The sequence below is a fragment of the Pyxicephalus adspersus genome, chromosome 1, assembly GCF_032062135.1.
Source record: "Pyxicephalus adspersus chromosome 1, UCB_Pads_2.0, whole genome shotgun sequence".
NCBI lineage: Eukaryota > Metazoa > Chordata > Amphibia > Anura > Pyxicephalidae > Pyxicephalus > Pyxicephalus adspersus.
The window spans coordinates 66,914,614-67,058,792 of record NC_092858.1 but is presented as its reverse complement, the minus strand read 5'-3'; the positions used below and the strand labels follow the sequence as shown (position 1 = coordinate 67,058,792).

Here is a 144,179-nt window from a genome sequence, read left to right as displayed (position 1 = left end):
TATCAGGACTTCTTTAAAGTGAATCACCCATGAAAATGAAAGGTCCACTTATTTCCTAGCACCACAACCAAAAAAAAAAAAAAAAAAAAAAAAGGGTCAAGGGTAGTGTCTGAGCTAAGTGCAGAATTTGTTGGATTTCACATACCCAACACCAGAGAATTTTAAATAGCTAACTTGGGCAAACAGAGGTAATATTGAATCTATACTGTATTACTATATATTATATAACTATAAGTCTAGTTTAGCTACTAAACATTAATGTAAAAGAAAGGTATTCATAACAACAATAACCATGCAAGCCTTGTGGTTCATGTATCTGTAATTCTCCATTCAGATCATCAAATTAATTAACTTACCTTTCCTGGATGGGAGGTCTGCACTCTGTGAGCTTTCAATTCCTGTGTAAACTATCTCCCCATCTTTCACCATCTCGTTCCACAAACTGCAGAAACCATCCCGAGTAAATGCAAGCTGAAAAACAATAAAGATTTGTTAAAGTACAAGTAGTGGTTCCCCATGAATGAATTTAAAAGCTCCCAGCTACTCCTCTCAGCACAGGGTCAGTACCTAGACTTAAAGTGTACCTAAACTCAGAATTTTCATGTTACATAAAAGTGTAGACAACCCTTTTAGGCAAGGTACAAATTATGTTGTTTTTTTTTCTGGGACGACGCAGGACCAGATGCAAGACAGCCCCGGATTGATCGGACTGCCCTGCGGGATTAAAGGTAAGTGTGTGATTTTTTTTTTTGGACGTTTTGAGTTTAGTTCCTCTAAGTGTGAGAATAAGTGTGAAGCCAAATCAGAGGTGACAATGTAGGCCACATAATAAGTGCCATGTATTTTAGTGCTAGATGACCCACTTTTGCCATGGTGTAAAATATAATGTTTACCTATCACATCTACCACAATCTTACTTTTTTAGTAGGTTTATACAGTTTTCTTTATTCAGTCTTTGGCCAGCCTACAGAATCGACCTGATATATTAAAGCTCTCCAAGGCTAGAGAGGATACACTTTCATCAGTGAAGCTGGGTGATCCAGCAAAACTGGAATGAATTTCCAGTAATTTGCTGTTAGACCAGATCCATTCCAGGTATTATGGATCACCAAGCTTCACCAATAAAGTGTATCTTCCCCAGTTTAGAGAGCTTTATTAAATCCGCCCCAACATGTCATTAATTACAAGCAAATATATGTGTTAAAAACAATAACACAAGTGTATCTAACTTTTTTTTAGTATTAAATGGAATGAGAAGGGTAAAACCCTATCATTTTTTTTTTTTTTTTTGCTGTGAGTTTTTTCTTTTAACTTCTTGTACTGAAAACACAACAAAAAGACAAATGTATCTCTTTATTAGGTACTGCCAGAATAAGCTTCCCCCCTAAAAACTTTCCCATGTAACTGACTTTCTGGAAACGATTTCTGTCCAAGTGACAATGGCTAGCAGGAGAAATAGAGAAGGGGAATCTCTCCAATGGGACACAGACAGCAAGTTTTGGCTTTAGGTACACTAATGTACTGTGAACTACATATTTGCATTACACTGTACAATAGGCATACAGTGGGGGAAATAAATATTGAACCAGTCACCGTTTTTCTCAGTAAAAATATTACTAATGGGGCTATTGACAGGAAATTTACACCAAATGTCGGTAACAACCAAAGTAAGCGATACATACTAAGAAAACAAAACAAATACGTTCATAAATTATGTGTCATAAAGTGGAATGACACAAAGAAGACAAGACACCCAGTGTATACTTAAATACTGTAAAATTATTTTGTCCCTATATGCCCTTTTAAAACAAGGTTTCGTAAATAAAAAAAGATAATATCAGTGGAGTGATATGTGCCTCTCTTTAAACCTGCTATAATGTTCTATACAACTTGACAAGTCCATAGGAAATTATTGTATCGTTAGGTTTTTGTCCATCCAACAAGTTAAAAAAAAAAAATCACTTTCAATAATATTTACTTCCTACATGCTCCTTAGTGCTCCTTATCACCCCCCAGAAGTGGAGAAGATCAACTTCCCCAAATATACACCAGATCACTGAAGGTGACGCAAGTAGCTTTCTATTCAGGTACTGAAACTGTATCTGTCTACAATCTAATTTCAACATCTCACACAACTGCTGGGACAAACTGTACCTGGTAGCTTGAAGAAAAAAAAAAACACATCATGGCAAGTCACCAGATACATTTAACAAGTCTTAGTGGAGTTGTTTACTACCACCACTGCTATAAAGATATGTGTAAATACAGAATACCATAACTATGTTACTATAATTACTGCTACCATGAAGATGTATGTCATCGTATAATATGCAGCTGCTGTTGCTACAACCAGTACACTAAAAAAAGATGAACAAAATATAAACAATCACTTGTAACACTACTGTAACTAAATGGAGACATTACAAGTACGACTGCAAGACTTTTCTAGAGACCCCGACTTTCTGGAATGGTCTTCCTCGTCCTATTCAGCTTGCTCCTACTTTCTGCTCATTTCATTCAAAACTCATTTTTTTCAAACTTGCCTACCCATCTTCTACTATCTCCTAAAACCCTCACTACATCCCATCACTACATATCTCCCCTCCTATTGTGTGACACTTCCCTCTCCTCCCAGATTGTAAGCTCTTTGGGGCAGGGTCCTCTCCTTGTCACTGTCTATACCTGTCATTTGCAACCCCTAATTATTGTACAGCGTTGCACAATATGTTGGCGCTATATAAATCATTTTCATTATTATTAATATAATAATAAAAATAATAATAATAATAAAAGTATAACTCTTACCATCACTGCTTCTACAATGTAAATATAGAATACAAGAAGTGCATAGATTAATTTAGAAATTCTACCACTATAATATATGTGTCCTAGCACTGAAGATACGTAGACCACACACCTCAAAAACATACAAAAGAACATAAAAAAATCCCATAAGCCCAAAAATGCATAAAAAAAAAGAAATGTTTATTTTATCCTCTTCCTATTTTGTCAATGTAATCAATTGTTCCCTGGCTCCTAGATGCTTTAAGTCTATAAATCTTGCAAACAATATGTTTAAAATCGATACCAAGGCATAATCAATATATTTTCAGTTCATCTCTATAATACCTGTACACGTTCCTATGTTTGTCACCTTCGATCATGGAGGCCAGGTACTCAGGGTTGGTTGATGTGGACATACTGCTTCTTTATAAGTATGACCCTTTGCCCCTCTCTTCCCGCTTGTATCTGCTGTACCCTGTCACTCTTGTGCTACACAGCCACCCATCACTGCAGCTTTTCTGTTCTGACACTTATGCCACTCTCCTTTGCCCTGCTCAGAGCACACTGTCCCTTTTTTCACCCAACTAACCCCTAGGTCCTCTGCACATTATCAAACCAACACCTCTCTTCTTCTCTATCATCCCCTCTCTCTTCTTATCACCCTCCACCCATGAACCATTTATATTAAAAAAATAATTACTATAAAATTATAGATAGTAGTTGCACATAGTACAAGCTGAATTATAATACTACTACTACTGTGATGCCAGCACAACAACAGTTCACAACTGAATGCCAGCACTTCTTTCTGTGCCTAAGTTTAAATATTCATACTTATAAAATGTTGCTCACAAGCACACATTTCCCTTTGTTCCCGCATCCACCTGGCAACAGTTTTTTTACAACCATATTGGATACATTTTCTGGGGAAAATTATTTCCACGTATCAAATAATGGGCAATCAAATGAACTAAATCAGAAAAATGCTTTCAATTATATAATTAAAGCAGAAGCTCAACATTTCCCCTCTGATTGGCCGATATATTACTTTAAAGGAAGAAAATCCATTTTTACAAATTACCATCTGAAATTGTTAAACTGACTTGCTATGTACACATGTTAGATGATTGTGGGCCAAGAAGAATGACTGTACATCTGTTCCCAGAAGCCGTTCATTGATCTCTCCTGGCGAATCAATACACAAGTGACCGAGGATGACAGATGTATCCCCTCCCTTCTTCATAGTTGGTTCTAGTGTTGCTGGAAATGATCAGGACAGATCATTTCTAGTGGCATCATTCTACCATGTGTTCATAAACTTGTCTAGTTTTTACTCTGCACCTTCAAAGTTCTGTAGGACATAAGGAGATAAACTTCTAATAGTCAAGCAAGCAAATGAGGAAGGCTCCGAGTAATGAATGAACTGACAGTAAGAACATAATGTTTTTTTTTTTTCTTTCACTTGAACACTTAAAAACAGGATAGGGCCTAACTATGCAATGCAAAAACTGAAGTATAACTACATGGGCAATAAGGAGTTGGTAGACTGGTTTGTACTGTATATATTACCAGACTGTAACTCTGTTTTAATAAAACACAAACAATACAAATTCACAAAAATAGTGTTCTTTTGGTTGTGACTGTCCAACAACAGACAGGAATCCATATATGTCCCCAAGACAAAATGAAGAATACAATAATGTAAGTACAGGTTGGACCATGGATTACTGTTGATAAATGTTTGGGACAGTGTAAAAGATGTATACTTTCCTAGATTACAGGGAAACAAAAGGTTTCTCAGAAGTAACGTGTACTGTGACAGCAAAGTTTTCCAGTAGTTAAGAACAGGATATTTTTCAGGATGTGACTTAAACAGAGCAGAGAAAAAAAGTTCAGGTCTATACGCATCAAACTCACTCACACATAAATAGGTGTAAACCGATGTGCTTCAACATGGCCATTGAAAAGTTCCCAGTGGTATAGGGTATGCTAGATCTGAGGTTTATATTTTGATAGCCGGAAGATGCACATTGCTGCTAGCTTTCTTTAACAGATATTATCTGGGTCAACTTACATTAGTATTTTAATCCTTAAACTAGCATTACATACCAACAAGAGGAAATTAAAATAAGTATCCCACCAAAAAACCAGCAGCACCAAATACATGCACACAATTTGGCTGTACTACCTGTAGGTCCGTTTTCAACCATTTTGAATCAAATCTTGATTGTGCGACCAGGGTGAATGTTTCTGAAGACATCTTGCTTGCACTTTCTTTTGCCTATAAATAAGTAAACAAATGCATAAGACTTTAGACCAATAAAACAAAAGATATTATCTAGCCTATATATATTACACGTAAAAAATGTGCAAAGATTATAAGCATACGTAGAATGCTACTATTACTTATTAACGTAACAGAAAATTGTATTAGAGTTAAAATATACAGTCATGTGAAAAAATGAGTGCATCTTGAAGAATTTGTGAACTTGAAGAGGCAAATATTAGGTAGGTCCCCAAACAAACAGTGCCTTGAGACAGTGGTCCCCAACCCGCGGGCCGCAGACCGGTACCAGTCCATGGCTGGCGAATTGAGGGACGCAAATGACAGGAGGCAGAAGAGCCGGCAGCGGTAGCGGAGCGGCCTGCTAGTCTAAAACTAGTGACAGTAGGAGCACAACCAGCAGGAGTACGGGCGGCTCTCCTCACACTGCTTATACAGGTGCAATGTATGTAAGGCTTATACTTCTCTGCATTCCCTGCAGCTTTGCACAGCAAAGTAGTTGTCAAACACTGTGGTTGGCAGCATAATAGTAGAAGAGGGGTACCTGGGGTGGCTAATAGCATGGAGTTTTCATCTCCAATTCTGGAAAGGGGCCTACTGATAAAAAAGCAATATATTTAACCTTATAACATACAAAATTTACATTGTGTATTTATTTTCCTGACCCAAATGAATAAAAACTACAGATCACCAAGAATCCCAAAAATTACAGTGCGGTTCATACACAGAAATAATTCTGAAATTCTAAATAATGTAAGAAATTAGCAAGGAAGAGTGGTCCAAAATGTAATGCTAGAGAGGGAGCATTCATTGAAAAGGCCTTAAAGCCATTATTTCTGACAAAGGGGTAATACCAGCTTCTGAGGCCAAGGGCGTACCTATGCTTTTTAAATCAGTCTAAAACTAAAATCAGTCTTTAGTCATGCCTTCCTAACATCACAGTATATTAGTGACCCCCGCTGCCCAATAGAAAGGTGATGAAGAAGAGAAGTATCCAACGCCTTGTAGAAAAAATGCTATATTATGTTTAAATATTTGACAAATGAAAGTTAAAAAAAAAAAATGCAGAACATAAAATACACTAATAAATGTACAGCATAGCAGTGTAACAGATATGTCTAAAAATCCAAAATGCGTGAGCAGGAGAACCTTTAAATTATTCAGCATTCTTAAGTGCATTATTAGCCTTTGCAGCACATGACCCCATGCAGACAGCAGTGACTTGGACAGATATAATTGTAGACACATAAGGTCTCACACACCAACTGTGACAGAGCAGGGAGCTCACTAATAGACACCTAGGATGATAAGGGTGATCCTGGGACTGACCTTATTGTTTGGTATTTCTTGTTGTGGTTCACCTTTTATACACATTTTATATTTTATTTTGCATGGTCTAGCTAGAAAGAGAATTGATGTGTATGTTCAGACACCACCCAATCTAACGCCAAACTTCTCTCAATCAGAATAGAGAAAGTCCTAGAATTTGTTTCCCTTGTGATAGCGAAAGCAGAAGCTTTTTTTCCTACATAGGGTAAAAATTAAAAAAAAATACACTATGTATGGGCAGAGGAACACCGGTATGGGGGATAGAATGAAGTGAATCTAATGAATGAAAAAGATGGACTGAGCTGCAAAGGAAATAGGTAACGTTGACTGCCCTCCAGCCAAGAAAGAAAGGCTCAGCCCAACTTGCTGCTGCTTCTATTGCACACTGTGATATGCTTACAGTGTGCAAATAAATCAAAGCAAGCTATTTCAACACAGAAAGGAGCTTGCACAATTGTAAAAGATGAGAGGCAAAACTAGAGTTTAACTTTACAATTCCTGAATAAAACCACTATTGTAACCCTACCCTAAGTGTCTTCATCAAATGCTTATTTTAAATAAGGGCTTTAATGTGGTCCTGTCGCTATGATATTATTTGAAAAATTAACCTCTGGAGAAATCCCCTGGGAAAGATACTTCCGGGAGAATCCATATATGTTTGGTCACCCACACCTCTCACCATATCCTCCTGCTGACCTCCCCGTCTAGTGTCAGAAAGAATTTGTTATGTAAAAGAACGGTATCCAATATGCAGGAACCATCCTGTAAGATCATGCCTGATCCAAAAACCTAAATACTGCATGATGCCAATGATTTTTTTGTTGTTTCCCTTGATCTAGTTTTCATGTTGTGCGCATGGCTATTATGAGACATGCACAGTACTGTACAGCCATACAGAACACACACAAATATGAAAGATCAAACTATTTCTGCAGATGAAAAAAAAAAAAGCTTTGACATTTACAGTGCCTCATGGAAACTGTTAATTTTCCTTTAGCATATATGAACAAGCAAACACCAGATCCTCATAGAACAGAACAGAACCTATAGATAAAGGGCTATACTTCAACAAATTACATATATACCCAACATAGTGTATACATTCTAGTAATGTAGAAAAAAAATACACCTCTACATTTACCACTTCTGATCCAAGACAATAAATCAAATATTAAGATCAAATTTTCCACCTTGAGTCTGGTACTTTCCTATCAATGTGTGTGGTGTCATGATGCAAAGATCAACAGAGCTCGCTAAGGTCTTCAGAATGAAAATTGTGAATTCAGGCAAACAATTTAATTTCAACCTAACCTAACCTTCTATATAATTCAAATGACTGCTAATTTGTCCATATCAATGTTGAAGTATCAAATGATGGAAATGTTATGGTTTGAGGTTGCCTTGCTGCTATAGGGTCTGAGCAGCTTGCAGTTATCAAGTCAATTTATGTACCTACAAAAAGTAATTTCTGCTAAAGTGAACAATACTAGCTTATGCATCCAAGGGTGCACTTACTTTTTACACAATACACCATTCTATCGTTTGACATTTTGCTGAATAAATTATTAAAAATGCCAATTCCTTTTATTTTCTCATTTAAATATATCGCACTCAGTGTTCTCCCCAGCCCCTCGGGTGCACCACCCAGCACTTTTCAGTAACCACCTGGCTGTTTTATGGTGGTTACTGATGAGTTGGGTCATAATACAGGGTCTGCCACCCACCTACAATTTTATCCCACCCGATTTAAAATAAAATTCTGGGTTTAGTACTGACTCTTATTTTTAGCATAGTCTGAATAAAGATCTTGTCTGGTTTTTTATGTTGAAAAAGTCAATTTTGATGGGGTGTATATATGTTTTCATATGACTATGCAGAGGCTGATGTTGCAGCTGGAATACTACTTAGTATGAAACAATCTGCCAAAAGCTAGTGTGCAATTGAAGATGAACAGATTGGATTTCTAAGCTGTGATGTACCTATAATAAGTTTAAAGGTCCAGCTCTGCTATTGGGATAGGGGATGTGTAGGAGGAGACCTTGTGTCATATTTTTTTTATATCTGTAGAAAAAAAGGGCAATTATTTTTTATAGTTTCAACTGGGTTTCAACTTACAAAATAAAGATATAACAATTAAAAAGTAAACAGACATTGCTACAATCAGGTATATACACACTCCAAACACCATATATCAACAAAACCAGATGGCTTAGGACAACAATAGCATTTCTGCTACCAGAGTCTTCAGACTCTATATTTATTCTGGGTTCATGTAAAGAACCCTGGGACCTCTCAGGGCACGAGAAACTGCATAATATTGTAAACCAATTTGTTATTCCATATTTACTAAACATCAGACTTTGATTTAGAGTTTTACAATTTAAAAAGAGTATTTAAAATAATGACACAAATAAAAATGACATAAACAAAAGGAAGGAACTTTTACTTATTCTGTTGCACAACTTTTACAAGTAATTAGGCAAACAAGCAATTCCTGTAGCTCTCAATGAAACTTCTATATTTGGCAAGTTGTGTGCTTCACTTTCAGCTGTGCTAACTTTCAAGAATACCTTGGAATTCTAATGAAGACCTATGAAAAATATTTTTTTTTTTTTTTTTTTGTTCAGAATGTCCCGATAGTCTTAAGATTGTATTGTTCCCTGCACAGACCCACCATGTTTCACAGTGGGTATGTTCTTATATTTAAAAACTTTTTTTACATCCTGTGGACATGCAACTTGTCAAGAAGCCCAAGTTTTGTCTCACCTGTTCAAAGCTGCGTACACACGTCAGATTTTTCTCGCCTGATAATCGGCATCGGCCAGATATCGGGCGAGAATCTGGGGCGTGTACAGTCGGCGTCGTCCATCGTCCGTGGATCCGTCCTGGCGGATCCACGAACGATGAGCGATCCTAATGCAAGGGAAGGGGGAGAGCGCGCAGCAGAAGGTTCACGCTCTGTCGCTTTCCCCCTCCCCTCTCCATAGAGCAGAACGGTGCTGTATGTACAGCACCGTTCATGCATCGTGTAGTCCTTTGTCGTTGGAAAGGATCGTGAAAGATCCTTTCCAACGACAAAATTTGCACGTGTGTACGCAGCTTAAGAAACATTATCCCAGAAACTCCTATTTAATATACCAACAAATGTGTTATATGTGATATCTTGATATTCTTTGCAAAGACTCAAGGCATTTTTTTTGAGAAGGTAGAAAGAACAATGTGTTCATTTAGACTGAAGGGGGACACAACCCCAGGCTGTCTATTTCCTACTAAAACAAAATTTCAAGACAACCATATCCTTATAATAAGCAAGAAGGAAACAAGCTTCACAAGACAAGGATGATGGCTCAGAAATCCTCTAAAGTGATAGAGAAAAGAATATAACATTCCAATGACTTGATGATGTGATGTGAGTGACCCACAGAGACTATGGGGGAACAGAAGTGTTACGAATTATCTACAAGCTGATTCGTAGTTCTCATGTCATGGCAACATCAATGACCAGAAGTCTAGTGCATCACTAAAATGAACAAAGATTGGGGTATTTTTGGGGTGAGTTTATTTTCCATCAAACAAACTCATGTACTACTATATAGTTGTTAATAGCACAATCAATTGTACAATCAATTTAAAACATAAAGAAAACAAATTTTAAAAAAATGTGAAATAACATCTAGATTTCCTTAAACCTTGTATTCTCGAATTGTGATGTACATGATGCATGGTCTTCCAGGGTTCTGGGCACTACAGGTAGACATGGCCACACAATGACAAGATGTCAGTTAAGCTGGTAGGTCCTAGCACCAATGTATGTCAGAATGTATACTACAATGGAAGTGCGTGCGCAGTAATGACAACAATCACTAGAAGTACCAGGCGAGGCATATACTGGCAGAGTTACTAGAACCAAATTGAATCTAAAAAAAAGCGTATATCAATAAAAGATGTACTGACCACAGATAAGGAGAACACTACCATAGACCTACATTCACTTTTAGAGTCAGGAGGTGAGAGGCCTTTTGAGGGCATGCATTGGCTGCCCTGTCACCTTCTGTAACTTATAAAAATCACATAACTTCCCAGCTTTTAAATAACAAAATTACTGTGCCCTGTAGCCTATTACATTCTTTTACATACACAATAAGAAGACCGGGTGGGTATCAGCTTGAGGACAGGGTGGTTATCAGGATGAGATCAAATAGTTACTAAAGTAACAAATGGAAGACTTCTGGTTACCACTAAGGCTGCATACATGTTAGAACTTTGTTGTTGAAAAGGATCTTTCATGATCCTTTTGAATGACAAAATACTGAAGGATGAATGAACGAGCGCTGCTGTATGAAGAGGGGGGGGTGCAGAATGAGTAAGCGCTCTCTCCCCTTTATTTGCATTACAGTCATTTGTCGATTCACCAGAACGGATCCATGAATGGCGTCAGACGGCCGCTGTACACGTCAGATTCTCGTCCAATACCAGCCCTGAAGCGATAATCGGAAAAAAATCATCTGATGTGTGTACGAGGCCTTACTCATAAATCCCACGTCCTGCAGGTAGCCTCACACAATATAGGTTAGGCTAAATAAGGTAGCAAAACATTCATCTGTAACCGGTAATACTGCAAAGCTAAAATAGTTTAAAACTGAATGTCCAGATTTTTGTATAAGCCCCAATTGTTGCTGCTTCTCTTTAAAGATATGCTGTCACCTTGCTGATGCATGGCAAAAAAGACACACCACTCAAAGGGCAAAGTGCTAATGTCTCTATGAAAAACCCCCCAGCCCACCATATATACCTTTCCAGCCCAAAGTTCAAGAAACCAAATCTCACAAAGACACTCCGGCACTTGTACCATCTCAAGAGATCCCAGGATTCTGCTAGAAACACCAGTGATGTAACAACTATCTGGACTAGAGTGAAATCCACATGAAATGTTTTCCTACATTGTTCCTCAGTTTCTCAACCAGGGTTCCCTGGTGTCCTAAGGTTCCCCCAAAGAGTGCTAGGTGTTGCTTGAGCAATGAGCAATTTGTGCCTCACAGGTCAGTTTAGGTAACCCCATTCTTCCTACTGTCCACCTAACGTACTGTGAGCTGTGCATATAATAAATATATATATATTTATAAATATAAAAAATATATTTATAAATATAATAGTTGCACTGCCATAAAAGAATATTCATGCACCTTTTTTGATGTATTCTGATGGGTTAGGCAACCCATGTTAGAATGCTTTAACCCCCTGATCGGTAATCCTGAGTGTGGCTCAGAGTAAAAAAATCATGCTGAAAGTGGTAAACCCAAGCCACATTCGAGGTAGCTTAAAATATTTTTAAAAAAAAACACTTACCTGGTCCTATCGGCGTTGTCCAGTGTCCTGCCTGTCGGATTCCATCCTCTTGCTCTGATCTTCCGCTGGCAAATGCACTGACGTTCCCCGGGAGTTCCCGATGACGTTGGTGCGTGCAGGAGGTGCGGTGGGAAATATATATTATTTTGTATTGGATTCAATCCAAATTACTGTATTTAATTCCAATACAAAGTAATTATTATAATATATTATATATATATATATATATATATATATATGCTACTGTACAGTTATATTACAGGTTTCAGTATTTTTATGCACCCTTGTTTCAACAGATTTGTGTTTTTTGATTTAAAGTTTATTAATAAATTTGTTAAATATTGGACATATTTAGCCGAGTTATGCCTAAGAATTATAGGCCTACAGTGTAAAATAAATTTTCCTATAGTTTTTGGCATAAAAATACTGACATAATTGGACCGCCAAGGAGGTAATACACCCCAACATTGTGAATGGGCCCATATTATTGGCATTCACCAGGTTTTTAGTGGTTGGGGAGGTCTCGGGCATAAAAGCCCCTGCATAGGCTTTTTTAGACAATTGATGAATTATTTACAAGACGATATATATTCCTTCCTAATGGACAAGCAGTGATATTGGAATGATGCCAGACATGGTATATTACAAGGAGACTATTACAATCCTGCACAGCCCAATAAATGGGAATGATAGGTGTCTCTATGAGTCTAGCAAAGAAAGTGAATCCTATAAAAGCTTTTTCTTGTACCATGAAATGAATGATGGCCCCTATTTCCCGGTGTAAACATGGATCCCCCCTATGGTCTGTGCAGAGATATTGGCAGATCAGGCCTAATCCTCTGTGCCCACCTATGATCACCAGGTAAAGGGCCAGTATTACCATAGGGGACCCCATTATATCACATTGTGCCCCCTGCTGGCAGGTGAGCAGGGAAGCAATGTTAGCCCTTTCACACAGGTATGTATAGATGAGGCAGGAAACCCTACAAGCACTGGGAGGATGGTGGGATCATCTCTATAATACAGATCAGGCTCCCTGCACTCCTATATAGATTCTTGTAAACCAGCACCACTCACCTGCTAGGACTGTCCAGGTGCCCTGTACAGGGGGGAAATCACCCCCAAAGGGTCAACATTCACAGTCTGCGAACGCAGGCACCCAGCTCACCCGAAAGGATCAAGCGAATGCTTTGGGTAACACAGGAAGAACAAGATACAGCCTGCAGCAGCCCAACCAATCGTAAAGCAGAGTTAAAGCGACATAGCCAATCCGAGACAGGGAGGGGAGGGACATCCTTCTAAAGCTGCAAAGGGGACGGGAGAAGAAGGGGGTTTGTGACGTCTGAGGCAGGCAGCTGTCACGTGACGTGTTGCCAAGTGTTGGGCATCATATGGTGTAATGTGTACAGAAGCTGTGTAGTTGCTGGGGTGAATGGTGATGGAGGGTCATGTGTGATAGAGCTGCTCATGAGGAGCCATAACACACGGTGTATATAGAATGGGGATTGGTGGAGCTGCAATCTGCTGGCTGCAGACACACACGTGAAAATGAGAGATAAGCAGCAGAGCTGTCCATGACAATATGTCAGCTTCCCAGTGCTGGGCTCTGCTGCTGTGTAGCCCCACCTCATACATTTGTATATTATATAGTAGCTGACATGTAAAACACTTCTCATTACTATTCTGTTACTGAGCTACAAACACACCAGTATAATATTATTACACAGTATAAAGCGCCAACATATTATGCAGCGCTGTACAAAGTCCGTAGTCAGGTCACTAGCTGTCCCTCAAAGGAGCTCACAATCTAATGTCCCTACCTCTGTCGTTATTACAGTCTAAGGTCAATTGAGAGGGAAGCCAATTCACCTAACTGCATGTTTTTGGAATGTGGGAGGAACCAGAGTACCTGGAGGAAACCCACACAGACATGGGGAGAACCTGCAAACTCATAATATTGATAGCCTGGAGTGTATGTAGGGGAGATGGCAATGGTCAGACATGGGGAGAACCTGCAAACTCATAATATTGATAGCCTGGAGTGTATGTAGGGGAGATGGCAATGGTCAGACATGGGGAGAACCTGCAAACTCATAATATTGATAGCCTGGAGTGTATGTAGGGGAGATGGCAATGGTATTGTGGGCACTGAACATACACATCACCTACTGCATATGGCCCACAGGGTATATGAGGCCTGACATCATTTTATTTATGGAAAGCCAAAGGGGGAGTAAGGGTGTAACAGCTTTCCTTTAGTATTTTTACCTATTTTTTTTAAATCAGCAATGCTCAATTTATATCTTAGATTGTAAGCTCTTCAGGCCAGAGTCCTCTCCTCCTCCTGTGTCACTGTCTGTATCTGTCATTGCAACCCCTATTTAATGTACACCAGGACATACATTAAAATGGTGAATATTAGATTACCATGGACTCCCCCAATCATGAACCAGTTCATATTTATTACCGAATGACTCCCAGAGGTGTGCTGGTGGGAGCCTCTCTCCAGACAAGTCTTTAGGATATGGGCAAGACTAGGGGGTCTCTTTATAAAGAGTCTGACATTCCCTGGTGGAGAATCTTCCAAGTCCATGTGTCTCAATATCAGGCATTGATTCTCCACCTGAGAGTGTTCCAATGAATGTCAGATTCACTGTTTTAGAAATACAGGTGGTCCCCGGGTTAAGGACATCCAACATACAGACGACTCCTAGATACGAACGTGGCTTCCCTGCTGGCTCCTGTGCAGGATAGAGGCTTGAAGGGGGGCGGTTTGCATGACTTGCAGAAGAAATCTTTTGCTAAACACAGCTGAGGTTAGGGGTGATCTTTAATGACCAAGACAAACTCTGCAGTTTTTGTATATTAAAGCAAAGCTTGCTCCAGAATTTAATGAACGTTTAGGCTTCATAAAGTTTTTTTTTTTTGCTTTGTTTGTGATTAGCTCACAGTGAGGATTTTATACAGTTACTGGGACCACACTGCCTAATATTATGTTGAGACAACCATCTGTCCTAATCGCATTTATTAAAATAATGTACGTGTTCCAAATTACATACAAATCCAATTTATGAACAAACCTACAGTTCCTATCTCGTATGTAACCCGGAGACTACCTGTAGATCTCTAAAAATGATACCCTCGTTCTCTCCTCTTCCTTTGCTAGGCTACTTAATAAACATTAGGGATGAAATATAGTAAATTGTGTTTTTTCATTTAAAACAAATGATACTTGTATGTCGTGGTGTTTTATTTACTTATTTTGTTGCATTTTAAATGTTTTCCCTGTACAGAGTATATGTAGCAAGATGTTTTTCTATTTACAAAGCTTATATACAAATATAAAGATTTCTTTTTAGCCATGTCATGTGATAATCATTGAAAATTTTCATTGGCCATAACTAAAAATGAATATCACTTTTTAAAAACAATCATTTTAAACTTCCAAGTAGTAAACATTAGAATCATTAACCTGCTGTGTTATCTATGCACTGAGTGTAATAACTGCCTGGCAAGGCTCAGCCTCTTCATGAAGATCCTGTCATCTCCTGATCTACCTGATCACTGTTCAATACAAAAAACATCCAGGTGGAAGGAGTAACTGTGCCTCATGCCTGACCTGCGAGGGGGTTACTGTAATATATGACAACTAGTAGTAGGTGCCTCGTACTTCACTTTTCCTTGGATTTTTACATTTTAAACAAGAAAATTGTTAACAATCCTTGGGAAATATAGACTCAATCCACACCAGATAAAATCACACAGAGCACACCTTCGATCAGATGTGAGGACATTCTTAGGAAAAGATACCAAGAAGAGATTCTTTGGTCCTGTTGTCCAAACTACAACTGATTGGTATGGCCAGACTTAAGCAGGACAATACAGAGATTGACAGTAGTACAGCAGCACAGCATAGTGAGAACATCAGGAGACATTAAAATGTCTAATAATGAACCTTCCATAACTCTGGCTTTTGGCTGGAAAAATACATGACAGTCTAAAGCTGCGTACACACTTGCAATTTTTGTCGTTGGAAAGGATCTTTCACGATCCTTTCCAACGACAAGGGAGTGCACGATGCATGAACGGTGCTGTACATACAGCACCGTTCATGCTCTATGGAGAGGAGAGGGGGAGAGCGACGGAGCGGCACCGTGCTGCGCGCTCTCCCCTTCCCTTTCATTAGGATCGGCTGTCGTCCATCGTCCGTGGATCCGGCAGGTGGATGGACGACACCGACTGTACACACGGCAGATTTTTGCCCGATAATTGGCCGATGCCGATTATCGGGCGATAAAAATCTGACATGTGTATGTAGCTTAACTCAGGGGTAACAAACTCTGGCCCGGGGGCCAAATCTGGCCTGGAAGGTCCATTTTTTTGGCCCCCAAAGGAATCCTAAATATGAACTGCAGCTGGCCCACCGCTGCATTGAAATAGCGCCACTACTACAATTCCTGGCATCACTTGCATCTATAGACCAGCAGGCTCTTTGCCTATGTGTGGCCCCGCATTGACTGTTTTATAGACGCAAGTAATGCAGGGAATTGTAGTAGCGTTGCTATTTTAATGAAGAGGGACTTCCAGCAGTGGGACACTCATTTAGCCCGCCTCAATTTTTTCAATTTGAAAAATTTTAGGTTTGGCCCGCGACATTGTCTAAGTTTTTAATTTTAGCCCACTGTGTATTTGAGTTTGACACCCCTGCTCTAACTAAACAATTGCTGGGGAAACTTTTGCTACCACTGAACATCAATGATGGAGCACCATTGTTATCATTGAGGCATAGTCATTTTTATTCACACTGACTACTGATGCAGGAACATTTCTTACACCCACAGACAGTTACAGGGTTGTGTTTAAATCCCATCGAAGCAGGGAAACTTTTTACTGCCACTAGCTGCTGGTGCTGGAGCACTTTTTTTCCATTTCTGCAAGGAAATGTGTTTAGCCAATTGACACAAAACCATTTATTACTCTTATTGGCCACTGATGCTGGTGATTTTATTTTCTCCTACTGACCTATGGCACAGGGAAATGTATAACTCCCAATGACTTCCAGTGAAGGGGAATTCATGTACTCCTACTGCCTACAGTCCAGCCCCCAAACAATCTGAAGTCTCAGTCAGTGTACTTGCCCTATGCTAAAGGTTGTAGACCATCTATCATTTAGCATTGAGTTTAAATATATTTTGGTAATTGCAAGAAAAAAAAAAATCCACAGAACCAGACTAAACAGAAATTGCCCCGCATAGGAATAAATTATTCTGGGAATTCCTCTTTTGCAACCCTTAATTTATACTATGCAAGCGCCTTCTACTGACAGGTTCAGAAAATTTGAAAAAAGTATTGATTTGGGTGTAACAAAGAATATACGTGAATTTGGCATTGAATGTAAGATCTGTGGGAATACCCTATCAAGTATTAGAATAATAAACTTGAATTGCTAGCTTTATTCATGTATTTATTTTTTTGTGTTATGGAACAACAAAAGCACAGTGTACAAATTGTGCAAATCTAGGGACAGGCATGCCTAGGTAGCCCTATCCTTTACACCAGAGCACCAGACTTGCTCAAGGCAGCTGATAACACAGGTTGGATGCTCATGATCTTCCAGGCTTGTCATACAGACATAAAGCCCAGTTCCAGGCATGTGTTTTAATGAAATGGCCCCCAAACAGCATTGAACTTTAACTTGTTGTATTAGGTATTCCTCTCAAGCACCTTATATGCTGTTTGTATATATACATAGTTTGTCACTTCTGCTACTAACTGCCAAATCTGGAGTCAGGAAGTTGTTTCCCTCTGGTGAACATTGTTTTCTCTTGATCTAGCTAGCTATGTATGATTTATGTGTCAGATATGATTTATATGTCAGTGTAGCCACAGTTAAGCTGCCTATGACCTGGGAATCACTGAGTTGGGCTTCAATAGTTGTGTATTCTCAATGATACCGTAATAATGAAAATAAAGATATGACCGTCTCTCTTATTTCTGAATTATTGCTTTAAATGTAGAATAGATCCAGTGCTGGACACAGTACCCATGCACTGTCAGACAGTAGCATAACCAGGAAACACAAATGTGACTTTCCACCTGCCAGAGAGGTGAACATTAATGATCTTCTTTTGATTAAGTTTTAGCCTTGAGACCCAAACAGACAAAACTTTTTGTTTCTGGAAAGCCACCTTCACTATCTATTCCTTGTTACATCCATGACCTAGTTCTTTGTGTCCTCTTTGTGAATATGTTGTCAGTTATCTGTTCTTTCACCCTTTAAATTGATAGGAAGTAATGAGAAATCTCTATTATGGCAAGCCTTTTCAGAAGTATTAGTAGGATAGAGGATGCAGATTTTCTCTCTGCCAGCTTGCTTCTGAAGTATTTCTTATCGTCTTACATGGTTTGGTGCAGGAAGCATATTCTGCATCCATAAAAACTAATTTGGTTACAAACAGAACTTAATCTCCCATACACATGCTAGATTTTCATAGTTAGAGATAATTGTTTGTGGTCTTCTCTGGTGACAATCTAGCATCAGTACAAGAGTCCTAGAATGACATTTAGCTATCCACCATATAATTTCTGCTCAGTTTCACCCTCTCCCCTTGGCAGGACAGATTGCTCATCTACTATAGCTCTTGTTTGTTTCTATTGTCAGCCGAAAAGACCTCTAATAAGGAAGCTTCAGAGAAGTTAGGTTGACCTAGTCTTTTGACCCCCAGTCTGTATTAAAACATCAATTCTGGCTATATAAAATTGGGGAACAGATGGAATACCAATTTTTTTTGCAAGTTATCATTGTAATAAAAGATTGTTTGCAGCTTAGGGCCCCCTCAAATATGAATTGTTTTCCCAGATGACCATCATATCTGGTATCCACTGAGTTTCAAACCTTTTCCAAATCTGTTATCATTTCTTCCATCAGCAAGGCTAACTGCCGTTACTTGTATGTTGTCATTATCAGTTTCTGCAGTGCCAACCAGTGCCAACAAACTGTATCTGTAACTGTAATTTTTGTGGTTGCTCATTTGTTGCTTACAGTGGAACACAATATCCTATATGTCATTCACATATCATTACTATTCCCTCTTTGTTGCCTAAGTATTGCCATGATTACCCATCTATTGTCCATGTATTAGCACAATTTTTTTTGTCAAAGTATTGATATGGTTGCCCATTTGTTGCCTGTGTATAGACTGGCTGTATTACCTATATATTGTCATAACTGCTCATTTGTGGCATGTGTACTAACCCCATCACCTATTTATTGGTTACGTGTTAACAAAACTGCCTCATCATTGCCTAAGTTTTGCCATGGTTACCCATTTGCTGTGTATTGCCACTGTTGTCTAAAAATTGCCGGTGTATTTTCAGGACCATCATTTTGCTGCCTAATTACATCAATTTTGTTCTTATAAAGTCACAATTTACAATGTGTTGGCCACATTTGTTGCCTACCTACTATGATGATTATGAATGTGTTGTATAAAAATGTTGCAGTGTTGTAATATTACATTTACATCACTACCTTCTGACATTAGATGATGATAAATCTGACATTAATTTAGATGCAATATCGGAATTATCTTGCAAAATCTTGTTTTCACATGGTAACACTTAGGCTGCTATTAATATAAATGGGAATCAGACATTCCCTCAAACATTTCCTGGTGGGAATTCAGGTCTATATGTTTCAATAGTAGTAAATGAATCAGATTCGCTATTTTATAAACAGAGCCCTAAGTGGTTACTGCTTAAATTGGACCTTTTATTTACCATAAAAGAGTAGACAACTCTTTTATATAAAGTAAAAAAAAAAGTTATTTTTCTAACTGCAACACCCTTTTTTTTAAAAGCGATGAAGCATTGCAGCGATTAAGACAGAATGGGAGCGCAGGGCCTCGTAGGATACCTATGTCACGCATCCCGGAAGGCTGCTTTGATCTCGGGCATGCGCAGAAGGGGCATTTTCCTTCCATGGGAGGAAAGAGATGCCGATCTCACACATACGCAGTCCCTTTTCCCCCCCTCCCCCTTTACATCAGGCTACATCACCCGATCTCATGCCTGCGCAGTGCAAGATAGGGTGATGTACCCAGAAAAAGATTGACGATGGTGGCGCCTGGCACCGGGATGAAGAAGAATTTCAGGACAAGATGATACCTGATCGAGGGACGCTCGAGAGATCTGCGGAATTAAAAGTAAGGTGTGGTTTTTTTTATTTTTGAGTTTAGTACTGCTTTAATAATAATAATAATAAAAAAAAGTTTTGATGGTTATAATACCAAACTGATGGCATTTTTTACCCAAAATGTTTAGGAACACTAGGGTTCTATTTATGTTTTAACACAAGATTCACCCAGCTTTTTCTCACACATTTTCAGTTGAATCCAATTAGAAAAGCATATAAAAGTTGTGTGTAAATAAGTAATATTTTGCCTTGTACACATCAAACTCCCAGAGAATATTGTTTTTATTGTTTATTTTAATAAATGCTTTTACATGTTTGAAGGTTAAAATGTATTTCATAATAGGGCAGAGTAAACAAACAGAAATCCATTGTACCGCTTTGTTTTTTAACAATAAAGTTTGTACAAAGAAAAAATAGAGCCGTTCACCTCCACAGTTGTGCAATGTGCTGCTGGAGTTTGTGGAGCTCAGAGGCAGCTCAGCCGGAAGAAGACTGACAGGCGGGAGGAGAGCATGACAGGGCTGCCGGCCGGTCACTGACACAACACACAATATGGACATGCAGACAGAGCTGCCAGTCCTGGGGCTGAGTGTAGCCGTCTTCTCCAGTCTGCTCAATGGCTCCACGTTTGTACTGCAGAAGAAAGGCATCCTGAGAGCCCGCACAAGAGGTAAACGAGGGCAGGGTGCCAGCTACTGGGCAGAGGCAGTGCTATTGGCAACCAGAGCCTGGTGCAGTGCTATGCTTGTCCCCTGCATACCATCCCTGAGGTCATGGCCAGGACAAGGGGACTGTTGTGTCTTCCCAGAATAACAATGTCATTCGTATTTCATGTGGAGAGGAGCCAGGCACCTCAATTATTATTATTATTATTATTAATATTAAACTTTATGTATAAAGCACCAACATATTCTGCAGCGCTGTACATTCAATAGGGATTGCAAAGAAAACCTGCATAATGGACAAACAATGACACGGGGAACAACAGAGTTTACAATCCAAGAGATTCACATGGGAATAAATATTTATTATTAAAACAGAAATTAACTTAATTATTAAAAGAAAATTACCAATAGTCTGATTAGTTTTATAGCATTGTAAATTAGCATTTTTTTGGGGATTTTGGGTATGGTTACTCTTCTTTGCCAAGCGATTCACAATATCACCCCATTGATATCTATTGACAGATCAAACTCTTCTTTATTTTTCTTCCCTTTTCTGATCTTAAATAGACTTAGTGACCTTTTTATCTGTCTAAAAACAATACTAGGAAGCTTGAAGCTGTATGTTAAATAGAAAAGACTTCACATATAGGGCTCTGACTTTTTATACATTGTCTCTGGTATGGTCTTCCTCATCCCATTCGGCTTGCTCCTTTCTGCTCATTTAAAAAAGCACTAAAAACCCATTTTTTTCAAACTTGCCTCCCCATCTTCTGTCTTTTGAAACCGTCACTACTTCCCACCACTACATATCCCCCTCCTATTGTGTGTTACTTCCACCACCTACTAGATTGTAAGCTCTTTGGGGCAGGGTCCTCTTCTCCTTCTGTCACTGTCTGTATCTGTCTGTCATCTGCAACCCCTATTAATTGTACAGCGCTTCGTAATATGTTGGCGCTATATAAATCCTGTTAAATACTAACAATGTTTTTACTACCAAGATTTACCCAACTTTTACCCATAATGAACACATGGGATTCCATAGGAAAAATGTATCTAGTAAAAGTTTATTTATACATTTTTCAATTTAATATATTTAAAGCGGACCAAAACTTGTTTGTGGGTGGTTAGCACCTGCCATAATTAGGGAGTATGCACCGCACGCTTACAGATTATGGTACATACTTATTTGTGTGCATCTGCTTGGCACGGATGACAGGACCAGGATCCATAGAGCTTTAACAAAAGGCCACCAGGATCCAGGGCTTTATTTTTTGTTAGTTAGTACTACCTCCTAATGAATTTGACTCTGTTTTTTGAGTTTAGCTACACGTTAATGAATTTTATTATTATTAAACAGGATTTATATAGCGCCAAGGTAATTGGAGGAGTGAAGAGAGCGGCTAGGGGAGTATTATTTTTACCAGGTCAGAAAGGTAAGTGGATATAAGGGATTTGAAGGCAAAGCACAGCAGCTTGAATTTTAGGCAAAAGGTAAAAAAAAAAAATAATGACCATAATCGTAAATTAACATTGCTTGATTTAGCACAATAATTCATATGATTTTATTGTGTTAAAAGTCTAAAATAATTTATGGTAAATAAATATTTGTACTCAACACTGCCATAAAATTGTTAACTTTTTTTGTCTTTTGCAACAAGCCAACAATTTTCAGAGCACTGTGTGATTATTTTAGAGTACTGGTGGTCAACTTATAAAGGTATAAATTGGGCTCCTGATAAAACCAAAGGGCAACATATACAATTCATGAAAGTAGTGCTTCAGAAAGTTGTATAAGACTGCAAAGAGATCACAGGCGATGGTCAGAGACCGCAGACGTTCTACAAGAAACTGCTGGAGATCACTGCTATTCCAACTCCTTTATAAACCAATTATTTAATTGTCTTCCTTGTTGCCCCTTTAAACAATACTTGTGCCACATTTATTATTTCTTGCAATAAGGTTCCATGATAAAAAAAAAAAGGTAAGAAAAAAACATAAAAGCAGCAAAAGCACAGACTGTAAAAGAGGCACCGCAGAATATTTTTCACTTCACACAGCACAGACATTAGTCTTCTGCAGGGTCCCTGGGAGCCACAGGTTGAGCTCCAACTAACTGCTGTACACTTAAGATTTTAATGGTTCTTAAAAGGAACTTTGCCAGAAATTACAAGGTCTAATTATCAGCTAGCCCCACACCTTCTCTAAAAAGTAAAACTAGTTTGAGGAAGAATGAAAATAAAAAAAAATAAATTGCCTTACTTCCTTGCCATAGACAGGCTTGTCTAGGTGAGGGTGCCATTAGTCAGCCTTATAGGGTTCTGTGAATGCCCGAGAATCCGAAGGAAGGCTGGAAAACATTACAATCTCCTGTTGCCTTTTATCAATGTTCCCACGTTGAAGATATTTCACCTCATTTTGTTCTTAGCCTCAACATACAACTGTTATTTCTTTACCAAAAATTAAAAAAAAAAATATTAGTTTATTACCTAAATTTTTTATTAGTTTATTACCTAAATAATGGAAAACTTCTCAGCTTGTTTGTCAGGGTTGTGTCCTCCTGTTGTGTCATCCTTATGCAGGTTCCTTTCATTGTACAGCGCTGTGTCTTTTTTACCTCCTTTAAAGGTTAATAATATTTTGGATTAGACCTGTGCATGTGTACATTTTAAAGTTGATATATATCCTAAGGAAATAACATTTTGATTACTATCATACTGTGGATATTATACACAAATGGTTTTTGAACTTGTGCCAATTTTACATGTCTACAATATTATTATTATTACCCAGTATTTATATAGTGCCAACATAATATGCAGCGCTGTACAAAGTCCACAGTCATGTTACTTACTGACAGTGACTCGCAATCTAATGTGTCATTGGTCTTTAGTACAATCTAAGGCCAATTAATCTAACTGTGTGGTTTTGTATTGTGGGTGGAAACCAGAGTACCCAGAAGAAACCCACACAAACATGGGGAGAACCTGCAAACTCCATGCAGATAGATCCCTGGCCAGGATTTGAACCTGGGAACCAGTGCTGCAGAGCCCAAAGTGCTAACATCTGAACCGTTGTGCTGCCCTTTACAATAGTACAATAACTGCAAGGATTTTTTCAGAATAGATTTCATCATTGTGACAACAGTGGACCATTGTCACTTCATGTATGTTAATTTGAAACTTGTAAGTTCATTCTAAAGTCTATATGACAGGGTGACAAAGAGTTGTCATACAATAACAGAAAGTACCTGAACATTGACATGTTGGGTGTTTATATAAGATTTTAGTTCTTGGATTTACATATATATTAAAGTTAAACCAGCCTGGCATACATAAAACTGAACTAAACTCACGTTATTTACCTGTCCCTGTTCCCTCGCAAAGAGCTGCCATCTTTTTCTTCTCTTCCGTTAGATGATCTTTGACCTTGATTGGCTGGCATGATGCTATTCCCACACAGGCATGCAAGAGTTCATTCATTCCCAGCATGGTCAGAGGAAGGCAGGATTGCTTGGTATCCTGCCAACCAACCTTTATGCCAGTACCTGTAGCGATCAGGCAGGTAGAAGAGATTATTGCAGAATGGACATCAGATCTTATGACCTACTTAAAAGTGGATTGTTAGTTCCGCTTTGAAACCTAAGGAGTCTCAAAACGTCTCATTGCCCATATAGTTATCCTACATGCATCCTTTTTCCCACCTTTGTCCTAAGTAATGTTATCTGTAAAAAAACACAATTCTCCTTCTTTCACAGTGTGTAGATTTAGGCCGAGGAAGAGCTGTACAAGAGAGAAATAACGGACATTATTTTTAGTTAATCTGTTAGTAGAGTCTTCTTGGTTTGTTTACTAATCAAATAAAACTTATTTTGGGGCACTTCCAGCATGACAGGCTTTAAAGGGAAAGTAAAGCAGGGTTAATAAATCATTTTGGGTACTTCTTTGTCAAATAAATGTTTTTATACATAATGATTGTGTGACTTATCTGTTGGAGCAGAAGAAAAGTTTTGACTTTGATTCTGCTTTAAAATCCTGTGTATCATATATAATTGTTGTATGTTTCATGTTTATTGTAGGTGTATCTTACCTTACAGACTTTATTTGGTGGGTTGGCACTCTTACATGTAAGTGACAATTATGGTTTTATTTTTTAATGCATACTTGTAGAATAATACAGAATCCTTTTCAGGTAAACACATTCATCTGGTCTGTTGTTCATAACAGTGTTATGAACGTTCATAAAAAATGAAATATTCTGTTCCATAAGAATGATGAAAAATAGTCATGAGTATGATTGGCACAATTTGTACAAATACATAAAGTTGTATATATCGGGTATTAAATCTAGAATAATTCAAAAGGTTATAAAAATAAAATTTGTGTATAAAAGATCATTCTATATGTTAACGAGGATAATATTTTCAATATAACTGTAGGATAGATAAAACATAATGTATAAAAGGTAACATAGGAGCGTTTTTAGCATATCAATTACAATTTATCTAAAGGTTAGTGTAAGAAGTGGACACCTATGAAGCAAAATAAAAAAGATACATATTGATGCATGCAATGCAAAATAGTAAATAGAATGTTACCAATAATGCAGTGGTCAATAGATGTAGAAATTATATTTATAAAAAAAAAAAAAAATAGACATCAATGCATACGGTAGGTTAAGAAATATAGTAATACCACACGCAACTATGAATTTAGGTGTATTAATTAAACCATTATATACCTGGTGTATTACAATAAATTATGCCTCAAGGGAATGTAGTAATCCTGAGGAAGGAATAAAGGATATGGAAGTATATATTATAACCAAGGGGGTAAAGTTTCATAGAGTTGCCAAGCCTAGAATTTAAAATCTATGTATATGGAAGGAAGAAACACAAGGCATTTTGCTTAGTGGCTAAGGAAGCTGACCCGATGTGATATTGTGCATCGTTTTTATTTTTTATTGTACTGTCAATTCAATGAAAGATTTGCTTGGAGCACAGGTGGACTTTGGTCTAGTTAGGAGTCCAGTTTCACTAATTAAATACACTTTGTTTTGAATGTTGCCACTAAAAAAGCCGCCTTTTGTTTCTTCATTTCATATACATGGAAGGAATAAAGAAATGTTATATATATAAATAAAACTTAAGATTCCTGGACTATACATTAGCAAGTAAAATACGGATGAGAAGTTAAAGAGAAACTTTAGTGCATGTGTAAAACTGTTGTCACCCTGTGTTTTAAGAAAAAAGAGAAGTTCCTCTTCTCTTCTACTAAATGTACACTGAGCCACTTCTGCGTGCATTCTCAGTATGCCTTGGTGCTGGGATGAATTGTCTCTTGCATGGGAGTTACATTATCTCAGGGCAGTCAATATGGCCAAATCCGGAAGCAGACCAAAATAAGATGAAAGCACTTGCAAGGACAATTTCAGCACTGTAGAGGAGGTGAACAAATAGAGTTTAGTCATTTTTTTTAATCCTGAGGTTTTTTTTTGTTTAGTAAGAAAAGTTTATGATTAGCTGATAGAAAGTTGTCAGGAAATAGATATATATATTGATCTGTTAACTTCAGAATAATGTCATCCGTGTCTATAAATGTGTGGCATTCCTATTTTTGGCAGTGGCTTTGGGGCAGATTGGAAATTTCTTAGCTTATACTGCTGCTCCAGCTGTGCTTGTGACCCCCCTGGGTGCCCTAGGCATTCCATTTGGGTAAGTAAAACACTGATCATTGCTATCAATGTATAAATGTATTATATATATTTGTTGCAGTTATTGTAAATTTATTTGAAGCGGATATACCTACAATATTAGTTCTGCTTCTGCAAAAACATTATAGTGTTACCCCTACAATGCACATAATTTATCCTGTTTTTTTGGTTTGCTTATTACTCTACGACAGCCTAACCTAACCAGGGTTCCATGGTACCCAGAGTATTCGGGGTTTCTTGAGCAGTAATAATTAATTTACTATATGCTGTCTGCAGGGTTCAGGTTCTAATACTTGCAGAAGGCATCAAACTGTCCACCTGTGTAGCAGGGAATTCCTTCCACTGACCACCCATGTAAGGCTTGCATACACACATTAGATTTTTGTGGAATAACATTTACAACTACAGAGAAGAGGGGGGTGGGGTAGAATGAGCGAGCATTTTACTTTTAACTTTTTTTTGTTTAAAAAGGGCCCCTTTCCTATTAGAAACAAATGTAAAACATTTTTGTTTTGATTTCCAATATAAGGAGTACTTTTTTTTACTGACTACATTGTATAGGGGTTACGATGTGTTTATAGTGACCACTGGTGTAAAAAAAAAAAAAAAAAAAGCATTTCCTTCTGGCCACAAATGTAGGAATGCTGCCAGTATTTTCAGCCCCTGTAATGTGACCCAACTTTTAGTAACCACCCAAAAACAGTCAGGAGGTTACTAAAAAGGGCCGGGAGCTGCTCCCAAAAAAAGGGGCTGGGGAGAACACTGGATGCTGCAGTTTTATGTCGATCAAGTAGATAATAGACTCATTGTTGGATTTTATGTTTGGCTGGGGTTTCCTAAGTACTTAAATGATACAAATTTATGAAAAAGTGATTCTGATAGGAAAAGAATTTTATATACAACATATCATCATTGGGCTTTATTACAACTCATTGCCAATAGAACCTCAGAAGTAGTAAAGAAAATATGAGGGTGACAATTCTGACAATTTATTTTTGAAAAGAACTAGTACAGTTGGGCTTCTGTAGAAATCCTAATGATCATTCCTAAAGTGGAACAGATTTGATATTTTTTTTCCTACTACCTTTCTATTATATGTAACACAATTTTATAAGCAATTTTTTCTTGAGCTATCCCAGTAATGATATAAATGAAGGGAGTATAGCAGCTCTATTAGCACAAAGTAAGTAAAAAAAAAAACACTGACCCAAAACAAGTTTGTTGATAAGGAGCCCTAATATTACCATTACCCTGGTGGCTATAGTGCTCAACCCAGAATTTCTTTTAAGCTGGGTGGGAAAAAAGCTGTAGGTGAGTGGAATTGTGACCCCACTCATCAGTAACCACCCAAAAACAACCAGGTGGTTGCTGAAAAATGCCGGGTAATGAACCCAGCTAAAAGCGCCAGGTAGAACACTGGGCTAGAAAGTATTTGTTTGAGTACAGTTTTCCTTTGCTCTCTGTTTTAACTCTTATACTGTTTATTCTTGATTTCTACTTTAAAGGTCTCTTCTTGCTTCATATGTACTGAAAGAAAGGCTCAACTTCTTGGGTAAACTGGGATGTCTTCTCAGTTGTGTGGGCTCGATCATTCTGATTATTCACTCTCCCAAGTCTGAAAACATAACATCTCGAGCTGAGTTTGAGGAGAAGCTTTCCAACCCAGGTATAAATGTTTATTATGAATATCTTGTTTGACAGGTTAATCAGCTATACTGGTTGATGGCTGGATATAGAGAACAGTAGGGTCTGATTGCGAATGCATTATACTAATCTACCCCATGATGTGCAATTATTGTCGGACACTAATGTTTGGTATATGGGCAAGGTGTTTTGCTTCTTTCTTTATCTTCAAGCAATGCTGCTCACTTTCCTTTTCTTCTGTACACACCAATAACAGTTGACCATGCTGTACCAGCTATGTCAAAAAGATCATTTTAGGATCCTGACCTGCTCTACCATGATGTAGCTTGTCAGCGATGAATACCAGGTTACTTAGTTCAGTTCCAAAGTTGGAACAAACTGTTTTTATCTCAAAGTCTTGTCTACTGTATTATACCAGGTCTTTCCATGTAGATCATTCAAGATCATTCCATTTCAAGAATATTGAAATTCACATGGTGAAAAAGAATACATTTTATGTGTTAATCAATTTTACTAAGACTAGACTGTCTGGTTATGTTTCTTTCTCAGGTAATGTCATTCTTCTGTTTAAACTCCAAAACTTTAATTGACCACCCACCAACAAGTATTATTAAAAGCAATATTGATAATTGCTCCTGCTGCATCACTTGGCTTCAATTCGTAACTGATGTGTTCTTCTTGTTCACCACTATGTGACACTATTCTCCCGTGTTAGGTGATGTCCATTGTCATTCAGTACAACTCCTGCTAACCTACACAGTCAGGAACAAACTCCGTGGGGGCATATAATCACTGTAGCCTGGGCTCACTGTATCGCATTTGCTTAAATGCCATTACATGAGCACCACACTAATCATGAGTAAGAAAAAGTCGCAAATTACTGCCAGAGAAGAAGTAAAAGACCCATGATGTTTCCTGCTCCACCTTAAAACTGCAGAAAAAAATAAATATTAGTATTATATGTTTTCCCTAAAGTGGTGGTGGCAGAGGGTTAATAACAAGTGTATTTAAATAAAATTAAACTAGACTTCAATGCAAGTTAATTGCCTGCATTTACTTCTGAGTATGGTGCCCATGTAACACTAAACTCGTCTATAAATAAAGATGTAATAGGAATAGTGATGGCAGTGGAGGAGTGACTTAAACATAATTGGCCTTGTTTGTTGAAGATGTTTTTGAATTTGAATTGGACAGTCATTTAGTCCACACATATAATAATTTGGAGATCTAAAACAAACTAACACAAAAAATTATTATAAATGTGGATGAGTCAGACTAACTGAGCCACAAATGCATAAGAATGTCTGGCTTCCAGGCAACATGCCCAGTGTTCAGAAAGAACATGTAACTTTCCTGAGAGTATTGATCAGATGATAATAACCCCATGTAACTGTTTGCCATGTACATGAAATTCTTTAGTGGCCGTAAAATCAATGGTTAGAGAATGCAGTAGTGAAGTAAACCAGTAAGAAACGTCATACATGACTTAATATCCTAAATTTTATTAAGAAAGGGGAAGATGTTAAAAAGGGTGGCTGTAGGTTTACCTATAGGTTTATCTGTCCTGTGATATCACCGGTACAGGAAACCCCTTAGTAAGTATACCAAGAGCAAATAATTTTTTAAAGAAATGTATGTATATTTTTGCTTTTTCCAACATACGTTTAAAGGGCAAAAAACTTTACAGAAAATAATTCACACATAAAAAATTACACCCTGCATGCAGTGAAGTCGACCAGTCTTTAAAAAAAAAAAAAAAAAAAAAAAAAACATTATTTTTTGTGCTTTCACTGTTTGTATGTTGCTGATGAACCTTTAGGCAAAATGTAAGCTAAGGTTAAAAAAATCAATCTTTTGACACGGCTTGAACATGAATGTATGAAATATTACTGGAATTACTGGACAATATAGTCATATTGGAATTATAACCTTTGTTTCTGTTTCAGTATTCCTGAGCTACCTCTGCGTTGTTCTCGTGATGCTGACTTTGCTCATATTTTGGCTTGCACCGGTTTATGGGAAGAAAAATATAATGGTTTACATTGGGGTATGTTCGCTGCTGGGCACGTTCACTGTTCCATGCACTAAGGGCATTGGCCTAGTTGCACAGGATGCCTTTACGAGCAATCCAAGCAGCCCAGGGGCAACCCACCTTTTCGTGTGCCTCCTAGCAGTATTGGGATGTAGTATCCTCATTCAGTTTCGCTATATAAATAAAGCACTGGAAGACTTTGATTCATGCATATTTAGTGCTATCTATTATGTGACTTTCACAACATTAGTCCTGCTGGCAACAGCTATCCTCTTTCAGGAGTGGACTAAGGTAGGTGCAGTGGACTTCTTAGCCATACTGTGTGGCTTCATTACTGTATCCACTGGTGTTATATTGATCCAAATGTTTAAAGAGTTTAATATCAGCTTCCGAGAGCTGAACAAGACATTAGAGAAAAAAGAGTGAAAAGATTAACCTAAAAATTCAAAACAGCTATTCCGTGTTCAAACATTTCTACTTAAATCCATCAATTCTATTTTGAAACTAAATCACTAATGACTAATCACAGTCATTTAGTACTAATTTTAGCTCCGTGTACTCCTCAAGGTATAGTTGACTATGGATCCCTGCTGTAATGTACTCTAGTTCCCTTTTACCATAAACCACCCCTAGTCTCAATGTTATCAGCTTGTGTCCCCCTGCACACTTTAACACCTGCTTGGACTTTAGTGCTGTCACACAGTGATTTGAAAATACACTTGTGGGTCTAATAGTATTAGCATGGTGAAATAGTTTACCGGAAACATGGTATGATGAACCCAAGTGATGTTAGAACAGGGCATGTTATTGAAGAAGGCATGATGGTTGGCTTGTTCTGGTCTTAAATATTCATGTTTCAGCTGTAAAAACACAGTAGTGATTAGGTTGAGGCCAGCCCTGTGTACTAATACATTACTTGTACATAAAGTTCTATAATATATATTATAGAAAAGAGTTAATGTGCAATAAGTATCAATCATCAATCTATCAACATAAGGAGAAATGTTTCCAATCCCATTGTACAGTTTTTTACAATCCACATCACAAAGTGAAATCTAACACGTTTCAAGTAGACATTTGATACGGAATTGCTGTTTTTCTTATTAATTATCAGTTCAGTTTATTACTGCAAATTGTAAAATTGTAAATTGTTGAAATGTTCTGGTCACTCTCAGGTAACACAAGTGAAACTACTCAGTATTATAAAAGTATGTTGCTTTACTTCTAATATGTGAAAATATTAGGAAGAAGAATACCTGATAATTGTACTGTGGAAATGAAGTGTAATTTATATTGTTGGTATCAATATGATAAGTAAAGATATCAATATGTACTGTATGCCTATCATACATTAGATTCAGACTGCATACACTGGACCTCCCAGCTCATTAGAGCTGATCTATGAAAGAGTAATACATTGTACTAATGTCTGAATAACTTTTGAATATTTACTTTGATGCACCTTAGTAATAATGCACGTGATAAGATAATAAATAATGAAGGTGCTTCATAAAACGTTTTATTAATGTACAAATATGTCATAATATATAAAACTGAACAAACATTCAGAATCCAGCTGCCATTTCTTTTATTCTGCCCCCGCCACCTCACAAAACACATTGAATAGTACAAAATATTGTGAACAACTAAGAAGACTGAATTATGATAATTTAGACCACTTTTCTTGCAGGAAAGGATAATTCCCAGATTGGTATTGAAATTTGAGGGAGGGGGCTAATAAGTCTGCATGTTTATTATTACAATAAAAAAATATATATTTCACTAGTCTTCAAAAATTCATAAATGCATCTTTATTTTCCCATTACATAATGAACGCACAATAAATCTTTTTTTTATCTTCCCGTTCCATGCTTTGGGCTTTAGACCCACCTACAGTCACGGTTTAATTGCAGCTTATCTAAAAAGCATGAGCACCTGCAAGCATTTGTAGGCACCTAACATGTAGATGGTTTAATATTCTCTTGTAGATGCCAATCTAAATTGCATCTACTTTAGTATTTGCAAAGCTGTGAACCTGAATATTGGGCACCTGTACACTGACTTCATTCCTCTGTAAAAGCACCTAGGTACCCAGAGTCCCACCCAGACTGCTCCTTAATGCAATATTTAACAAGCTTCCATGGTCTGTCTCTGCCCTTTTCCATTGCCTACACATTGAAACTGGTAAATAATGTCACCCAATATAGTGGTGGAGCAATAGTAGTAAACATGAGGTAATACAATCACATAAGCTGAGAATTACAGAGCAGTCCAGGCGCATCTTTACCACACTTTGGTGCACAACTTTAACAATGGTATTTATTGACTTTCTTGAAAAAACATTCTGTTTAATTTAGCTGTGTTTAGTTGTGGAAAGAACTTGAAAATTGCTTTTCATTGGTTCTTAAAACTGAACTCTGTGGAATAAGCAAATATTTTCTGAATACAAGAGGCATGAGTAATTTTACTTGGATCTTGGCATGGTTTGTATATTTCTTCCAGTATTAAAACCAGTCACTGTCACTCTTCTGGTGCAGGGTGACATGTCTTGTATGTACCCCTTTCCTGTAGTTTTCTGTAGGCAACCTTTAGTTGGTCCCTTGCTCTGTTTCCTGCACAGGCTTTGGGCAGCACTGTAATAATGTCAAGGTAATATCTAGGTTTGTACAAGCATTTAGTGCACAAAATATATGTATTTGTGTCTAGAGTTCAACTTTAAAGACTTGTTTAGGAGCTACAGATGTAAGACTAAACATCAGTGGGCGGTAGATTTCACACAACATTATGATTGCTGTATTATATTTTGACAGTCCCAAAAAGCATAAAAAACATGGATACAAGTATATTTTGAGTGCTATCCAGCAAGAAACCTTGTTGCTGCCCTTAGCACAGATAACCCTACTGAGTGTTTTTTTTTTTTTTTTTCAAACAGCATTTCGTCCATTCTATTAGATGTGCTTTTTGTTTGCATTTAGTTTATAAAACCTGAGCTGCAAAAGTTAATTTATACCTGCAGAAATTAAATAAAGATCAGTTTTATAATATAGTGTTAGTTATGAGCAGATCCCAGTATTATAGTACCCAGTACTACATATCCAAACAAACAGTGGGAATAGCAGATTACTAACATGATGTGTTGGTGAAAAAAAACAGTGTGATTTGTGAATGAAGTGAGAATTTAAAGGATACTCTGTACCATTATCATGAGATTTACCTGCTAAAATGGTTTTCTTGAATATAGCAGTACCAAAAGATATCTGCAAACACTTCAGGCTTCTTTTACATGAGCTGTAACAGTTCAGCCGTAGCACTGGCAGAGACACTGGAATTTTCTCATTGTTTCATATTCCAGCATTTATGCTGTGTTTATCCAGCAGTTATGCAACATATGTGCAGCATGCAGACACATGCTAAAAGGGGGTGCAGAACAAACTAGAGAATCCTGGGCCTTTTCCTGTCTGCTGTATATCCGAGATACTAAAAAAAAATACAGTTGACAAAGTATAGAAATGTTCATTGGATATTTACTGCCGGATGAGATGCTGCATGCATTTTCTATAGTTTAATAACTATGATGCTAGAGAAATGTTACACACATGCCTAAACATCCACTTGTGTAATAGTCTCTGGTGTTCCTATTGACTACTATGAGCAGATGCTTTCCTGGCTTGAAGCTTCTCAGCAGTGAAACTGCTTGGTTTCCAAAACGTCCACTCAGCCCCTTGTGTAAATGAAGCCTCTTTGTGTATGATATAGGCACAGGTACAGTATAAGGATAGCTTGATGACCTTTGAAGTAATTCATATTTAAGCATTGCTATTTATAAAAAATTAAAATGTTTTTCCTGCATAGAAAAACATTTATACATCCTGTGCCACTGAACTCCACTGCCTTCATGAGCTAAGCATGCTGAAATCTCTGCAATACTTCTGGGTGTGTCAGATGTCTGGTTCTGCACTGTGCAAGTGGTTCCTTTCACCAACCCCAAAGTCATTACTGTGTCTTGTAATAATATTGGAGCTGGTATGAGGATCCACAGCATCTGTCAAGTGTGTTGGATACAGAAAATCTTTCAGCAAACTTATCTCTTGAGGATAAAGTTGGGTGGCGTGGAAAGGGGGAGTAGTTTTACTGATTTCCTTTCTAAAAAATTTTTTATTTAATTAAGGCTTAGTCTACACAGATGTTTTCCCCAGTGTTTAACCTGAGGCTTTAAAAGCCCATGTTTGAAATTCCTATGCATTCCAATGGGCTAATCTACACCAAGACATTTCCTTGAGGCACGTTTATGAGCATTATAGATAACACTGCTTGCAACGTTTAAAAAATTAAAATGCGGGGTTACAGATGAAAAACGCATATAAACGCTTCTATTGAAATAAGGCGTTTTCCCACGTTTATAAGCATTTGAAAGGCAAACACTGTAAAAACAGGGCATAGACATTTTCCAGTCTTTTAAAGGCAAGCTTTAAAGCGCTATTGAAAGCGCATATAAACGCAGTAGAAATGTTTACGTGCGTTTTAAAAATGTCCGTGTGGACCCACCCTAAAGGAAATATTGTTAAACTGTTCTCATCTGCTGTTTTTAACGTAATAGTTTTGCTTGTCTGTCTATTTTACACAATATATATGTAAGTTACAGATTTTATTAAAATAAAGAAAAAAAAGATTAAATCTTTTTGTTGAAAATTGGTTTGTCTTGTTCCTTATTCATGTACTAAAGGTATAAAAAATGTTCATACTATACCAAATGATTCACTCACTGGTCCTAACTTCTCTTAACTCCTAATTACTCCAAAATGTTTGATGTGCAGTGTTTACAATTACTGCTTAGCTTCAATGTAAAAATACAATATTCAGTCCCTGATGCAGATATAGTTATCTCACCAGCCTTTGTCTTAAAGTAATGTGATCTATGTAAAAAAAAAAAATTGTACGTGTGAGAAAACACCCAAAGGCAACACTGCAGTCTTTCTGGTTTGTTTGCACTACAGTGAAAATCAGGTCTTCTCCATTCATCAATGAAACATTCTTCTGAAATGGATCATTTACACATCCTGCTAGCTGATTTATAAGATAAAAAAAAATATGAGTTTACCTTTTCAGGTACTTACAGTATTCTATTTTTAGAAACCCCAATGTTGTGGCCTAATTGTGTGTTACTGTATAAGCACAAGGTTTTTAACTTTATGACGTTATTTATGACTATAGTTGCACTTATTATAGACTCTGCTGAAATGAACGTATGTTTCCAGTGTTGCAACCCCATGAGAAGCATATTGTCCTGGGATTTCTATAGTATAGGGTTAAAGATTATTTTATTTTTTTTCCTTAACTTTTATCTGGTAATCCTGTTAATACCACACTACCTGTCCCTGGGTGGCTGCGCAAATGTACTCTATTGTTTCTATGGTGGCAGTTGCCACTCTGGGCTGCTCACATCTAATGACTTGTAACCTATTTTTAAATGTCTTGTTCTTGGGTTTAGATCTCCTTTAATATCCCGGTTCTATTTCTATCAGTTATTCATTGCCAACAATTCCAGATACTCCTATACTAGTAACTCATTAACAGTGTTGTCTTGAGGACAGCGGATCAATATGGACCTAATTTTAGACATATTTTTTTTCAGCAAGTGAAGCTAAAAGGGAAAGCTGGTGATTTAAGCTCTGTCTCCATAACACACCAGCAACTCTGGTGCCAATTCATTTTATGCTACATTGTTACACTTCATACACTTAAGCTACGTACACACTTCCAATTATCGTTGGAAAACGAACGACGAACGATCCTGCACGATATCTACGAACGATCGTATAGCACCGATACTGCACATAGAGATAACGACACGATCGTTCGTAGATATTGTACACACAATAGATACGATCGTTTGAGCGATAGAGGAAGTATGTGCACGACAGGAAAGTGAACGAACGTTCGTTCATTACGCATGCTCAGACCATGGACGATCAACGAACGACCGTACACACGAACGATGTTCAACGATCGTCGTCCAATCCGATCCGCCGGTCCGGTCGTTCGTTTCCAACGACTTTCCTCGTTCGTCGGCGTCGTTGGTTACTTTTTTACGAACGATTTTTTGCCCAATCGATCGTTCATCGTTCGTTTTCAACGATAAAAATTGGAAGTGTGTACGCACCTTTACACTTCAACTGCCTTTCAGCCAGCAGCAGGGTATGCAAAGCAGTGACATGTCACCAATGAAAGAATCACTAATGTAACTATACCCTGACCACCACCACCAAGTTAAACAGTTTTCGTCCCCATTTGTTTAAGATCTTTACTACCTTGTATATAGCCTGCAGGAGGAGCTTCCTCTTGAGGTATCCTGCTTTTATGTACAACGTTTGCTATTTATTCCTATTGAAAGGGCATCTGTATGAATGTAGAGTGCGGTACTCATGTTTGGAAAAGGGGGATGTGTATAATTAAACAATAAACAGTTATTGTATATCTTTACAACACTAAACAGGTACAGCTCAATACATTAGAATATCATTGAAAAGGTAATTTATTTCAGTGATTTAATTCAAAATGTGAATCCAATATACTATAAAGATTCATTACACACAGAGCAATATATTTCAAGTGTTTTTCTTTTCATGGCCTACAGTATTTCAGCAAATGTCAAACAATATTATTCTGTGCACATATGTGGGCTACTGTTTGTCATCTCAACCTAGTCAGTCAAAATGACAATAGATCAGAAGATGGGTGTAATGATAATCATAAACACATAGTTTAAGATGAACAATTTGCAAGATTAATGTACCATATGTGAAAAAATACTGGCCACACTTGTACATTATGGTAAAAAAAAACAAATAGACTTTAGTTCTACTAAAAAATTCTGTGTAAACATGTTCTGCCAACACACATTCACTCAATTGATGGCTGCCTGGCTTTCTTGGGGTGGATTTCCTTATAGTGACAACAGCGAAATATCCCTATACAATGTGTGTGGGCACAACAGCTTGTAGTGTCTATTGGGATAGCTCATGGCACAGTGAAAATACAAGAGTAGGATTGTGAGACACTGGAGGTGAACCTGAACACTGACTTTTCTAGCAGGATTATTGGGTAAAATGTTCATAAAAACTGCATAAGAATTGGGTTTACTTTTACTTTCAAGTCAAACTGAGCACAAATAAATAGCAATGGGGTTGGGAAATACAATGAAAAGAAGTAAAATGCTGGACAAACTACTTGTTTTATGTGTTGCACATAACATTATAGCTCATTTCTTCTCACCTCAGAGTTCAGCCAGTGAACTTTTACCAAAAGTAGACAGTGTCTACACAAAGGGTTGAACATGTAGTTAACCAGAAATTGTAAGAATTCTGGAAACTAAAAGGTATCAAAAGTTTTAAAGTGAATGTAAAGTCAAAGAAAAACAGTGGGAGGAATTACTTCTATTCAGGGCCCCTATAGAAATACTCTCATTGTAAGAAATACTTGTAAATCTGACCATGTTTTATTAGACAGGACGCAAGGATAACATCTGTAACAGCAACACAAACTGCTCCCTGTCAGAACGTATTTCTGTCTGCATCTGTTGCAGTTTTTTCCTCAGTTCCTCCATGATAAAATATTGTCATTTTAACAGGAATTATTTCTCTGATGAGGATCCGGATAGAAAAACTTCAAATGAGTTTAAATCCTTGGCCAAGCTATGACAAAAAAAATGTTTGACTTGATAGATACTTTTAGGTATAGATAAGTGCAAACTACAGCCAAGCACAGCTACATATTAGGTTTATGAACCAGTTCAGTTTTAAGGGTAATACTTATAATTGACACTAATTATGAATGCTTGGAGAATTTACCTTGCATATTGTTTTGCTTTAGTTGGGTTTTCAAGTGTCCTTGCAATACAATAGAACGTCTGTTCTATTACCTGTCCTGGGTAAGAATTGGAGGCAAGAGCTCATATCCCTCGGGCACACATCAGGATTTTATCATATTTTGGCAGAGAACTGAGTGACTTTATTATGGGCTCACCAGTACACTAGTGTTTGCAGCTGGGTTTGGTGGACTGTGTTTGCAGAGTGATCACCTGTCCGAGAGTTACAACACAGTTCTGGCTGAGCAGGAAAGAGGTAGGACAGTGCAGAAAATGTTTAATGAGCACATTAGCCACTGGACACCTTTTCTGGATTGGGGATTTTTCACTTCCGCTGACACTAATGATTTAGGGGCCCATTTTCCCTACCAATTCCAATGGCTCTGGCTCAGTTTTTCTACTCATACCAATGATTTGAGGAATATTTAATCCTACTGCTATAAATTATCTATCTGACCATTGCTCTTCCAGGGCCACTGTAGAGGAATCTGAAGTGGGACTGATCATCCTAAATTATGTGTATTGATTTTATCCATGTGTATGATGTCTTTGATATATGATTAGGCCCCAAAGCATAAACAGGGCTCCTCTCCTTGTTGTCTATGTATCAAAGAAAACTGTATAATGTTTTTATTTGCAATTGCAAAAAGGTTTTCAATCTACAAAAGTTTTATCCAGATGTATTTTGGCAAATGCTACTTGCACAACATGTGTAGGACTAACCAGACATAAATCCTGCAATGAGTGGTAAAGTTATATAATTTGACTAAAATATTAAACCTTGTGATTTTTGTATGTTTTTGTTGGTCTTTGGGAAGTAGGAGAAAAGCTTTTTGTCTACAAGAATTGTGCATCCACAATTGGATTACCTGTTTCAGACTTTAGTATATTGATGTTAGAGATTGAAAGGTTTCCAGGGTGTAGTCTGAAATCAAAAACAAAATAGTATGCCGTCACAAAGAACTAGCGTTTTCTAGCAGTCATTGGTCTAAATCTGATTGGAGAGGTAAGTCCAATCCTCAATAAAAACACACTGATACATCAGGGTTATAGTCATTGAACAGTGTCTGACATTTGATAATAGCCCTGCAATATTGTATAAATAATTCTCATTGACAAAATGCTCATTTTAAAATTTGTATGTGACTCTTATTCTTCTAAGCGAGTCCCAGAATGTCCTGTAAATTGTAGAAGAAAAATGTACTAATAATCAGGACAAACCAAACATTTTAACAAACCTTCTTTGTCTTTTTTAAATGGAAAGCTTTCAACATTGCATACATGAACCTGGTCTACACTGGCAGTTTGGCAATCCTGAATTTCGACATGGCAGTTTCAGTGCTCTATTGTAACCCCTTTTTTTGTGCAGAATAGTGAAACACATATTTTACTGTTCTGCAGTGTTCTAACAGTTTATCTATGCATGATATCTGCAAGGACAACTAGCTCTCTAACTTCTTGGTATAGAGACCTTTTCCACTTAATGATTAACTTGGAAAGAGTTATCCATAGATCAGTAAAGTAAAAAAAAATCCATAGCAATATTTGCTTTTTTAGGTCATGGTATAGTTTGTTGCATGCAACTTGACTTGTTCTGTAGATTTCACCCCTTAACCTAGTGGCTTGGTACAACTACCAGACAACAGTGCACCGCACACTAACAATCATTCATACTTACTACTCAGTGGTCTAGTTAGACATATATAGCATACTTCTTTCACCGGTAGCCTTGTCTCATGCTGTGATTACATTAATGCAAAATAATAATATACTGTAAAGTGAAAGCACGTACCAGCACATATACTTGTACACTGACTCCACTTAAAGGTATATATGTCCACGTGTATTCAATACATTTCAAGTACCTCAATAGTTTTTAGCTTTTTTAGCTATGTTTGCACATCTCTAGTTAATAACATTCAAGTACATTTAATGGGACCAAATGTTATGTTTGCCCTCAAAGGAATGTTACATTGATTTGCAGAAGGCAGGTTAAATAACAAATATACGCTTCCAAACAAAAAAATACATTACTAAGGGTGTTACTTGTTACAATATGACAGTTAACATGGTTTACATGCAATCTGCATTCCTCCAGCATTTATTCTGGCTTCTGATATTTGTAGAAGCTCATACTTTATGGACTTGTCTGTTCCTGGTTTTTAAAGCCAGAACCTAATAAGCTCCCTTTGCTTGTGAATGTTTTTTATTAATTTTTTATTATTATTAATTATTATTATTATTATTAATAAAGGAAACTCATGGTTGGCTCAGTGGTTAGCACTCTGGCCTTTGCAGCATTAGGTCACAGGTTTGAATCCCAGCCAGGACACTTTATACAAGAGGTTTGTATATTATCCCTATATCATAGGCTTTAGATTGTGTTAATGACATATGGCTATGGTAGGAACATTAGATTGTGAGCTCCTTTATGGGACAGCTAGTGACATGACTATAAACTAATGTGTAATAAAAAGCTGATATGGTAATATTGAAATTAATAACTTCTAAACTACTGCTGCTTTACCCTTACAATGTAAGAGTGGACATTTGGTAACGTGATAACTCCAAAAGGAATGGGTGTTTTAAAATGATCATGCCAATAGACAAGATGGTGCTTCTCTTTGTGACCACTTAATGATGCCTAATAGGCTATTTTAAGATACCCTTGCAGAAGATGAACTCTGGCTTGTGTTCAGCTGGACCTGTGATCCTTCGGATTGTCTTCCTGTTACCCACCTGGCTTTTCTCAACCTGCTTCTGCTCTGCTACTTGAACCTCAACTCCCCCAGTCTCCTCTAACCTTCCAAGAAGGCCTGGGCTGGCCTGAACCACAAACATGCATCCGTCGGCTGCATTCGCACCTGAAACACATACCCATTATTAACTCAATTTTGACCAAATCTCTGTTCAGCCTGCATCTCCACTGTCTGTCACTGCCCATTTGGTGCCCATCTACCTGCCTCACCTGTGATTGGACCTGCATCGGCCTGCTGATCCTTAGGACTGTGACAACTCTATATCAGGGATACGACATACCAGCATCTATTTACAGCAAAGTCAAGCACTACTGGCACCTTTGACTTCTGTCAGCTTTATCAGGGCTTCCTGGGCACGGGAAGTAAGAATGACAATCCCCAATCACACCAGACTCTTCTACAAGGTACATGACAGGGTGAATGGAGGGGGAATAATATATGCAACCACAGATGATCTCCTGTACAATGTTTGCAGTCACTGATTATCTCTTCTACAATGTCCTCTGCCCCCCACCTTGCCCTGTACAGTCCTGATTATCTTGTGCAGAATGATTGCAGTCCCTAATGATTTATTCTACAGTGGCCCCATTTCTATTTCCTGCAGAATGTTTGCAATCCCCGACTGTCTCCTAGTGCTGTTTGATGTATCCTCGGATCACTGTTTTTTTTTTTTTTTTAACAAGTACCTGGGTAAACTGACATACTGCCAATGCCCCTTACTTGAAATTGTAAAGCCCTTGAATAATCCTCGCCCTCCTCATCTAATTACCCTGGTAAACTTATCTTTGGGGTCGTTTTTTAAAAGCAGTGAATCTGAACTTCCCTGGTGGAGAATCAGTAACTCGTGTACCGAGAAGATTCTCCAACAGGGAATGGTTCAGTGAATGTCAGATTTGAAATAGACCCCTATGTGCTCATCTTTATGAGGCTGTCCAAGCTTATGGTGGGATTGTAATCACAGAACATGACCAAACTGCTGGTAAAGGAACAAAAGGGTTGTACTATGAACTCTTCCAAGGCATGGCATTTCCCCACACTGCGCATGCTCAGTACCCCCATGGCAAGTTTTATGTTCCTGCTGTTACATTGTTGCTGCATTTGTTTATTCAGTGTCAATGTTAGGGATTAGGCATGGCCTTGGAAGAAAGGGGGTGAAGGTGAGGCACCAGCAGAGATATTAAAGAGGAACTAAACTCAAAAATGTTCAAAACAAAAAAGAAATACACTTACCTTCAATTCCGCAGCACAGTCGATTGGTCCGGAGGTGTCTTCCATCAAGACCCACGTCTTCCCGGTATCCATCTTCGGCCGGGCGCTCCAGGCGCCGCAATCTCTTCCTCTGGGTTCTTCTTACTACATCACCCAACCCATGCGCGAGATGGGGTGATGTAGTTGGGGAAAAAACTTGCTGATCTCACTGCACATGCAAGAGATCTGCTTCCCCCCTAGGAGGCTTTGCACTCCCATTTATCCCCTAGGCGATTAAGAATAAGGGGCGGTGTGGCACTTTTTTTTTTTTTTAAACAACAGAATTTTTACCTAACATAAAATGGTTGTGTACCCTTTTATGTAAAGTGAAAATTCTGAGTTTAGGTACGCTTTATGTTATACAGCAGTGGGAACATTTTATCGGTAGCACTTTTACATGTGGAGCACAATAGATGCAGCTTTTATTAACAATGTCTTCAGTGAATATAAATGAGCATTCGTTGTGTGGTATTGGCAGAAGCCCACTATGAGACACAAGCCTGCCAGTCCTATACTCCCCATTCCTCCACACACACATACTGCCTCTGTTGATAAAGTTAGTTGAAAAATGTCACATGTCCTGGCTCGTGACGCGCCCCCCTCCTTCGGTGGCGGAAGCAGGAAGCTGGTGGGGGCGGAGTGACGTCACGCCTGGGTTGTCCGCTGGGGATCCATGGACGGTGAGACCCCGGGAGGTTATCGGAGAGTGCGGCCATGGAGCAGGTAATGAGCCGTATGTAGAGAAGTTTATGTATCCGGGCTCAGCTGGTTGTCCTGTTTTATAGTACACGGCTGCCTGATCTATGGCTCCTGTCAGCATGGCAGCCTCATCACTGCAGCTCGGATGTTGTGCCTGGCCTCACAGGAAGTGTGACAACATTCAGTTACAGGAAGCTGCACAACTACTGGCTGACCTTTCTATAGAGACCGTTGTCAGGGGCTCCCCACACAATGCACATAATTATTTATCCCACCATGAAGCACACAGATCAGCCCACACATTACAGATGTATTGGCACAAGCCGTGACTAGCCTCTGTAATCCCCATTACTGGGTAACACTTTGCTGTATTGTATTGCTGCCAATCTAACAATAGGATTTGCTGGGTGGAGGAGAATACAGAGGGCTGATGACTGATCTGCTGTTCCTTCATTGTCCAATCACAGCTTTGTCCATGCAGTGTTGCTGAGAAGTGTATGATCAGGACAAATACAATAACCTTGCAGGGTCTTGAGTCGTGTCATCAGGGTGCTTCCGGTAAATATTTGCTATTCTAGTTATATGAATACAGTACAAACATAGCCCTAGATGTCTCTACATGTGTGGAAGCTGGATACATTGGAGGTCTGCAGGAAATGTATTACTATTTGGTTAGTTTAATGTCTGCTAATGGCTCTGTGTACATGGGTAGAGGCGTCACCTCTGATCTAATCCGGTGTTGTTATAGGAGGTTGTAATATCTCTATAGATAATCAGGGGACACAATGCTCAAGATGACCAGCAGGCATACAAGACTTAACAGAGCATGTGTGATGCAGCACGGGATGCACCCTATGCCCTGTACCCGGTCACCCTGGGAGGTGGAGGTTGTACCCGGTCACCCCGGGAGGTTGTACCCGGTCACCCCGGGAGGTTGTCCTCGGTCACCCCGGTAGGTGGAGGTTGTTCCAGATCACAGAGATCATCGGGGACTCCATTATTATTATTAATATTATTAAACAGGATTTATATAGCGCCAACAAATTATGCAGCGCTGTAGATTAAATGGGGATGAATAGCATTTGGTTGTTGTATTGATATATTTCCATTCTGTAAACTTGTATCACCTGCTTATGTATATAGCACAAACAACACTCAGACGTCACCTTTATGTCACACTTTGAGGTGTATGTAAAGATATTTTTTTTGGTGGTAAAGGAAAGTTTAAATACTTTACACCGCTAACCTAGCAGTATGCAATGTACAAATTCCGTGCAGATAGCGTCCCAGCTTCACAGTTTTAGATGTGCTCTTCCACTCACCAGCTTCTGTGGTCCATCAAGCAGAAGGTGGAATAGTAATGTGACATTTGCACCTTGTTAGAAATGTGTGAATTGTTAGAATGGGATATAATTCCAGGTTTTTGTTGGGTAAAACATTAGAACGTTGTTTTTGTTGGGTGTATCAGCATTGTAAAACCCTGAACTTCCACATTCTTGTGCTATCTGTTTACAGCGGCCCTTTGGACTTGAATCAGGAGATTTGTACAGGATAAGTGTCAGGACATCTGCCTCTGTCCTCAGAGAAACACCTTCCATTAATAGATTTGCTGACCATTAAATGGCAGTAAAACAATTTAGGTATTTTTGTCTCTGCTTAATATTTTTTCCAGCTTGTGCATTGTAATATGTGTGCTGCTGAGGGAGTAGTACTTTTCTTAATTAGTCATGTATGTGATTGTGGCACTCCCTGGGGTGAGATCGCACTTCCACCAGACGCCGTCTTATAATTGGTCTCTTTGCTGGAAGAAGCCGCATTGTTGTGCTGTGTCACATCTTGTAAGATGCGTATGTGAAGATTGCTTCCCCATGGGCTTAAATTGTTACAGATTTCCTTTTCAATATTTTACTTCAAGAAGATCCTAAAGTAATGAATAAAATGATCACATTATCGGGTATCTATTAACATTTAAAAAGAATGCTTTTTCTGTGGATAAGGATTTCACTTGGGTGCTCTTGAATTAATTCAAATGTTAGAACTTGTATGAATCCATTCTCCTTTTGTCCATATCAGAGAGAAGATCGGTGTCTTTTGATGCTTGGAATCGGTTTCCGATTCTGTGGGATCTCAAAGTAGGGTCAGTGTCTTTTTGTGCCAATACATGATGTGTCCAAAAGAAAATGTATGGTGATAGTGAGATCATTATCATTATGGACCATTCCAGTGAGATCACAAGTCATTCAATAACTTCTAAACTACTGCTGCTTTACCCTTACAATGTAAGAGTGGACATTTGGTAACGTGATAACTCCAAAAGGAATGGGTGTTTTAAAATGATCATGCCAATAGACAAGATGGTGCTTCTCTTTGTGACCACTTAATGATGCCTAATAGGCTATTTTAAGATACCCTTGCAGAAGATGAACTCTGGCTTGTGTTCAGCTGGACCTGTGATCCTTCGGATTGTCTTCCTGTTACCCACCTGGCTTTTCTCAACCTGCTTCTGCTCTGCTACTTGAACCTCAACTCCCCCAGTCTCCTCTAACGTTCCAAGAAGGCCTGGGCTGGCCTGAACCACAAACATGCATCCGTCGGCTGCATTCGCACCTGAAACACATACCCATTATTAACTCAATTTTGACCAAATCTCTGTTCAGCCTGCATCTCCACTGTCTGTCACTGCCCATTTGGTGCCCATCTACCTGCCTCACCTGTGATTGGACCTGCATCGGCCTGCTGATCCTTAGGACTGTGACAACTCTATATCAGGGATACGACATACCAGCATCTATTTACAGCAAAGTCAAGCACTACTGGCACCTTTGACTTCTGTCAGCTTTATCAGGGCTTCCTGGGCACGGGAAGTAAGAATGACAATCCCCAATCACACCAGACTCTTCTACAAGGTACATGACAGGGTGAATGGAGGGGGAATAATATATGCAACCACAGATGATCTCCTGTACAATGTTTGCAGTCACTGATTATCTCTTCTACAATGTCCTCTGCCCCCCACCTTGCCCTGTACAGTCCTGATTATCTTGTGCAGAATGATTGCAGTCCCTAATGATTTATTCTACAGTGGCCCCATTTCTATTTCCTGCAGAATGTTTGCAATCCCCGACTGTCTCCTAGTGCTGTTTGATGTATCCTCGGATCACTGTTTTTTTTTTTTTTTTAACAAGTACCTGGGTAAACTGACATACTGCCAATGCCCCTTACTTGAAATTGTAAAGCCCTTGAATAATCCTCGCCCTCCTCATCTAATTACCCTGGTAAACTTATCTTTGGGGTCGTTTTTTAAAAGCAGTGAATCTGAACTTCCCTGGTGGAGAATCAGTAACTCGTGTACCGAGAAGATTCTCCAACAGGGAATGGTTCAGTGAATGTCAGATTTGAAATAGACCCCTATGTGCTCATCTTTATGAGGCTGTCCAAGCTTATGGTGGGATTGTAATCACAGAACATGACCAAACTGCTGGTAAAGGAACAAAAGGGTTGTACTATGAACTCTTCCAAGGCATGGCATTTCCCCACACTGCGCATGCTCAGTACCCCCATGGCAAGTTTTATGTTCCTGCTGTTACATTGTTGCTGCATTTGTTTATTCAGTGTCAATGTTAGGGATTAGGCATGGCCTTGGAAGAAAGGGGGTGAAGGTGAGGCACCAGCAGAGATATTAAAGAGGAACTAAACTCAAAAATGTTCAAAACAAAAAAGAAATACACTTACCTTCAATTCCGCAGCACAGTCGATTGGTCCGGAGGTGTCTTCCATCAAGACCCACGTCTTCCCGGTATCCATCTTCGGCCGGGCGCTCCAGGCGCCGCAATCTCTTCCTCTGGGTTCTTCTTACTACATCACCCAACCCATGCGCGAGATGGGGTGATGTAGTTGGGGAAAAAACTTGCTGATCTCACTGCACATGCAAGAGATCTGCTTCCCCCCTAGGAGGCTTTGCACTCCCATTTATCCCCTAGGCGATTAAGAATAAGGGGCGGTGTGGCACTTTTTTTTTTTAAACAACAGAATTTTTACCTAACATAAAATGGTTGTGTACCCTTTTATGTAAAGTGAAAATTCTGAGTTTAGGTACGCTTTATGTTATACAGCAGTGGGAACATTTTATCGGTAGCACTTTTACATGTGGAGCACAATAGATGCAGCTTTTATTAACAATGTCTTCAGTGAATATAAATGAGCATTCGTTGTGTGGTATTGGCAGAAGCCCACTATGAGACACAAGCCTGCCAGTCCTATACTCCCCATTCCTCCACACACACATACTGCCTCTGTTGATAAAGTTAGTTGAAAAATGTCACATGTCCTGGCTCGTGACGCGCCCCCCTCCTTCGGTGGCGGAAGCAGGAAGCTGGTGGGGGCGGAGTGACGTCACGCCTGGGTTGTCCGCTGGGGATCCATGGACGGTGAGACCCCGGGAGGTTATCGGAGAGTGCGGCCATGGAGCAGGTAATGAGCCGTATGTAGAGAAGTTTATGTATCCGGGCTCAGCTGGTTGTCCTGTTTTATAGTACACGGCTGCCTGATCTATGGCTCCTGTCAGCATGGCAGCCTCATCACTGCAGCTCGGATGTTGTGCCTGGCCTCACAGGAAGTGTGACAACATTCAGTTACAGGAAGCTGCACAACTACTGGCTGACCTTTCTATAGAGACCGTTGTCAGGGGCTCCCCACACAATGCGCATAATTATTTATCCCACCATGAAGCACACAGATCAGCCCACACATTACAGATGTATTGGCACAAGCCGTGACTAGCCTCTGTAATCCCCATTACTGGGTAACACTTTGCTGTATTGTATTGCTGCCAATCTAACAATAGGATTTGCTGGGTGGAGGAGAATACAGAGGGCTGATGACTGATCTGCTGTTCCTTCATTGTCCAATCACAGCTTTGTCCATGCAGTGTTGCTGAGAAGTGTATGATCAGGACAAATACAATAACCTTGCAGGGTCTTGAGTCGTGTCATCAGGGTGCTTCCGGTAAATATTTGCTATTCTAGTTATATGAATACAGTACAAACATAGCCCTAGATGTCTCTACATGTGTGGAAGCTGGATACATTGGAGGTCTGCAGGAAATGTATTACTATTTGGTTAGTTTAATGTCTGCTAATGGCTCTGTGTACATGGGTAGAGGCGTCACCTCTGATCTAATCCGGTGTTGTTATAGGAGGTTGTAATATCTCTATAGATAATCAGGGGACACAATGCTCAAGATGACCAGCAGGCATACAAGACTTAACAGAGCATGTGTGATGCAGCACGGGATGCACCCTATGCCCTGTACCCGGTCACCCTGGGAGGTGGAGGTTGTACCCGGTCACCCCGGGAGGTTGTACCCGGTCACCCCGGGAGGTTGTCCTCGGTCACCCCGGTAGGTGGAGGTTGTTCCAGATCACAGAGATCATCGGGGACTCCATTATTATTATTAATATTATTAAACAGGATTTATATAGCGCCAACAAATTATGCAGCGCTGTAGATTAAATGGGGATGAATAGCATTTGGTTGTTGTATTGATATATTTCCATTCTGTAAACTTGTATCACCTGCTTATGTATATAGCACAAACAACACTCAGACGTCACCTTTATGTCACACTTTGAGGTGTATGTAAAGATATTTTTTTTGGTGGTAAAGGAAAGTTTAAATACTTTACACCGCTAACCTAGCAGTATGCAATGTACAAATTCCGTGCAGATAGCGTCCCAGCTTCACAGTTTTAGATGTGCTCTTCCACTCACCAGCTTCTGTGGTCCATCAAGCAGAAGGTGGAATAGTAATGTGACATTTGCACCTTGTTAGAAATGTGTGAATTGTTAGAATGGGATATAATTCCAGGTTTTTGTTGGGTAAAACATTAGAACGTTGTTTTTGTTGGGTGTATCAGCATTGTAAAACCCTGAACTTCCACATTCTTGTGCTATCTGTTTACAGCGGCCCTTTGGACTTGAATCAGGAGATTTGTACAGGATAAGTGTCAGGACATCTGCCTCTGTCCTCAGAGAAACACCTTCCATTAATAGATTTGCTGACCATTAAATGGCAGTAAAACAATTTAGGTATTTTTGTCTCTGCTTAATATTTTTTCCAGCTTGTGCATTGTAATATGTGTGCTGCTGAGGGAGTAGTACTTTTCTTAATTAGTCATGTATGTGATTGTGGCACTCCCTGGGGTGAGATCGCACTTCCACCAGACGCCGTCTTATAATTGGTCTCTTTGCTGGAAGAAGCCGCATTGTTGTGCTGTGTCACATCTTGTAAGATGCGTATGTGAAGATTGCTTCCCCATGGGCTTAAATTGTTACAGATTTCCTTTTCAATATTTTACTTCAAGAAGATCCTAAAGTAATGAATAAAATGATCACATTATCGGGTATCTATTAACATTTAAAAAGAATGCTTTTTCTGTGGATAAGGATTTCACTTGGGTGCTCTTGAATTAATTCAAATGTTAGAACTTGTATGAATCCATTCTCCTTTTGTCCATATCAGAGAGAAGATCGGTGTCTTTTGATGCTTGGAATCGGTTTCCGATTCTGTGGGATCTCAAAGTAGGGTCAGTGTCTTTTTGTGCCAATACATGATGTGTCCAAAAGAAAATGTATGGTGATAGTGAGATCATTATCATTATGGACCATTCCAGTGAGATCACAAGTCATTCTTCCCCTCCTGTGGCTGCAATAAATGGAGCTCACATACCATGCAGAGCTGTAAAGACATATTCCCAAATGGGGATTCTCAACAGCCTGGACTCAGGGGAAGTGGGTTGAATCATACCAACTGGGGACATCTTGTGGTAAAATGAGGTACTGCAGGAAATGGTTCTGAATTATAGGAGAGTATTGCTGGTGTCAGTATTTTTTGCCACTGACTTGAGACAAGTATAGAGACCTATGACTAGGCTCCTGCTAGATTTTCCTGCTGTGCAGACTTGTTTAAGGTCAGTAACTTGGCAAATAGCCAGACAGACAGCCATTATGAAAATTACCTTCAAAGGAGAACTACATTCACTTTCTGGAACTTCACTGGCACCTACTGGCCAGTTTTCTTCATGGAGCACCCATAAGTCCAGCTATGGGACTGATGTAACCTGGTAAAGGTCCTATGTTGGTTTGTTTGTTGGGGAGGTCCCATTCGGACTATCATTGGCATAGTTGTGTTTTCACTTGTGTATATTTAGATAATTGTGAGTCCGTCATTGCTTCTGAAGTATACAGGGCAGCAGAGTGTTCTCAGATGTCATGTTTAAGATGAAAGCAGATGGTTTTCCCTATAGGTTTACTTTTTTAAATACTTATGTTTAGTATTATTCCTGGTAAACCGACACCGTACTAAATAGATATTGCTATTTGAATTTAAACACCCGGGAGATAGGAAACACAAATAAATGTCTTTGATATGTATTAAACTTGAATCAAACTTGCCTACTGGTCTTCTTATGTCTTTTAAAACCCTCACTACTTCCCACCACTACATATCTCCCATTCTATTGTGTGTTACTCCCCCCTTTCCTAGATTGTAAGCTCTTTGGGACAGGGCCCTCTCCTCCTTTGTCACTGTCTGTATCTGTCTGTCATTTGCAACCCCTATTTAATGTACAGCGGTGCATATTACGTTGTGTTATATAAATACTGCTTATTAATAATAATACTAATCTTTATCATGTGATAAATCTGTATAGGCACTGACATACAGCCAGGTTGTATTGCGGTGACAGGACCTCATTACTGCAGGAAGGTGCAGGAAAGTATGGACATCCAAGTCCTCGATCTCCTCCCAGTCATTGTACATCTCACTCAGCACACCATAATTGTAGAAGTAGCTGAGGACCTGGATGTGATGTTTGCTAGCATTGTATGTATCACAAAGCCGGTTTTATAGAAGTACAAATTCTTTAACCAATAAACCATTTTGTTATAAGTATAAGTAGCTATAAGTAGTTACAGTTTGTTGATCTCTTGATGGATAAAAAAGCCACCTATACTTACCTGTATACTCATCTGTCACTCATATGGTTACCCTTTTATAGAGAATCTAAAATGAAGTAGCTGTGCCAAAAAAGGCAAGCAATGACTAGCAGTATTTACCATGCTTTGTTCTGCATTTGTGAGGAGGTGAAAATCTCCATAGGAGAGAAGATTCGGCTTTTTTGTATCCGGGGTGCTGCCTGATGACTGGTTAGTAATGATTAGGCAGAAGAGGTGCAGAGAGCATAGATGAAGAAACGGAGAGATTGTTGCACTGCAGGCACAGATTCCCCCCCATCGAGGTAAGTGACACCACCAAACCTCTCTCTAAATCTGGTGATACTGGCAGTCAGTCCCCAGTGCCCCTGCACTGCACATTTACTTATATCAGGTGCACAGGATTGCCCACACACACCCAGGAAATGTGCTGCTATTTTATAGAATTTCAACACCAAAGGTAGAATTTTCCATATTACTGCTTTTAATATGCTGCAATTATTATTTTTATATTTTTTTCTGTAGTATTGCAGATCCTTACTTCTTTAGTTCAAGCCCACATTACGGAGATGATCGCAATACTAAATGTGACATCTTGCAATGTGGGTCTAAGCGGCCTCATTTATTGTCCGAGGTTTAAATTATCCCAAGATTCATGTGCTGCCACACGGCAGTCATAAGGGGGATATTTGAAAACTTTGAAGCTTCTTTCTCTTTGAGAGGAAAAAAAAAACATTGGCTATTGTGGGGTTGTACACATTGTCAGTGTTTCCAACATTCTTGATGAAAATAACTTTTTGTAGTGCACCCTGCTGAGTCCTCTATGAAAATAACACACTATACTGCTAATCATACTGTCATATCTATCACACTGTCAGATTTTTGTTAGGTAATCCCTTGAGTTGTTTCTATAGTGTAACACATTCCGTACCAATAAACACTTGGCTTCATTAGATTGTGTGGCTCGTTTTGTAGTCCTAAGAAGAAATCACAAGCTGTATTTAGATCGTGCCCGCAGGTATTATTTACACTGGTAGGTGTGTAATGAAGTCAGTGCTAGATCTTGGGCAACCCTTCGTACAACCAATTTATTGGGAATCAGTGTTAAAAATGCCCCTTATATTGGTCATAGGAAGAATTCACTCCTGACAACTATTACAGACATGTGAGAAGATCATTGGTGTGGTGATACTGGCTGTGCTAAGTCAGGGCAGAGATCTTGGAATCCTTCCCGATTTCTATCACCTCCTCCAGACCCATTCACTACCTCCCACAGACCATTTATTGCAAAGTTGCTCAACTTCAAAGATACAGACATGGACTTTGTCTTACCAGGGATGAAGGTGATGTCCTCTATGAAAATCAGTTTATATCTATTTTTATCCTAAAGCATCCTACTTTATGCCCTCCCTTTCCATCTTTTCATGAGAGAGCACACAGGAGACAGGAGCATGGCCTTATCTCCTCCTCATTGCCTCCCCATTAGGACCCTGAGCCTCCTGCTTCTCTGATAAACCTCTCAGCCCAATCCCTATTTATATGGAGAGTAGACGGCTCTCATGCGGCCTGGATTCCTTATGTATCCCTTGAATCCTATGCAGGTTTATTATGTTGTTTAATATTCCAAATGCTGTTCTACTTGTGAAGATTTATATACCTCTATTATGTGGGGTTCATTTGTTGATTTTTGTATTACTTATTTTATTTCCAGTAGTTTATTTATGATGGAAAATAAAAACTAGGGTAAAGTTATCACTGTGCTGTCAGTCTGATCATTGTGGTCCAACCTGAGCTCTAGTGGTTTGCGTTTAATATTGCGTTATAATCCCGTAACCCTAAGCAGCCAATACAGAGTATTGTATGGGTATTGTATGGGTCAGGTATTGTATGTGCTGGCTGTATGAAATATTCAGGATGAACTGGACACCTGGTATACTTGTACATCGTTACCAGGTGGAGCTGGTAAATAATGTGACTGGGTACAAGCATGTTGGACTTTGTACGTGGCCAGCAACCAGAAAGATTCCTGCTGGAATTACTGAGCCTCCATAACCTGTGCGTTACTTTACCTGTGTGCAAAGCTTCAGACAGATTGCTAAATACAAACATGATATTCTTTATGAGAGTTGTTGTATCTGCTGAATGATTTGTAATTCTCTCTAGTCCTGTGTTTCTGATAATATTAACAAGTTGTGTGCTTCTTTAGACCTTTATGTACACTAAAAACAAATATTGTACATCCAAATCTGGAACCCAGCCCTGATTGGACAATGAAGGAGCAGCAAAACTCTAATCAGATCATCATCCTGCTTCTCTCCTTGATTTATTAAAGCTTGAATGGACATGCAGCCTGTTCTGTCCTCTGGAGACAAACAAGAGGCCATAGCAGCCCTTGTTAGTGATTCAGGATTGCTGAATGAAATTGTTGGACATGTGTGGCAGTGCTATATATTCACCCAAGACAATCACAATAGATCTAGCTCCTGTATAAAGATTTACAGCACTGTTCTTTACAAGTGATTACAGGAGGCTAATATCAAGAGACATTCACATATTTTACCAACTGGATTTTTGGACTTTTTGTGCCCTTGTATTGTTTATAAGAATGTACAGGATTTGCAATTCTACTGTGTGTACTGCTAATTATGATAACCTTTCGGAAATATGAAGTGTTTTCATTAGGTTAAGAGATTTTTTTTATTGCCAATAGTAACCAGTGTCTTTGTTCCATTTTTCCAGATGGCTGATTGGTTGCCCTGAGCAAATATATTACTGTATTGTTCATTGAATGCCATGGCTTATGACACGGCCTAGACAAACCAATAGGTGGCGATAGAGAATCAACTAATTCTCTGCCTGAGCTCTGGCCCTCAATTGTAACAATTTGTAAAAATATTCATGATATAGAAAGTCTAAAAACTATACTATAGCACTGCTTTACCTCACTTTCTTTTCTGGATACAGCAAATAAGTCTTTTTTTTTTTTGTTTGTTTGTTTTTTTTTTACTTACAGATGTAACAGTGGATTCCGCATTATAAGTTGCAGTCTTCTATCGATGTATCTGGGTCTGTAGCACAGACACCAATGTGATTGGAATAAAAGTGCTTCAAGATGGGCCAAGACAAGGGAAAATATGACTTTTATATTGGGCTCATATTGGCCGTAAGCTCCAGTTTATTCATTGGAGGAAGCTTCATCCTAAAGAAGAAAGGACTTCTCAGACTGGCCAGGAAGGGCTCTATGAGAGCAGGTATGCAGCTGCTGTATGCAAGTACTGTATACGGATCCCCCGTGTACCCGTTTTACACGGATCCCCCGTGTACCCGTTTTACACAAACCTTTACTGCTGGCTTTTTTCCTGTTGAATGAATTCCCTCATTTTCTGTCCCAGTGATGATACAAACATAGGAGCTAAGGAAGTCTCTCCTTCAAGGACACAGTTGGCAATGAAAGCAATATTTTAGCATGACGGCTGTGACCTCTGTCAGCTTTTTATTACTGTCTACACCACTTTTAGGAAGCTTTTCCTGATTCCTCTTCTAGAAGGCATGGTTAGCAGGACAGGAAGTTTGTGGAAATCACAGGAGCATAAATTGTAGTAAATTCCTGAAACTGGTTCTAACCCTTAACCTATCTAGCTAAAACTAGAAATTAAAAGCTTTAGCTGGAGTTACACTTTAACATCACCCATTTAGCTTCCTAGACAAGTCAGATGACTGTCACCTGAGACAAACTGTCATGCTCATGTCCGGGGCAAAAATCTGACATGTACAGCAATCCCCCAACATTGTTCATCTAACTGAGTGATGATCAGCTGATAGGGAACTACCACTAGATATTGAGGTGAGCACAGCAGGGTGCTGCTCGCTTGTCCCCCCCAGCCCCCCCCCGCCCGTCTCTATTGAACCGAACATGCACTATGCGTACAGCACTCGTTCATCACAAAAGATTGTTTCCATTAACAGTGATGTGACTTGTGTACAAAGCCTTGGAGTACTGCAGTGCCTGGGGATATTAGTGTACTGGGTTAGGTTTGCTGCTACTATTGGTTGAGTCTCTCTGGTCCTGGCAATAGGATACCAGAAGTGTCCATTTTTAAGTTGTAAATATAATTTTGTATCTTTTTTCCTTGGCAAGTATTGGGAATGTTGTTCCTCTTCTATGGCCTACATTTCTCTTACACATAAGTTTGTGCTGTACAAACTTTATCAGAATAGAAATGGTAACCTGTGGTGAAAGTACAGCCACACCGAATGACAAAAATGTGTATATCTAGTCCAGACATTTCTATATGATATACTTCTATATGATATATCTTCTTTTAATACAAATCTTCCTGGCAGTAACATCTAGTAAAAACACCCTGGATGGCTCTGCAGGTTTAACATTTTTCTTACAAATGAACAAAGATGAAATATTCATGATAATTACAAAAATACAATATTTTTTAATACAAATAATCATTTAGAAAAAAATACATGTGTTGTGTGGGGATTTATTTATACTGCAGTCCAAAAAAGTGAACAATGAGGGAAGAAAAGTCCATTTTAGATTCCATTTGAGTCAGTGGAGTATTTTCCCTGTTGTGTTCCCCCTCCAAAACCATGGCACAGGGGTGGCAGATGCCAGAGGCTGAGGGACATCTGCTCATCTCTCTCATGGCGTCTGATCCCTATGGAATGTATTGTATGTCCTATACCCCGACACAATCTGTATCATAGTGTTATAAAAATAGGGTCAGGCAGACCTACTTGTAAAAGTCCCTGACAATCACTTTTATGAAATAAAACTTTTTTTTTTGGGGGGGGCGGTGGGTTAAGTAATTGATTAAAAAAATGTATTTTTGTATTTGAGGTTTTCTGAAAACTCCATTACTGGTTATTCACATCTAAGAAAACATACTGGTTGTGGATATCACAGTGAAAATTTGTGCAGATACACTACAGGTACTTCATATATTTTTATATTTTACCATTCTTCTTTTATCATTGCCTGTAGGCCAAGGAGGTCATGCATACCTTAAGGAATGGCTGTGGTGGGCTGGACTTCTCTCAAGTAGGTATCTTGGTGGGAGAGGAATATTTCATATTTTACATACAGACTTGTTTAAGTTTTAATACTTTCCAGTAACAACAGCTGCTTTGTATATTTTAGGTGGTTTAGATAAAGCTTATGGTATCGGTAACACCGCTTTCCACCGTATGCAGATATTACTACAATATTATTAAACATAAGAAAGGAGAAACCTACTTATTGTAATATGGAAATGTCATTTTTTATGTAGCTATTTCCATTGCCATGTTTAACCCCAGCCTAATATGAAATGATTCCCTGAGAGTAGCTTATCAGTGCGATGGAAATATAAACATAATGCATATTTTCTGCCATGTGCTAAGACCTATTTCTCACCCCTTTGCCAATGACAGCCTTCACCTGGGTACAGTATACTAAAGCTGGGGTCACCCTTCTATTACTCTGTATTGGAGCATTATGTCTGCTGACGGTTGGCTGATTGCTGCTTCCTCATCACATGATCCAGGGAGCAGTAAGGAAATCCCTGTGACCTTTGTTATGTGTTAATTCCACCCTATGACCACCAAACACATAACAAGCGCAAATATATCCAGCCTAACAAACATATGTTACTGGTAACAGAACCCTGAGTTTGGGGCGGGGGGCTGAGCAACTTTTAATAGGAGGAAGATATGAAACTGGGAAAATTTTGGAAGAGGAAGAGTGAGAAATATTATATTTAGTGATGATCCTGAGCAATCTGAGTTGAATAGTTAGTGTGTTGCAGTGATTATTTTTGTTGTGTTTCTGTATTCTAACAGTTTGTTTTTGTAATTTTCAGTGGGAGCTGGAGAAGTTGCAAACTTTGCTGCTTATGCTTTTGCACCAGCTACTCTTGTGACCCCCCTAGGAGCACTGAGTGTACTGGTCAGGTATTATACCACTCATTTTCTTGTAATAAATCTATTCTGTATTGTTTATTGGTGTCTGTTTGCACATTTTTATATGACTGGTACTTTCATTAGGTGTCTGAGATGTACACATTATAATCATGATTCCAGGCAGCCATAGCAGTCAGATATGTACACTGACATAAGTTGTTTTGCATTAGGTTATAAATATATTGTAGTTAGCAGTATGATAACTGCACAGAAGTAATATCTCTTTCATGGATATTTGCACCTGCCTAGATAAGAACTGTATTGTTTCCTCCGCCACTATCCATCCTTTTATGTAGTCTTGCAGCAGTTTATTATACACAATAGTCGAAAGTTGCTGCAAATTTTTAAAGTGATAGCTCAATGCGGCCCAGGCCTGGGCGGAATGAATTATTCACAAAGTGAAATAGTTTAGTTTTAAAGCCTGATACTGTGATTGTTAAATTACAGAGGAGAATGAAGGGGGCATGGAGCTCTTAAGTTTATTTAAGTGAAAAGTTGTACCTGCTGTTATCCACTGTGCCACCTTCCAGATAACATGGTCTCCTCCACCACACCTCCCCCCACGTATAATTACTTATTACCGCTAGTGGGGTTAAAGGGTCAAAAAAAAGTGATACACAAGATGCCCCCAAAACATTGACTCAGTTCCCACACTCTTCTGATGGCTATAATGAAATATGTTTGTAGGCTTACTTAGTAAGAGGAGGGGTGAAGGCCAGCAATGGAGGACAGGAACATTTTATGGAGAGGAAATCCAGAAAAATTGTCTCTTTTAATCTCATCATTGTAGTTCCCAAAAAAAAAAACAGAAAGTGACTAAGCAGAGTAGCTTTTGATTATAGATGACATACCATCTAATAGTCACTTCCTCAGTGTGGAAGTACTTACCTGCCATGGCAGTGGGCATAATAATAATGCTGGAGACCAGTACATGACAATGGTTGTATCAGACACTAGATATGCAGTGATGTTTAAGCGGTGGTGTGACTGCTGACCTCTTTTCTTTCAGTGCCATCCTGTCATCATATTTCTTAAACGAGAAATTAAATCTTCATGGAAAGATTGGATGTTTACTGAGCATATTGGGGTCCACAGTGATGGTTATCCATGCCCCCCAAGAGGAAGAGATTAGGAGTTTAAGTGAAATGTCCGTCAAATTAGCAGACCCAGGTAACGTACCTGTTGAATGTTTGTGTACTGATGCATATAAAATGTCACATTGTGATGGGTAAAGGTATTACATGAGGAGCTTGTGTAGACATCAGTCTATTGAATAAATGTGGTTGCATGTATTTTATGTATGCATGTATTATTATATGTGTGTTGTGATATCCTGCATGGTTTGTTTTTTGGTGGGATAAAATAAAAAAGTTGTATGTAATGATAAATGTATAAAATTTTAGTATACAAATTCCATACAGTGTAGGTGAGCAATATGGCTGTCAGTGTGGAGGGGGCTGGTGGCCAGTGTGAGTTATTAACCTGGGATGATGTGAATATAGTTATCAGTCAGTAGTTGGACTAATGTAAGTTAATAAACCCACTGGGTGGCCTATACATGGCCCCAGTGCTTAACCCAGAAATTTTTTTGAGCCGGATGGGAAGAAATTGTAGGCGGATGGAAGCCCATAAATTGTGACCCAACTCTTCAGTAACCACCCAAAAACAGCCAGGTGGTGCACCCAGCTAAAATGGGCTGGGGAGAACACTGCATGGGCATAACTTCCTGGGGGAGGGTAGGATATAACCTGCAATTTAGGACAATGTTAGCAGTGGTAATGCTGACTGCGGGATGCTGCCTTTTGTTAGCAGCAAGTGTATTGGAGTCCCAATAAAAGGTTACTCCCAGTTATCAGAGGTGCAGGACAGTGTGTTTTGGTCCACATGTAAAATATATTGTGCTTTAGGTGGAAAACAAGGAAAAAAGGGAGATGTGAATTTAAGGGCAATGGTGAACCAAAAAAAGTAACATGAAAGCAGGAACAGTCACACCTTATAGTGGTATGCTTGTGCAGGACATGAATTATAATGTGTAAAAATCCAACAAACCTCTAATGTTTTCTTTTCTTTCCTGCTTTATAGGGTTTGTGCTTTTTGCAACAGCAGTTGTGATTGTGTCTCTAATTCTCATTTTTGTGGTGGGACCAAGTCATGGGCAGTCCAATCTTTTGGTGTATATTTCCATCTGCTCTGTCATCGGAGCCCTTTCCGTCTCCTGTGTCAAAGGATTAGGAATCGCTATTAAGGGACTCTTTGCTGGAGAGCCGATTCTGAGGAATCCTTTGGCTTGGATCCTATTGATCAGCCTTATAGTTTGTGTTAGCACTCAGATAAACTATTTAAACCGAGCTTTGGATATATTTAACACCTCCCTAGTGACTCCAATCTACTACGTGTTCTTTACCACCTCAGTACTTACATGTTCCGCTATTCTGTTTAAAGAATGGCTCCATATGTCTGCCAATGACATGATCGGGACCCTCAGTGGCTTTGCAACAATTATCATTGGCATCTTTTTATTGCACGCCTTCAAAGATGTTCCTTTCACTCTGTCTAGCCTTCCTGTTTCCCTGAGAAAAGATGAACGGATTGTGAATGGGAATCTATCCAACAACATCTATGAACACCTGAATGGGAATGAGGAGAGCTCTCTGCTCTGTGAAAATGAGATACAAGTGAACGAGAACACCACTTCTCGACGCAGCGCTAATCTGGCATCCTTTTAAATTGAAACATTTTGTCTATTGCTGGTAAACCTCATACACAATGATGGGACACTTATTGTCTGTAACACTCAGCGATGCCACAGAATAATGATTTGTAGCACCATTGTATTGCTCTCTATTGTCTGGACCAAACAGGTTTATTGAAGGCATTTTAAACACAAGGATAGCCAGCAACATAAGTGCAAGAACAATAAACTGGAAAATTAAATTATTGTGGTGCAGCAACTATATAAATCAGATGTGAACATTTTACAGAGAATCAATGCATTGTGAGTCCACTAATAACATGTGAGGGACGTGCAGCCTCCAGCATGGTACTTTCTGTAGAAATGATGGGGATATTTTATAATTGGAGATTTTAGCACCTAATAACATTTGGTCCTCTGTAATTTGCAGCAAATGTAATATACAAGAAACCTTTGGGAAAAGGGCATCTGATGTAAATATATGGCATAATATTGTCTTCACATGAGCTCTGCAGCCCTTTTTCTAGGTTATTTTAAATTTTGGTCTGAGAAGGGGCTAAGCACCACAAATCTATGGAAAAGAAAATCTCTTCCTCAGGATTATACATTTGTCTTGGATGGATTCAGTTCTTATTAGGCAACTGAAAACCTTTTTACATTTTTTATATTTGCGAATGCTACCGAGTGCCCTTTTATGTAAGCTTAGTTTAATTGTACATTTTCTGCTCCTGGGAAGGAAACCTGCACAGAGAATAATACAGGACGAGCATGCTCTGTATTCTCAGTACAGATTTTTCTAGATTGGTTGGAAGTGTGGACTCTCAGAGAAGCTCCCCATCCCCTTTAAAGCACTTGGGGCAGCATTAAATAGCCGATGGGGTAGAAGCTGCTGCTATCCTGTATGGAAATATTTTCTTTTTTAAAAGCCTTCAGCCAGCAGCAACGATTATAGCAAAGAGATTAAACCTGATCACTTTGTAAATGCTGTGATTTTTGTATTCTAAAATACTTTACACTTTTTACATTTTGCAAGTTTTGATTTGAGCCTTGAAGTCTGAATTCTGTATAATGAATCCTTGGCAATAAGAGAATGTAGAGTCTGTGGGGTAAGCCCCATTACAGTATTGGCCTGTGACAGTGGAACGACCATTAAGAGGCCATGGCTGAAAAGTCTTCAAATGTTTGTGATTTGGAAACCAATAACCAATGGAATGGCAATCCTTGTAAATGTCAGAATATTTCAGGTGATTTTATTACCCCAGACTGTACAGACAATCTTTTTACATTTTGTTTTGATTGGCCAGCTTGCAGTGCTTTGTTTTGCCTTACTATATTTTCTGTTCTGGAGCATGTAAAACTGTACAGAATTTTCAGACTCTTAATATATGTTGCACTGTTATCTTTAATTGTATATAAATAATAAATATGTCTAATTGTTTACTTTGTATGCTTTATGATCTGCAAGCTTGTGGCCTTTGTACAACACAGGATTGATTGGGGAAATAGGAATAAATTGTCAAACATAACTTATTTTGAAATAAAACGTTTCTTTGAAAACTTGCAACTACTGCCTGATTTTTTTTTTAAAGCATAAAACAATATTAGTGTCACTTACTTACTACATAACAAGATAGATACCTAATATTTTAGCAGATTTACTGTACTATAGAAACGTCAACTATAGTTGACATGTGTATGGGCCAAAAATAACCCCCAACACATGCAGTTTCCCATGTTGTATCCATTTAAAGAGTACAGAAAAACACCTGTCGATAGGCCAGGAATGCTTTCAGCATTGAATTTCCTGATGTGGTCCCAACATACTGCATTTTTTATTTTTTTTTTGACAGAGCGTTGTCAGCCTTCTCATTGTATTCAATGGCACTTTGTATGAAGCAGCAACGTATAGGGAGTTCATTATTGGCTGGGCAGAATTGGTTAAGTGCAAGATTTAAGGGATTGAGGTTAGAACCAGGAACAACTGTTCTCCCTCCTTTGTGCAAGGTGACACATTGGCCCTAATATAAATAAACTCTCCAAGTCTGGAGAGAATACACTTTTTGATCAGTGAAGCTGGGTGACCCAGCAAACCTGGAATGGATCTGGTCCAGGATTCAAAACCTTTGCTAGCAAATGATTTTAAGAAATCCATTCCAGGTTTTCTGGATCACTCAGCTTCACTGAAGAAAGTGTATTCTCTCCAGCCTAGGAGAGCTTTAGTAAATCCAGGGCTGTTGTATTGGTTTCCCTGTAGTTTTCTGCAGGTTAGTTTATAGACAGCTCTGTTCAGAATGTGTAGCACAGTGATGGTACTGCTGCTACTTTTGCAGTGTAATATCTGATGTGCAAGGACATTGGGTGCACTCAAAGTGTATATCACAATGCAGCATTCCAACACCACTACTACACAAATGGAATAGTCTGACTGAACTGTCACACAGGAGAAAAAGGATTGGGGACCCCGAAAGATGGAGCAGTCAGACTGAATTACTGGATATCAAACATACCAGGATCTTCCAGGTCTGGAGGGTAAGCAGGTAGCTTCATAATACTTAGTATATCTGCCACTGACTGAAGACTCAGTGGTGAAGTATTTCTACTCCAGGCCATCAGCCCCCTATACAAATCTTCTCTTTCCCTGGCTCCTAGCCCAGGCCACCTCCCTTAACCCTTCACTTTTAACATATATGCTGAAGAGGCAGCTAACAATGATCAGTCTGTGGGGGAGAGAAAGATTTTATCTGGAAAATCAGACTTCACCCATAAACTAATGAGCACCTACCTTTGACTCTTAATTATTGCTCCTCCACTTACCCCAGGACAAATGAACACTAGTGGTCAACTCTCCAGCAGAATGGATTACCACCAGAACCTCTTCCCCACACAAATGACCATATTTTCCCCTACTTACCAATCAAACTCCAAGTCTTTCTCTCCATACCAACAGAAAAAAAAAAACATGGATCCACATTTTTACATTTCCATCAATGAATAGGCATAATTTCTAGTGTTAATATAAACTTTTATTGCAAACCTGATGATACAGAATGGTCTTGGTTATTAGAAATAACATTTTTTACATTTCTGAAATAAACCCTCTTACAGGAAAAGTCATAAGTTCATAATTTTATGCTTTCTTATCTTTATATTCTCAAAGAAAAATTGTTTGTAAAAATGACAAATATTGGATCGGTGTGAGTGGTAGTGTTTGTTATTAACCATCAAATCTGTTTATGGGCTAAATAACTTATTGCAGGCACATAGAGCTGACTTGAGTAAGATCATCTTATCCTACCAGTCTGTCTACAAGGTGCAAGGTTAGCACACAGCAATATTTATTCACCATGTTTGTTATAAACCAAAGGAAACTATAGTCTGTAAAAGTGCTAAAACAGACCTGGGTACCCTTTAATGTATTAATATCTTTTTAAAACTGCAGTGGTATCTCTACACATTTCCAGCTCCCTATTTCCACATAAACAGTTCCCCATAACTGTTCCCAAGCTGCAGACAAAGGGATGAACTCTGCTCCAGAGAAGTCCTCATCCTCAGTGACTAGGGGCAGTCAGAATCTGTCCATAGAAACTATGGTAATAAAAAACATCCTGATTTAATGCTAAACAAGCAGCCATGTCTGAGCTGATCCTTTAACTGCTGTGAAGATTTTCCTGTATTATTTTGCAGTTTCTACCAGACAAATACAGTATAAGTAATCAATATACAGTGTAGGATGGGGAAATAGTACAGTAAGCTTTAGTTGCTGGCTAGCGATTGGTGTATGGGAGGCTGGAAGCAGCGCACATGTTCTACTGGCGTATTTTCTCCATCTCCTGACTTCAAGTATTTGTCCAAGATGGAAAATATCTCATCATTCAGCATCTGAAATTTTCGTATGCGTTCTACCATTTTCTTCAAGGGCTGCAAAAGTCAGAAAATAAATAAAAAGACCAAAATAAATATGTGACAGACCATTTGTCGCAAGGCCGTCCAGCAATGTTTATTTCTGCGTGCTTTAAACGGTCATAACGTGGTTCTAGGATGAGCATGGTGGTGGACTTGCACTGTTCATATCAGGTACAATGCTCCATACAACCTTGACCTGCCTGAGAACATTTATTGCACATATTTGGGTACCTTTAGGATTCTAACTCTGTAGCAAGGTAAATACTGGGTGCACAAATTCCACAATTCAATAAATACAAAAGAAAGGGTAAAAATATACTGGGAGCTGAAAAACACTGTCCGCAATTCTCTATGTATAAAGAGGATAATCTAATATAGTAAACACATTGATTATTTCCATACAGATTCTACAATAGTGTAAAACCTGTATTAATCTCTTTGTAGAAATATGAAAATGTACAAAAAAGTGTCATACAAAAAAAATGTCCAAACATAGAAAACACAGTGCGGTCATTCTTCAGTTAGCTCCTCGGGGCATTTTCTATTTATTATCACTTAACAACCTTGGACGCCAGGTCCAGTACTTGGGAGTTCTAGTCTGGCTGACATCTATCCACCACTTGTCTAACTTTCTGGTGTGTAAAATTTTAAATATTTTAGAGTGAATGTTCTGAATGCCTGACTGCTGGGACGTGCTCTCTTCTATGAGAAGTGAATAACTTTTGTACAGATACAAGGTGTCATTCATTGCTGTAGCTGTGACATTCCAACATATTATGGTACTGGGAGACAATGTGTACTTTGTGTTTATTTATTTATACCTGGAGCCCCATAGATGTTTTTATACCATTGTGGAATCTGTACATGTGGGGAATAAAGGCAGCTGCTATGCAGCCCTAAACTCCTGAGAATCTAAACTACAACTGTTTAATGTTTCCTAAAGTGAAATTTGTCTGGTACAATAGAGAACACAGGAAAAAATGTTGTTATATGAGGAACCCCAACCATTTACATACCACACTCTTGATAATTTCATCCTTTCCATCATGTTTCTGTACTTTCAGGAGGTGATAGCAGAAGTCCAAAACGTTAAAGCGACGATGCTGGCCCAGAAGAACAATGATCATACAGCCAGCCCAGTGAAGTCCATCACCAAAACACTGCCTATTATAAGAGACGTAAAACATAACCAATTCATTTACAGTTTATATACAGACCACAGAAGTCTACAAATAAAACATGTACATTAGAGAACTACAGGGATTGATGCAATAGATGTGTATACAGAGGACAAGTACCAAAAAAACAGAAATATTTCAGAGGACTTCTATCCTCACTAATATAAAAATAAAATACATTCAACAGAAGCAGTTTCTTGTAGGGGATATTACAAATGAGGAACTTTATAGCATTGGTGACAATAAATGAGCATGAGCAGAGCAATAAAGAGAAATGATCATTACAGGGTTACTTTACACAAGATTTTATAGAGAATTATTACTTCGGCTAAAATGTTCTAATGAACCATTTTATTTTAATATTAGAAAAGAACCTTTTGGAAGGAACATAAATACTTACTCCACAGTAAATTCATGAGCGCCTACTGGTATGCAATAGACAAACTGCATAGCGCTCCACAGTCTATGGAATTCCACACATTCATCTACATGCATCACACCATTGCTGGGCAGGGGGCCACGCCAGATAGCATCATCAAGAAAACCACGGACCCGGGTAAGAATAACTTCAAACATTGACAGGCCACAGCAGAGACGCTCTTTGGTTAGTAAGTCACCTTCTCTTGCGATGGCAATTTGCTGTGAAAAGAAGTCAAACATAAAAATTAGTATTGTGAATCTGCAAAGTAATAAAACAAATATTTTTTTGTTTCTCATTGTTCCGATTATTATCCTACTAGTCATTAAAAAACCTCTAATGTTAATCATACATACCTGAGGTGTCCCCAATCTTTCTATGAGTGGCACCAGGTGGAGTGGGGCGTACTTTGACTCCAGTCTCTTCATCTTTGCCTCCAGACGTTCCCCCTCTGGAAATCAAAGCATATGCAATTATACAAAAGACATACATATAGGTTTTAAAGAGAATCAATGTTTTCTTTGCTTACGAAGCTTAAGCACTAAATACAGCTAATTTTGTACTTATAAGAAGCCTTCAAGCTTCAGGTTATACTGAGAAAAAATGGATGCCAGCTCAGGATTACCCTTCCTACTACCAGCGGCCTTTTCATAACATGACTATAAAAACAGAGTTGGAACCTCTGTCCTTCAACTGACTCAAAGAAATGGATTCTATAGGGAGTATAAAAATGCTCTGTGTTGGAGCCAAGTGCCCAAAAAGTGACTTCTAGGCTCTCTGCAATGTCCAGTCATTGCACTATAAACCAGATAGGTGCAATTAAAAGACTATTCCTAAAAGAGATATAGAAAAAGTCTTAGGAAGAGGGAAGTAAGATCAGATGTCCGTCCTCCTGGAATTCTAGCAAAAACAAAAGGCATGCTAGTATGAAAGGGGTTATCCTAAGCTTCTGCCAGTGTCAAATCCTTAGTAAGCAGCAGTATATACTAGGTACTACTAGTACTAGTATAGTATATACTACATAAAAGGCTTCCTGTACCCCTCAATGGACAGGAAAGAAAAATAAAAAATAAAACAAGTCAGAAGTCAGTCACCGCCTGTCCATTGAGGGGTACAGGAAGCCTTTTATCCAGTATCTAGCTAATAAATCAGGGTCATTATCGCTACACCGAAGACACAATTTTCACTGTAAAGACTCCCGACCCTAGCTTATCCCATCCACACTATTCTATTCACATTGTACAGAACTCCAACCTCAGCTTAGCTTGTGCACACAACATTTTGTTTGTACTAAAAAAAAAAAAAAATTCCTGTCTAAATCCCCCTCCCCTAAAACAGTAATTAGGAAACTACACAGCGTTTGGGGGCTTATTTATAAGTGTTACAGCACACAAATACCAACCTGTAACAATCTAGTTGTAATTCTTAATTTAGAAAATTAGAAAGTTAGAAAATAAAATCTAAATTATGGTTTACTACAAATGTTTCTCTAATATGTGGTACTTTGTCTTGTAATACAAGCATATTGCTGTTATGAGTAAGGCTAGGTACACACATGCAATAATTATCGTTTGAAAACGAACAATCAACAATTAATCCTGATTATTTTGACTGATCCTATTGTGCACAATTCTGTACATGCTGTAATAATATGATTGTTCAAATATAATCCACTAATAATGTGCAGGAAGTGACATGTACAGAAGAAAGTGTATCACAGAACAATCCACGTTCACTGAACGACCCTACACACAATAGATTACAAACGATCGTCGCCCAATCAGATCTGTCGGGACGATCGTTCGTTTCTAGCGAGATTCCTCGTACGTCGGCGTGCACTTTTTTGTTAACAATTATCGAACGTTCTTTCGTGGATCGTTTGTTTCCAACGACAATTATTGCACGTTTGTATGTGCAAGGGCACCTTGATCTAATTGCTTCCTGTTATTTTGTAATATAATGCTTCATGGGTATACTCAGATCAAAATGACTATTTTATCCTAACCTAAACATATAGAATGAAATGAACCTCACTGGATGGTCCATGAAAAGCATCTGCTGGGCATACACTCACCTTTGACATGGACTCTGGGCAGAATGTTCTGGAAAGGTGCAGCATGAAGCAGGTCACACACTTCTTCTAGTGACTAAAAATGAGTTAGGGGGGGAAAACATTATTTACCATATAGGAAAAACACCCTGAAAGAGACACAGGCATCATTTTATAAGTCTCTGCAGTCACATAAATATCCTTTTGTTTTCTTCCATTCTGTTTGTAGAGCTTGTTGCTGACAAACAAGAAACATTTCTTTCAATTAGTGTCTAATGTTCTGGCTAAATGAAGCTAAATTGCTTCGCTCCAATGACTAAGCTAATTCTGTTGCTACGATACACCGAGCCTTCAAAAGCGTATGATTAGCCAGTCATTTTGTTGGACCCCTCAGCCCATGAATCATAAAATCTCGTAATCCCCCAGCATGATTGTTCTTGGATTGGTGGGCTCAGTAAGCAAACAATAACATTCTGCCAAGGTGATGGGGCCACATTCTGTAGTGTCACTTGTATTCATGCAGAAGCCCTGACAAGGACAAGCACTGCCACAGCTTAGAGATCACAGAGAACAATAGTGAAAGCAAGGCTATAAATGCACAATTCTGACCTGTGCTGGATAACATCTCTTTATGATATATCCACACTGTATTTATATTCAGTATGATGATGTTACCCATCTGCAGACTAGATCCTAACTCAATACTGGTATTTAATCATCAACATAATAATATCATTATTTGTTCATCTTTAAAATTTTAAGTTTGTTTTTGAAGAGAAGTTACATGTATAACGGATTCTGCCCCACTATCAGCTCTGTAATTCGTTGTACACTGGGATGGGGGGTTTCTAAAGCATTCAGAGAAGAGGGGAGAGACAAATTTAATTCCATCTTTTTCTATTTTATGGCCCTGGACCAGACTGTATTGCTGATCTATGCAGTGTAACCTGAAGCTAGGTTCCAGCCCTGTCTGTCTTGCCATACAGAGAGTGCCTGGATCATAACAACAGTTATCCTTTACTGGATAAAATCTTTTATTTCTTTTACTTGGGCATTTAGGCATTTCCCTAGAGTTCAGCTTTGAGAACTGTTCCATATTAAAGTTGTCCGAGAGGCACCACTGCAGCCAGTGGATTCAATAATAAAACAGTGCGTACATGTGTTAGTTTAGCATGCTACCAATGAATGGCAGCAGTTATTTTATATTTTTTATAGTACGGTCATTCAGAAATATCTTACATTGTCATTGAATTAATTACTTTAGTAATGGTCACACATACTTTACATGCATTGTGGCATTACTATAATGTAATAACTCTACAAGACTTAACCTACGATACAAATAGACTGCAAATGAATTTTAGGTGGAGCTGAACTGAATAAGAGGTCTCTATTAAATAGTAGGCTGTGTATGTGCTGCCCAAATTATATGGCAGTATGATTTGTATGTTCTGAAAGGCGTTCCCTGTAAATTTAGTGGAAGAATATAAAGTATGAGTATGCACATTAACCCTAGATGTTCTAGATCTGATACATAATCACATTACATGACCATTTTGAATTGCTGGTGTGGCAACATGAAGTATCCTGCCAAATCATATGCTATGCATACTGCAATTGGGAAAATAATTGTGCTCTGTAGGGTTTACACATGGATATCACACAGAATAAAACAGATTGCACTGATAAAATATAAAACTATAAAATTCCTGGTGGAAATGGCCACAGAAAGCAATTTATCTGTTCATAGTCATAGTTTTGCGGTTCACTTAGCAAAGATGAAACATGTTTACTACAGGTAACATATCAATAAAAAATTAAATAAACAAATCCCTATTTGGCCACATAATTGTCAGATATGTATTCTGATTGAGTATAAATATAGGAATATATTTATTATATATAGCAGACTCTAAAGCAGATTTGGTTATAAACTTAAAAAATTACCCAAATGAGCAATAATAGGGTGTCAGGGACTGATGAACATACCATCTATACCAGGTTGGGAACTAACCAAATACCCAAATAATTATTAATATGTAGGCATGGATTAATGTACATACCAAGCTTTGTTCAATAAGAAGACAGAAGAGCATGGCATTGCCCACTTCTCTCAGATTCTGGAAGCACACAGTCTTCAGCTCAGCATATTCCACTATGTCCTTCAGCTGATGATGGAAAAACTCCAAAATGCCTAATATACAAGTGCAAAAAAAAACATAACATGAATACTTTTTACACTGTGTTTATGCAAGACAAAAGAAAAAACAGTGGAAATGTTCATTAATCATATTTGTTAGAGCTTCTTGCTAGGCTTTCCCCCATCTGAAGTCAACTAAGCTACATGTGCTTTGTCACCAACGCTCCATTAAATGGGGCTTCAGGTATACAGGGAAACGTACCTACCCCCATGGAAAGGGCTTTAGGAACAGCAATTTTCCAAAGGGGCACTAGGGGGGAGAGCCTGGCATCAGGGGGCAATATCATCCTGAAACCAGACTAACACTGGTATCTTAGAAGACTAGAGTAAAAGAAACTGACAGATGACCGAGCAACTGGATAGTTTTACATTGGCCTTCAGTCCTAGACCTGGAGGGGATCAAAGTCTTTAAAAAATGTATTCTAAATCAGTGGTCTTCAACCAGTGGTCCTCGCCTCTGGCTGGTGTGCTCCCCAGCGGGATCAGAAGGACCCCGCTAAGGGGGAGCACACAGGCCAGAGCCGCAGACCATGTCTCCTCTATGCATCGCAGGCTCAGGTCGGTGGGCGGGTTTGGTCTTTGGTCTGAGCCTGCGATGGGAGAGTGGGCCAGTTCTGGCATCATGACGTCACTCTGCAGGAAGTGTCTACCCCTTTGAGTTACACACGGCTCCCTGCGCATGCGCGGTCCAGAGTCTGTGAAATTAGTGGTCCATGACAACAAAAAGGTTGGCGATCACTGTTCTAATGTCAAACCCACCAATGCATATGGTAGCCAGAGACCTTGCCTAGGCTTTAAGTGACCTGGTAGAGCAGCTTTTGAATTTCGTGGAAAAAAATAGGTAATTTTTTTTTTTTTATTGTTAATGCGAACAAGTGAATTGTGGGTTTTTAAAATCCTCTCAGCTCGTTTTGTAAAGGTCAAACAAAAGGCTCGGGGCTTGAGAAAATGTATTATTTTTCCTAAAACACAGAAATAATTTTTTTTTTTTTTTATGTTGAATACCAAAATGAGTTGGTACTAATTATTCTATCATATAAAACTAAATGTATTTTCACAGCTTCATTTTCAGCACCCATTACTACAGCAATACCTTAATAAAGCTGACCTGTGTCATCAGCAGCTTTTGTATGCATTGTCATGCTTCTTCAAAGTAAACCAGATAATAGAGACGCAAGATGCAATGGTGAAATATTACCTAACCGAAGCAGTCACTTCACTCTGAATATTAGATTTTAGGAGTCCTGTTAAATCTACATCTTTATTTGAATTCTAGTAACTCTTCCTAATCTAAGATATTTCTATAACAGCAAGTGGTAAACCTAAAGAAATGCTACCCAAGACATTGTGACAAGGCGTGAAAATAATACAAGACATTTTGCATATTACAAAGTCTTGCATTTGGCAATTTGCAATGACAAATTTTATGGACACCATTTATTAGGCTTCAGACAGGATGGCAAAGCAGTATCTAACCTCTGATAATGTAATATGATAAAACTATATATCACAGTTCCCAGTCAATGTAGGTTCATTGGAAACTGAACCGTATTTTCTAAATATTAAATTGTGCTTTCCTTATTTGTGTCCCTCAGAAGGTTGCATTCCAATGCAATGATTCCCTCCTGTACGATTTATGATCTCTGTTAAGCATTATTCCTGCTCTGTGCAAAATATATCCAGAAACGTACAGGATTAGCACAAGGGATTAAGACCTTAGCCCCATCTCCCTCTCACAAATCCCCTCAGAAGAGCTCACACGACAGATGACACATTTTAGCTGTGTATATCTGATAAAAAAAAAAAAAAAACATTTGAAAACAGACCTTCAGATCTACAATGTTAAAACACATTTGTTGTACATCAAAAAAAATCTGTAAACAGATACAGATTATATCTGATTTAATAGGCAAATAAAATGCATAATGAGATCTGATTCCTATGTTATCTGCAGCTGTGGTCAAATCGGAGTCATTGGTCAGGAGAATATGAAACAACAGAAAACATTCCACCAGATTACATTTAACTTAACACAATGAGAATGTAATGTATAGATCCAATCATAAAATGACCATAGACAGGGGCAGATGTCCAAATTTAAGGAATGAGAAACTGTCTGCTACCAAGAACATTGGGCCAGATTTAATAAAGCTCTCCAAGGCTAGAGAGGATACACTTTCATCAGATAAGCTGGGTGATCCAGCAAACCTGGAATGGATCTGGTTCAGAATTGAAAACATTTGCTAACAAATACCAAACGACTTAAGAAATCCATTCCAGGTTTTCTGGACCACCCAGCTTCACTGTGGAAAGTGGATCTTCTCCAGGATTGGAAAGCTTTAAGAAATCGGGCTCATTGTGAGAACGTTGAAGTTCGTTGTACCTGAGGGACAACAGGGCTACATGGAGCTGTGCTTGTAATATTGACTCTCCTAACAGAGGAGTGAAGTATTGGACCTTCATACAGGCTGCCTGCAGATCAGAGATGATATTGGACAGGGTGTTGTGTAATATAGGGGAGTTGGAATGGTTTAGAACTGCTGACCCACTCGTTATCTGATTTTCTTATTATCTAGTTGTTTTCAATAGTAAACAGCCAGAGTGTGTAGAAAAGCCAGACTCCTGCATACTTTAGAGCAGGACTTTTCTCTTTAAGTATAAGGGTCCTTCTCTACAAAATGATGGCAGGAGGCAAAATGTTCTACTTAGATTGATGTGAACTGAAAGTTGGGCTGGGCTATAATTCATTTTTTCCAAATAAAATAAACATCTCATTTTTTATTCTTTATGTGGCTGTACTTCAAGCTTCAAAACTGCATCTCGTTTTCATACTCTTTTACCTGCTAATCTGTGAACACAATTCTTGTCCCTTCATAATCCTATTTTTGCACATTGGTCAAAGCGGAACACATCAAGCTATAGAAACAGTCAGCATAGTCATTGTTCAGAGACTTAAGTAGTGTTCTAAAAAATCAGATCTTTTCAGCAATAAATGTATGTATGGGCAAAAGATTTTATTTTTAGGTTTTGGCTACAGTAGGGTTAAAAGTCCATATAACAGGTGCCCTCCTTTGGAAGTATTGTGTGTAGCTGACATAATACTAACGTCACATATTGATAAGAAAAGAAAGGAAACAGTCAGAAAGACCTTGAAGCCTGTTACAAGGTATAAAAACCATCCACATGGTTCTTTTCACTCAGATGAATGTGCAGGCTCTTATAACTAAAAGTAAGCTGTATCTTTGTACAAATAGTCACTGGCATTTAGTTGTACCCAGATCTGCAATAAAACCACACTAATGTGAAGGTTAATGCAGTGCCAATTTTAGATGCATCATGACAAAGGGTTCACTGAACAGAAGGTATGGGAATCTGTAATGAATATAATTTACCAAAAAAAACGTTTTTTTTACAAGTGTTCTAAAAGAGTGTTGGGGGAGGGGGGATGCTGATTATGCATTTCCAGAGTACATGTAGGATGCAAAGTAAACAACCAACAAAATCATCTGGCATCCAAAAACATAATACAACTTTACAAAAGTAAATCAGAAAATGAATGCGGCTCTCAGATCTCCTCTCTACACAAATGACAAACTACAGAGCATCTCCAAAGTACACCCAAACGCAATTTGCAAGAGATGGTATCTTTTCGGCACTAATGGGGCAAACAAGCCATAGCCAGAATATGCACACACCCCAAAGTAAGGAAGCTGAAAAATAACATGCTGGGAACCGTTTACTCTTCTGTCGGGAGGACTTAAACCAGACTACCAAACAAGCTAGCTGTACAAGACAGTCAGTCAACTTGCAGGATTTAGGAAGACCCAGTATAAGGATTTATCATAAACAATGACATTACCCGTGGCAGTAAACTTCCATTCATTGCCATAATTATTGTAATGATAATAGTAACAGTAATAAATATCTATTAGAAGACTACGTCAAACTTTCAAAATTTAGCTCTGCCCAACGCTCAGCTTTTATATACGGATGGTTCAATGGACAGCAGAACACACCTGGAGATCCGTACTCATGTCTTGGCAGCCTGCAGATTTTCGGCATCACTTCCATCAAGGTATTCACATACTGCAGAATTGTACCTTGCAACTACAGTCAACAAAGACAAAATTAGACAAAGCCAGTAAAACACCCATTTATAAACATTTCTATAAAAATGGTTTATGGCTAACCAGACTGTAAAGTGTAATTCAAACATACTATCTATAAATGTTAATAATTTTGGAATTCATTTTTCAAACTCCTTGTGTAAATTCAGCCTTCCTAGTTTTTGCTTTTCATAATTTGTTAGTGGATTATGGGTTATTTTAGATTTGGTCACCGGGTCTTCTGTATACTTCATGGCCTTTGTAGCAGAGAGGAGAACTAAAAATTGATTCCTATGTAAAAAAGCATTTGTAAATAATTATGACTCTGCACAATAATAAAACTAGCACTGCACAGTAGGACCGTCTAAATTCCTTGTTTGTCTGCTACGTGATTAGCATTGTGCAGTGATAATCAAACTATCTACATTGGATTTAATATTTATTAGATAGCTTTAACCTTCCCTCATGTTCCAGTGACAAAAGACAATATTGTAATTTATCTTATCTGTCCCAATGACAACAATTTTTGAGAAAGGAATTGAGGAAATTTCTACTTTGCAGGGTTCTAGTCAGCTTTAATGACAAATAAAAAGTTGACAAAAATAATAAAAGTCCGCCCACACCTTTGTCATTATTTATATACTCACCAAGCTTTTCACAACTTTTAGCAACTCCTCCATCACCACTGCAATGCCTTGATATCCTAGGAGGCGACAGATCATTTTAAAGTGAGGAGGACCCACAAAGTTTCTGTAGGTACTGAAGATGCTGCTGTAAGCATGGTTAAGATTCTGTAGAGAAACAAAAGGTGGTAATGGTTTGATATCTGTTGCTCATAACTAAAACTTTTTCTCTGAAAATGTGGAGATTTAGTACATTTTTCAGACAGGCAATACATTTTTACAAAAACACCACAGACAATAGAATTCCAGTAATATTTAATGTAATTTATTTCACTTTTGACAGGGGGTCAGAAAATAAATCATGGCATGCAGGGAAACTAAATAAATAATATATGTATTATATTAATAAAAATAAATGTTCAAGTGACAAAGTATATGAGCTCCTAAGGATCCTTTAGGATTTTTTTTACCCTGACAGGGTCTCCCTAACATTTGTTAGGATTATCATATCCAGGTCATGCCACAGCCACAAGTTATTGGTCACATTTCACTGGATATGTTCTATCACAGTGAAGATGATCCCTAAGTGGATCCCTATCTGAAATAAAGTGGGCAGAAGCACTCAGAATATTCTTCATGCAGACCTCTAAAAGCTGTCAACAAAGTCTGTAGATTAATTTGAGTGGTAGAGGAGATAATAGAGTTCTGCGAAATCACATTCCTTTTCACTTGTACAACAAGACAGTGAATCAACAGTGGGCACAAGAAGAGTTTGCAATAATTAGCCACGTGATTTAAACAAGCACTTTATTAGGTATATCCCCCTTCACAAAAACTCTGGTTGACAAGGAACAAGGGAAAATCCATTCCCATCCCCTATCCAGACAGACTGTTTTGTTCTAATTCTACCCAGCAATTCAAATAGGAAAAACAATTAAAATGTTTTAGGTGGTTAAAATTTTATTTTCTAAATGCTTAAAACACATGCAAGCCAGTTAAAAAGAAAAATAAACCCCATAAAAAGTAAACAAAAGTGACCGTTGTCTCTGAAACAATTCCCAGTAGACATGTAAACTGTTTTTTTGCCAGTCTAATATTTCATTTGAAACAACCCTTTATTACTGTAATGTGGAAAACAACTACTATGCTACTGCAGTGAACAAAAAAAGCAAAAAAATAAAAACACAAATATAATACTATCTGCTTTACAGAAGCATGGAACTGATGCAGTGTTGGAGCAGAATTCATTGTACATTACGGCATATTTGCTTCTAATATTGTGCATTCTACTAACCCTGAGTTGTGATCTTGCATGAACTAGTTTCACAAAGCAACCCGGGTGAGCAATTTGCCTTGTTTTCTTCAATTTCTAATGAACTCTTACTACACCAGATGCTGAGCAGATTAAGTGTGACCCTGTTCTATAAGAGAGCTTTGGCAAACTGTCCTCTGATTGTGTTTAATTGAAAAACTATCATGTCAAATGAAGCTGTCCTACTTCTTTTAACAGGAAACACATAAGGAGTGAGAAGACGCTTGGCTACCTCACCTCCAATGAACTCCTAGTAAACAAAAGGGAACAAGATATATAAGACACTTTATTCTACAATGAATAGACATAGTTTGTGAAATGGATTGGTGTTTTTTAGGACATTTAGGTAGCAAGCAGCAAAACCTTAAACTGTGAAATACAATCCAGTCCTTACACAGCCCAGCTAAAGTGAAAGAAGGGATAGAGTATTTGTTCTAACAGAATCAAAATAAGGTAATTTTTATTTTATAGCTTCATAGGTTTGTAAACATGTTTTAGTTGTTTTTATTTACTATATGTAAATGGCCTTTTTTTTAATAAACTAAAAAGGTTACTCACAGAACAGTAGGCTATTTAAAGAAAAATAAGTAGCTGCACATCTGCACATATACTTCAGGGTTGAGTCACCACATTGTGGCAGCTGTGTGTGGAAATTGAAGCCTGAGCTACAGAATTCTGTAAACTGGATGTTTTCACACATTTAAACACATAACAAAGGACTCAGAGTAATATGGGTTAGCTACAGAGACAGCATAGCAGTATTTGTCTAAAACAGCCAGTGACTTTTAATAAAAAATGGGTTACTGTGATGTGTCGTTTGCTCAACATATAAATTTCAGCTTGAGCTATTTAAGTTGTAAACTATCTTTTTTTCATTTCATTACCAGAAAACCTGGAAACATGAAAAAGGTTCATAAAGTTTTATCTACTGAATTGAAAGGAGAAAGCATTTTTTTTTTAATGGAACATTTTATATTTACATGCTAAAAAATGTTTTCCTTGCATGTAAAAAAAAAAAAAAAAAACTGTACAATTACTGTTGCATTGCCTTTTCATTCTACAATTATTCAATTTCCCTATAGCCAACATGTGATCTGTTTTTCCCAGAAACAAAATGCCGCCACTAAAAAAAAATGGCCCATTCTCTTGGATTCTTGGTAGTGTATAAGAGAACTTTTCTTACAATACTGTCACCCCCTCGTGCACTACATCTCGCATGCACAGTGGTGTCTTGTTTACTGGTGTGTATTCAACTTGTTTACCCATCGTGCAGTCACAGATCATGGCATTTAGGTTATCACAGCAGACCGCTAATCTTACAAAATCAAAGTGACAACTACAGATGCAAAGCCGTCCAATTGTTTTGGCAAGGAGTCAATGCCAGTTAATGAATGGCATGGGCAGGGGGAAGATGATTCCAATTGTACTTAGAGAGACCAACCATATGTTTTTATGCCTCAAAACACTAATTGATGCATAATATTTAAAAAACTGTTTTTGGAATAAAAACTAGGCTTTTATAGCTATATTCATCATAAGTCATCATATTGGTAATGAAGCAGGACAGAACATAGCATTTAAGGATATAAATTTATTAAGAGTTTATATTAGGTAAACAAAACATTCAAAACATTATTCTGGAGCTCATAAGATAAAAAGTACATGGAAACAATAAAAGTAGATTAAAATACTAGTATACATTTGCAAGGGGAAAACTAGCTAATTTTAGCAAAAATATTATTTTGACCATACACAAAAAAATACAAATTATTTAGACAAAAATGGCATTTCAAAAAGTGATCGGATGCATAAATGCTAAACTGACAACAAAGCCTCTCCTTTGGAAAATGATCCCCCCTTTCAGAATGACATGCTGGCTTTTCAGTGTCTGATGATCTCAGAATGGGGAGGGCATTACTAGACTGAAGTGCTCTACCTAAAGGAGAGGGCATAAGGCAGCAAAGTGAAAAAAGGGCTGAAAGAGGGGGGAGGGTGAAAAAAAAATCATCTATATAAGTCTTCTGAAAACCAAGGCAACCGAGCAAGGAAATATGCATTCACACAGGAATTCATCCAGCACAGACAAAGCAGTCACTTTATCAGTGTCCCTGGAGAATGGAAACAGAAGTGATGGGCATGAGGAGCTGGCAAACCCAGGAATATAGGCACCAATAAAGCACAGGTGCAAAGTACATCAAACAGATCTTCATACAGCAGGAGAATTTATCACTCACAAGGTAGGATATTACTTGCTAACAGAGACTTTGGTAGATCTAATAAATCATATGAGATTTTCAGGGATAGTTTTTTTTTTTTTTGTGCTCCTGAAATGTATTTTTCTATGTATGTGAACAAAATCATAGAAGAGAGGGACTACTGTTAATGAGAAGAACAAATGCATAGAAAGAATTGGAGTTAAATATATTAGTAGTAAACAGATAACCCCTGTACAGAGAATACTGAGCATTATAACTTGCACTGTCAGTTACAAAATGTACATAAAGATTATTTAAGATAAAAAATCCAACAAAAGACATTGTGAAATATAACACAAGAATGACAATACCCCCTATTACCACTGTATAATATTCTGCAAATGTACACCGTTATTCTATGTGGGAACAATTATGTCTAATAACCCATTGAGAAATGCAGACATTAACTAGAACTTGCCTAGTTCCTAGCATGGCTAAACGCTGAAATGTGTTTGCTGTTAGTTAAATCCTGCATCCAATGGACATCTAGGTCTGCTCAATTTGTTCTTCGATATAATGTACATGTAAATTTAGGACATTTGTATATGTGGTATCTCCGACAAAAGAGTAAATCATATAAATAGACACACACACCCACATATACACACAACTGACACCATGCACATACAGCTGTACGAGAATGGATGACACAGTCAATCCATCATAAAGCCCATCTGCTAAGCTGCAGCGTGTTAAGTGAACTCTGCAGCTGTCTTTTACATACCATTATCATCAACACAAGAATTTATATCTAAGTATAGGTATAGACACTATAATGTATCTATTTACTCTAAATTGAGAGCAAAAGACAAACTTTTAACCCTTTGAGCATAATACATATTGTACTAGGAAATTCTGATGGCCAGTGATGCATCTTTGCACCATATGATAGATGAAAGATGAAGGTAAATCTGTACATAAAACTAACATACAAGCTCCACATAGTACATCAGTGAAACTGAAGATTGACAGTACCATTGAGCTAACAGCATGTAGCACAGTTACTATGCAATTGATATTTTCTCAACAAGGTTCAAGATCGTCACCACTGGAGAAAGAATTCATTCCACCATAGTACAACTATAACAACCAATTATACCACAGAAAAAAAACCATCAACTAGAATTACTGAATTAAATATACCTTATCTGGTAAAGAAATAAATGTTATCTAGATCATTCTATGAAATCTGAACTGTTACACTAAATACATATAAGCAAAACCAATCTGAGGCTGGGCAGCCAAATACACAACAAAGAAAGATAATCCATGCCCATTGTATGATGCTAAAGAGATATACTTACATTGTGGTTACATAGTCTAACAGATTGAGATTTCCCATTCCACACAGAAGGGGTATTTACACATTGTACACAACTGGAAAACTTGTTAATTACACCTAAAAACAGACCCATGTATGGGTATCTTACATTACATTTTTAGCAGAATATATTAAAAGGGATCACTCCAGTGAATACACTTATCAGTCAGATCATTTTGATCATTGGCAGTGACTGAATAACAGAATGCAGTCACTATAATAGTAAGATTGATCTGTTTATGGACACGTAGACGTTGGACTACAAAGAATGTAGCAACTCATTTGCAGCAGGATCCTTTAAAATTTTCAGATGTTCTACGATCTATTAAAAATGCATTTTTAGCTTACTACATGGACAATATCCCAAACCATTCAACTTTAAAATCCTTTGTCCAGTCATGTATTTCCCATCCTATTGTGTGTGAAATTCCCCCACCTACTAGATTGTAAGCTCTTCGAGGCAGGGTCCTCTCCTCCTGTATCACTGTCTGTATTAGTCTGTCATTTGCAACCCCTATTTATGTACAGCGCTGCGTAATATGTTGGCGCTATATAAATCCTGTTTATTAATAATAATAATAATAATAATGTGCATGGGAAAAGCACTGCAGATTATTTACAGATTCCCGAAAGGGAAAGTTGTACAACACTGCCACTTCCTCTATTAGACTCCAATAACAGAGCACGGAACAAGGTGATGCCACAAATTACCATAGCACCGACCATGAAGTAGCCCAACATGTACTGTACAGTGTGTGGATAAAATAAATAAGCATGTATGAACTGTAGTGTTTTTAGTTTAGTAATAAATCTGGCAGATCACAAATTATATTTTTCTGGTAAAGGGGAATTTTAATTGAGAAAAAAAATCAATGATACTTTTATAGCAATCATACACTCTTACACACATACACACTGTATCCGTCTATCATTTTTAGGGCACCTGTAGTTATTTCTCACATTTTCCTAATATTTAACTTTTTAAATATTATAGAAACAAATGCAGTTTAGTATTTGATATAACTGTTTGGGGTTTAGACACACTTTACATCTAACATTATCTTGTTTTCTAGAACATTAGTTGTCAACTTATCCAACGAAATTCTTCCAAGACACCATGGTCATCTCTATTCAGAATATTACTGCCAACACAGCTGTGGTCAATTGGCCTTCGATCGCAAGCTGTGCTGACAGCTTCTATAGTATTATGTATCATGCTGACTGGAATACAATGCTATCTGGGTACTCTAAAGAGAAATTTAAGGAGGAGCGGATTCCTACAAGTCGAACATTTCATACCATTGAGAACCTAGCCCCTCTTACAATGTACAATCTGTGTGTGACTTGTCAGTCTGCCAAGCCATCCAGTGACCAATGTAAAACCTTTCAAACTTTAAGCCAAGACCCAGCAACTGTGAACAGCAAGAAAAAAGATCTAGCACTGGGTATCTGGCTGACCAGCAGCATTATACTCCTCATTATAGTCTGCATCCTAATCTATGGCTGCTTACACATATGGTGGAGAAAACGTCAGGAACGTGCCATGGCCCAAAATTCTGAAAGCAATGAAAGGAACAAGAGACAGGCCTGGACAAAAAATGAAGAACCTGTAGAGGAGTACGAGAAGCCAGGCCTGTTAGCAGTAATCGGGGCAAACAACAGTGAAGATGTCAGTGTAGACAATAACCAACAGGACATTCAAAAAGATCCTTTATCAGCAAATGAAACAAATAGTTTGAACTGCAGCGATCAAGAACAACATGTCGTCCTTATTGGGTCACCTACCAAGTAAAGTAGTTCTTGAAACATCATACACCAATAAATTAGTAAAATCTCACATTTTAATATAAGGTATTTATATAGCCCTGACATATTCCCTTCATTGGAAGTCTATAGTCATGGCACTAACTGTCGTCTCAGACGGATTTGCAATCTAAAAGCCTTATATTTCTGAGATAAAGTCTATGGTTACAAATATTTACAGTGGATGTGTGTCATTGTACATAAATGAATAGATAATAAGAAACAATCAAGTTAATTCTTTTTGATAATAGGTAGTCCCAGGATTCATTTTTAACATCTTATATAAAAGAGAGACAAAAGGGCAATTATTTCGTGAAGAAATACATGCCAAGCAAAACAATATTGTATTTCATACACGACTCCGTTATCGTGATGCATAGCTACCATGTAAAATATACACAAATGTTATCTCTTCTAGTATAAGATAATCAGCACTGTGGTGGCTTTATTTTACAAATAGAGGAAAGAATAAAAAATAAGAAGTGCGCAAAAAAACAATATACCACTTTGTGTAGAATGTTACCACTGACTTATTTTAAACTTTAAAGGGAGTTTTATCTTATTTACAACAATTTTCAGGGCTATAGGTAAATAAAAGATCAGCTTCATGTAATTTATGTTATCAATGTGTGAAAAAAGTTCACCAAATTTTGTATTTATATAGAGCCTATAATTCTATGTATACTATGCCAAATTATGTTATCAATGTGTGAAAATGTTCCAACAAACTTTGTACCTATTTTGAATTACTAATGATATCCTTATATGGTCAGATTATGTTATCAATGTGTAAAAAATAGTCATAAAAAAACATATGTATCCATACAGAGTTTATATTAATATATTGATTACCATATTTGCGCAGTGTATACTCCTAATCCAGGTCTATCAGCACTTTTGCGTAGGAATTATTGCAACTCTTTTTAGCAGAAAGAAGAAGTCATTGTAGAAGATAATTGATGTTGTAGTATAGGGGCTCACCTACACATTCACATTTAAAACAATAACAAAATGAATGTAAAGATGAAAGTGTGTTGGTCACATTACGGTTAAAACTGTGACAATAACTTGTAATATGTACTTGCAATATGTAATGTTCTCAGAAATATACCTTATTTCCCCTTTAAAATCTAATGATACTGTACTATAAGGCAAATTATGTAGCTGTACACTCAAAAGACCCCCATATGTTGCTAGCTTACTTCAATAAAATGACTATCACTATCTATATATCTTTTAAACCCAGTGCTTAGTGGAAACACAATTACTCTGTTTAATAGGCATGGCAAGTTTTTTTTAGGAAGGTAGTTCTTGCTTCACTTTTCGTTTCAGTTCTCCACAAAGTGATCACAAGACCCTTCATATTTCATTCCTTAAATATTGTTTATGATCATAACTTTACACAGGCAGGGTATTCTCCCACCAACTCAAATACGTGTGGTATAGATTTCTAAAAACATTTATTTTTTATCTGTTATCATTAGCATCTCCTAATTTGGTTGACTTGGGTATCAGATATAATAAACAGTCAGCAATTTTACAGGTTACTTATATTACTGATGTGTCCCTCACCTCTTCCTATATAGGTAATAAAACTAGAAACATTTAAATATAAAAAAAGGTAATTATGTAGATTACAATATTGGTTATATGCACTTGTGTAGACATTTTGTTTGGTGCTGCATTCTATTTTTAGAAAAACGTGTTGTGTTATTCATAGGTTGTTGAATGTCTACATTTACAGGCAAAAAGCATAAATACCTGCATTTTTTAACAATTAGCTGTAAATATAACCTAATAGCAGCGCAGATTGACCAAGTCTTCTGACTGCCAAAGTAAATCTCTACAATGGATGGCCAAAAATAGAAATTCTTTGACAGGTGAAAATGTGCTTTTATGTATCCCATCTATGTATTTATCAGTTGCAAATAAGTAGTATGGAGGCAGAATCATATCAGATTTTACTTGGCATAGCAGCAGTAAAATGCAGGTCAATGTTTTTAGTTAATAAATTTATCTTTAGTATTCCCACACAAGGCAACATAGGTTCTTTCTCTTCCTTGCCATCACTATGCACCAAAAATATCATAAGGATGTCAATGCATACTGTATTTCAGTATGAACCCCCAGTATGAATAAGGGTTCAAAAAAAAAAAAATACACAGAAATTCGAACATGTTTAATCCATATGTTCATCTATAAATAAGTTTGTTTTTATGTCTTAATGTAAAACATCAGATGTCATGTTATTTTAAGAATACAAATGTGTTTTATTCTGTACAAAAACTTCTGTAGTGGATATGTATGGCAGGAGTAAGTAAGGCATGTGAAGGGGGAACAGCAGCTGCAATTACCCCAAATCCCTTACAGAGGACAGCCACATTATTTATAGTAATATTAACATTTAAAAATTGGGTACAGTTACATTTAGAGTATTCAGACTTTGTCTGCAATTTAAAGGGTACCACACGGAAAGCATATATATTGGAGAAAAAAACAACTATGGGAGGGAATTAGTATTTTGAGTAGTAATTAATAATACAAGTACAGGAAGAACTGTGGTTATTAAATAATACATTTGAATTACAGGTTAGTTTCAATGTTCATTCCAAATTCCCCCCAAATATTTTTAAAAGGATTCATCCCTACCTTAGAGCCATACAAATATTGTGGTTGAGCATTGGGTGGCTTGTCACGCTGAAATTCTTGGGAGAATGGAAGAACTGTGCGAACAAATCTGAAGAATAAAGAGAAAAAAAGAGAGAGTAAAGCTTGTGATATATATATATATATATATATATATATATATATATATATATATATATATGAAAAAGAACACAACACAAGCATTTATTAGGTTGCCTGCCTTCTCTGCACACTTAACTGCTCTTCTCTAAATTTTTGTTATATTTTATTTTGTTGTTCTTGCCAATTTTACATCATCCTACTTTACTAACTGTAATGGTGTATTCACATATATGAATTGTAGGGGCATCCGCGATAACAATTGCGTTCCCATAGCTGCATGGTTTTGCAAAAAAGAGAAATAGCGCAAGTTAGCTTTCTGGACTGTGCACTAACAATTCATTTTAGAGTGAGACTGTTTATTTAAAGAACTGCTCTAATAAAAATGTTGTTGAGGTTGAAGTTTCGACAGAAAAACTTTCATTCAAATATTCTTTTAGAACCACAAAGAAAATAAATCCATTTAGTTTGCCAAATGCTTCATCAAACAAACTATGACCTTGTAAAATGAGCTGTAACATCATCACTGTGCTTTACAATGCCTGTGCAGGGAGCAAAGTTCTGGAAGGGAACCAGCAGTTTCGCTTACTAGAAGCTGCCAGCACAAAATGGCAGGGTGACCAGTCCCCCTGCACAAGGAGGGAGAGATGCTTCTACCTAAATAACATTTGCCTGGAGTTCAGCTGTAAAGCTCAACTAACTGCAACTGTGTTAGTGTAAATATTATGTGTATATATGAAAGTAATTCTTTTGGAATTGACATTCTAAAATGTAAAATCCACTATGCAGTTGTGTTTGGCTGTAGCTGTGCAATCTATCCACACAGCCAGGACATTTGTGTCTTTTAGTTTTCTTTTAAAAGACCCTGCAATTGCTCATTATCTACTTCCTGTGACTTCAGGTCCTGTCACTACTTGTTTTGCTGACTCCCTTGCAGCACAACTATAGGCAATCCAAATACTTTTTTGTACAGCTTTACAGTCACATTACAATCTTCTGTTAAAATAATCAATTCATATTTGTATGGAGTCTTTATGAAAAAGATAAATGCGCACTAGGATGAACCATGTGAAATTCCCCAAAATCCATATGAAGCAAAATCATTCCATGTGAAGAGTTGACCATGCAAGATACATACATATAGGCCTTTTTTTAAATGTCAAATTACTTAACCAACACAGATCTGCATAAAAAGTGACATCAACAGTTTTCAGTAATATTTATACCATGTAAAGGACTTCAAAATGACAGAATGAAGAGGCAGAATGTTATGCTACAATATATACTACAAGCCCAGCAAGTTAAGGTGTGGTCAGATGCCTTATCACTTATCACAGATAGCATCACTGAATAAATGTGTCACACATAATCCACAACAGAACGCATGTGACTTTTTTTTAGTTTTAGCAAGCTGAGGCATTTATGAACACCAACGGCAGATGCCATGTGGCTAATTGATCAGATTTATTCAGAGCATTTACCTGTATGTGGAACCGTTGTAGCAGTAATTGGGGAGGAAATCATAGTTGAGCTCCCAGAAAACATGAAGGGTGATTCTTCCGTAGGGGGCAGAGACATTATGATTGGCTTCTCGAAACATGGCATCAAAACTGTCCAAAGTCAGGTACTTGCTTAGTAATTTATGGGTCAATCGGTTTATTTCAATGAGGCCTTCAAGTTCCTGTCAGAGAAGTTGTCAAATGAAATAAAGGTTTAGCTTAATTTCATTAAAAGGATTCTCTGGTCTACCTATAAAATAAACTATTTCCACCAGCATCTCTTCATAAACAAAAAGTTAGAAACTGCATATACAAAGAAGGTTTTTGTAATAACCTTTTACTGTAAAATCCCTTCTTTAGAATCTGAAACAAAACACACATGAAGGGCAACTTTCAAAAAAAAATAAAAATATCCAGTAGATACTTGTCGTCCTCTTTATCAACCATTAAGAGGCACAAAAATGTGATACCTTTGGGATGTCCAATAGCAGTAAATTAGGAATTGGTCACACCCACATCAACTAGCCTGTTCTAAGTAACAGTCTCCATGAGAAATCACCAAAAGGAATGAGAGGCAAAAATCCAGAGCAAGCAAGTCAGACAAGAGACTCAATTTGCAAATTATTACAGAGCTTAACGAGCCACAAGGCTGTAGCCAACTCCAGAGACAACGCCACAAAGCAAATTCCAGAAGACAATGCTATGTAGCCTCAGAGAAGACTGCAGAGATAAAGACAACCTTTAAACTGGTCATGAGACAGCAGAAGGCAAAGAAAACATGGGAGGGAGCTGCAAGAATTGACAAACAGCATTAGGCAGACATCTGACAGAGCTCCGGGAAGAGCTAGGGTAACTATAAGCCAATTTCTACCACACCCCTCTGAACTTCTGGGACTGACAAAACCTTGCAAAGGGCCAATTTCTTACATAAAGAAATGTGATACATGAGCCACTGTCATATTTTTCCCTTTGGAAAACAGATGAGGGTGTCCGAAAAGACACCAGACTAAAGAAACCATGATTAGTCAGGAAAAAGTCACTAAGACAGAACATTTTATTATTATTATTAAAGAGGATTTATATAGCGCCAACATATTACGCAGCGCTGTACATTAAATAGGGATTGCAAATGACAGACTAATACAGACAGTGATACAGGAGTTTGGCAGAGTGGGAGACGTACCATATACAATATCAGATGAGGGTTGCAGGGGAAAACCTTAACTATACGAAGGGTTTTCAGGAGGTTTTTGAAAATTCGAATCGGTTCGCTTGCTGTACTATAAGTACAACCAGAAGTAAAGACAAACTTTTTTAAAATAAAAACTTGTTCAAAAACTAAAAATAAAAACAACTCTTTTCCATACTTTCCGTCTATGTGCCAATGCTCAGAAGGACAATGAGAGGATCAACCTCTCCAGCAGGAACAACAATAAAACCTGATAGGAGTTCTAGATTCTAACGTTTAAAACTGAAAGGGAAAGGAGGAAAAATGTCTATATACCATATTACATTTGCAGGTTGACTCAGCTGAGCTGTGATAGTTTACCAGCTATGTTTAAAATTGTTCTATGTAGATTACTTTTATAAACAAACACACTTTTCCTTACCACTATAGATGTAAGATCTTCACTCTCAAATCGTCCAATAGCCAGTTCCAGTGATTTGTACATGGCTGCAGTGATCCTCTGAGTAATTAAACGATTAAGATCAATCGATCTGCCCAAAAGCTGGAAAAAGCAAAAGTATTTCTGGTAAATTTGTGTTTAAAAAAAAAAAATCAGGTTTTAAGCATTCTGCAGCATTCCTAAAATCCTTAAGACAGCATTTGCACAAACCAACAATAAATCAAAACCTGCTAAAATGAATTTTAAAATTTCATAATCCTATATTAATGTTTAAAATATTATGACTGTAAAGGTAATTTTGCTTTCCAAATAATATCTATAGAGAGTCCCACTGCAGCTCAAGCAACATTGGCAAAAAATACACTGCCTGGCAAAGCAGACAGACAAGCAGTGTAAACCAAATATGTGCTTCAACAGAGGTATGATAGATGTTGCACGCTCTACACCACACCACTATAGGTTTTAATAATGAGTTCCTGGGAAAACACTCTATAATGAATCAGGAACATAGTATAAATTTTACAAATAAATCTTACATTAATAGTAATACATTGTACCCTGCTTGAAAGATCTAGATATCAGTTTTGCCATATAGTTTATGTTTGCTTGCAATGTTTTGTTGCAATACTCAATCTGTCTTTTTCAAACTCCACTTTTAGCCATCATATGATGCTTGTAGAATTAATCAACAAAGAAAATATGTAAGATAAACAAACTAATAAATGGACCTAAGCTCCAACATGTCTATGATCATGGACATTCTAGGAAGAACGCCACCAGAAAGCAGTAGACAAACAGCAAAGACAGAAGACCAGGCTAAAGCATCAAGTTTTAATGGAGGCTTTAAAAGCATCAAGGCTTTAATGAAATATCATTTTTTTTCTTAACAACTACTAGTTAAGAGGAGGGTGTGGTAGAAATATGTGGAACAGGGGGTTAACATTAGCCTGGACATATGGTTTAGGCATTATGAGCTTAAACCATGAAAAGTAGAAGCACAAAAAAAAAAAAAAGTCTGCCTGTATGTGTAAAAACCCAACACCGATATTCTAATAGAATAAACCATTCCTTATTTATCTACTTCATTTTAGGTGAATCCCCAATGCAAGCTTAGTGGAATCTTAGTTTGCAGACACTTACTAACCTGAACATGGCGCTGCTTTAGCAAGGTATCATAGCGATTAGATACAGGTTGTGAGATATTAGCTCCTTGGTTTTTACAATCTGATCGCAGCCGTTTGTCCAGAAGTAAACTGTAAAAAAAAAACAAAAAAAAAAACACAAAAACAAGAAGCATAAGTAATGTATGGGCATCAAGTAAAAAAAATATGAGTGATCAAGTAACATACATACCTGCCAGCTACAACCTTATAGTGTGCAAATATTTGGTCAGCTAGTTTGTAGACAAATTGGTCAAAACACAGGTTTACCTAAAGATAGTTAGAAAAAAATGAAAAGGGGAAATTAATTGTCCACTTTATGGGAAAAAGGGAAATGTTTAAAACTCTTTTACCAATCAATATATATTCAATCAATCTAAACAAGCCTAAAAGTCCTCGATAGCTTCCATTTTTAGTGGACTGATTATAATTTAACCAGTTCCTTGTATAGTACATAACTCACACAAATAAATAAAAGACAAGAATAAGACTTACCTCTGCCTCAATCTCATCATAGAGGAATTGCTTTTTAAATTTTGTAAGGGCATAGTGTGCACTATCATTGTACAGGTCCAGGGAGTAGAGAACATACCTAGAACAACATTGAGGAACAAAACATTATTTCAGATCTCAACAGTAACACATGTAAAAACAACAGCATACCTTAAACAAATAAATAAATTAAATCATATGTTCTTACTCCATCATTGATGCCTCTTTTGTTTCTAGGATGTGATCGGTTAAGATCCAGGGCATGGACATTTCAATGGGGAACTGAATCCTGCGACCCATCGTCAGCTCCAAGAAGAACTCTCGGAACCAGAGCTGGGAAAGGTCACAACAATGCTGCAGGGTCTCTTCAAGAAGAATCAGAAATGGATGGATGTTAACAAGATTAAAGCATTATTATCATCACACGATGGGGAGCTACTTAAGAAATATTAATAATGGTAAATGACAATTACAGTCTTAAAGGCTCAAGTTTTTGATGTTTTAACATGTTAAAGTTGCATAAAAGTTGCTCAGAAAAAAGATTATTTTACACGTTGCAATCCAGATATGTTATTCTTTGCTTTCAAAAATGACTTTGTGCAGATGTACAATGGCATCCTAAATAACATAATAAAAATATTATTTTACTGCCTTGTTCTGCTGTGATTTAGGAGGTCTACAAGAATCATTACCTATTCAGCCAGAATAAATGTCCTGGCTAACGTCATCCACAGACATCTTCACACACACCATTACAACTAAGAAAGCATTTCTTGACATTTATTGGGCCAAGGCTTCAATAACATTAACATGTGGCAATAACAGGATATTTAAACCAAAAGACCATTGAGACCAAAAGCTTAACAATGGACATGGAAACCAAGGACAGTTGTTAGTTATTTAGTGGTTTGCAGTATAGCAATGCAATTGCAGGTGACATGTCTCTTATTGTTCAGATACTACTACTTGAACATTCCATTTATTTACGGCAATACCAAACCTCCAAACTCAGCAGCCAGACATGGACAATGGATATAGTTCGAATAGGTTGTAATCTATGTGATGCAACACTGCGCTTGAAACCTTGTGCGGCACTAAACTGCACAGTAATGAAAGTAACACAAGGTGTACTGTGTTATTTATTCTGAATGGCGCCCCATGTACCTTAAGATGGTCCCGTGGTGAACCACATGGCACCGTACTGTGAACAGTTGTTGGTAATGAAGACATAAAAATTAGTATCATGCAGTACACAGGCCATTAGATCAAAGAATGCAGCATTTCCTTTTAGTTTGGCACATTAGCAAACATTTTTCCAACAGCCTAGTTTGTTTTTTTTGCAAAACCACCACTACCCTTTTACTGTTTAAAGTTTACCTCTAGACTTACCTTCACAGTTTTCAGAGTTTTACAGGCTCTTCTTAAAAAGATAGCCCATGCTTTTTTGCCTGCATACAGCAAGACTCCCATAGTGTGCACTAAAAGCTACAGCAGGTCAGACAAAGCCCACCATTTTTCCTGGTTGGGAAACATTGATCATCATCTTAGCTTTTTTGCTCCTCAGCCTTACTGTCCCTGGTCCATCCCTTTTAAGGAAGCTATGGGCTGCCTCTCAACAGCCATGACCTGTCTGCATCACTCAGATGAAAAACACTCTGCACCTACTGAGGGACATTACAGGGTCTAAAAATGGTAGGCATTAAATTTCATTGGCATGCTAACAAAAATGGGACCGAAGTCAATGGCAGCAATAGCACATACTAGCTCCATCCTATTACTGCCCAAACTCCAACCACCAGCAAGATAATACTTTGCTAGCTTTCCTGAACAGCATAGTTCCTGTCCCAATACAAGCAGCAAGACATAAGCTTGATTAGCAGAAAACAATTAGTTGGTGAATGTGACAAATACAGTATTTATACCTAACAGAAAGGTTAATGTTGTCATCAAACCACCAGCATTGAAATCAGACCATAATCTTACCACTGAAATTAAGCAAGTGTGTGTAGAAGAATGATTCACGGTGAAATTTTTCTATATCCAAAATGGTGGGGCCCTCTAGGCTACTTCGCAGCGTTTTCTTGGAACCGCTTTTTTCAGCAATGAGGGACTCTAGCATGGTTCTCACCATGTATAGCTGTGTCATTTAAAAGGAAATATATTTGCACAGAGGGAAATATAACAAAGTAGAAGACATATAAAATACATTCATGTAAAAACACTTACTGACCTTCCAGAGATGAACTGAATTTTACCCTTCTTGCCCTCTAAAATGCTACCTACATGTCTCACCTGTAGCCAACAGCACCCAAACTAATGCATCAAAGAAAAAATTCTTGCTAATTTGGCATTTTAATAATGTACATTGATAGTGCTACTTAGAAAAGATATGACTAGCAGCTGTGAGTAACTTCACTTGGCACATCATATCTTGTATCTGCAGGGCCTTACTGAACAAGGCTGCACTAGGTCTAGCAAGTCGAAATTAGAGTTAGGAGATAATTAATCACTAAAAGGACAGAATTTCACATTGATCATGGTATAGTGGGCAAAATTTTAAACGTCTGCTAAAACGTTAAAAGTCTACTTCTTCCTAGGAGATCTCCCACAGTCCCACAGACATCCCTGTATTTTCATGGATAAAGAAAATGCCTATAGAAATCCAACATTTAGGCATGCAGGCATCTGGCTGTGACATTTTTTTCAACACTGACCTTTGAAGGCATTCATTTTATCATTTTCTAGATTTGGTGCAATGTGCTGCAGACTGACTACAGGACAAGACATATATATAGCATGAAAAGGAAAGATTAGGGCTAAAAAAAATACCTGTTTTTGTTGTCTTTGTTACAAACATTTGTTTGGTAAACTTTTTTTTTTTTTATAGTACAAGTACACAATTTTAATAAAATGGTGCAAAAATAAATATCGGCTTACCACCAAAGTTTAAAAGGGTTGGATAGGTGTAGGACTGTCTCAGAAACTTTTTTACCACAAGCAACAACTTTTCCATCCCAAGAGACTTGAGCTGTTTGAACAGCTCTGCAGAGCCCAGAGACTCTGCCATTGTGCGCACCATGAAGAGCTGAAATCCAAAAGACAAGGAGGGCAAGAGACCGAAAAGGAGGAGCAAGGTAAACAGAGAAGTAGTGGTAGAAGGTAGGTAAAAAAGCAAAAAGGAAAGAATCATTAGTGTGTTAGAGAAACAGGCCTGACACTTATCTGACTTCATCTTTTTTGAAAAGATAATAATAAAATCCTTTTTTTTTTTAATATATCTCAATTGGCAGAACTTCTAAAAAGCTAGCACGTCAGTTATACAGTAGAAATAAATATTTTAATATAACGTTTATGGTATAGACCCGAATATTCAGTATAATTACACAATGACTACAGAGCACAGACAAGTCACCACAGAACTCATCTCTGTATGTGGTGAACTCAGCTATTAGCAGTTGCTGGCATTGCCCTGGCTGATAATTCTAGATACGCTTTGAAAATGAAGGCATACACAGCAGCACTAACTATTAGACATATGGCACAACCAATGTGTCACTAAATATAGACATATGAGTCTATAGTCTAAATAGAGCGAACCTCTTCATGATTAGGGGTGCATTCTGCCTATATGAGCCCAGAAACATTCCGAAAATTACACAGGGTCCTCAAAATACTAAGGAGTTCAAGTGCCTATTTAGGCCCAGCTGAGGCTGTACGGTGTGGAGAGTACGATGATGTTACAATTACAAGAGAAAATGCCAAGATGCTAGGTATGATTGCTAGTTTGACTGAGAATCAGCAGATTACTTAGTATAGTTACCAGGTAGAAAGAACAGCACTAGGCTTGTTAGCAGGAAAGCAACACACAGAAGATTGCAGACCATTAACCCAGATAAAGATGCACATCACTTCAAGGCCATCAAAAGCAAAGCAGAGGGAAAGAGAAGAAAACATTGGTGGTAATCGATTGGTTTAATTGTAAGATTAACCTTGTCATTTTTTAATCAGATGAAGCTGAAATCACGCCATCCCCGTCTCCCTCCATAATTGTAACTTTAATGATAAAAACATACAATTAAGCAACATTCAACGCAGTTACACATTTACCAAAATCTCCACATACAATTAAGAACAAATGATATGCTATGGATTAAATACAAGCATGCCCATTATTACATGCAGAAATGTAATTAAAAGCACTCTGAATTGTCTAACTTTTCATCAATTAAATCAATTATATTGTTATCGGATTATAAATATATTGGTCTACAATAGGGAATAGTAGCTCTCATGGACTTTTCATACATGTCACTTTTAAAAGAGGGCCGTCTGTGTTACAAACTCTTAGTTAGAGGTGAGCAAATTAGTTAAAATTGTGTTGTTTGCTGTCCATGAAATACAGGGGTTGAGAAAATATGCTTCAACCAAACGTGACCTAAATTATTATTAAAACTGGTAACTCAGACTAAGGATATGAAGCAGCCAATGCCAAAGCAGCACACTAACTGCACATTTTTTTTGGCCATCATATAATCCTCGACAGGTTTCCCTTAATCATAATGGTGTATATTTCTAGGTATAATCCTTTAACATTCAGAAACTAGCATTTTACTAACAATTCTATTTACTGAACAAGAATGGATATATACCTGGGTGCTGGATGGTCCTACTGCTCGTCTTGGAACTTTGATGTCAAACCCTGTCTTAGGGTCTTTTTCCCCTCTAAGAGCAGGGTCATTAAATGGTTCACATCCTGCACCCCAGTCACAGACTGTTTTTCTTATTGCCTGAAGCACACTATAATAGAGAAATTTGAATTAGTGAGACCTATCAGAAAGTGAATACATAAAAAAAATTAAAAGGCCAATTCACAATAAATTTTGTAATTATAGATCAAACCAAAAATACAAATTATTAATTGGTAATTAAAAAGTGGGATCCAACAGTTTTTTTTCTTTTCTTATATAAATTGATTTGCAATATGCTAGTTTTCGTTTACAAATAAAGCATAAACATTAGTATAACCTTTGGATGACATTTTTTTTCTTTTTGATGGCTTGTCTTAATGGTTCTCGAAGGGTGACCTGTGCAAAGTCCTGAAGAGCTGCATAAATTGTATGGCGAATTGCATGGTTAAATACACTCTCCATACGACCCATGAGAACTTGTAAACCTTTAATCATGGCAATCACCTAAAAAATATAACAAGTGAGAAGGCATTTTTATGGGCCAGAAAAAAAATCATTGAGCATAAGAAAACAATACATCACTTTGTGAGATTCCTACAAATGCACACAAGGGCACCCGGTTATTTTAATTCCTTCTCATTCTCTTTTCTGATCTGTAGACATGTTTCTTTAGATTTTACTGCTATTTATCTTTATCATAAGATAAGGATAAACATGTAATCAAATTACAGCATAATGAAGATCAGCAACATACTATCCTAGTTATACCAATACACAATTTGTTGGCCCACATTTAACATGTAAACATATATAAACACATAAAGAAAACACCAGTCCACTTTATTTATAAAATAAATCATGATTATTTTCTTTTCAATGCAGGTTATATATTTTTTACAGAAAAATTTTTTAAAAAATACATACTTCCACCAAGGCAAATTTCTCCTCACTTGTGTAGTTGTATCTTGTTGCTCGCTCATACTCTTCAGCATTGTCTGGGCAGTCTTTGTTAGAATATTTGTCAGTTGGGTGCACAAGCTTCCAGGAATACTAGAACAAAACAAATATTAAAGTTATATTAATTCGTTACAAAACCTTTGAAACAATACTAAAAACATGCATGCATTTCAATATAAGCACTGTAAATAAAACCCTGCAGGTACTGTAATTAGGTATGATGAATAATAATATAGGCTAAACTTTTTGATTTTACCTGTCTTTATGTTGCATTAGTAATCGCTTTCAATAGCAAAAATAAACCTAAACACTAGCACAATCGGTAAAGCGAAGCTAACCCCACGCTACTCACCTAGCCATATTCCATCGCAGGGTGCCATCATCTTTTCTTCCTCCTTAAGATCTTCGGCCATCTTGATTGGCCATGCCAGGAAGAGTTCATTTATCTACAGCACATTCAAGGGAATCCAGGCACTACTCAGAAAAAAACTGACAGCTGAGCAGTGATCAGGTAGGTCAGAACAGTTACTGCAGAAGGGACATCGCCTGTCCCCTTTCTGCAATAACCACTGATGCCTGATCATACATTTTTCAAAGTGGAACTTTACTTCCACTGTAAGGTGAAGAGATTTTTTTTAACCCCTAATCAGCACCCGATATCGGTAGCTACAACTCAGCTCCGACACCTGAGGTAATGCTAAGGTTAGGGGCCCGAATTACCTAGTAGGAATTCAGAAGTTACAATGTGGCAGAAATACAATGGAGAACAAAAAAAAAAATCATCTTAGTACCGCCTATGACTTTGGTTTTATGTAGTTTTAACCAGCAGGAAAGATTGTTTATTTTTAAAATAAAACATAAATGATTTTTTTCATAATGAATATAAATAACCTTCTGATCAAGTTCTAATTAGTATAGCAAAAACAAAATGTAAACCAAAACATCGGCATCTACAAGACATAAATTACACAAATGGTGGCTGTTTTCCTTGCAAATATCAAGTCATACATTAAAAACATTATATGCATGTCTCTGTAAAGATGCACAACTTCCACACGAAAGCAGATAGATGCTCTACTTGTGTTTGAGAACCCACCACTTCCATCACATGAGCACTCCATTGGGATAAGAGCTGAAGTCCCTGCAAAGCCAAGTCAAAGAGTTTCCGGTATTCAGCATCAGTTTTTTGTGCTTCCTGACGACCAGATCCAGTCACAACCTACACAAAAAAATAAGATAAAATATTACAGTTTTTCATTTCAAATATTTTACAGCATATAAACAAATAGCATACCAGTTTAGAAAACAAATGTGCGTTTCAAAAGTAACATATACGTAGGTATAGGAATCTATAAACCCTGAGGGACACATCTTTTCTGCCATGGACAAATCCATCTCCTTCCTTATTTTTATTCTGCATCCCAATCTTCAGCCATTTTGACCGGCTTGGGTAGAATAGTGTAACTCCTGCAGGTGCGCAGGTCTTCACTCGCTTCCAGCACTCTCAAGAAAAAGCAGAGATTCCTGGCAACAAATGCTAAGTGCTGCTAAGCAAAATGTAACAGCTGGACAGCGATCAGGCAAATAAGATCACTTATAGAAGAAGGGACATCGCCTGTGACTATCTGCAATAAGGACCTGCATGTTGCTAAATTATTAAAGCAGAACTTTAGTTTTATAAATTATTCATATGCAATAGTTCACATTTACTGGAGTAACAATCTTTTGGACATATTGGGCATAAAGGCTTAAAATTTAACTGTTCTCTTCAGGAATTCCAAACAATATTATGGCTTGCAATATGACTATTGCCAATGGCACATAAGCAATACAAGCATTATTTCAAACATCCACTGTATTAAATGACTTCTTAAAGTTACCAATAGAAAAGTGGCAAATGGTCAGAACTCACTTCACTATTGCTGTAGCGAGCCAACTCTGAAATGAAGCGCATGTGGTCTTCTCTAATCTGGATCATTTGTTCAACAATGTTGTACTGGGGACTACTGCTGGATGAAGTGCAGGTCCATCTGTTTCAGAGCAGCAAGAAGAACATTATTAGCTTGCAAAACTGTAACAGCCTTCATAAAAGAATGCTACGGGGATGCATTTCAAAGTCTTTATGAATCTCAATATGTTTAAACTCTTTTTTTATTAATCAATATATTAACACAATATTAATCAAATACCATGGATATTATTAAAAGGAAGCATGCACAAGTATTAAAATAAAATCACTGAGGCAAAAAAGAGCCTTACTTTAATATTCTCTTTCCCCAGTGATGTAACATACTGCATGCTACTTTAAAGGACAGAAGTTTGAAGCTTATGGAACAAAAGCTTATTAAATAAAATACACAATATAGTTTTTCAAAAACGTGTTTATAACTCTACATACAAAATTACCCTTTTTTAAAAAAAGGTAAAAAGCAGTGCCAAAAGAATTGATATATCCATCCAAAACCTATTTCATAAGTCAAGCTTAAAGTAAACCTGTACTTAGGACATGTTTAACAAGCTACCTGTCAGGAGCTGTGATAGGCAACATAAAATTGCAACTTTGTTCCTAATTTGGCATTGAAGCTCTAGTAGTGCTGGGTAACTGGAAATAAGTTGGGTGCCTTAGTAGCCTATGCTGTGTGCTTTAGTAGTCAGTAACTAGGTTAATGATTTGCTCCTAGAGGCAACAAGGAGCTTGCTTACTATATGCAAAATTAAACTTTCAGAAAGTACAAACCTGAAAATGATCAGGATGTTAAAACAAAGGAAAAGGTTGCAAAGTAAAAGTAGGGTGTATGCTACACAGTCTGGAAGGTAATAAGTATGAAGAACATGTTTAGTTTATGCAAACTGAAATCTGATTGCTAAGGATCACTGCACATTAAACAGGATTATTATTCTTCATAATATCTTAATATGCTTTGGTGGACAATGGGTGTGCTAAACATGCTTAAAAAAAGTCCAGGGGTGTGCGTAATGCACCCGGTTCTTTTGCCCCACAGCAGTTCCCCACCATAAATGTGCCAGTAACATCTGACTGCAATGTTCAGGCATTAGATATGAGATATACATTCAAATTTACATTGTTAGGGCAAGTGAATCTTTCATGCAATGATAATTTGTAGCTTTTAAAACATTACAGACAAGATAGCATGTTGTCTGGCACAGATGGTGTGTTTGTGAACATGCTAGTTCCCCTGCTGTTCGGCTTCAGTACTGGTATATTTTTTACATTCTGGTATATTTGTTACATATTCAGAGGGTCACCATGACAGCTGGGAAAATAACATTCTCAGAAGTATAGCAAAGAAAACAGAATCTATGTTTCTTTCATGAAAAGGTTTTCTTTTTTTTTATGGAAATATTTAAATAATAAATATTAATTTAAGGATTGTATGAATGATTTGGTAAAGTAGAAAATGTTTAGTACAGAGACTGAAAGAAGAATGCTTACCTAGACTTATTTTCCTCATAATGGGCACTGGTCTTAATGTATCTTGCCAATTCTATCTGCATGTCACCAAACAAGGGCACCACTTGCAACTGCTGTACTCAGAGAAATAAAAAAAAATATTCATTTTCATAGGAAAATTACTATGAATGCAATATGTTGATGAAATAACAGCTCATATACCACATTTGCAAAACTAACATTGAACTTACTAATCTTGTACAAGAGCAGTGAGATAAAAAAATCATCTGGCTCAACTTGCCCAAAAGCAGGTTTACAAGGCTTGATTTAAAAACATGACAATGGCTTATTAAAGCTTATCTCCAGGCATTTTTTTTACTTTGGATCGAGGGTACAAGAGTAAAAGATTAATCTTGTCGGTGCCCTTACTTCCTGTCCCTGTGATGCATGCACAAGTGGTGGGGGGACGACTCTGTTCTGACAGAAAGTGGGGGGAAACAAGACAAGGGTGGTTTGCCTTTTCCGGTCTGCCCGAAGCAAAATGGATATAAAGCATGGACAGGAATTTTTAAGCTCAATTTGAACCAAAACACAACTTGTATCATTTATAAACAATGTATGAACACATCAGTCTTTTCATTCTTTCCATTTTACCTTAAAGAACTTGTCAATCTTGTTCAGGTTTATTCTCTTTTTAGCGTCCAGTTTGTAGATGTTGCTGACATTCCCATCCATGAGGTACAATCCAAATCCCATTACCTAGAGACCAATCAAAGAGATGCTGCATAAATATATGTACAACACCAGAGTCCTACAAGAATACCAGACACCCTGAAGTGTGATTCTACTTCTTGCTTAGCTCTTTAGGGGAAAACACTTTTCTTAACAATCAAGGATAGTTACATTTACTAGAGGAATTACATATCTATATGTTACCTAATTTTGTCAATTTTAAGATATTTTGACTGTAAATGGGTCACTGCACCTTAAGTACAATGAAAATCAGGCGGGCAGTAACAGTAAATGTCAATGAGGTGTCTACTGATTAGGTAGAACTAAGCATGAGTCTAGGTAAGACTGGTATTAAGCTGTAAATAAACATATTTTCACATTTTGAACAAACAAAGCTCTAAGGTGTACACTTACTATAGAAAAATGATTGTGATTTTAAACTTAACAGATTTGCACACAGTAAAATTACACTCAGATGCCCTGATTAAATAAAAACATTGTCATGGCCAACACAAGCCAACTAAAACAGCAATATGTGACTGGACTCTGGAGGAAAGCTAAAGTACATAAGCGAGACCCACATATATTCACACAAATAAAACTCTGGTGGCAAGCAAAAAAACAAAACCCTAGCAAGAAATTGCATGTGACTCTTTGATTATCTATTCTCTTTTGAACACTCACATTGCACAGACACAATTCACTCTTCTCCTTACCTTTAGTAGCATGTGTTTCTCCCCAGGTGTCAAATACATTTTGTTGTCATAATAGTCAACGCACAAGTTCACTATATCTGCAAGGAGTTCTTCATAGCCTGGAATGACTTCCAGCTGCTGCTGTAACGACTGCAAATTAGACAAAAACATTGTTGTAACTTTTTGAGGCATCTTAGAACCAGACAGATGGCAGGCTGCCATTTTGTACTCCTTAGCTTATGGTAAGCCATAAATCCTTCCATACCAATATTTTTTGTTCAAATCAACATTCATATTGGTACTTTGATACTGTTTATTAGAATGATAAAACAATGCATATAAAGAAAAAATATAGGTGGTTTCCACATACCTGGGTTATCTTATTGTGATTGGCAAGAAACATAGAGAGATTTTGAGACTCCTGGATGGACTGTGGGTCTGCCATTTTACGTAAAAACTGTGCTGCCCTTTAAAAAAGGAAAACCAAAGAACAAATTAAAATAAATAAATAAAATACTGGCCTGACACTAAAACACTTACAAGATTTATAATAAAGGAAGACTACACCCAGGCCAGCTCGCCTGTCCACGTTCCAAAGACAAGCACTGACATCTGGCTTCTGTTTTTCCTCCTATGGGCAATCTTTGGCCATGCTGGATGACATGATGAGGTAATTCATCCCAGAACATGAAGAAGCAGCCAGGAATGCCGAGTTTCCCTTGCAACCAAAGCTGACACAGCTTTTTGCCAGGAAACCCAGGGCCATCAGGCAGGTAAATCACATTGTTGTAGAAGGGAGATTGCCTTTCTCTTTCTGTAATAACGACCAGCTTGATCATACAAACTTAAAAGTGCAACTATAGGTTCCAAAACCTAAGTTAAGGGTATGGATAAATTAAGAGTAAAAGAAAGAATGTCTAGACATTAAACATGATGTTTACACATTTGTTAAGGGGGATCAGAAATTAGATCAGCTGATCTTCCCTCTTTAAAGAGATTATGTAGATCAATATGTAAGGAACATTATGTGAGGAACACTAAAAAGGGTCTAAAGGATATTCAGGAACTTTTGATTCCTCAATTTAAGATTTCTGGCAACAATCTGATCTGGCTTTATTTATTATAGCTGCTTTTATCACCGAGGATCCATCTTTGATATGTCCTTTTTAAGCCCTCAGCTTGTTGTTTGGTGGAATAATAAACATAGTTTTTTGACATTTATTCAAGTGGTGTGGTGTTACTTTTTCTTTCCAACATTTGAGAACACTTTTTTAGAAACTGTTCAACGTTAGAGGGTTTGAGACTGAAATATCTGCACTTTTAGGTTTAGGTTTGATAAGCTGTTGTGACCATTATAAAGGTTTCCATCCCTCCATAATGAATTTTTACTTAATTAACTAATATTAGGAGTGTTATAGTAGATGCCGGAAGCAGACCTACTGTCTCACCTTTTGTAGGCTGAATGATCATTTTTTACACTGCACTTCATATTTTTTAGCTCATCCAAAACAGCAAACATATTGATGAATTTGCCAAGTGTTACTAAATAAGCCTCAGATACAAAGTCCTTTCTTCTTTCTGCATGGCACAAACGTTTCACTTCAGCACAGAAGCGTTCAGTGGCATTCCTCTAAAGGGAAAAGAACAGTATGCTGTTACTTATGATATTACTAGATCAGCTACCTCATCTTATTACAAACAAAGTCTATCTTCAAGAAATCTAAATCCATCATTACTTCCAAATTCTCTCAAATATAAATATACAGATGTTGTGTGCAAGATGAAGATTATTCTTTATGTATATGACAATATAAACAATAATCTAAAGAAAGTATTATCATAAATTTTTCAAGATGTAGTCCATAGTAAGTAGAAGTATTATAGTAAAAAAGATTTAATATTCCCCATAGTAAAAGCCAAAAACAAATACAAACTGGCCTATTTAACAAAGTGACGTTAAATTATTTGTTTGCAGTAACCAGATTTCAAACAAGAATTGTACATGCATGTCATTTTACCAAAAAGGATGCATAAAGTTCCAAGTTAAAGATTGCCTTATATGGCCATTTTTGTGGATTATAAAAGAATGCAAGGATGAACTGGCCCTTTAAATCTTTATGGCTTTTAGAAAAGATCAAGAAAGATATTCAATCTCCATCCTGACAACACCAATGGACAAACCTGACTCCCAGGGGATACAGGTGAGCCCAAAAAAGAAATGGAAAGAAAGCTGGGAAGGCAGAGAAACATTTTTTACATACAGAAATGATGACTTCTATATTACAGCCCAAAGCCAACTGAACAAAATGCAGTTGTTGACATGCATGTTTACATCCCAATACTGAAAAAAGGGGTGGGAAGTATCTAGGAATTTCCATTTTCCATTTATGACCACAATTTAAACTTCCCTCCTTAACTCCAGAGCATGTCTCAGCATTTATTTTGTTCATTACTGTCTTTCTAAAGCTAAAAAGCAGTTTTCAATTCTTTCTGTGACTGTATTATCAAGCTTGTTAAACTCTTGTAGGAGGAGCTGTTGGGAAAAGGGATCACAAGGTTGCCCTGTGTCAGCAGGTAGGTCTCCCCCAACCATTTTTTACCCTGCTTTTTGAAATTTTTTTATGGCGGACTGGATACGATCAGGGCAGAATGGATGACTTTCAATTTGAATCTCCCTTAGTCACTGTGATCAGAAAGTGATAGGTTACTACTGCATTTATGATGCTGTCCAGTCCTGGCTTGATTAACTACCAGAGTGGTACATTTTAATGATGTCCAAGATGACATCTTTGGCTTTTCCCATGCAAACATAAACACAATGAGAATTCTGCAGTAGGAGAAGCAGTAGGTGATCAGCTGCTACACAGTAATTTCAAATCAGTACCTGCAGGTTAAAGGATATACAAAGCTTAATTAGGTTAACAGAAAAACAAGTACCTGAAAATACATGAAATTCATCAGCTTGGTGACCTCTGGTTCCAACACTTCCACTGTCTTTTCATAGATTTCCACACGATTAGGTTGTTCATTACATTTCACCTACAAGAAAAAAAAGGGACATTTTAAGAATATAGTAAAAAGGATCTTCTCAATTTGTTGTCCCCGGTTTGAAACCAGCAAAATATTGTTTTAAAATACATAAAATAAGATTTATGACTAAACCATCACAGTTCACAGAAACAAATCTGTGAAGACATAGGTTTAAATCAAGGCAATTACATTAATATATAAATTAAGCAAAGACATAAGCCCTGATTTATTAAAGTTCTCCAAGGCTGGAGAGGATACACTTTCATCAGTGAAGCTGGGTAATTCAGCAAACCTGGAATGGACTTCCTAAAAGTCATTAGCTATTTGTTAGTAAATGTTTTCAATCCTGGACCAGATTCATTCCAGGTTTGCTGGATCACCCAGCTTCACTCATGAAAGTGTATTCTCTCCGGCCTTGGAGAACTTTAACCTCGCTAGCGGTCTAATTCAGTGCAAATTTCCACGCAAAAAGCGGTATAAATTTTTGCACGAAATGTATTTTTCATTGTAGGCTATAATTCCTAGGCATAACTCACCAATATTTAATAAATTTAATAATAAACTTTAAATAACAAAACACAAAAATCTGTTAAAAAAAATGTAACCATGTAATGTAAGTGTACAGTAGAATATATAATATAATTTTATATATATTAAATGAATATTTCTTTGTATTGGACTCAATACAGCTATTCTGTATTGAATTCAATACAAAATTATTTTATATTCCCGCCAATCCCCCCGCCCGCACCGACGCATGTACTAACGTCACTGGGAAACCCCGTAAATCTCCTCTCTGCAGTTCACGGCTGGAGATGAAGAAGCAAGGACATGTCCCCAGGACCTGCGGGGAGTGTGAGGAATACCCATTTTTTCCTAGAAAATCCACCCCGAGAACTGCTGGGGGGGGGTTATTAAATCAGGGCCATAGTCTCTTAGGGTAAATCATCAATGTTTAAAACAAAAACGTACTAGGCACAATATTAAACCCTTTGTTAATAATAATAACAACAAATGTGTCTGACTAACAAAGTCACTGATTAAATTAGTAACACAAAATGAAACGTACACAACAGTTTAAGGTATTGATCACTAAAGAATGATTTACTTAAGTCTTTTAGAAGTGCAAACAAGCCTCTCATAAAGAAGACTTTTTCTGTGACAAGACTAAACATAAAAAGCTCATCCACTGAATTTTTAGTTCTTGTTTTTGTAAACAAGTATTCTTGTTTTTGTAAATTTATATATTTTTGTAAATTTCTTTTCTTCATTTGAATTTTGTTTAGTGCAAATACATAAGCCAGCAAATCCTATTTTTTAAACAGTTCAATAGACACTATAATGTAATTGTTAACTAGAAATGGGTCTTTTTTAAACATTCTGGCTACTTTTTAAGCTACCTAGTCAGTACAGTGCAGATGTAACAGACCTTCACTTTTACACACACATGGTGCTTTTAAATCAATCATAATAAAAAAAAAAAAAAATCTGATGTTGTATGATATTGAAGAATGGGTTATTATAATCACTTACTTGTGGAATAGCCCTTGAGCAGCTTCTCCATGTGTACAACATAATAGCATACTCTTGTCCTTCTTCCAGCATTTCATTCTGAGGTAAAAGTAAAGCATTTCTTTAAGCAATCATGTGACAAATAAATTTATTTCATTACTCAGATAAAAAAAACTTACTATACCATGCATCACATATTGAATAACATTAGAAAAATCAAGTGGATATGAAACCATTATTTATCATGCCATACAACTTCCAACTTTCATTTATTTATATTCAGTTTAAGGTTAAAACTTTGCAGATAAACTATGAAAAAAGTCAGTCTGAAATAGAGCTCTTACTCACCATACTGGAATGGACAGTTGCTTGTTCAATGTATCTTGCAATTCCAGTAACAAAGGCATTTCTGTCTTCAAAGTTAGTGTTAAAATTTGGCTGCCAATTAGTAAACAGAATAATTAAATGAAGAATTTCTTCACTGACAGCTGATACATATACGTGTTTAGAAAATAACTTGAGAACATGCATTAAAAAAAAACACAATAATTCTGCTACTGCCATTACACTTCTTTCATGTGCAGATCAAAGAGGTAAACTCTGATCTGCTTATGATGTCACTAAAGCATCTTTAGTCTAAAGATTATTTCAAAACATTTATATTGTATATATTTTAAGGAATGGATGATAAAAAGAATTACCATTTTAACTGAAGTAACTTTAGATTTAAAATAGGAAAAAAGAAACAAAACAATTTCAGTTCTGTTTCATCTTTTCTTTCTAAAGGTTGAATAAAAAATAAATGTATGGTATGCATTCCTGTATTATCGCAAGGCAGAAAAGTTGTAGTTTAGGAGATAACCTTTACTGGTCAACATAAGCTAATAAAAATCCAAGTTTTTAAAAGGCTTAGATCCCTTCTTAAATGATTAGGATCATACAATGCATGAAGAAAGTTTTAAAGCTAACCTAAAAAGACTGCATTTGCATTAAACTGAGTTAGTACTTACAACATTTCTGAATCAATCATTGGCTTACATGGTATAAGGCTCTAAAGGCCAAGTACACACATTAGATGATTCTCGCCCGATAAGAACAGGCTTGTCTCGGGTGAGAATTCGACTTAGAGGTCAGCCCAATGTCATTCATGGATCTGTCCTGACAATGACTACAAGTGAAGGGTGAAGTTCACAGTGGGATGGATGCCGCTCACTCATTCTCCCCCTCCGCATAGATCAGAATATCACTGTGTGTACAGCACTCATTCTGTCCTCTGTCACTCCTTTGTCGCTGGAAACGATCATGAAAGATCGTTTTCAGTGACAATAATTGAGCGCGTGTAGGCAACCTTTTACCTTTGTTGTCTGATATCAAGACAAGGTTTTTGACAAATCATGGCCCACACAAGAAATGTAAAACAAATTCATCAGATCCATAAGGGATATACAAATGCAAAAATCAACGCAATCTAGCTAGAGACTAAAAAGATCTTTTTTTTTTTTTTTTTTTTTTTTTTTTAGCAGATGGCAGAGTCTACAGGACAAACCTGATACAATAGTGATGAGGGAGGTGGCTCAATGCAGGGTTGCTGGTCAGGCAAAGGTAGCTCCTCCAGCAGGTCCACATTGGACAGGGCATCTTCAAGTGTTACTTGGGTCGTCATTCTTAGGCTGTAAAATCCAAAAGGCAAATATATTAATAGGAAACAGGGCAATTTCAAAACAATGTTAAACACAATGTTTACAATAAGCAAAATTTAGAAAAGGAGAGAACAAATACGTGTCATATTCTTCTTGGCAACATTGGCTGTCTTAGCAGCAACATGTTTTCCCTGCTTGGACCATAAAGGTTGTTCTACATATATAACAAGTACAAATCAAAAGTAGTATAATGCAGTAAATAAGAAATCAGTAAGTGTTTCTTTAGTAGCCTCTCTGATACCATGCTGTACCTGAAAAGAGTTGCAGACCCGAACGACAAACCTTCTAAATGCCTGTGCTCCTTACAACTCAGGATAACAAGGTTTATTTCAAATTAAGGTTGGCTCCAGACCTAAGTGTTTTTACTACTTCTTTGTTTTCATTTTTATTTAGTTTATGATGCTATCACTATTAGGATCCCTCAAAACAGATAAGGATTTACCCAATACATGTTAACAATTTTAATACACTGCTTATATGTAAATTAGCATGCTAAAAACAATAGCAAACCTTTGCACATGCAATAACATGCAATGATTAGGTATAAATGTGCCCTAAAACTGGCAAACAGAAATTTTGCCATCATGGAGACAGATAAATAAAAGAAAAATGAAGACAAAACTTCTAGTGAAAACATTTCAATTCAGTGCCAATAATAATCAGATCATATAGTTTCCCTCCCCATAGGAGTGTCCCTTAAGCTTTATTTGGGGACACACCCTGGATAAAATAACTCATCTGGTAGTAATACAAAACAGCTTGTTGTGTAATGCTCCATGTCCAGCTAAAGATCACACCCTGCACAAGAGATAAAACGGAACCAGCAACTTCCTGTAACATTGACAAGTTGGTAATCAGTCTCTGGCAGCATGCTATATATTTGTTGCTTTTACCAGAACAGACAGTTTTGTACTGAAACATAAGCAACTAAAACTCACTAAATGTAAAAAAAACAGGAATATGTTCACATGAGTTTGAGTAGTAACCGAGTGTCAGCCCCAGACAGAGCTCAGAAAAAGGTCAGATGTGAAAAATCTTTAAATCTAGACCCAGTTTATAAGAAACCATACATGTTCCATCACAGAAGGAAATATAAAGCAGCTGCACAAAACTGGAAGCTTTTCTAAACATACAAAATGTATTTTGTATTGCAGTTTATTAGTCCCCAGATGTGGTGGCTGCATTGATTTTCACTTTGTTGATTGAGAAAATTTTCAGCAAGCACAGAAATGACCTATTGATCTTGTCAGAAATGTCCTTGTGCTCTGTGAGCTGAAAAGAATGCACAAACATCCTTATCACTCGTGTGTAAACTACAAGTCCTATCATTCCACCATATAACACGATAAATGTTAAGCAAAACCAGAGCCCACATTGCTCACCTGTCCCTGCTCTCTTGCAGGGCACTGTCACCTACTTCTTTCTTAGTTTCCTCTTTGAATTATTTGCCATCTTGATGGATCGGGTTGGAATGGCGTAACTCCAGCACAGGTAGATTCATTCCTGACAAAAGGGGAGGAAGCTGGGAATGATGTGTATCCTACCAACCAAAGCTGTGCTGCACAGCTCAAACCAAGGATGTCAGGGACAAGATTGTAGACCTAACACAAGGCTGGACTGGGCTACAAGACTATCGGCAAGCAGCTTGGCGAGAAGGTGACAAGTTGGTGCGATAATTCACAAATAGAAGAAATACAAAATAACTGTAAATCTCCCTCGGTCTGGGGCTCCATGCAAGATCTCCCCTCGTGGAGTTGCAAGGATCATGAGAACATCCACGAAGCAGCCCAGAACTACACGGGGGGAACTTGTCAAAGACTTCAGGGCAGCTGGGACCATAGTCACCAAGAAAACAATTGGTAACGCACTGCGCCGTGAAGGTCTGAAATCTGGCAGAGTCCAGAAGGTCCCCCTGTTTAAGATGGCACATGTACAGGCCGGTCTGCAGTTTGCCAATGAACATCTGAATGATCCAGGGGAGAACTTGGTGAAAGTGTTGTGGTCAGATGAGACCCAAACTGAGCTCTTTGGCATCAATTCAATCGCTGTGTTTGAAGGAGGAGGAATGATGCCGATGACCCAAAGAATACCATTCCCACCGTAAAACATGGAGGTGGACACATTATTCTTTGGGGGTGTTTTTCTGCTAATGGGACAGGACCCCTTCACTGCATCGAAGGGACAATGGACAGGGCCATGTGAACACCTCCTTCCCTCACCCAGGGCATTGAAAATGGGTCGTGGATGGGTATTCCAGCATGACAATGACTCAAAACACACGGCCAAAGCAACAAAGGAGTGACTCAAGAAGAAGCACATGAAGGTCCTGGAGTGGCCAGCCAGTCTCCAGACTGGTTGATAGGGGATCAAATACTTTTTTCACCCATTACAATGCACATTAAGCTCTGATTTTTGAGCACTGGGATTTTGAGGGTTCTTTTGTCTCTCACGGCTACAATAAACCACCGTTCCAATATTCAGTATTCCAGCGAGCTCTGGTGAGCGAGAGCTCGCTTTTGCCAGCAAACTAGATTTTTGCCACTAAAGTCAAAAGCACACACAAATTCTTGCTTGCTTCTATATATATATATATATATATATATATATATATATATATATATATATATATATATATATATATATATATATATATATATATATATATATATATATATCTCTCTAAAGGATCGGATCAATAAATGATTGTGCACGCCCAATTGCATGTTATTTATTGTGCATTATTATGAGCATATATAAGGGTGTTGTCTAACTTGCTTTTTTATTTTGTCCTCATTTTTTTTTTCAAGGAGGGGCTGTTGTTTTGTTTGTTAGTCTAATCTATGTTGCTACATTTGATACTTTGCTTACCATTTAGCACAATAGATGTTTTTTTCAACTTTGAATGTTTCAATGTCCATTTTGCAATTAAGAATGTATTTATTTGTATTTTTGGAATGCAGTATTTGTTGGGTCATGTTAATAATTTGGCTTTATATGGAAGTGTGGGTTTACATGTGTTTTTTTTTTTATTTTGTCATTTATATTTTCCCTATATTTTAATGAGACCTTTTAGCAAATATATTTTGAATAAAGTTTTTTTTTTAAATTGTGGTTTGTTTTTTTTTTGGGGGGGGGGGGGTTGTTTTTATGTGATCTCCTTTACAATTTCCCAGAACCTACAATTTAAAAATTCAATTATGCTTGTTTTTAAGCAGTTCCCTTCTACGATTTGTTTGAATGGCTAAAAACAGGACAATTGGCTTAATAAAACGCACTATGTGCGCATGAACTTTGTGAACAGTGTTCTTTCAGTTGAAAAATTTTCCAGAGAAGGATCCTCACTCCGGTGTATATTTTTTTGCTTCATGTATGTACATACATACATATATATATGCATTTATGTGTGTACATATAAATATAAAAGAAATAAGCAAAGAGGATTTTTTGGGCATATTGCTTAACATGTTGAAAAGAATTCCTATTTCTTCCTACGATTTCTAATGTCATGGGCTTGGCTCCAAGCAACATTCATGGAGGATATTGCTTCTGGTTAAAGCAGTTAGGTACTTACAATACCAAGCTGAGGTAAGTAAGTCAATATATAATTGGCCAAGGTCTAAAATGCCATTTGAACCTGCATAAACACCCTGAAAGGCTGGAAAAGCAAGAAAATATGTTTGGCACAAAGTGGATTTGTCCCTGGAAGTTTTATATACTAGTACTTTTTGTTTTATGTAAACACCTAAATAATGCATACACTGCAGTACAACCACCTGGGCGGTTAGCCCGCGCTTGGTTTGCGGTAAGAAAACTTGCTACTATTGGTTACCCCGAACCGGGCGCAGGGTAGCTAAAAATATAAACATGCGTTACAATGCAATCCGATTGTCATACAACATTGTATGACAATCGGATTACAACTGAAAAAAAAATACTTACATTGTCCCCGCAGCTCCTCCGGAGACATCTTCTGTCTTCATCCGGCGTGTGCAGTGACAATCTCCGGGGTTTCCCGGTGACGTCGCTGCACGCGTCGGTGCGGGCGGGAGGCGGGGCGGGAAATTCAAATAACTTTGTATTGAACTCAAAAAAAAAAAGCTGTATTGAGTCATATACAAAGAAATCTTTATATAATTTATATATTTGTAATATAATTAATTCATGGATTATTACACACACACACACACACACACACACACACACACACACCAGTCCACTTAAAATAGTAATAACGATATATGATAAAAACATATATTTATATGCATTTAAATGTACTTTGACATACACACACAAGTGAAATCACTAAATGTTTCTTGAGACATGTATTAAAACACCTTTGACAATAATCCTTTTTTCAAATATTTGATTTCTATCAAACCAAACTTCAATGAAATTTGAATCAGATCACAAATGCTTGCTGATATTTTTTTTTACATTCATACATTCATTGTGTGATGATATATTATAAAATGCTAATTAGTATATATACAGCTTGATCTAAATTAGTTTGCAGTGTTGCAAAGCAAACCGAAAAGTATCAAAACAGTGCAACAAATGTAATAATAAATGAAGCAAACTTGGGAATGAGTATAATGTAACATAAAATGTAGCACTTACCCAAAAGAAGATGAAGCATTAAAGATTTAAACTGACCTGTAATGGACTGTAGATGGGCGCAGGTGTGCGCTAATTAATTGCTCTGACCTCACCACTGACAGCTTGACAGATCCTGCTGAATTGCACAGCTGCAAACTAATTGTCTTAATTGGCGGATTCTCTACCCCTATTGCTATTTTATCAAGTCAGGAATCCGGCTGGCAAGTGAAGGCGAGCGCACTAGCACTCGGCTCTGATTCCAACTCGCGGAAATACGTCTTGTATATTGGCCCGTAAATACACGCGTCGAGCTTCCGCGTACTCACTTGTTAAATCAGGGCCAACGTTGTGACCACAAACAAGAAAACCTTTCACTTCTAAATCTCTTGTGGCTTTGTTTCTTGAGGTACCTTCATAATGTGGTGTAACACAGGAAATGGTGGATGTTTTAAAGGCAAAAAAAATGCTACGGTTTTGCTTTTTTGCATTTAAATTCATGCAATCACTTAACCTCCCTAGCGTTCTAATTCTGTCATTTTTTGATGCAAAAAGTGATTCTATTTTTTTTGCGTAGAAATTTTTGTTTATATTGTGGGCCTGTAATTCTTAGGATTAACTCCCGGGTATAATTATTATATTTATTTATTATATTAGAATCATAATTTATAAAATAATACATAATTATAAATCATTATTATAAAAAATAACGAAATATTAGCCCAAAACAATGTAATTTATCCAAAAAAAAAATTTTATCAAAAATTTGCTTCTGAAATTTTCCAGACAAGGGTGCAATATTATTGATAAATAATAATATAAATTATATGCAGATTTTAGAAAAAAAAATTTACTTCAATTCAGGAAGTGATTAAAAAGTCATTAAAAGGTTAGATCAAGGTCAGGGCTAATAGCGTGCAAAATGTAAATCAGGGCACTGGGCAATGATGCTTGGTGCACTACAATATGTATTTATACTTTTATTATATGTTTTTATGTGTTTTTACTTTAAAAAAATTTTTTAAATTTCCCGCCCCCAGAATCCATCACTCCACCGCATCATCCGGAAGATGTCACACATCTTGCCGGGTGATGCGGTGGGGATGTCCCCGCCCTACTTCATTCCCCTGCTCGCATCTCCCGGAGGCTGATCTCCGGGTGATGCGAGCAGGGAGCAGGCAGTAGGTCCAGGGGCTGCTGCCAGCGGGAAATCTCCGCTGGCATCACCCTCTGGATTTACTATTGGTGATCGCATCTGCAGTTAGATGCGATGCACCAAGCAGAAATCCTGCATGGTGCATCGCATCTAACTGCAGATGCGTGCATCGGGGTGGTGGGGACCCGGGCGGTATTTAAAAGCAGATTACTCCGTAATCTGCTTTTAAATTTCCCGCCCGGCCACGCCCCCGACGGAGAAGCGCCCCGCCATCACAGCGGGATCGTGAGATCGCCACTGGAGCGCGGGGATAAGGTAAGAGGGACCCTCAAAGGTACCCCGAGTGTGACTCGGGATTACCGCTTTTTGCAATTTTTTCCACCCCGAGTCACACTCGGGAATACCGCTAGGGAGGTTAAAGTCTCCTTTGTGGGCATTAAGTACATGCTTCCACAGCGATTTTGATTATAGAAAAGAAAAAAGAGGGAAGCTATAATCATGTCACACAGAAGGATGTGCTGACAATACACATTTACCTTATTATAAAATGAACAATGGTGTAAATAGAGTGTGGACTGAATAGAGAAGACAGCGGTGACAATCGAACAAACACAAAATGGACTTCAGCTTTGTTCCATGCTTACACATGCAGGGAGGTTAACTCCTAAATGTCAAGGCCCAAAGCACTAATATCAACCCGCTCCTTATAGTAAAGTTAATAATGAGTCTTGTATTTACATACTAAGAATATGGAGAATGACAACTTCTGAAAAAAGAAAATTGATCATTCACCAAATTAATTTAATGAAACATATACCTTCAGCATCCGTTTTCGAGCAACCTTTCAAAAACTTTATCTAAACAAAAGGACTAGAGGTTTTAGGGGATATTTTGAAACACAGGGCAGAAATCACTATCTGAATTCCATTATTCTGTGCTTTGCTGCACACACAAGGCCCAACTTGCTCCTAAAAAGTGGGCTGCAGTGTTTAGGGGCCAAACTCCCAAAAGCTTGATGAATAGGGCAAATACAGTGCTGCAATTCTTGGGGAGCCAGTCATGTGACAGATCACATAACTAAACTCTCCTCCAATCATGGAGCTCATTAAGTTTTGTTTTTCTATACCAGCTTAAGAGTCCCGAAGTTGCAGTAGTACAAAGAAAACCTTAAAAGAACATCATAAGTGTGTATATATATATATATATATATATATATATATATATATATATACACACACATATACACACACACACACACACATATATATTTAATTCACAGTCTTTTCATTCATACCAGTGCTTTATGCGTGTCAATTAGTGAATGAAAAATAAACAAATCATACCAAACAATCACAAATCACAAAAATATCCACTTCTCATAGACTGGCCCTTTTGATATACACTTACCTCAGTTCCCTGAAAACAATTAAAGTGGAACAAAACACACGCCCCTTATAAAGATGGCACCGTCTATTTAGATCTGTGGATGGTGCTGCACATCCACCTGAGTACTTGAATGTTTGGTGAAGATAAGTACACTGGCAACTGTGACTATCATCACCAGGAGCATGGCTCGAATGTAACTCTTTTGGAAAAATCAGTTTATTTCTATTTTAAAGATGAACCCATTATGGTGGCATTTCTCAACCCTTTAAATTTTGGGGAATCTTTGAAATAATTTTTAGGTCTTCAGTGAACCCTGCTATAATTACAATATATTTCAATAGGCAGTATGTGCAAAGTATTATCTCAATAACCTCACAGATCTGAAGGTATTTACATATTTTATTCCATCACAAATCCAATCAAATCTGTACATTTAAATGCTATACTCAGCCAGACTTGTTAAAACAGGAAAAGAATTATCTAGGCCATGTATGCACATCAAATCTCTAGAACCCGTGACAAAGGGCTGGCCTTATCCCTGACATATGTATAGTGCTCTACAATGAGGTTGATCAATCCTCCATTGCAGATTGATAAACAACGAATTAGGAATGACAGCCTTTCACTTCAATTGTAAAAAAAATGTAGCAGGTGCCGTTTGCTTGTTCTCCCCCTTCCTTTAACCATACAACAGAAGAGTGCTTGTTCATTCATCTATACCTTGAAATGATCACAAAGTTGTTTCCAGGGACAGTAATCAGCTGAACATATGTGGGATATTTATGTTATTTATCTGTGCACAAGAAACAGATCCAATTCATATAGCCATTTTGATCACTAAGCTGGATTTATTAGAACAGGTAAGGTTTTGTGATACGTACCCATGTTTATTTCAAATATCCACTTTTGAGCAAAAGAACCATTTTCCCCCCATTACTATTCAAATAGATATTTGAAGAGACAGCTAAAGACTAAAAACAGGTCAATATCTTGTTCATACACTATACATTCCTTATGTAAGAATGCAACAAACTGTGGAGCAGCAAAGGAATGTAGGTTTAGAAGACCCAGCACATGGAAGCCGGAGGAAAAAGGTAAAATATCACTTTATTCATCATCTAGGTCAGAGGTCAGCAAACTTTTTTGGCCACTAGGCCATTTCAGGGGTAGGCAGGAGCATACTAGGCCGGACTCTCTCTCGAGTCCCCCCGCCCACCAGGAATGCCCACTGAAGGGAAATCCCTCTACTCCACAATGAATACGGAGGAGGGGGTATGTTTCCTATTTACCCTGGCGATGGAAGTGTTAACGCTGGCCGCAGTAAATAGAAAAGGGAGCCCCACTACACGGAGGCTCAAGAGTCGCATGCGGCTTCGGTAGTTTGCTCCGGCTCCACCGTGGGTTGCCTGCCGGCGTTAAGCCGGATGGCCCAGGGGGCGTTAGGCCGGAAAAAAATCACGGGCTAAGCCATATCTGGCCTAAAGGCCGGAGTTTGCTGACCCCTGATCTAGGTGAAGGCAGTCATTGTTGTGACTGGGTAATGTTTGGATGTTTAAGTAAAATGAAGCATTCCAGATATATAATTGTTCATATGAGGTGCAAGTCAACACACTGCGCATATTCTAGTAAAGGCAAGACATTAAAACATAGGATGTGAACGTAGTGTCTCTTGTTAACACTTCCCTCAATGTTGGTTAAAGAGAGAAGTGAGTCTTTCACATTTCTCACCAATTCTGTTGACAAAGCAACCCTAAAATGACTACAATTCTGTCAAAAAGGAGGAACAAATGGTGTATATTGCAAGAACAGCAAAAGCAATATTACTTATGACGTAAAATACAGTTATTGGGGTGAAGAATGAAAAGCAAGCAAAGTTTCACAAATAAAGGTCAGTCCGCCCAAAACGTTATTATATATTAGTTATTAGATGCTAAAGAGCTCCATCTCCTGAACTTTTTTAAAATATCTTTAACTACTCTGCTGCAACTCAACTCAGAACATTGTAAACTCCTCTGAGACACTGACATTACACTTTGTAAAGTTATCAAAAAATGATAAAATAACCACAAAAACATTCCACTAGAGTAATTCAAGTGAATCTATGGCCAAAGCATTTTTTTCAAATTTTGGATAGAGTAGGAAATGGTTAGGGCACGTTTAGACCAGCTGTGTTTATCTGCAGATTTTGCTGCTCCTGGCATCAAATACTAGGCGCCCAGGAGCAGTAACACACAGCTATCCCTGGGATTTTTTCAGATGCTGCAAGCAGTTGCAAAGCCTAGCAGTAATTTTTTTTCTTTTGGAGAAGCTTAAAAGAAAGAAAAAACGCTTGCAAACACTAAAAACACTGACAAGCAGATTAAACTCTTCCAAGGTGGCAGGAGCTGCCCCTAGATGAAGCTAGCAGCATCTGAAAAAAACCTGACAACACTACATCCTCCTACTGCAAGTCACAGGATCAAAACTGGACCAATTTCATTTAATGTTTTTATAGCAAGCAAATACTGCTAGTCTGGACGTGCCATAAAACCACAGGGCCAGGTTGTTTTTGTTTTAGCTGTCTGTGCAGCAAGGTAGTTCTTTTTCCTTAATTTCTTGTCCAAAAGATTAAATAGTAGATCTTCTTTGCTGAAACAGCTGCTCATGATTGTTATAGGTGAAAACCTACATTAAGGCTATATACACACATGCAATAATTGTTGTGGGAAAGAATTTTTCACATTCCTAACGACAAACAACTGCACAATGCATGAACAATTGCTGCACATACAGCACCGTTCTGCTCTATGGAGAGGGGAGGAGGAGAACGACGGAGCGGCACCCTGCTGTGCTCTCTCCCCTTCACATCCATTAGGGTTGTTCCCTGTCCATCATCCGTGGATCCGCCCCAGGACGGTCGTTCGGATGATGGACGAGCGCTGTACACACGCCAGATTCCCGTCCAATATCGGCCCTGAGCCAATTATCGGACGAGAACCATTGTATGTGTGTACCTACACCCACACTGTCCAGCAGAGTTTTTTTTCTTATTCGTGACGGTCATTGGAAATGATCTCTCATGATCATTTCCAGTGACAGGTAAATGAACAAGTATTGTACACACAGTGCCAGTCTGTTCTATGAAGAAGAGAGGGGGAGAGATGAGAGAGTGGCACCTCCATAGGATGGCACAGCAATCGTGTCCCATTGGTTGTTCATCAATCTGCCTTGGTGGGTTACTGAATAACGTTAGGGAACCACTGTGCATGTCAGATTTTTGTCTGAGACTGTCATAGGTGACGTGAACATAGCTTAACCCCCTAACCGCTAAGCCCGTAATTTCTCGCACTAAATATTTTTGCTCTTTTGGTTAACCCCGTATTTTTTCGCCTACACTAAAATCCCCAAGTTTTTTTTTTTTTTTACATGATTGTGTGTTTCAAACATTTTTTATATTCATGATATCTACTAGAACCCTATTCGGACATATTTCTGTAAGTTACAGGTCTACAATTTAAAAAAAAAAATTTCATGAAAACCTGTGACGCAGGTTTGGAACAGAAATCTAGAAATCAGTGTAACGCTCAGGTGGTTAACCAGAACAAATTGAGTGGCGTTATCTACAAATCTAGGACAGCATAGGAAATTCCAATTTTTCCACATTCTACAAAAAAAAAAAGTTCTGTTTATGAAGGTACACTTATAGTTATCGAACATAATGTGATGAATAAAAATGATCATACTGGTCAGTTATATATACAGGTTACACAGATTGGTAACAAACTTAGCTGAGATGTATGCATGTTGACCACTGTCAACAAAAAGTGAGGAGACATCCTAAACAATGTCTTGGAGTGGTCACCAGAACATTTGAAAGTCTTTCAATGGGTACACCTAATGAAAACTGGAGTGTTGCCCTCAGTTCCCGGCTTCTTTGTGACAGGAGGTGAAGGGAAATCCCAGCCATAGTGTAGCAATAAGCAGAAAATGAATAATGTTTTAACTACACATTGGTGAAGCAGAATATGTTAGTAATTAGCACATTAGTGAGCAGTGTGCTGTTACATTTACCCCATACAATCACAGGGTAGCGGGGAAATGATGAACAAGGACATGGGTATGATGAGGTGTGCAGGGAGACATCACCTGGAACACCCGTATATAGTACAATCTCTGAATTAGAATGTTTTATGGGAATATCCTACAGGAAATTCATAATTCATAATATTCATCAGTATAAGATTTTTTACCTATATAAACAGCCCACACCCCACAGGGACCACATCATGTCACCAGAATAACAATGTACATAGTTCCCCTATATACAGACCGTACAGTATATGCAATGACTATATGTCATATCACCATAACAATGTATAGAATTCTCCCTGTATACACCGATAACAGACAGCCCAGGTCAGCTCTATATCACCCTATTACCAATGTATAGAAATCTCCAGCACTCACCTATACAGACAGCCAGGTCCATGCACAGAGTATAAATGTGTCACCATAATAACAATGTATAGAATTCTCCCTGTATACACCGATATACAGTCCATACAGACACTACATGACATGTCACCTCCATAATAACAATATATACACATATACACATACATACATGTCACCTCTATAATAACAATGTATAATGAGGTTTCCCCACACCGGAACATAGTATAGCACACAGAGGAGCAGAATCCCATGCTATGTGTATGAGGCTCCCTGTGTATATAGAGATATATGTATATATGGGGGGGGGGGTATCAGAGGGATGGACATGGCGGAGTCGGTGATTTTAGTTCCTCACCCTGAGTTTAGAAGTTCTCCGGCGCTGCTATCGGTGAATGTTTATCCTCCCTTGGTCCCCGCCAGCTGTTGCACTGTTTACATGGAGAGCTGGTCCGGCAGTCCGCCTTCAGCAGTGCCGGGGCTCCGGGGTTCCCTATCCCACCTTTACCTCACACAGACTACGAGGCCGAAACTTCCTACAGGCAAGCAGGAAACACCCTTCCTCCCAGGCCACAGGGGAGTGGCACGAGCGCTCCATGGCAGGCCCCGCCCCCTCCTCCAGATCCAACCGCCACGCCCACCAAGCTGAGGAGACTGGGCGAGCTGTGTCAGTCATCCCTATAGAGGGGGCGGCTTATGGGCCCAGCATTACCTGATGTCACATACCTGCATACCATGAAACGTGTCATACACCTTATACCAACATATATGTTACCATTACATAACATACACCGAATTATATAGCCTGCAGAAAATGCTCAGTGTCTGGCTGCCATGCTGATCAATTCTTCCTGAAGTAGTGAAAGCCAGGCCTGTGGTAATAATATAAAGGTGGCAATGGCAGCCCTGAATTCAGCAGACTTTTCTCCACACAGCTCCATATATAACAATGTAAACATTTGGATGGATGACCCAATAAACAATGCTTATTTCCTGGCTGCAGGCCCCTCCTCTGTACCATGGAGAAGGCATGGATAAGGCTAGGTACACACGTACAATAATTATCGCTGGAAAACAAACAATTAACGACGGATCAACCATTATTCACCATTAATTTGAACGATCGTATTGTGCACGATTCTGTACATGTTGTAACCATATATATTATATTCCACCAATAATGTACACACACTAGATACGATGGTTTGATTGATGCAGGAAGTGACGTGTATCACAGAACCATCCATGAGCACTACATGACCGTACACACAATTGATAGCGGACGATCGTCGCCCAATAAGATCCGCCGGGACGGTCCTTCGTTTCCAGGGACAATCCTCGTTCGTCAGCATTGTTGTTCACTTTTTTTGTTAACGATTATCAGACGATCAGTCGTTAGTTCCCAACGTTAATTGTTGCACGTAGTCTAAGTTTGAGGAGGTTTCAGCTTCATTCCCTATACTACAGAATTATAAGGGGAATGAAATAAAGATGGAAGGTCAGACAGCCTCATGACAATGATAAAACATAGCCTTTGTATACACTTATATGTCTGCAATCCATAGCAGAGATCCTAAAGAGCAGATTACATGCAAAGTTGGCGTTTCCACTTCCTGAAGCCATTGCTGTACACGGTTCACACTACCATTAAATCTGTGTGAGGATGGGATCACATACATGTGGTAAGCGGACATCTGGACCCCTAAACAAAGCCACATTCATTATTTGGGGGTAAACATTTACCTATTAAGAGGTAAGTGCTTGGCCTTGGCTCTAGTCACTGTATCTGCAGCTGCATGCTTCCATGGTATCCCTGTAAAGTTTATCATACACATTACAGTCCAGATTAACAATACCTTTAGATTTACCTATGTAATATGAGGACCTTCATAAATATTATAATTTGTACCTAGTTAGTGTCAGGCCCTTGCACTATACAGCCAATAGTAAAGTCTGATTGTAACATGTATAGTCATCTTTAAAAAGTATTTAATTGCATTGGGACAAATAAAAAAAATGGAAATAGTGGGATGAGGTCCAGGTTTGCCACTAGCACGGGCTAAAGGCAATTTATTTGTTAGAATCATAATGCCCTGCATGGTCTTTAAACTATAATGAGTCAGTAACAGGGTTTATGTTAAACCAGACTTCTCAATATAAAAAGGGAAGCGGTTCAAAGAAGCCAGTGCCTGAGAATTGGAAACTGTTCTAGGGGCAATTTAAAGAGGAAGAGATGAGAGCAGTTAAAGGAACAGTCCTTAACTTGTGATTGCTAGCTTTTTGAGTAACTGTATCCTTTCCTGCTGTATTTTTCTTTCCTGGTGTATGAATTCATTTTGTTTTTTTAGTGTAGATATGGCCTTTACAGCTCACACTATATAATTTGCAATATCCACCCCAATAAAATAAAGGTTAGGACTAGTTAGAACTGAGCAGCATCCTATCCTAATGAAAATTGTCCATTTGTCCTGCTGCTGATCTGTGTTCTATTACATGTTAATAAGAGCGTGCAGGAGACCGATTTTGCATCGGCTAGAACAGGGACAGCCACAACCAACCACTGGCCAATTTCAATCGTTAGATCAAAGCAGGTCTTATACTATAATATAAAATCATATGATGTTGCTAAAGCCTTTTTTTTTTTCATTTAAAAATACATCATATTGGGCTGCTGTTAATGTATGTATGTCAAGCTAAGAATAAAATGAATTCCGGTCAAACATGACTTGCCAGTTTACACTGTCTGTGATATTTATTCATATAATCAAGTACAGCTTTAAGGTCTTAAAGTAATTCTAACACTGCTCTCAGTGATGTAAAAAACAACCCTTATCTTCACTGTATGGTATTTAAAAAAATAACTTTTCAACATTGGTTCCTATCCCTTATAGAAGTGCTTGGATGTCAGCACTTTTTTGGCAGGTGCTCATCACAATTAGCTCTAAAAAAATGTCAGAATTTCCCCCAGTCTACTGATTGCAATTGGATTTCCTCCAAGGTTTCCTTGGCTAACATTAGACAAAAATCCATGGCATTTTAAACCCAGGCAGATTCACCCATCACTAACTTGCAAAGCTCCAACTTGCCTGATGGATGGATAAAATGCAACAAACATTAAAGCGTTCACCCTTTGCTGGGGGGGATGGGAAGGTGAGAAGCTCACTAAATACAGCTAAACACAAACAAATGGCTATTACTACATTTGGGTCTTTGCAAGGACTGTGGAAATCAACACTTTGTGTCTCTGAAATGGAGATCTATTCAGAGATTGAGTCAGTGCAAAATAAATATTCATTAATAAGCACATTTTAGTTTTAGCAACATAATCATTCTACCCTACAGACAAAAACACACATATACAAGTAAGGATGTTATTTTAATTTGTGGTACTTGTTCTCTATGCGGCCTGGAATTATTCACTCAGATTGTAAGATACCAAAGGGCATATTGAAATAATAAGCCATAGGTCGGGAAGAAATAGCTATATAAAAAGACAAGTCTTTATTTACAGGTGGAAATTTTGAGATAACTTTACCATAAATTATTTAACAATGATATATAGTCCACAAAAACTTTTCTATTCTTTACAATAAATACACATACATCTGCAGCATTATTGAGTTGAGTTTTGTAGCTGAATAAGCCGCCTCCATTGTTCTCTGTCCACATTAAGGCTAACTTTGTTCCATTCCAGCCATTAGGGATAAAGCCAAGGACTCCACTGTGAAAAAATAAAAGAAAGTAACTTTTTTTGCCAACCTAGACAAATAATAAAATGGCACATTAGTTGAAATAATTTACCAGTAATAGATAAAATGTTCTGTGTGGATTACCGGAAAGGAGATAAACAGCACTTTGTAGGATATCACTATGCAATATGCTGATTTGGCTTTAAAGCAGAACCAATCTCTGGAATCTGATCCCCAAAAAGGGAGACAGAAGGCAAAGGACTAATATTGAGTACACTAGTATTGACCATGATCTCCTAGAAGATTATATTTCTTCATTACCAACATATTAGAGCTTGTTCAGCCTCTTCACTAAATCACTAAAGTGTTAGCTACCTTGAAAGCGAACAACACATTATTAAGCCAGGATAGAGATAAATGTGATTAGTGTGCTTGGTATAAACACCTTGATCACCACTTTTGCTTTGATTCCCACTTTTGAATAAAGTCACTGGAAGAAGTGGTGATAAGTTACTCCATTCAAAGGGATAACAATCAATAATTATTCACCACTGTTAAAGAAAAAAAAAAAAAAAAAAGAGAGCTATTTATATTACCGGAAATGGAAGTATCAGACACATATCGTAGTATTTTTACACATGTATACAGCTATTGTACCATAAAACACAGATGTACCTAAGCACCATTACATACCAAAAAGTGTTCTGTTATTATTCAGGAGGAAATACACATAAAAAGTGCACTTTTTTTTTTACATATATACAGACAGTTTACTTACAATGTGGAAATGAGCCTCTGCAGACTGCTTTATTCAGTACTTTGACAAGAAATTTGTGGCAGTTTGTAAAGTCAGATTCCATCTTCACAATAGATTCTGCCCTGAATAAAAAAAACAGCAGTTAAAGAACATCTGTGCAACTAGGTTTTTAATATATAACACTTGACAAAAAAATCATTTAAAATGAAAAAAAAAAATTGTTACACTTGAATTTTGCACCAGCTGCACTGAACTCTACTATTGAATAACAAGTTCAGTATCTAGGAGCTTCCATAAGAATTTTATTGCACACAGACAAATAAATGCTTTGTAGTCAAATTCACAATAGAATATTACTAGCCATGTTGTTTTTTGTTTTTTTAACAGGAAACTGAAAAACCCACTCTGTTGTGTTGTAAAGTAACACCTTCCACAGCTTTGAGTAAAAAAAAACAGCAGACTAAAATCTGACCGATTGGTATCACACAATAGATTGGATATTTTGATAGCCTTGCAGTGCTAGCCTACATTATTATACTACTGCAATACAGCTTTTTTTAATTAAGTTCCTTTTATAGGCAACCCATAAACAAGTTCAGTTCAATGACAAATCTAAAAGTAATGTGAAGTCTGCAAGTGCAAGGGTCAACCGCCTAAATCATGTTTTTGGAAAGTATTTAGAAGTTCTATTTCTTAGTAATGGATGTATGATTAACAGCAACATGGTAAAATCAGATCAGGATCACTTATACCTGATATAAGAAAGAGAAAAGGATATAAATCTATGTTGCAGTGAAACTGCTTGCTTTTTGCAATATATTCAAATATATATGCCTATGTTTTTTAAGCCACAACTTAATAACATAAGCCAAAACAGAAAGGACTTGATACACTGCTTCTGAAAATATGTTGTACAGTTACATTATTAGATAACTAATCATTTTGCATTCATTAATGTAAGACCACATTCTTTCTCTTTCTCCACTTTTTTAATGCAATATAACAATACAATACATACCTCACAGTAAGCTGTTAAATAATGAAGAAATAGCGAAAAAAAACAAAATCATCAAAAAACCCCCCCCCCCCTCCCCCGCTATACAGGAAAAAACACAAAAAATGTATGCATATAAATAAATCATTAAAATCACTTTTTAGTTGCAACTAGTATTTGCAATACATTTTGGTTTAGCATGTTCCAGCACAGCAGCATTCAGACTGGAAAAGGGAAGTATAGAACTAGGAGCAAATGGGTTGCACAGCCGTATATATGTCTTGTACAAGTAACAGACTCAGCCCACAGGAAGAAAGAACAGAATTAACTAATCAATTGTAATGGTTATGAAAGGTATAAAAAATCTTACCATTAAATTGTAAGACATCCAAGCTATACTTTGCCCATTTTATTAACAGCAAGAGTAAAAATATCTGATTATATATCTTCTGACATTCGGAGCTTATAACAATGTCTACTGGCCAAGGTACCTAGAACAGAGCAAAAGTAGGAAACAAAATACAAGACAGAGTGGCATCTTCACATTTGTGTTATGTATGAAGGAAAATATACTGAATATAGCTTTATAAAAATAAGTTATACAATATTCTATCTAAACTAATAAATATGTATTCCTGAGTTTAAACTTACCTTATAACTCAGTACAAGCCCATCTAATGTATGCACTGGAAGCTTCTTTTTAACCAAGTCAACATTCTCGAAGCAGATGGATAATCTATGGTGTAAACAAAAAATTGAGCATTTATCCAGGCACCATTACCTATGCTAAGACACCAACTACATTCACAGGTTTCTAAATAAAGGCAACCGCTAAATGTATGTATCTATAGCTGTGTTTTAATTTACAGTGCAGCATCAACACTAAAGAGTTAAAAGGCATTTAACATTTGCGTTAACGTCTGCTCAAATTTCTTGTATGTTAGAGACTACAAAATTGTTACGTGACCCTAAAGCAACAGGTGCTACTAGATAATGCCCGTTTACCATCTATTATTACCCTAATGTTAAATGTAATAAGAGAGCTCAACTTTACCAGCTTTGCCCAATGTCCAAAATATTATAGCACAATGCACGTAAAGGCAGTTTACTACAATGTGCTGGAAGCAAAGATTGGTTTCTCTACAACATCAGAAAACAACAAAACCTGAAAGTGGTAATTTTAGTAATTCATAGTCAGATTTAAAGGAAACATTTCTTCTCCTTTCCAACTTGGTGCCTTCCCCGACCTAAACTAAAACAGATGCATACTTACCATATCCAATGGCTGAAGCTTCATTATTATTTTTTTTGTATACCCAGAGTTGTCCTGGTTGCACCTAAACATTGCAGCCCAATGGACTAACATGGGGGTAGCTTATGCCAACAGTTTAGAGGCACACAATGCTCAAGTATATAAAAAAATATGTTTTAAATAGTTTTTCCACAATACTATCTGGAATGCATATTCTTGTCATTTCTGCATATTACTGATTGGTCCAGGCAAGCTGCATGCAAAAATCAGACTGGCACAAACACAAGAAAATTTTACTTCCATACCGTGCAGAGTCCTCTGGGTAACGCTGACTAACTGCTTCTTGTAACTGCACGTTCAGAAAAACAACATTTTGCCATGGTTCCTTTTCTCTGATCTTATCAAATATTGAGGTGTAAAAGTCATACATTGTATCCCCAGCTTCAAGAAGGAAGAAATTTCTCATTGACTTCAAATATTCCATTAGTCTAAAAAAGAGAAAATAGGATTGTAAAAGAGAAAATGACTTCAGATATCCTGTACTGCTCAGTAATTGGGAAATAGGTCTTTATCTATATGGGTATAATCTAATGACATGATCTTAATTTAATCACTGTTACAATTAACAAAGGTCACTCACATTTTATATTTAGGGCATCCAATCCAAAGGGACATTACCAAGAATTAATGAGTTCATGAAAGCTTAGAAGCATATATTTTATATCAGTTTTGAATGTAGATACCTACATGTACTTGAATGTACTTACCTATAATCTTTTTTTAGGGTTTGCATTAGGTTTCCACAGCACTCCAGATACTGCTTGTCAATGTGTGGGTAGAGGCATGACCGGAGGGTTAGTTCAAATGACTGGCACGTAACAGATTCCGAGGACCTATCTACACTGACATCTTCACAGGTAAATGTCTCAAGGAAGTCACTCTGCTCCAGGTATAACCTTAAAGACAAACATCCCATTTTTAAAGGACATAGCACAGCTAGGTTAACTATACTACAGGATTTTTGTAAATTACCGATTTTACTAATCAGGTAATAAAATGCAAAACTGGAAAGTTATATTAATCGCACACTATCATAGCAGGCTGGCTTTAAACCTCAGTATATGAAATACAGAAAACTCCCACACTCCAGATATCCTCCTGTCTCCTCTCACCTTGCAAAGTTGATGGCCAACAGTGGATCGTGTACGTCATTCAACTCTAGGTGTTTAGCCACTATGGATTGCATTTTTATTAGACTCTGCTTATTAACTTGCTGTTCTGTAATGTTGTCAGGTGCCAGGTCCTTACCATGCTGGAGTCGAGACTGAACAGATTCTAAGAACTGCGCATACAAGCTTTTCCTATCTGCATCTGGATCAACAACACAGAAAGTGACAAAACAAACAAAAACATTATTTGTATTGTTTAGGACAAATACAAAATCATTTTGAGAAACACAAGTTCTAAAACGAATGTAAACTGAAATCACTAAAATATGCTTGTAACTGATAATGCAATTTCAAAAGTAATTATGAATATTTTTAAATCTTTTGCTTTCAATAAGTAAAAGATGGGGAGATCCTAACATTTACATTTTTATTTAGGTTCTTTTATAAGGTGATACATTTTTGCCCGTCTCCTAATTGTGCTACTGTGTTATCACTTGGTCATATGGGCTTCTATGGTGGCTGTTTTAAAACATCTTACACAGGTATTATCTGCTTTTGTTGCCATCAGGAAACCAACCCCAAGAAATGCCATACAGCCACCATTGGAGTACATGAAGATATAAAGAGGCTGCTGGGGATGGGATCATAGCAATGGGATAATCCAAAGAATAAAAAAAGAACAGGGAAAGTATTTAGAAAACTAAATTATTCAGTTAGGTTTTACATTGTGGACTTTGTGGAATGGGGAGGTTTTTTCACCAAAAAAATATTTTGTATAGAATGGCCTAGAAAAAAAAACATATGCTATAAAAGCTAGACTAATTATGCATGGTATTATAAACACTTTGGTCAAGGCAATATACCCATGGCCATTAACATTTTTGTAAGCATGTATTTAAATAACAGTATTTACATTTATGTGCAAAAAATAACTGAAGATGTTTGAACAAAAATGATTTAGGGTTTACAACTTTCAACTTTTAAACTATGTGCCTCTTACCTCTTGATGAGTTTTGCTGCTGAGAGGGGTAACACTTGAGATTCTTAAGCAGCTGCATAGACTTTCCTGCCATAATGATCTGCTTGAGAACAGGCCTCAAGAAGGAAACCATTGTGTGCTGCCTGCTGGCTGGGGCCTGATCACTACCTGAGCTGGCACTTGCATTGTCACTCATTTTGTCTTCATTCTCTGTTTTTTCTGAGACACTATACAAAGTGTAGGTTGCATACCAAAAATCACGATGATTCACAGGCACATCTTTATTACTATACAAATAAAAAGGATAATACATGTAAACCTATTAAACAAGTATAAATACAAAAGCAGACATTTCATTAGAAGCCGGTATTTGCTTGATTGTCCAGCTGTCTGGCTTTTTATGAAACAAAGCACATGCAATCTTTTGCTTTGAGAATGTGTAGTCGTCAGCAAAGATGCCACAGGAAAAAACCAACTGTCGGTCTATAAACAGAAACATTTATAAAGGTTAATAATTGTAGCTAAATAGTGTCCTATAGTATAATCTTTTTGACCCGAGTTTCTCCAGAGAATTTGCAAAGCATAGGCACATTTCTGCCCAGAGTGCCAAAAATGTTATTGCATATATCATCTAAGATACACCTCACCCTTTCCTGCCTTCATGTGGTTCAAATTTGGGGGCTTGCTGGAGTGAAGTGGTGCCTGAAGACATGTGATGCAAGGTATTCCCTTTTTATTTATTCTGTGGATCTGTGTTCCTTCACCAGTCATTAGGAGAGCAGGTCTGACACAAGAAAGCAAAGCTTTACACCTCCACCAATTTGTCCATCTCTACACATAGACTGTGGAAATTAGGCATTGAAGGTCTGTCCAGGGGAAGATACCAGTTGCAGGGATCTGACAGGTAATACAGAGGACTAATCATTTGCACTCTGCATTATATGTCCTCTTGAAATAAGGCATTAATGAATTAAAGGCACATTAGGGTTGATTTACCCTAAGGATAAGAATATAAGCAGTTTACTTTGACAGGTGAATTATTCCCTTGCAGGAATTATGTTAGTTTAGTGTATGAGGTCAGGCTCTGCTGACTTTAATAATACAGTGACTTAAAAGTAAAAATTCAGTCTTCCCCTGTCTGTGGTTAAATATTCTTTGCAACATGAATTTGAAACATTCACTAAGATAAGTGAAATAACCATTGCAAAGGAATAATTGAGAAGTAATAATTGATGATTCATTCTTTCAATGACATTTTAAAGAAAACAACATGTAATTGTAGGTAAAGCCAAACATGCAAAACAATTTGTAAGATTAAAAGTCCGTTTTCAGAACATTTAAGTGGTGTTCCACGTGGCTGCAAAATATGCTTAAGATGCAACTGTGTTTAAAATTATAGTCAAATAATATTAATCATACCGCTTTACTGAACCTAGTACATATGTCCTAGTAGATATGTTCAGCATGCATTTAAATGTACTTACCGCTGAATAATGAATTCCTTTGCAGGGTCAAAAAGATGTCCATGAACAATCCATTCATCAACTATTTCTAAATAGGGTCTAACAGTTTCAACCCACAAGAAAAATAAGAGAGACACCTATAAGAAAAAGAGGAAAAAGTGTAACTGAAATGTTACTTTTGGAATGGAGTAAAATTTTATGCATGATAATAAAACCACGTTCATTTATTTCAAACAGGCAGACTATTTTTTTGTAAAATAACAGACATTTGATACTTTAAAGATCTGTACAGACTTTGCACTGTCAGTAAACCAATGCTGAAAATGCACAATCATCTGCGAAGTAGGGTTTGTCGATATGAGCCTTTCAGTTCTGTTGCTATAATGTAATCTCCTACAGTTCAGATCTACTTGTAATGCTGTGGCATAGCAATTAGTAAGCATGGGAGTCATAAACTAAAACTGCAATCTTCAGACTGCAGTGGAAAACATGAAATAATATAATCCATAATTACCAGCCTAAAGAAAAATAACAATGAAGAGTCACTGTGTTGAGCCTCTGGAGTGTGTGAATAAGCAAAGTAATTGGATTATTATTTATTATTTGCTGTTAAGCTGCCCTGCACATCCTTTGGACACCTTCCATAATATACCTGTATATATCAGGGTATTTTGAACAGCACAGGGTGGGTGAGTAAATCAAAAGAAGCAATGAGATTGGTAAATGGGTGTCAACCTACCGTTTGTTCAGATGCCTCTCCTACATTGTCATATTCCAAAATGGCTTTATACAGAGTATTAAGTAGATGGGAGGCTCTCACAACATTTCTGGTGTCAGGAGGGACTTCTGCTACACCAGTGCTAAAAACCTTATGCAAAACTTTCAACTGTGCAAGCCGTGGAGCCAACTTGTCAACAACCATTGCCAACGTGACTGTTTGGTCTACATTAAAAAAAAAAAAAAAAAATCAGTTAATGGTTTATCCAGTATATAACCTTTACACAAAATGTTGAACATCAGAATAGTTTTGTTGACCTTTGTTAATGATGCACTTCTCAATCTCTGCTAGTTCCTGTTTAAAACTCATAAAGTATTTGTACAATGCCCACATAAAGGCCTGATAAGTTCGAAATGGAGCCTCAGCAACTTTTTTGACAGTAGGAAGAGTTCCTGGCAATGGATTTTCAGAAAAATGACCTGTGACTTCATCCATAAACTTCTGTAGCCTAAATACCACTTGCCCATAGGCTGCTATTTGCTCAAGAACAGATCTAAGACAGTTCTAAAAAAAAAATAATAAAAATAATTTTATGTAAAACACATATTTTAAATGAAAATTAGTGCAACAACAATTCAATATATCATTAAAATATGTTACGGAATTACAAAACTTTACAGCGAACAAGGATGATAAGGATTTTCCAAGGAAAAAAAAATCAAATACTGGTGCACAGTGTGGTTAATGAAACACTAAATAAGACAGCATTGAGCTATTCTTTAGAGAGGGGAGGTGGGATTATGGGAAAAAGACATCCCTCTGGGTACATTATTACAGGCTAGCCAATAAAAGGTTGAAACGAAAGATGAAATAGCTTTATTGAGGTCATTCTATGGCTTCTGAATTCTGTAGCTGTAGTTTCCTTAGCTAAAAATTCTAATTTAAAATAAAAAAGGAACCTACATTGTGTAAACCAATTAGCGGTCAGAATTTAACAAAAAATATGTTTTATAATTGATAACATACATGTGTTATATGTGTCACAACGATATCATTCTTCACAGTGACCTTTCCATCATTTAACTGAAAGATGAACATTTTTTTCACACCTGAAAGTAACCTAAAAAACAAAAAAATAAAAATCCTCCAATGGAAAAATTACAAGATGGCAGTTTGTTTATTATTTCTAATTTATTTTAGGTTTGCAGAAATTTAGGGAGCCAGCTTTACTGATCTGTAATATTTTTCTTGACAGCATGAATACTTTTAGTAAAAAAAGTAAACACTTGCCTTTGAAGGTAAGACAAAAGCTTGCTGAGGATACTAAACAAATCAATGTATGTAAAGACACAGACATTATATCTACATGGAACTACCTGCATAATATTTTTAGGTTTTCTTTATGCAGGAAGCATATTTGTTTACTGGCTTCTGACTAAACTTTTTAAGATACACATGTGCCTCTAACAGAGGTAAGGCATTTATCTGCTTGCTTCACAAGAGCCAAGAATGTCTCAACATTGTAATGTCACTAAAAAAATTTCATGTGACTATTACAAATAAAAGAACACAAATTTCCCAACTTACCAAAGAGTCTCACGAATTACTTGGGTTTCAGTAACAAATGTTTTATCCTCCGGTGTATAGAGTGGATCTGTAGTGAACAAATGCTGATCCCTGAAATATAATTAACAAGTTTAATGAGCTTGAGTACTAGACAACAGGACAGTATATTTATTTCAGCTTTTAACATAAACAAAATGGTAAATAAACTTCCTTTCCTGGCAAAAACACAGTCCAGTTTCAGTGCTAACCACGTGTCAGATGCCTGGTCACCTGAATAGGAAAACCTTATCCAGTCTTACCTCTTCCATTCCCTTCTGATATTGTTTATTTATCCACCTCAGCAAGACTGTTAACATTAAACATTATACGTTAACATTAAGACTGTTATCCACTACTTTACAGGTGTCATGGTCAACTGTAGTTTTTGGTAACTACACTGTGAAACTAAATTTTAAAATATAAACTCCATAGCGACAAAAAAATAATTCTTACCAGACAGCTGCCAGATTAGAATGCAAATGTAAACTGTGTGAAAATCTACTTGCTCTAGATGTCCAATACTGATGAACTACATGCTGCTCTAGCCATGTTCGGGCATCAGGCTCACCAACTAGAAAGATATAATAATATTTTTTTTTTAGAGATCGACGCTGGAACAGAACGGATCATCACAGCGGGGACCAGGTAAGTGATGGGATTTAACCACCCGACAAAGTTCGGGTTTATCGATTTTAGCAAAATTTTTAAACCCGAACCAAGGTTGGGTTTAACGGTCGGGTGGTTAATAGGTCCTTTGCTTTCAGACATTATATATATCAGTCGTTTTATTCTAAGCCCATTTCACAGACGTCAGCTAAACAATAAAAAACACAAATGTTTAAATAGATACTTTAATAATATACCTTTCCATGACACCACAGGACCAGCACTTTTCTTGTCAGCATCTTCTTGCGGCGTCCTATCAACCTGGATTCCAGAGTCCTCCCTGCTTAGTGTCTCTTCTTCATCATCTTCTTCCTCGCTTACATCAGACCACTCCTGGAAAAAATACAATAAATTAATCTAATATATTTCTTACATCAGAAGTTTTTGAAGTCAATATAAACAATATATGTTTTATTCTACTCTTCGTAAAGTACTTACCTACGGCCCAGTACCTCATACCTATAGTGTAAAAACACCAGCTGGTATTAGAGATTAGATTAGAAAGGAACAAAGTGCAGTCAGTTAAGTGAAAATACCCACTGTATACAGTGTGGAAAGAGCTCTAACTGAATACAGTGAAGACCAGAGAGAGAAAGTGTAGGGGGAATGAGGTCCAAGAGGTAGCACAAACACAATTATGCATAACTTTTTATATATTAAATACCTTCTTTTGAATGTATAAAGTGCAATATTGTTCTGAATTCACTGAAAAAGTCTGTTCTTAATTGGAAATAAATACAATTTTTGAAATAATGACTAACAGCCACTTTTCCTAAACTTTAAGCAAAGCATGGCAGGTCTTACCGGGGTGTCTTCATCAGGACTTAACCCATAGTCTTCACCTTCCTTCAAATATTGTCCCCAGTCAAAGGGCTCAGCCTCTTCTAGAATAAACCACACAGAACACACAATAACATAGTAGGCCTTGTATGCAGGTAATTACCGGAAATGCAATATATTTTTAGGATGTTGGAATAAACTGGAAGAAACTCATGCAGACATACAATCTTCATGAAGATAGTGTCTGGCCGAGTTTCAAACCTAGTGCTGCAAAGGCCAATGCCACCCACTTACCCACTGACAGATAATCCAATCCACAATCTAAGTCCCAAAACACAGAATACAGATGTAAGAAAATCTGCCCATCCAATTATATTACTCAAATAGAAAGTAATTGGATGTACTGAATCACTTGTAAACATGATACAATCTGTGTATGTAAATCAATATTTTATTAACACATCTAATCTATTCGCAGCCAATGGGAACCTCCTCCAAAAAAAATGATGTTTTCCATAAGCTACATTCTATTCAAATACAAATGTTTTCTGGGATCTGAAGTGAAAAAGGTGTTCGAGTCCTTAGCCTCTATTTAGGTCTGCAGTAGTCAAGGGGCTCCACAAATGATCAGCTATAATGGCCATTTAAATACTAAATGTTCAATTAGGAGCTGAAGTACACTGGCAGCTGTGACAAATATAACCGGAGGCATAGCGTGAATGTTGCGTTACTTGAGAGCAGTTACATCAGTACGTAGAATGCTATTTAGGTAAATAACTGTCATGGGTTATGACAGTTGGGTTTTAAATGTTAACAGAAAACTAAATAGTAAGGCTTGATGAGCATAGTAATAATTAGCATCCTGGATCTGGCATGGAATGGCAGAACATTCAGTAGTTGGGTTTACACATGTAAAGCCATTAAAAAAAATCATATATAGGTTGGGGTACCTGTTTGTTTCTTTCTTGGCTTTTCAACATAATCTTTGTTGGATGGAGAATCAGACAAACCGAGAAGAAGAGACAATATGGCATAGTGGGCATCGCTCTAGTAAAGAAAAAAAAAAAAAAAAATCACATTTGGTTTTCAGAAAAGATGCATGACAAACAAAAATGTTGGAAACAAATAACCAGAAACAAAACACACACAGTATAAACAGACTCCCCCATAATATATTGTACATATAGCTAAAAACACAAATACTGAAACATTCCTTAAACTTAAATGATTACATTTTATACTACACAGTTACTACACACAGACCCAAATTAAAGTCAATTACCTGTAATTATGATAAAACTCCAACTTTAAGAAAATAGGCAAATACTAAATGAAATGCAATCTCTCAAAAAAACCTAAAGTTCCCTGGAAGAGGGTGATCTACCATTCCTCCCATTCCAGCATTTTGGCCTCACAAAGGCACTTCAGCATTTCACACTTCTAGGTTTGCCACTTCCCTACTAGCAACTGTGGTACTATTTTCCAACCTCTACATTGCTTTGTCTCGTAGCAAGATAGGAAATGGAGAATAGAGTCACAAATCGCAGTGGGGGACACAGGCATTTAAAGTGGAACTGAAGTTTCAATATAAAAATTTAGCATCAGGCAAGAGTTTTTTTGCAGATAGGGACAGGCTGTGTCCCTTCTGCAATAAGTATTTTTACCTGCCTGATCCTCATCCCAACTGTCCCTTGTGGGTGCTGGAAGCGAATACACTCCAATGCGCCTGTGTGCAGGAGTTTTGTCATCCCAGCCCAACCTATCAAGCTGACCAAAGATAGGAATGAGGAACAAAAGAAGTTTGCAGCATCTGCAAAAAAATGGCAACAGGTGAGTTTAGTTCCGCTTTTTGACAAAAGTTGTAATAGAGGGAATGTAGGAGGAACAGATCACCAGAGGGAGATAGAATGCTCTTCAAGGGAAATTCACAACTGCTTTGTCTGAACAACATTATTTTGTATTGCATTATTACTAATAAAACGATCTCACCTTTGTCCCTTCAGTGTTCGGAAGAGGAAAATTTAAAAACTCATTAGTCAGCCTTCTCCAGCTCTCGGCTTTACTCAAATCAGAATGAATCACAAATTTTTCATATATCCTACAAAAAAAAAAAATTTATCAAAACAAATGCAGGTATCATGCCTAGTGTGGTGGGGGCGGGAGATTATAAAATATAGAAAGTTACCCGTCCAAAGTCCTGTGAATCTGGTGACTGCTTACATCCAGAAAACGATGAAATCTAAAAGCAAGAAAAAAAAAAGTTCTGGTTCGCATAATATTTATTTATGATGATACACAGGCACAATTCTGTATTCTTCATATTGGTCAGCTCCACTGAGTACTGGCATTTCATAACCTCTTATATAGCAGAAGAAGAGCAATGGATTCCTCCAGGGATTTCTATGAGTTCCTTGAACTGTAACTAATTATTCTGGGTTTAAAGCTTTGTAGAAGCTGCATGGCACTCATGATTTGATATCTATGAGAGTGGCATTATAGTCATTAACTATTTTTCAGTAGCCAGCAATGGAAGATGCTTATAACCCACTTACTGTAAGTGCTTTTAGCAGGTGCTCCCCAAGACTTAAACATAACGTAAAAAGATTTCTCTGGGGGTAAAAAAAATTGAGAAAGGCTGCTAAATAATGACGGCTCTGTCACTTGGTAGAACCAGTGGCATGATACTGATGTTCTCTTTTTAGCGATCTGTAAACCTCCAAATAACTAATGTTAGCAGGGGTTCCCCAAGATCTAAACAATACTCCTCTGGGGTCTACGGGTTTCATCTCACTTCCTGTTGTGGCTACAGGAAGTAATAAAAGTCTCCAATGACAAAATAACCTAGCAGGGGCTCAGATCATCCCAGCACCGGCCTAAATGACACGCAATGTTTGAATTATTTCTAGTTGTGTTCTGCTTGCATGGACTTTTCACTACATGCCAGTGAAATAAATAGGAAATGCAGCACAGACAAAGCATATCATGGTGTTTTATTGCAGCAAGTGAATGTATTCATGAGAATGGAGGCAATGATGGTATCAGGCAGTATATATATCATGACTATATATATATATATATATATATATATATATATATATATATATATATATATATATTATGACAGGCCTTATACGTGTGTGTGTGTATTTTTTTTAATATATATATAAATATAATAAATATATATATATATCATGACAGGCTGTGTACGTGTGTGACAGGCCATATATATCACACCTGAAGTTAGAGCAGGCATACTGCAGGGCCAGCTGGAAGTTCTTGTCATTGTCATCGTGCAGGCCGCTCACACAGGACACCAGGCTCCTCACATCCTCCTCCTGATCCTTCTCAAAGCGCGTCCAGTGCGCCATGTCTCATCCACAGCCCGGCAACCGTCACCCCGCCATTCATTGGATGGCAGCACACCAATCAGGAGACGTCCTCATATTAACTCCACCACTGCCGGCCTCCTACCATCCTATTCGCAGAAGGAGCACCCAGAGCCTTCTGGGATGTGTGACGTAGGTATCCCGGGAGGCCCTGCGCTCCCACTAAGTACTAATCGATACAGGCTGGTGCTGAACCCTTTTTTTTTTTTATAAACAAAATTGTTACCGTACATAGAAGAGTTGTAAACCCTTCTATGAAAAGTAGGCAGACATCAGGGGTTAACAATTTGGACCAACAATGCTTGATCTCTTTTTTTCCCAGAGGTTTCACAACTTTAAACTTGAAGGGGCTAAACCAACCATTCCTACCAGAAATTTGAAAGCCTGCAGAAATATGCAGCAAACAATGTTCCAGATTTGACACTGGTGGTCCATGTGTTTAGATTCTGGGGTGATAAGGGGATTGGAGAAGGAACATCAGAAGAGATAAATAGGAGAGGAAGGGCTTTAGATCCTTTGTCAAGATATCATTGTCATCTATGTCATGGCCATGAATGAAAATTCAGCATTATATTGTGAGGCCAATAAAACTAAACCAACTAAAACATTTTCTTATTCTTAAGTGCTTTTGTATTTACAACACAAAGGGTTAAAAGCACCGTGGAGTTGTTATTGCAGTGCCTGTGTTTGGTCATCCTATTTATTTCTTATTAAGACAGTAGGTGCAGTTTTAGACCTGCATTGGAATCAAGCAATCTGGTGGCTGGCACCTACCGTGTTTCCCCGAAAATAAGACATACCCATAAAATAAGGCGTAGCAGGATTTCTAAGCATTTGCCCAATTTAAGCCATACCCCAAAAATAAGACATAGTGATAGGCGTGTCGTTCTCTGCCTGTTGCAAGCTGAGGCATAGAGGGAGACATAGAAAGTGAAAGTAAAAGTCCCCTCAGTGAAGTGAGGAGCAGGACGCTCGGTTTTAGGTAATGTGTGTTCTCAGGGGGAAGAAGTAAAGCTGTGGCTGCCATTTTACTCAGCACTGTGGGTCTCTCTCCCGCAGCACCAACCAGCAACAGTCTGTGGGTCTCTCTCACCCCACACCAGGGGATGGGGGAAAAGCTTTAGCAAAGCAGTCTGCTACTGAGCCCAGAGATATCATCCCAGCTCCACTGTACAGATTGGACCCAGTTCTCACTGGATCCCTGATAAATAATACTTAACAAAACTAAAATACTTAAATACTAAAATAAGACATCCCCTGAAAATAAGCCATATTGTGTCTTCCTGAGAAAAAATAAATATAAGACAGTGTCTTATTTTCGGGGAAACACGGTATCTGGACACTCGCACTAGAGTGCTGAAGCATCATCTGTAGATTTGATAGCGGGGTGATAGTGAGCCTACTGAACCACTTACTGCCACCCCAATTCATTTTCTATTGGTGGTAACCGCACTATAACCTCACTGCAAGTCTACACAAAGCCAAAATTTCATTAAGGTTACATGCAGAATCTAAAACCCAGCAAAGGTTCTATCCTGCTTTTGTACATTAAAAGAAAACAATTAAAAAGGAAAATAACTTTAGTTTTGGCTAAAGTTAGCCTGTAAAGTGTTTTACAGATATGTATGATCCTTTGTACATTTAAGAAAAAGACAGAAACAAAATGTTGTTATGTACCAGTGCAGGGAAAGGCTAGAACCACTGGATCCTTTGAAGCTAGACGGGAAATTAAAGTAAATCTCCCTAAAGCAGTAGTCAAAAAGCAAATGACAGACAGATACAAACAATGACAAAGGAGAAGGAGAGGACCCTGCCCAGAAGAGCTTACAATCTTAAAGGTGGGGGAAACTTCTAGCGTGATGTACAAAACTCCCTTGATTACTTACTTACTTGTTGAGATAGGATGCTTTAGAGGGCCACAAACCCCTGATTTCTACTGGTGTAGGGACTTAGGTCCTGAGTGTTTTGTATAAGGCAGGCATTGTAGTCTTAGTATAAATTTAATAACTTAAATGTAGTAAAGATCTAATTACAACAAATGATAAGAAGTTTCTAAAAGATAAACTGGCATCTACCAATGGCCTTGCTAAGGCTACATACACGTCAGATAAAAGTTATTGAAAACAAAAGATAACGACAGGCCAACAACACCATTGATTGAGGGGTGTCCTTTGTAACAAATTACCATCCAGGCAGATCTGTGCATGTGAGTATATATAAATATATATATACATTTACATATAAATATATTTGCAAATATTCAGACAGTATGTGTATATATATATGTTTGTGTGTGATTTTTAAAATAATTCATAATTTTTGCAGAGCTGTTTTCTGTCCTTCATCTCCATCACTTTTCAGTGCTGTTACCTGTCCATCTTCTTCTGCATTATAAATGGAGTGTACAGACATCAGAGACACAGGTTACAAATTGGACAAGGAGCTGTAGATGTACAAGATGCTTTTGCATCTCATAAATAATTTAACTTATCCTTCATCCTTTTCTGCAAAACACACAAATGTGGGAAATCAACCTAAATCTTGAGTTTAAGAAGTCAAGGTGGTAGTTTCAAAAAGTGCACAGAGGACAGTAAGGGTTCTAATCTGACATTCACTGAAACATTCTTTGGTGGAGAATCTTCCAGGTCTATGTGATGTAATGGCAGTAATTGATTCTCTCTCAGGTAGTGTTTCAGTGAATGTCAGATTCACTGCTTTTTGAATAATAAAAATGATACTATGGTTAGCTTATATGAAATATCATTCACTATCAAACAAGTGAATCAGTTTTCCTAAAGCACTAGATTTGTCATCCAGGAAAGATGCCTAGATGTTTCTTCAGGGATTACACGGGTAGAACAAAGATTATGTGGTTAGGCAGAAGGTTAACCAATTGTACAGTTGTTGCTTTAATAATTTTGTTTTACAAAGGTTGGACTCCAAACCTGTCAGAACTGCTGTATTTCTTCCTGGCATAGATTCATCAAGGTTCTGAAAACATTCCTCATGAATTTTTCATCGTGATGTGATAGCATCATACAGTTGCTGTAGATTTGTCCTCTGCACATGTAAGGTGCCAATCTCCTGTTTCACCATATCCCAAAGCCGTTCTATTGGACTGCGATCTGGTGAGGCCATCTGAGTACAGTGAACCCATTGCCATGTTTAGGAAACCAGTTTGAGATGATTTGAGTTTTGTGATATAGTGTGTTATCCTGCTGGACGAAGATGTTTACACTGTAGTCATAAAGAATGGATATGGTCAGCAACAATACTTAGGTAGGCTGTGACATTTAAACTATTCCTAGTTTGTACCAAGAAGCCCAAAATGTACCAAGGAAATTAAACCACAACATTACATCACCACCAGCCCATACTTTTGATACAAGACAGGATGGATCCATGCTTTCATGTTGTTGATGCCAAATTCTGACCAAAATGTTGTAGCAGAAATTAAAACTTATCAGACCAGGCAACGTTTTTCCAATCTTCTTTTGTTTAACTTTTATGAGTGAATTATAGCTTTAGGTGCCTGTTTTTAGCTGACCAGAGTGGCACTCAATGTGGTCTCCTGCTGCTGTAGTCCATCAGCTTTAAGGTTCAATGTTTTGTGCATTCTTACAGATCTCTTTGGATTACTTTGGTTACATGTGTGGTTATCTGAGTTACTGTTGCCTTTCTACCAGCTCAAACCAGTCTGGCCATTCTCTTTTTCCAAGAAACCGCTACACACTGGATATTTTCTTTTCAGTCCATTATCTGCAAACTTCAGATATAGTTACGCATAAAAATCCCAGTAGATCAGCAGTTTCTGAAAAACTCAGACCAGCTTGCCTGGCATCAACATGTCACTATCAAAGTCAGTTAAATAACCTTTCTTCCCCGTTTTGATGCTGGGTTTGAACAGCAGGTTGTTTTGACATTGTCTATATGTCTAAATGCATTGACTTGCTGACATTGATTGGCTGGTTAGATATTTGTATTAATATGCAGTTTAATATGTGTAACCTATAAAGTGGAAGTGGCTTATGTGTATTTACACAAAAAAATTTGTTTAATATATATTATAGTAAGATACTAAAGTTCAATTCTGTTCTTAAAAGATGGCGCTAGGTTTGATTATTTGCTGAATAAATGGGGTGGTATAGTTTATGTTATATATACTGATATATTTACTGTCCTGTAAACTTAATTTGCCACCTCTGCTTTTAATGCATGTAAGTGTGTGTGATTCTGACAATTCTTTTCCTCTGTATTAAGAAAAGATAAGATGAGGGAGGGGGGCCTGGAGTATCTCAGGTTACATTCACTTACTTGTTCTTTATAACACCCTTTGCAGCACCGATTGTCCGATGATGCTGATTTGCCTGTAACTACACCACGAGTAACTTCTTTGTTTGTGTTATGATGTGATATATGCAATGCACCGGTCTCTGTTTCCCCATACTTACCATTGTTCAGTTTTTTGTCTAAAGCTGCATACACACCTGCAATTTTTCTCGTTGGAAAGGATCTTTCACGATCCTTTCCAACGAGAAAAGACTGCATGATGCATGAACGATGCTGTACATACAGCACCGTTCATGCTCTATGGAGAGGGGAGGGGGAGAGCGACGGAGCGGCACCCTGCTGCGCGCTCTCCCCTTCCCTTTCATTAGGATCGGTCGTCGTCCATCGTCCATGGATCCGCCAGGACGGTCGTCGGACGATGGACGACGACCGACTGTACACATGGCAGATTTTCGCCCGATAATTGGCCGATACCGATTATCGGGCGAGAAAAATTTGCCGTGTGTACGCAGCTTTACTCTGAGATTTTATTGTTTCTATCTATGTGGTTTTTATGTATTGTGTTCTTTTTTCCCAATAAAATAAAAAATAAAGAATGTTAAAAAAAAAAAAAAGAAAAGATAAGAAAGCAATTCACAACATACAAGATAAGGCAGACAAGAACATACCACTAATCTATAGCCTAATCCCAGCTAAACCATATTAGACCACCCATGATTACAAGCTCTGGTTTATAATAGGAAGCTTATCCTGAGTTATCTTCCAACCGAAAATACAGAAAGACCGACCAGGTGTCCAAGAAAAACTGTATTTCTAAAGAAGAGCAGCATCACTTCTTTTTTTCAACAGAACACAATGAACCAGTTACAATTATTCAATAACATTATTTTTTTCCTCTTTTTTCTTTTAATAAATGTACATGAATAAAAGGGTAAGATTGTCAAAAACCTTAGCAGCTTAGTCTGATAAATGAAGAGGGTAACTTTCGTGTCCTTTTACACATTTACATTTCATGTCAAAACACTTGTTAACCACTATTGATCTAGTTTTGGATGTTTTCATCTGTGCATTGCTTTACAGTGCAATGGCCAGAAAGAGCGTTGGCCATTTATTAGTGCATTGCCAGGTCTGTAGAAGTCAATAACAATGCAGGACAGCTCACATTAGCAAACATTATTACCTCAATAAAAATACCCACCTGTATGCCCGCACAATATGGCTTCTGCATTCTCTGCAATGGATATAAAAGTCATAACTCTTTAATGCTTCCTACAAAGCTACCAAGATAGGGATGGGCATGATTGAGCATAGGTTGAATTTTTAACATAGTTCATTATGAGAAGATCCCCCACTAAATGCCCACATAAAAAGCTTGGTATTTTTGAAAATTATGTTTAGCCAATTTTAAATATTCAGTAGGTGTATTTGTTCCATCACACACTAAGACATGCAAAACAGAAGTGAGACAGATGATGAGACATATTTACTATAAGATTGTGATTCATAAAATCCTTCCTCTGCTACTGTAAAATACCAGTGTTATATAATGGAACTTCCATGGCTATTTTTTATTGCACACCTGTTTATGGTGACGCTTTGTATCATCTTAACAGCCAAATCTGTTTCAGATGAATGCAGCTGAGAGTCTCTCTACTGAACGTTACCGTTTTTCACTAGTCCATTTGCACCTGTTGTCTGCCTAGATCTGATTTTGCATGTTAACTGATGTGAAGAATTATTTATGTTGTAGCATTTGTACAATGTAACCAAATGCGTTACCACGCTTTGGCCGTGTCATTATTTTCCCTGTTTTTGCAATATATCCCTTGTGTGCTAATGTTTATTGACTGTGCAACTCAAGAAGCTTTTGGTAAAGATACTTTTATCATAAAAACCCAAAGAAAATAACATTTACTTCCATGTACAGTGTAAAGGCATCACAAAAAAAAGGGTAAAAAAAAAAAGATATTTCATAAATATATTATGTATCTAATGTTTTCCTTACTATTATTATTCTGCAAAAGCAGCAACACTGACAAAAAATTAATTCTAAAAAGGTTTTATTTAGGAATGTTACAATTACCTATTGACCTATTACATAAAACTAAATTGTATTTGGTTATTATGTATTAATACCTTTGGTACTGTACATCGTCATCGCCTTGTGCACTGCTGTCAACACATTCTAAAACATAACTAAACCAGTGTAAATGAATAGCATAGAAAAATGTGGCAAATAAATGTTACTTTGATAATTTGCGATGACAGAAGTGCAAAATGTACTCACCTTACCTTTAGGATTAGCATGTCTGACATTACAATTGTCCTGGAGAAATTCCGGAAATGAGTATCCCAAATCTTGTTAGAAGACACTCCATATCTCATAGGACCTGGAGTTTTCTGGCTTCTCCCTGATTGTGATATCACCTTCTCTATTACAGAGGCCAAGGGTAGGCTATGGATATTTTCTTACCTTTTCTTAACTGCTGGTATAAAGATCCACAGCTTTGTCAGTGTGATGCAAACATAGTATAATGACAGCACAGGAATCAAATCTATAAAACTATTTTATTAGTTCTATTAAAAAAACAGAATACAAATATACTTCACACTTACACATTTGGGCCACTGCAGGGCTCAATTCATTATCACTAAGCTATGACTAATTCCTGGGTCAGTTCAAACATGTAAGGGTGCACAGTTTTAATTTGTAGGAGATAAACAAATGGCTTCTATGGATTTGGTTAGTGTGAGGCTTTTATGGATTATCTTTTTAACAGGTGTTTTGTTTTTACGGCTTTGTGTGGGTTCTAGCTATAATGAGGCCCTGGGCAAATATGAAGTACAGGGGGGTAATGTACAGTATTCCAGCTTTCTACACCCCCTTTTATTTTGTGAATTGGTGCCCTGGATACAGTATGGGTCCTGGACAATTGTCCAGTTTGCTCTACCTTAAAGCTAGCCTTAATGATAGATTAACTTCTCATGTCCATTGCCTCGACTCACTCTACTTTATATTTTTAGCTTTCTATGGCACTGCCTATTTTTCCCCTTTAATAAAATAAAAACCACAATAACTGATAATCAAAAAAGGGATTTTTTATATTCGATAATGTGAGGAGAAGTGTTGTGTATGGTAACCCAAATCAGCCAAAATTCAACTTTTCTTGACCTGACTACAATAAAATGAAACCTAAATAGTTATTACTGCTTTTCTTAACAATCCTGAATGAGTCACAAAGGAGAAACAAGTATTTCATCTCAAAGATAACAATTTAAAAGGGACAAGGGAATAAATTCTTTTTTATGGCTCTGTAGACTTTCCATCTGGCAACTGGTATATGCTGCAGGCTCATTCTTAACATGTTACAGATTTCCTGGCACATATCATATGCAGCTAAAGCAAAAGTTAATGAAATCTACACTAAATGCAATACATATAATGTCCCCCGGCTTATCAAATGGAATAGTTTTGTTTTGGCACAACTAAAGCTTTGTGTATCATGTACACAGATGGAGCCTTAAAATACCAGTAGATTATTGGCAGATTTTCTACTTTTTTTGTAAACATGACTGAAAACACAAGGGAAATTTATGCAAGGAATACTTATATTAGAATAGTAAATAGTATATTTGAACACACATATGTATGCTGTAGGAACAACAGTGCACTCAAAAACTATAAACAGTGCAATTAATATTAAAGCTAAACTCCACCTTTACCACCAGTCTTGCACAGTTGTACAGGCTCCTCTATTGTACTGAAATTATTCTGATTTCACTGCACACTGTGAGCTTCCCACAGAATGTAATAAAAGTTGCATCAAGTCAGAAACAGTATACCTCATTCCTTAGCTAAAGGACATACAGAATCATCCATCTCTTTTCTTTCCATTTTTGCTGATACCCGCCCACCCATATTATATACTATATATTAATAATTGAATTTAAGTTTAGTTACCATTGTAATTATAGAGGTCTATGATCGCAAATGTGGGAGTTAACTAGTTGCCTAGAAATTCCAACTCTTCCAAAGTGACATACATCCATCTACCTATCAAGGCATTTTAAAATTTTTATAACACACACCAGGGGGGTGGCCCACTCACTGTTTGCATTAGTTAGGGGTTTTGAGTTTCTTCAGCACTGAAGCATGGGGCTGTCATGTGTTAAAGAAGCAAGGTGTACGGCAGCCTATCAGCCTCTGTTCTAGCTGTAAAAATGACAGATGAGAATTGCCATGTATAACACAGCAGGAGTGGCTATGAAAATTCAGAATCTCGTGAGCTAAATGACATCTGCTGATAGTGGGTTTGTCTGCCCATTGCCTATATTCATGTTGCAAAAATAACAATAATATCAAAGAAATGTGGGGAAGGCATCATTCTAGAATTTTATTGCTTTGACAGCTGTAGAAAAATCATTTTTTCCCACCCCATTTTATAAATAGTCTAGTTCTTGTGTTACTAAATAAAAGTGCTTCACTTTATTACAGAAGAACTGACTTATGCAATCCTTTATGCAGTGACATGTAATCATTTTTTATATCAAAGTTGCACAAGGTAAACAATAAATATATTTTTTCAAAATATGACATTTCATGGTCTGCATATAAGGAAGCTGCAAGTGTCTGCAAGGACATTCTGAGCACATTTTTTGTAAAGGAAATGAAAACACCTCTGAGAGACAGTCCGGAGCCTGCAATATGTGTGTTAAACATAAGAATGAATTTCCTCTTCACATTAGGCAATTAGGCAGTATCTTGAATTACTTACTTCTCATCCACTGTACTCACAGCTCCAGCATATGTAGGTTTGTTCTCCAAGTGAAATACTAGTTTTTATCGGATTAGAGAAATATAAAATATTACATGTTGTTTGTGGTTTGGCCTTAATAAGTCCTAATTATTCCCGGATTAATATTAAAACACAAAAAGACGCATGTTATTAAGCAATTCCATATCAAACTTCCTTTTGCAGTTGGACTTTACAGTATATTTCACAAAACCCCAGTACAAGATTTCCCCTTTGGCTACATATACATATTTGTACAATTTTAATTTCTTATGATCAACAGAATCAATAATTATTGACTACACCATTGCTACCAGTAATCAAATCTTAAAATATACCTATACCTGTACTTTATATAAGCTAAGCACAGAAAAATGGGAATTTTTAATATTTTGCATAAGACTTTCAATATGTAGTCTGTAAAAACCACAGAAATAAAGAACATGAACACACTGGTTTCTTTATGTGTATAAATCAGGAAGTTGTGCTCATTATTTGCCAGAACTTGACTAAATTATATATTTTGTGATAAAGTGTCAGTCTATTAAAAATTGAATTTGCACTTTTTTAGGCTAAAGGTAATATTACATCTACCAATGATTTCCTATAAAAGCACACATCACTGATTTCCTATAAAAGCTGTATATTTTACACTGACGCAAGCACTCAACTTTAACTGAATATTTTTTTTTTTACTTGTAGCACAGGTCTGTAATAAATGGATACTGAACGTATAGTAATTGGATTACTGGCTAGTAAAATTTCAGTTTTTGGGGAAGCCAGATGCCACCACTTGTGCAGCTGTGGTTGAGAAAGTGAATGAGATAATGCATATGGAGGATCTCATTTCAATAACCAAAGATACAAACGCCTAGTTTGATATGTAGTAGTATACTTTGCAAAAATGTATGAACTCCGAAGACTATAAACGATATTTAAACCCTGTAGCTGTGCTGTTAGCCTTGGTTTTCCTTGACCACAGGGGGTATACTTCCACTAAATCCCATACGCTGCATATATGCCCATTTTTAAAATTAAAAAATGTTATATATATATATATATATAATAAGAAATAACTTGATAAGGCCATCTTGCTAACATACATTCTGAACCTAACCCTGATTTAACAAACTTTACAATTTCCCTTTTAAAACCATCTCCTGTTTTGTTGAACAGGAAATCCTGTGAAATGATCTTTTGTATAGGTTATCTTTCCAACCACTAAATCATTGTTAATAGAAGAAGGTTCCATTACTGTCACACACCAGCCACCTCTGCTATCTCCACACCACACAAAATGTGCACTATTATTACTTTCACAAACAAAAAATAAAGAAAATACACTGTGATCAATAAAGAAGCCACTTTTACTGTAATAGTAATACTGTGATTTATAAACATTTACAAACATACAAAATTTACAGTTCTAAGAAACATCAACATTTTAAAGAAAACCTT

At 37.5% G+C, this 144,179-nt stretch overlaps 7 protein-coding genes across 10 annotated transcripts in view; 3 read left to right on the top strand and 4 right to left on the bottom strand.

The window, feature by feature from the left end:
• HERC2 (HECT and RLD domain containing E3 ubiquitin protein ligase 2) overlaps positions 1 to 12,971 on the bottom strand; it is a 97,661-nt gene extending 84,690 nt beyond the window's left edge. Inside the window, exons 1-3 of the mRNA XM_072402339.1 lie at positions 12,821 to 12,971; positions 4,973 to 5,065; positions 357 to 471 (exon numbers count right to left, since the gene is read on the bottom strand). Of these exons, the coding sequence (XP_072258440.1) occupies positions 357 to 471; positions 4,973 to 5,044 (187 nt within the window). The 5' untranslated portion in view covers positions 5,045 to 5,065; positions 12,821 to 12,971. The remainder of the gene's footprint in view (positions 1 to 356; positions 472 to 4,972; positions 5,066 to 12,820) is intronic.
• A 7,405-nt stretch (positions 12,972 to 20,376) lies between these two features.
• Positions 20,377 to 34,676, top strand: NIPA1 (NIPA magnesium transporter 1). The gene is made up of 5 exons (XM_072412860.1): positions 20,377 to 20,607; positions 24,678 to 24,725; positions 26,222 to 26,312; positions 27,817 to 27,977; positions 29,902 to 34,676. The coding sequence occupies exons 1-5, from the start codon at positions 20,490 to 20,492 to the stop codon at positions 30,411 to 30,413; spliced, it is 930 nt and encodes a 309-aa protein (XP_072268961.1). The 5' UTR covers positions 20,377 to 20,489; the 3' UTR covers positions 30,414 to 34,676.
• Positions 34,677 to 46,920: 12,244 nt separating this feature from the next.
• Positions 46,921 to 60,759, top strand: NIPA2 (NIPA magnesium transporter 2). Of its 2 annotated transcripts, XM_072412847.1 has the most exons (7): positions 46,931 to 47,027; positions 50,696 to 50,853; positions 53,562 to 53,799; positions 55,548 to 55,604; positions 56,404 to 56,494; positions 57,513 to 57,673; positions 58,586 to 60,759. In XM_072412847.1, exons 3-7 carry the CDS (start codon positions 53,661 to 53,663, stop codon positions 59,227 to 59,229), a joined length of 1,092 nt encoding a protein of 363 aa, XP_072268948.1. In that variant the 5' UTR covers positions 46,931 to 47,027; positions 50,696 to 50,853; positions 53,562 to 53,660; the 3' UTR covers positions 59,230 to 60,759. The 2 variants fall into 2 exon arrangements, with proteins under 2 accessions (XP_072268938.1, XP_072268948.1); XM_072412837.1 differs by lacking the exon at positions 50,696 to 50,853 and having other exon boundaries at positions 46,921 to 47,027.
• A 1,437-nt stretch (positions 60,760 to 62,196) lies between these two features.
• Positions 62,197 to 116,750, bottom strand: CYFIP1 (cytoplasmic FMR1 interacting protein 1). 3 transcript variants are annotated; one of them, XM_072412801.1, is made up of 31 exons: positions 116,539 to 116,750; positions 104,461 to 104,584; positions 103,263 to 103,352; positions 102,936 to 103,013; positions 101,310 to 101,411; positions 99,821 to 100,002; positions 98,743 to 98,839; positions 98,394 to 98,522; positions 97,600 to 97,704; positions 96,988 to 97,079; positions 95,446 to 95,563; positions 94,630 to 94,752; positions 93,501 to 93,626; positions 92,914 to 93,080; positions 92,538 to 92,685; positions 90,826 to 90,973; positions 88,097 to 88,253; positions 87,892 to 87,988; positions 87,590 to 87,666; positions 87,381 to 87,489; positions 86,219 to 86,338; positions 84,591 to 84,790; positions 83,014 to 83,101; positions 73,698 to 73,841; positions 72,961 to 73,051; positions 68,808 to 68,938; positions 66,769 to 66,841; positions 65,051 to 65,145; positions 64,677 to 64,915; positions 64,115 to 64,262; positions 62,197 to 63,113 (listed from the first exon to the last, which is right to left on the bottom strand). In XM_072412801.1, the coding sequence occupies exons 2-31, from the start codon at positions 104,575 to 104,577 to the stop codon at positions 62,949 to 62,951; spliced, it is 3,756 nt and encodes a 1,251-aa protein (XP_072268902.1). In that variant the 5' UTR covers positions 104,578 to 104,584; positions 116,539 to 116,750; the 3' UTR covers positions 62,197 to 62,948. The 3 variants fall into 3 exon arrangements, with proteins under 3 accessions (XP_072268902.1, XP_072268893.1, XP_072268911.1); XM_072412792.1 differs by lacking the exon at positions 90,826 to 90,973 and adding an exon at positions 89,872 to 90,025 and having other exon boundaries at positions 116,539 to 116,749; XM_072412810.1 differs by lacking the exons at positions 92,538 to 92,685; positions 92,914 to 93,080; positions 93,501 to 93,626; ... (10 more) ...; positions 104,461 to 104,584; positions 116,539 to 116,750 and adding an exon at positions 89,872 to 90,025 and having other exon boundaries at positions 90,826 to 92,507.
• FNDC9 (fibronectin type III domain containing 9) lies at positions 76,921 to 83,511 on the top strand. Its single transcript, XM_072412824.1, has 2 exons — positions 76,921 to 77,222; positions 79,635 to 83,511. The coding sequence occupies exon 2, from the start codon at positions 79,679 to 79,681 to the stop codon at positions 80,351 to 80,353; it is 675 nt and encodes a 224-aa protein (XP_072268925.1). The 5' UTR covers positions 76,921 to 77,222; positions 79,635 to 79,678; the 3' UTR covers positions 80,354 to 83,511.
• A 5,202-nt stretch (positions 116,751 to 121,952) lies between the features above and the next one.
• TUBGCP5 (tubulin gamma complex component 5) lies at positions 121,953 to 133,715 on the bottom strand. Its single transcript, XM_072412782.1, has 18 exons — positions 133,487 to 133,715; positions 132,438 to 132,491; positions 132,242 to 132,350; positions 131,203 to 131,299; positions 130,277 to 130,356; positions 129,670 to 129,805; positions 129,260 to 129,377; positions 128,789 to 128,878; positions 128,228 to 128,321; positions 127,519 to 127,765; positions 127,223 to 127,425; positions 126,505 to 126,620; positions 125,042 to 125,307; positions 124,045 to 124,243; positions 123,640 to 123,828; positions 123,178 to 123,360; positions 122,272 to 122,356; positions 121,953 to 122,111 (listed from the first exon to the last, which is right to left on the bottom strand). The coding sequence occupies exons 1-18, from the start codon at positions 133,618 to 133,620 to the stop codon at positions 121,953 to 121,955; spliced, it is 2,559 nt and encodes an 852-aa protein (XP_072268883.1). The 5' UTR covers positions 133,621 to 133,715.
• Positions 133,716 to 144,070: 10,355 nt separating this feature from the next.
• CHST7 (carbohydrate sulfotransferase 7) overlaps positions 144,071 to 144,179 on the bottom strand; it is a 5,390-nt gene continuing 5,281 nt past the window's right edge. Inside the window, exon 1 of the mRNA XM_072412770.1 lies at positions 144,071 to 144,179. This exon is cut by the window's right edge and continues 5,281 nt beyond it. The gene's annotated coding sequence lies outside the window, so the exon portion shown is untranslated.

Coding starts and splice junctions, on each gene's coding strand:
- NIPA2 (XM_072412837.1), top strand. CDS start 53,661: ATGGGCCAAGACAAGGGAAAATATGACTTTTATATTGGGCTCATATTG. Junction 53,800..55,547: donor GAAGGGCTCTATGAGAGCAG/GTATGCAGCTGC, acceptor CATTGCCTGTAG/GCCAAGGAGGTCATGCATAC. Junction 56,495..57,512: donor GCACTGAGTGTACTGGTCAG/GTATTATACCAC, acceptor CTTTTCTTTCAG/TGCCATCCTGTCATCATATT.
- CYFIP1 (XM_072412792.1), bottom strand. CDS start 104,577: ATGACGACCCAAGTAACACTTGAAGATGCCCTGTCCAATGTGGACCTG. Junction 83,102..84,590: donor TACAACGGTTCCACATACAG/GTAAATGCTCTG, acceptor TTTATTCTTCAG/ATTTGTTCGCACAGTTCTTC. Junction 73,052..73,697: donor TAAAAGTTGTGAAAAGCTTG/GTGAGTATATAA, acceptor TGTTGACTGTAG/TTGCAAGGTACAATTCTGCA.
- FNDC9 (XM_072412824.1), top strand. CDS start 79,679: ATGGTCATCTCTATTCAGAATATTACTGCCAACACAGCTGTGGTCAAT.
- NIPA1 (XM_072412860.1), top strand. CDS start 20,490: ATGGACATGCAGACAGAGCTGCCAGTCCTGGGGCTGAGTGTAGCCGTC. Junction 24,726..26,221: donor GTGGGTTGGCACTCTTACAT/GTAAGTGACAAT, acceptor TATTTTTGGCAG/TGGCTTTGGGGCAGATTGGA. Junction 26,313..27,816: donor GCCCTAGGCATTCCATTTGG/GTAAGTAAAACA, acceptor TCTACTTTAAAG/GTCTCTTCTTGCTTCATATG.
- TUBGCP5 (XM_072412782.1), bottom strand. CDS start 133,620: ATGGCGCACTGGACGCGCTTTGAGAAGGATCAGGAGGAGGATGTGAGG. Junction 132,351..132,437: donor ATTCACAGGACTTTGGACGG/GTAACTTTCTAT, acceptor TTTTTTTTGTAG/GATATATGAAAAATTTGTGA. Junction 127,766..128,227: donor TTGTGACACATATAACACAT/GTATGTTATCAA, acceptor TTTTTTTTTTAG/AACTGTCTTAGATCTGTTCT.